The sequence below is a fragment of the Prionailurus viverrinus genome, chromosome A1 (genome assembly GCF_022837055.1).
Source record: "Prionailurus viverrinus isolate Anna chromosome A1, UM_Priviv_1.0, whole genome shotgun sequence".
NCBI lineage: Eukaryota > Metazoa > Chordata > Mammalia > Carnivora > Felidae > Prionailurus > Prionailurus viverrinus.
Genome location: NC_062561.1, coordinates 91,005,971 through 91,147,749, shown reverse-complemented (window position 1 = coordinate 91,147,749; position 141,779 = coordinate 91,005,971). Strand labels below are relative to the sequence as shown.

The 141,779-nt window shown below is 44.9% G+C and overlaps 4 protein-coding genes and 1 long non-coding RNA gene across 22 annotated transcripts in view; 3 read left to right on the top strand and 2 right to left on the bottom strand.

The window, feature by feature from the left end:
- The window catches only part of HNRNPH1 (heterogeneous nuclear ribonucleoprotein H1), a 9,238-nt gene extending 7,567 nt beyond the window's left edge, over positions 1 to 1,671 (bottom strand). For 4 of the 8 annotated variants that reach the window (XM_047876555.1, XM_047876537.1, XM_047876551.1 and 1 more), the window contains exons 1-2: positions 1,539 to 1,671; positions 928 to 1,056 (exon numbers count right to left, since the gene is read on the bottom strand). In XM_047876555.1, the coding sequence (XP_047732511.1) occupies positions 928 to 1,024 (97 nt within the window). In that variant the 5' untranslated portion in view covers positions 1,025 to 1,056; positions 1,539 to 1,671. Of the gene's footprint in view, positions 674 to 927; positions 1,057 to 1,534 lie in introns of those variants that run through there. The other 4 variants (XM_047876544.1, XM_047876512.1, XM_047876519.1 and 1 more) reach the window with 3 other exon arrangements.
- On the top strand, positions 882 to 19,375 carry LOC125175751 (uncharacterized). The gene is made up of 4 exons (XR_007155955.1): positions 882 to 1,033; positions 10,533 to 10,536; positions 13,516 to 13,518; positions 19,365 to 19,375. It is a non-coding gene; the product is annotated as an uncharacterized LOC125175751 (long non-coding RNA).
- A 5,107-nt stretch (positions 19,376 to 24,482) lies between these two features.
- On the bottom strand, positions 24,483 to 43,871 carry CBY3 (chibby family member 3). Of its 8 annotated transcripts, none has more exons than XM_047861245.1 (4): positions 43,636 to 43,871; positions 41,568 to 42,445; positions 40,729 to 40,821; positions 24,483 to 25,400 (listed from the first exon to the last, which is right to left on the bottom strand). In XM_047861245.1, the coding sequence occupies exons 1-2, from the start codon at positions 43,683 to 43,685 to the stop codon at positions 41,758 to 41,760; spliced, it is 738 nt and encodes a 245-aa protein (XP_047717201.1). In that variant the 5' UTR covers positions 43,686 to 43,871; the 3' UTR covers positions 24,483 to 25,400; positions 40,729 to 40,821; positions 41,568 to 41,757. The 8 variants fall into 8 exon arrangements, with proteins under 8 accessions (XP_047717201.1, XP_047717194.1, XP_047717247.1 ...); XM_047861238.1 differs by lacking the exon at positions 24,483 to 25,400 and adding an exon at positions 32,183 to 32,238; XM_047861291.1 differs by lacking the exon at positions 24,483 to 25,400 and adding an exon at positions 32,194 to 32,236 and having other exon boundaries at positions 40,729 to 40,802.
- Positions 43,872 to 61,689: 17,818 nt separating this feature from the next.
- Positions 61,690 to 95,822, top strand: CANX (calnexin). Of its 3 annotated transcripts, none has more exons than XM_047853788.1 (15): positions 61,690 to 61,865; positions 67,749 to 67,881; positions 78,425 to 78,601; positions 78,857 to 78,930; positions 79,768 to 79,826; positions 80,281 to 80,422; positions 80,972 to 81,053; positions 82,623 to 82,815; positions 84,195 to 84,384; positions 86,624 to 86,737; positions 87,491 to 87,647; positions 88,804 to 89,019; positions 89,906 to 90,025; positions 90,993 to 91,119; positions 91,288 to 93,551. In XM_047853788.1, exons 3-15 carry the CDS (start codon positions 78,428 to 78,430, stop codon positions 91,428 to 91,430), a joined length of 1,791 nt encoding a protein of 596 aa, XP_047709744.1. In that variant the 5' UTR covers positions 61,690 to 61,865; positions 67,749 to 67,881; positions 78,425 to 78,427; the 3' UTR covers positions 91,431 to 93,551. The 3 variants fall into 3 exon arrangements, with proteins under 3 accessions (XP_047709744.1, XP_047709734.1, XP_047709751.1); XM_047853795.1 differs by lacking the exon at positions 67,749 to 67,881 and having other exon boundaries at positions 61,692 to 61,865; positions 91,288 to 91,367; positions 93,459 to 95,822; XM_047853778.1 differs by lacking the exon at positions 67,749 to 67,881 and having other exon boundaries at positions 61,691 to 61,865.
- A 1,611-nt stretch (positions 95,823 to 97,433) lies between these two features.
- MAML1 (mastermind like transcriptional coactivator 1) lies at positions 97,434 to 141,162 on the top strand. Of its 2 annotated transcripts, none has more exons than XM_047859574.1 (5): positions 97,434 to 98,080; positions 127,877 to 129,289; positions 132,178 to 132,417; positions 134,329 to 134,425; positions 137,681 to 141,162. In XM_047859574.1, the coding sequence occupies exons 1-5, from the start codon at positions 97,727 to 97,729 to the stop codon at positions 138,658 to 138,660; spliced, it is 3,084 nt and encodes a 1,027-aa protein (XP_047715530.1). In that variant the 5' UTR covers positions 97,434 to 97,726; the 3' UTR covers positions 138,661 to 141,162. The 2 variants fall into 2 exon arrangements, with proteins under 2 accessions (XP_047715530.1, XP_047715539.1); XM_047859583.1 differs by lacking the exon at positions 97,434 to 98,080 and adding an exon at positions 98,117 to 98,555.
- Positions 141,163 to 141,779: the final 617 nt, after the last annotated feature.

The window sequence follows — 141,779 nt, the reverse complement described above, 5'->3', positions numbered from 1 at the left end:
CTGTGAATCCAAATTTGCAGGGCCAATACTCACCTAAGTGGGGATCAATGTTAGCAAGCTAAAATGCTCCAAGTTGCACAGCTGAAGCCAAACTCAGTCTTGCTCACCGCAAGGTGGCTTCCAGTGTACTTGGTTCTCGTTTTACAGGTCGTTTTCCGTTACCCAGGCTAAATTCAGACAGTAAGTCAATACTACAAGTGTCCTTCCAAAACCTGTAAATTTCTTCCAAATATATCTTTATCAGCCTAAACTCACACTAGCAATGAGAACAAGGATATTCTAGTAGAAATTATTCAGAAAACCTACATACTGGAAAAGAGCTACACAGACAAGTAAATTTCCCTGGGCTTCAGTGTCCTCAACTGTAAAGTGAGCCAGATTAAGAACTAGAATGAGCAAGAACTCGTCACAATTACCAAATCTTGATTTGGAAAATTGTCTGAAATTAACAAGTGACATTTTAACTTTCTGAAGTCAAATACCCTGCTTCAAGAATATGCCAAAACTGGGAGTAAGTTGTTACACTTCAAGGTTTTGCAAAATGTTAGTATTGTTTGCCCAGCAACTGGGCAATTTTCTCAAGATGAAGAGAGAAATCCCATTTATCCTTTCGAAAAGATAGCCGTAGAAGACTAGTGCTTAAACGTAGGTAAAGCAAACAAACAAAACAAAACAAAAAAATCAGCCAGAGAGGCCGCACTCCCCCCCCAAGAGGACTCGGAGGGCGGGCGGGGCTTTCGCAATTTCCATTGCGTAACAGCGGCCGGCGGGGCGCGAGCAGCCCAGAGGGAACGGCTGCCGCCCGCGCCCCGCCAGGGGGCGCCCCAGGCCCGGCCCGCCCCGCCCCGCCCTGGCCCGACCGCCTCACGGCCCGCCTGCCCGTCCGCCGGCTCCGGCCCCGAACTCCCGCCTCCGCTTCAAACTCACCAGAAAAAAAACGCTGCACTTCGTCTGCTGAGCAAGACCAAGGCAAGCCCCGGACCTTCACCACGAATCCCTCTCCGCCTTCGGTGCCCAACATCATTGTCTCTTAGTGGGTCCTGGCGTCCAAACAGACTGCAAGGCGAAGGATGAACGTCAGAACAGGGAAATGTTAAAATTCAACAGCCCTCCGCCCTCGAGGCGCCCGACGGTCCGCGGCGCCCGAGTATGAGGCGAGCCCGTGCAGACGCCCGAAACCCAGCAATTCCAACACCAACACCTCTTTGGCCAACGGCCGGGAGCCCGAAGCCGCTATGGGCACCAAGTACCGGTGCCCCAAGCCGAGGGGGCCCTGGCCTAGCGCCAGCGTGGAGGCAAGGAAATGGCGGCGGCCGCTTCCGCTCCGCCTCCTCCGACATCTCACACAATAGAGTCGACGCGGCCTGCAGGCCTCGGCGGCCCCGCCGCTACTCGGCGAATTACTTCTGGCTTTTAGTTGCAGCCCGCACCTTGCCAGGGCCCCACAGACACTACCGAGAGCTAGGGATAAGCAGTCCTCGAAAAAATGACATCCTCGGGGGCCGCTGGGTAGCAAACACAGAGCGACACTCACCTACCTGAACACACGACTTCGGCGTGGCTGAGAAGAAATGGCCAGCGGGCGCCTGCGCAACCTAAATAAGGCCCTTTGAACAAGCTCTGCGCACGCGCAGCTAGGTGCCCGCACCGCCCCCTTGCGTCACACAGAGCTCAGACGCATGCGTAATTTCATGAGCGGGCCTCCCTCTAGGCAGCATATGATTGTGCGCACGCGTTTTGGGCTCATTCCCCCTCCCACCTCCATAAACCCGCCGGGCTTTCTTGCGCCTGCGCCATTCCGCGGTTATTGAACTTCGAGCTTCTGCCGTTTATGATTTAGTTTCATGCGCATGCGTCTTCCTTCAAACTGGTCTGTCCCCTTACCCGCCAGAGTGGGGGAGGGGAATGGCGGCAATCCATTCCCTGTAGTAATCATATGAAAGGCCGTCCCGAGATCTGGGGTGTGGTGCAGTGGCTACGTTCCTACCCCTACTCTAGCCTATTATCCGCGCTCCGGGCTGACCTGAAGGGACAGCCGCTCCCCGCCCTGGCGCCGCCTATACCCGTTTTCTCCCTAGAACCAGCCTATGACCACCTGGGCCTCTCCTGGGGGCTGCGACACCGGAAGCATGTCCAAGGCTTATATGCCTCCACTCCCCTTACCTGCCACCGTCGGGCCTGAGGCCCGGACCCGCGCGGGGTCTCCTGCGCGTGCCTCAGTCCCGTACCTGGCTTTTGCCCTAACGAACTCGCACCCCCGCGACCCTCCCCCCCCCCCCTGCGGCGCCCAGTAGGCAGGCCCTGAACGCCGCGGGGCGCTGCCACGAGAAAGGGTGGCCGGAAGCCGTGTCCCACTGCACTTCATCAGCGCCGGACTCGGCTCTCCTGAGCAGGTTCCTGCTTAATTCTATCAAGGATAAGTGGGTACTATTAAGTCCCTTTCCCCGGTGGAGCCGCCGGGTCACCCCATGTGAGCATATGGCACAAGATGAGTGGTGTTCCTGGTCCCCACCAGCACTGCAGGGAACTTACCTGCCTGTCCTCTCCACCTCAGACCTAAGGACACAGGCCATAAACAAGTTAGCAATAAGGTAGTGTTGGACAGTTAGTGAAGGCCTCTCTGAATGCCACCATGAAAGGATTTGGGCGAAATCCTTGGGCGAAAGTTTGTTCCTGCCCAAGTGTAATAATCTGGAAGCCTCATCCAGTTTTGACAGGTTTGAGAAAACTAGAGAAAGATTCATCAATGGAGTAAAGGGGGACAATGATCCAAGATAGGATCCCAGAGGTAGGGTGATCCTGACGGGCCATTTAGGTCTTGGCAAGGGTGTTAACTCCAAGTGCAAGGGGAAGGCTCTAGCAGATCTTCAACAGGGAGGAATACAAGCTGTTGGTAAAGGAAAATTCCATGGCTAGGAGTGAAAGGGACACAGAAAGAACAGGCAGGGTGAATAATGCTGCCTGCCCTCAAATGAAAACAGAGCTAGAGGAAATGGCATTTTGGCTGAAGTCACCAAGACGTGGGACTCCCAAATCTTCCAGACAGAAGTTCTATTTCTGGGTGGTTCACAAGTAAGGAAAACATTTTTTTTGCTTTTGAGATTTTTTTTAATGTTTTACTTATTTTTGAGATAGAGACAGAGCATGAGCAGGGGAGGGGCAGAGAGAAAGGGACACACAGAATCTGAAGCAGGCTCCAGGCTCTGAGCTGTCAGCACAGAGCCTGACGCGGGGCTCGAACTCACGGAGTGTGAGATCATGACCTGAGCTGAAGTCCGACGCTTAACCGACTGAGCCACCCAGGCGCCCCCATTTTTTTTGCTTTTGGATGCTCTCTCCAGGATATCACAAAGACACTTCCCAGAGGTTTCTTATAATTTTTTGTTTTAATTAAGGTATAATTAACATCCGGAGGTGTCGTCTTAATAGGTTACAGCGTTTGAGAGTTCAGGTCTTACTAAATGACCAAAGAACGCTGGTTTATGATCAGATGAGGGAAAACCCCTGATCTCCTTGGTAGTGCATTTTAAAAAATCATGTTTCTACCTTTTAACAATATTGCCACACTTTTTTTTTTTAATTTTTTTTTTTCCAACGTTTATTTATTTTTGGGACAGAGAGAGACATAGCATGAACGGGGGAGGGGCAGAGAGAGAGGGAGACACAGAATCGGAAACAGGCTCCAGGCTCTGAGCCATCAGCTCAGAGCCCGACGCGGGGCTCGAACTCACGGACCGCGAGATCGTGACCTGGCTGAAGTCCGACGCTTAACCGACTGCGCCACCCAGGCGCCCCAATATGGCCACACTTCTAAGATGTTTATTTTTCCTAGTTTTTTTCCTACAGTTTCCTGTGGTTTTCTCCCATAATAAGAATGTGGGTGCCTGGATGGCTTAGTCAGTGGAGCATGCAACTTTTGATCTTGGCATTGTGGGTTTGAGCCCCACATAAGGTGTAGAGGTACTTAAAAATCCTTTAAAAAAATCAATGTAATGTATCATTATCACAGAAAGACTTGATCATTTCTGTAGGGTAAATTTCTAGAAGTAAAATTATTTAATGAAAGGATCTGAGTCTTTTGAAGGCCCCTAATAAAGGCTATAGCACTTGACAAATCCTCTCTGTGGTATGTGAGGGTTTCATATCCCTTGTTTTGCTGGCACTGAAAATTTCCTTTCCACTAATCTTTGGTGATGTAACACTGAGAAAAACCATATCTCTAATTTGCACCTGTTTGATTACTAGTGAGGTAGAATAAATTTTATACATTTATAGCCAACTCCCTCTTATGTAAATTGGCAGTTTGATTGCTTTCTCCAGTGATCTTGTGGTCTTTTTAAGGCTATTAACCCTTGGTCACAGCTGCCCCAAATATCTTTCTGTTCACTTACCTTTTGCTTGTTATAGTTTTAATAAGAAATAAGGAAGTTTTGGGGCACCTGGGTGGCTCAGTCAGTTAAGCATCTGACTCTTGATTTCAGTTCAGGTCTTGATCTTATACTTCATCAGATCAGATGGAGCCCTAGGTGGGCTGTGCATTTACAGTGCAGAGACTGCTTGGGATTCTCTCAAAAATAAATAAACTTAAAAAAAAAAGAAATTAAGGAAGTTTTTAATTTTGATGAAGTCAAAGCCATGGATACTTTCTTTTATCTTTAAGCTTAGAAAGCCCTTTCCCACACAGATAAAGCATGCATTTATTCATCATCTATATCTTTCATCAATTCTAAAATAATATCTTTTCACAGTTTAACCTCTCTAATATAGGGATGTGTTTTAAAAACCAGTGGCATGTTATAGTTTACTTGGCAGCATTTTTTTAGTAGTACATAAATAGTGTGTCTTAAAATTAATGACATCATAGTTTTAATAGAAACTGGTATATTCCACTTAATTTTTGTGATGACACATTGCAGCCATTAAAATTATGTTTTTATGGATTTGTTGATATTGTGAAGAAATGTGTGTGATATAATTGTATGTGGGAAAAGAGCAGATTACAAAATTAATAAGTGGTATATGGACCATGTAAAACTATATTAACGTTACATTAAAACACTGTGGCCAAAGAAATACAAATTAAAGTAAAAAACAATGCAGCACCTTTCACCACTAATTTTCAAAGTAATGACTGTTAAAAAGAGTAATAATATGGGGCACCTGGGTGGCTCAATCAGTTAAGCATCCAACACCTGATCTCCGCTCAGGTGGTGATCTCAGAGTTTGTGAGTTCCAGCCCCTCATCCGGCTCCTCGCGGACAGTGTGGAGCCTGCTTGAGATTCCTCTCTCTCTGCCCCTCCTACATGCTCTCTCTCTCTTTTTCTAAACAAACAAACAAATACTATTTTAAAAAAGAGTAATAATAGAGCTGGAAAGGGAAAGAATGCAGGGAGACGCCATGCACATGCATTGCACTGCTGTTGGAATGTAAATTGGTACAGTCTGCCTGAAGGACTATTGGCAATATATATTCAAAGTCTTGAAAATATATGTCCCTTAGTGTGTCTGAGTGGCTCAGTAGGTTGAGCATCCAGCTCTTGGTTTCAGCTCAGGTCATGATCTCATTGTTCTGGGATCGAGCCCATATTAGGCTCTGTGCTGACAGTGTGGAGCCTGCTTGGGATTCTGTCTCCCTCTCTCTGCCCTCCCCGCCATCTCTCTCTCTCAAAATAAGTAAATAAACTTAAAATATATTTTTTTTTGGCTGTCTCAGTCGGTAGAGCATGGGACTCTTGATGTTGGGGTGGTGAGTTTGAGCCCACTGTTGGGCGTAGAGCTTACTTTTATAAAAAATTATAAGAATGTTTATTGCAGCCTGAAATGGGGAAATCATAGAAAATAACTTTAAATGTCTATTGTTGTGTTGAATAAATTGTGGTATAGCTTTACCATACATTCTTACTTGGAGTGATATCACCTCCTAAGGGTGGCAAAAATTAGTTCTTGAGTGTGGGGGAAAGGCAAATACAATCTTTGCTACTACCATGCTTTATGGCCACCTAAAAAGATATACCATATGTCTATGCTATTAACATTTCATGTGGGGAGGCATTAGGGGGAAAACTGTCCAAAAAGTTTCCTTTGGGTGACAATCATGAAAAAAGAAATTGAGAAAAACTGATCTCTATAATAGAATACTCCACAATGATTAAAAATGGTGATTTAGGAGTATATTTTTGAAAAGACGTTTACAATATTTGTTACGTGAAAAGCAATTCATGAAGCAATAATAGTACAGCTCAGTTTTCTGAAATATGTATAACTACACACATGTATAGAATGTGTGTGTGTGTATATGTATGTATATACACACATACAAGGTATAATCTAAAATGTTTATAGGGACTTTGGATGGTGCCAGCGTGGGTGAATTGTCTTGTTTTGCTTTGTTTCTCGGTATTTTTCATCGTTTTAATGCTCAACACTTAACTATTTGCAGATGCAAAACTTTACAATTCTCTTAGTGGTTAGATTGAGAACGTCAGGACACTCGTTTCTCCCCATCGTCTTGGAATCTCAGCACCAGCAGCCTCCCGAACGTGCTTGCGGGCAGGGACCACACTTTGGAGCTGGACACTCAGACAGCCACGCGGGCGCAGTGGGTAGAGCCGGGGACTAGGGTCCCAAGCGCATCCCCACCTCCACGCTGCCTGGCTTTGCCCCTCCAGCTGCGCGATCCCGATTGTATTACAGGAGATCGCCTCTCCCACACCTCGTGAAGACTCCGAAACTATTCCAACCACCTTGAATTCGTTTATTTGGAGCAGTATAAACAAAGGCGGAGGCGGAGCGTCCCAGGGGAGGAGCCTGGCTCTCCCAAAGGAGGGGGGTCCGCCGCAGAGCGAGGCTGGGAAAAGGGGATCCTAACACGCCCCCTTCGGTTGGCTCAGCGCACCTCCTTCAAGGCGAAATGCGACAACCGTTGGTTTTGAACTTTTTAGGTATTGACCCTGGTCTCCCAAGGCTTTAGCCTGGTCACTCACTGTGGTTGAATCCTGCAGCCAGGTGTTCAAAGTGTACTGATGGCTAACGTTATTCCTTATGTTTAAAATTTTTTTGTTGTGGTAAAATATACCTAACAAAAAAGTTACCCTTTTAGCCATTTTTAAGTGTACAATTGAATGGGATTAAATACATTCACAATGTTGTGCAAATATCACGACTGTCTTTCTCCAGAACATTTTCATCTTCTCCAACTGAAATACTACCATTTAAGCACTGACTCCCCCAGTCCCCAGTGACCTCTAATCTGTCTCTAGAAATTTGCCTATTCTAGGTACCTGACATAAGTGGAATCGTAGAATATTTTTTGTGTATGGTTATTTAACTCAACACAATAGTTTCAAGGTCTATCCATTAGGATAGACCTTATCAGAATTTCCTTTCTTTCTAAAACAAATGTTGTTATATGTATATACTACATCTTGTTTATCTGTTAATCCATTAATGGACATTTGAGTTGGTCCCACCTTTTAACTCTTGTGAATAGTGCTGCTTTGAACGTTGGGGGTAAAAGTATCTGTTTCATACAGATCTGGGTATCTGTATATACCCAGGAGTGGAATTGCTGGATCCTGTGTCATTCTATGTTTATCTTTTTTAAGGACCACCAAACTGTTTTCCACAGAGACTGAGATATTTTACATCACCGCCGGCAATGCACAAGGCTTCCAATTTCTCCACATCTTCAGCAACACTAGTTATTTCCTAGTTGTTTTTGGTTTTAGTTTTTTACAGTAGCTGTCAAGGAGTGTGAAGTGGTGTCTCCCCGTGGTGTTCATTTGCATTTCTCTAATGAACATCTCTGAAGATGTTGAGCATCTTTCTATATGCTTCGGGGCCATTTGTAGATCTCCTTTGGAGAAATGTGTGTTTAAGTTCCTTTTCTATTTTTCATTTGGTGGTAGTTGTTATTGTTGTTGTTTTGTCTGAGTTTTAAGGATTTTTTATACATTCTGGGTATTAATCCCTTATCGAGTATATGATTTGCAAATACTCTCTCTCATTCTGTGGGTTGTCCCTTACATTTTTGAGTCTTTGTAATGTGATTTTCCTTTCTGAAGGTTCCTTGACCTGTTGCTTACTAGCTTCTCACATATACATCCATTTCATGCATTCAATCCACCCAGATAACACTCCAGTACATTTCATATACCGTGCTCTTGCCTGAGCACTGGAGGCATAATCACAGGAGAAAAGATCCCTGTCCTGGAAGAGCTTGCAGTTTAGTGGGGGAGGTGAACAAAAAATGAATGATTATGCAACTCAGCCAATGACTACAGATCCTGACAAGTGCTGTGCAGGACAGCAAGAGCCCCTGACATAATGTGAGGTTGGAGGAAGTTGCTGAGAAAGTGGCACTCACACTGGGATTTGACAGATGTGAGGGCCTGGTTAGGGCAGGGTGATTTGGCCAAAGCAACCCAGCTTTGAGGCTGGGGGCCTGAAGCCAGACATGGTTCTACTGGCAGTGGGAAACCACTGAAGGCTCAAGCTGCACAGTGGAATGACCCATTTTATTTTCTCAAGGATTATTCTTGCTGCTGTGTTGCCAATAGTTTGAGAAAAGAACCCTCCTTACTCCCCGTCCCCCACCTGACATTCGCCACATCCTGCCTGGCACCCACAGGCAGGCACCACTCTGGCCCAGGCTCTGTCATCCCTCCATCATCTGATGAACACGGTTGATCTCCTGGGCTATCCTCTTGTCCTCTGCCTGGTCACCCTCAACCCCAGAGTGATTTCCTTTTGTCCTGCTAACAGCTTTACTGAGATATAATTCACATACCAGACAGGTTTTTTGTTGTTGTTGTTTTGTTTTTTATTTCAGTGTAATCACTGAGTTCTGCCACCATCACCACATTCTTTTATTTTTTTTATTTTTTAAGTTTATTTATTTATTTATTTTTGAGAGAGAGGAGGGCAGGGCAGGGGGAGAGAGAGAGAGAGAGAGGGAGAGAGAGAATCCCAAGCAAGCTCCACACTGTTAGTACAGAACCCAAGGTGGGGCTCAAACTCACAAAACTGTGAGATCGTGACCTGAGCCGAAACCGGGAGTCAGATGCTTAACCGACTGAGCCACCCAGGCGCCCCACTATCACCACGTTATAAGTTTAGAACATTTTCATCACCCACAAAAAGAAACCCCTTACCAATTATCAGTCTGGAGCAGTCTTTGAAAACTACAAGTGAGATCATATAACTCACCCGCTTTGAATCTTTCATGGCTCTCAACGAGGTCCTGCATGATGTGACTCCTGTGTGCCTCCCATCTTCTTCTCATGGCCTCTTCACCCCCTTCCTTATGCTCCAGCCATGCTGACCTCCTTTCTGCTCTTTTCTATCGCAGGCCTTTGCAAATGGGGATTCCTCCACCCAGAGCACTGTCCCTCAAATGCTCTCATCACCAGCTCCTTCTCTGGGTCTCTGTCCATCAAATTCCTCTATTCAAATCTTTCATACCTTTTCTACACCCTGTGATCATCTTGTTTATTTACATGATTACTGTTTCTTGGCTGTTCCCCCACACTACAATGTTGCTTATATTGCTAGCACTGGGACAGAGTGCCTGGCATGTAATAGGCATCAACAAGTAAGTGTTGGATGAGAAAAGGATTAAAGAGAAGAGGGGAAAGGACACAGGAAGGTCAGTGTCCTGGAGGGACAAAGGCACCATTCACTGAAATGGGGAGAGGGGAGAGCTGGAGGCAGGCAGAAAGGAGGGGACGTGTCAGTAGATCCATTTTGAATATATTAAATTTGAGATGCTTCCAAGATATCCAAGTGGAGGTGTCATACAAGCAGCTGGAGTCCTATGAGTCTAAAGCCAACAAGAGTAGTCTAAGCTGGATATAAAAATATGAATGTCACTGGATATGGATGATATTTAAAGCCTCAGGGATGAATAAGGGGCTTACCCTTGAGAAGAGACACTTAGGGATTCCAACATCAGGCATCACACAAATTATAGACTGGGAGGTTGTGTCAAAGAAAGAAAAAACAAGAAAGAGGGGCACCTGGGTGGCTCTATTGGTTGAGCATTGACTTTGGCTCAGGTCATGATCTCACAGTTTGTGAGTTCGAGCCCTGCATTGGGCTCTCTGCTGTCAGGGCAGAGCCAGCTTCAAATCCTCTGTCCCCCCCTCTCTCTCTCTCTCTCTGCACCTCCCCCACTTGTGCTCTCTCTTTCAAAATAAATATTTAAATTTTTAAGTTTCTTTTTTAAAGTTTATTTATTTTTGAAAGAGAGAGACAGACAAGACAGAGAGACAGAGAGAGACACAACACAAGCAGGGGAGGGGCAGAGGGAGAGAGAGACACAGAATCCGAAGCAGAGGCTCCAGACTCTGAGCTGTCAGCACAGAGCCCAACACGGGGCTCAAACTCATAAACCATGAGATCATGACCTGAGCTGAAGTTGGACGCTTAACCAACTGAGCCACCAAGGCGCCCCTGAAATAAACATTAAAAGAAAGAAAGAAAGAAAGAAAGAAAAGAAAGAAAAGGGGAGGGAGGAAGGAGGGACAGGGAGTACAGTCCACAGCATCAAATTCTAGTGAGAGGACTCAGAAGATAGGGGAACTGAGGCCCTGGAATTTGGCAACATGGAAGTCACTAGTGCCTTTAGCAAGAGCAGGTTAGGTCAAATTAAAGGGGTGGAAACCAGAGCAGAGTGCAGAGAAAAGTCAGGGAGGGCACATACAATACCAGCACACTCTTCCTAGAACACAATATAATGAATTTGTGTTGGTTTGAGCTACTAAGTTTGTGGTTGTTTGCTATAGCAGTAACAGGAAAGTCATTCAGGGCGTATTCTAGGAAACAAAAAGGATAATTCCTTGTCTTGTAAATCAAGGAGAAAAATCTTGTGATTATATCCATGGATACTCAGAAAGGCACTTGATGAGAAGAAAGAGAGAAAAAGAGAGAAAGGAAGAAAGAAAGAAAGACATTTGAAAGAATTCTCTATCTTTTCCTCATAAGGGCATAAATTTAAAAAGAATAGAAGAAATATACTTAAATGTAATAAAGACTATTTACCAGAATCCAAAATTGTAAAGGAAACTTAAATCAATCAATCAATCAAACTAAATGGATATATCAAAGTTGTTTCTACTAAAATCTGGATCAAGACAGGGGTTATCACTCCTCTTTAAGATTGTTTTGGAAGTTCTAGGTAGACAATGCCGTTCTAACTGGTTTAAATGATTTTTTTTTTTTTTAAGTAATCTCTGCATCCAACGTGGGGCTCAAACTCACAACCCTGAGATCAAGAGTTGCATGCTCCACCAACTGTGCCAGCCAAGTGCTCCTAGAACTGGTTTAAATTAAAGTTCAACTGGGGGGCCCTGGGTGGCTCAGTCAGTTGAATGTCTGACTCCTGATATTGGCTCAGGTCATGATCTCACAGTTCATGGGATTGAGCCCTGAGTCAGGCTCTGTGCTAACAGTGTGGAGCCTGCTTGACATTCTCTCTCTCTCTCTCTCTCTCTCTCTCTCTCTCTCTCTCCTCTCTCAAAAAAAGAAAAAATTCCAGGGGTGCCTGGGTGGTGCAGTTGGTTAAGCAGCTGACTTTAGCTAAGGTCATGATCTCGCAGTCCGTGAGTTCAAGCCCCACGTTGGGCTCTGTGCTGACTGCTCAGAGCCTGGATCCTGCTTCATATTCTGTGTCTCCCTCTCTCCCTCTGCTCCTCCCCTGCTTGTGTTCTATCTCTCTCTGTCTCTCAAAAATAAATAAATGTTAAAAAAAATTCCATAATAAATATTTAAATATAAAACAATGTATTAGAAAACAGAATAAAAAAAATTAAAAAGAGAAAACAATAACATTTACATTACTGGAGTAGAAATTGCTGAGTATTAAGCCTGGAAACCGGAAAGCCAAAAGGAAAAGATATATTTGACTGCGCACAAATTTTAAATTTTCCTAGAAAAAGAAAATATAGAAAGCAAATGATAAGCTGAGAAAATATTTATAAAATATGTGAAAGACAAAGAGTCAAAAGCCCTAATATGCAATTGAGACCGGAAACCATAAAATTCTTAGAAGAAAACAGGCCATAATTTCTTTGACACGGGCCATAGAAATATTTTTCTGGATATGTCTCCTCAGGTAAGAGAAACAAAATCAAAATGTAACTATTGCAACTACACCAAAATAAAAAGGGTTTGCAGGGGCACCTGGCTGGGTCATCAGTGGATCATGCAACTCTCCATCTCACGGTTGTGAGTTTGAGCCCCATGTTGGGTGTAGAGACTTCTTAAAAAATAAAATAAAGGGGCGCTTGGGTGACTCAGTCGCTTAAGCGTCCAACTTCGGCTCAGGTCGAGATCTCACGGTTTGTGAGTATGAGCCCCACATCAGGCTCTGTGCTGACAGCTCAGAGCCTGGAGCCTGCTTCGGATTTTGTGTCTCCCTCTCTCTCTCTGCCCCTCTCCCACTCACGCTCTCTCTCTGTCTCTCAAAAATAAATAAATGTTAAAATTTTTTTAATTAAAAAATAAATAAAAATAAAATAAAATCTTAAATAAAATAAAGTAAAATTAAACAAAACAAAACTTTTGCACAGTGAGGGACACCATCAACAAAGTGACAAGGCAACCTACCAAATGGGAGAATATACTTGCAAACGATATATTCAATGAGGAGTTAACATCCAAAATTTATAAAGAACTTATAAACCCATCACCAAAATCATCATCATCATCATCATCATCATCCAATTAAAAAATGGCCAGAGGCCCTCAATAGACATTTTTTAAAGAAGACATACAAACAGGCAACAAACACATGCAAAGACACTCAACCATACTCATCATCAGGGAAATGCAAATTCAGAACCGCAATGAGCTATCACCTCACACCTGTCAGAATAAAAAAGACAAGAAATACGTGCTGGCAAGGATGTGGAGAAAAAGGAACCCATGCACTGTTGGTAGAAATGGATATTGGCACAGCCACCATGGAAAACAGTTTGGAGTTTCTTCAAAATTAAAAATAGAATTGCCACATGTTGCAGTAATCCCACTACTTGGTATTATCCCAAAGAAAACAAAACACTAGTTCAATATGACATATGCATCTCTATGTTTATTGTAGCTTTATTTAAAATAGCCAAGATATAAAAGCAACCCAAGTGTCCATTGATAGATAAATGGTTAAAGAAGAGTGAGATAAATACATAAATAGATAGGTAATGGAGTACTATATTACGCAGCCATACAAAATAATGAAATCTTGCCACTTGTGACAACATGGTTGGACCTGAAGGGCATAATGCTAAGTGAAATAAACCAGAGGTAGACAAATACCATATGATTTCACTCATATGTAGGATTTAAGGAATAAAGGAACAAGCAAAGGAAAAAAAAAGACACAAAAAAGAAAGACTCTTAAATACAGAGAACAAAATAGTGGTTATCAGAGGGCAGAAATGTGGAGGATGGGAGAAATAGATAAAATGGACTATACTTTTTAAAATTTTTTATTTATTTTGAGAGAGTGAGAGAGCAAGCATGTGCATGAGCAGGTGAGGGGCTGAGAGAAAGAGGGTAAGAGAGAATCCCAAGCAGGCTCCACTCTCAAAACATTGATATCATGACTTGAGCTGAAGTCAAGAGTGGGACGCTTAACTGAGTGAGCCACCCAGGCACCCCAAATTAGAATATACTTATCATTTGGCTCAGGTCATGATCCCGGGGTCATGGGATCAAGCCCCATGTCAGGCTCCACACTAAGCATGGAGCCTGCTTGGGATTCTCTTTCTCTTTCTCTCTCTCTCTTCCTCTGCCCCCTCCCCTGCTCGATTTCTTGCTCTCTAAAAATAAAAAAAAATTTTTTAGAAAGAATATACTTATCACTATTAGCTCTGAGTAATGTATAAAATTGTTGAATCATAAAAAAATAAATATGAAAGGCAAAGAGTTAAAATCCTTAGTATGCAATTGTACCTACAATTTTTAACAGACCAGTAAGAAAACAAGACACATAAATGACTCAAATCTTATGAATAAGGCTCAACCTCACAAGTAGTCAGAGAAATGCAAATTAAAGCAGCAGTAAGATTGGCTACAATTAAAGAGGGGTTCATATCCAAACTATAACACAGTCTTTTTTTTTTTTTTAAGTTCATCCATTTTGAGAGATAGAGTGCATGTATGCGCAAGCAGAGGAGGGGCAGAGAGAGAGGGAGGGAAAGAGAGAATCCCAAGCAGGCTCCAGGCTGTCAGCGTGGAGCCTGACACAGGGCTGGAACCCACATGAGATCATGACCCGAGCCGAAATCAAGAGTTGGATGCTCAACCAACTGAGCCATCCAGGTGCCCCTTCAAAAAGTCTTGAAAACCAGAAAGATGTTTTCACTTTGTTAAATTTGAGGCCATTCGGCAGCAAGACTTTAACCTGATCTAATATGAGGCTATTTGCAGTCTTAAGTCACTTTGCTTGGTGAGAATATTTTTTATATTCTGCAGAACCATTAACTAATGCATTTGATTAGGAAGTGCTGCCTCAGAGCCTGCTGGGGGTGTCATATAATTTCCTAAAATCCAAAAAGTACCACATTCTGAAACACATGTAAGGAGTTTAAGTGCTCATAGCTCTATAATCTGCAGGCCTGGCAGGGAGGCTGAGTGAGAGAAGCATGCATTGACTGATTTTCAAACGTTAAAACAACCTTGCATTCCTGGAATAAATCCTACTATGTCATGATGTGTTATCTTTTTACATTAACGTTGGGTTTGATTTGCTAATATTTGATAAGGATGTTTAAGTCTACGTTAACCTGGCCTATTGGTCTGTAACTTTCTTTTGTAATCTCTTTGCCAGCTTTCTGTCCTGGGTGGTGCTGGCCTCAGAAAAGGAACTGAGTGGCCAGTGTTCACCCCTCCTCTATTCTCTGTGTTTGTATGAGACACCATCTGGGCTTGGATCTTTCTTTTGGGGAAGATTTGGGTAACAAATTCAATTTCTTGGGGCGCCTGGGTGGCTCAGTCGGTTAAGTGTCCAACTTCGGCTCAGGTCATGATCTCAAGGCTCACGAGTTCAAGCCCCGTGTCAGGCTCTGTGCTGACAGCTCAGAGCCTGGAGCCTGCTTTGGGTTCTGTGTCTCCCTCTCTCTCTACCCCTCCCCCACTCACATTCTGTCTCTGTCTCTCAAAAATAAATAAACGTACAAAAATAAATAAAAAAAACAAGTTCCATTACTTTTCCTTTGTTTCTTTTTTACAGCAAGCCACAAGGCAAGACAGATATCTACCCCTGTGATGCAGGTCAGAACTTGTGTCAGGTGCTCAGCCCCAGACACCAAGCACAGGGTGATGGCTCTGCTGAGGTTGGCTTAGCCAGTTCAGGACTGATCCCCACACCTGGGTGAGAGGCTCCCTCTGCAAGGGTGAAACCCAAACAGTCAGTGTTCTCTGTGGCCCTGGGCTAGTATGAAAGATAAAGCGAAGCCTGTGGCCATGAAGCCGGAAACAGCGATTACGCAGGCTTGCGCAGGGGGAAAGGAAGAAAATTTGAAAGTTGGAAGACCTGGAAGACTAAAATAAATCCGGAGAGATCATCACCATTACAGAGCAAATTTGCTGTTTCCCATTAGCAGGGATAGGGCTCAGAGCAGGGGGCGCTGGCCAGTTGAAAACAAAGTTAGTTTTTTCCCATTAGAGTCCTATGAAGAAGTTTGTGCACATTACCCCACTGTGCCCGCCGTCTCCCCTTACACACGTGTTGGTACAGATGGCGATGTTGAGTGAAGCCTGCAACCACTCCTGACCAGCCATTCGTGAATATGAAACAGAAAAACAAACAAGATAGGGAGGAGGCTTGACTAACAGGGCAGGGAGAACTCCAACAGGGAGGGACAGGTTCTCACCAGAGTGGTGTGGGATGGCCGGAAGCCTCCAGAGAGTCCATTTCCAGCCTACAGCTCCAGGGCTGCAGTGCAGACGAGCACGATGAACAGGCCAGCTCTACCAGAAGAGCCGTGACCTTGGCGTCCAGGTCAGAGCAGACAAGCTCACACCATGGTCAGCTCAGTGTGAATGTCCTCGACTTGAGGACACCTTGACCTGCCATTCATTGTTCAAGAATAAATCCTAGGGGCGCCTGGGTGGCTCAGTCAGTTGAGTGTCCGACTGCATCTCAGGTCATGATCTTGAGATTCATGAGTACAAGCCCTGCATCAGGCTCTGTGCTGACAGCTCCAAGCCTGGAGCCTGCTTTGGAATCTCCCTCCCTCTCTGCCCCTACCCTGCTCACACTTTGTCTCTCTCTCAAAAGTAAAGAAACATTAAAAAAATTAAAAATAAAGAATAAATTCTAGATTCACAGGGCTTACAGTCTCAAAGGGAATAATCCACCTTCCTGCCTGTTTGCTAGGTGGCATGTACTATTTCAGAAAGGAGTTAGGATGCATTAGTCAGGATGGGCTGGGTTATGCTGCAGTAGCAACTCCAAGTCTCAGGGGCTTAATGAGACAAAGTTGGTTTCTCACTGCTCAGACGGACACGTGTATCTTAGGTCAGGGAGGCTCTACTCCACCTTGCTTCCCTCAAGGACTCAGGCTGGTGGTGTCTCTACCATCTGGAACCAACACTGTGGCACCCAGAGGCTTCCACCCAGAAGAGACACAAATAGTTCTGTCAACAGCTCCTTAACCAAATAAGTCACATGGCCAAACCGTTCTTCAAGAGGCTGGAGAAATGAAACTTTCCTATCGTCCTGGAAAAGGAACTAGAAATCTCAATGAACAAGAGGAGAGACTGCCCACTCTAGGTGGGGTGTCCCTGTTTATATACAGACATCAAAGAGGAAATGCCTCTTGCAGTAAACATGGAGCACCTGCTTGGTGGCACCGATAAGTTTCAGTTCACCTTTGAAGGATTCACCTCAGTCAGGTGACAGTCCTCAGTCAGGACTGGCCACATCCCCAGAGAGATTGGCCTCCTCCATAATGCCCACACTGCACCAAAGCCCTTCCTTCCCTTCTCACCTTCCATGTCCTTTCTCTGGGTTTTGCCCAGTCATGGCTGACTCTGTCAAGTGATAAGACCTAGTCATTGGGTCCTAGAATTTGACAAATAATTATTTTATTATTTTTTAAAGTGTATTTATCTTTTTTTAAATATTTTATTTATTTTTAAGACAGAGAGAGACAGAACATGAGTGGGCAGAGAGAGAAGGAGACACAGAATCTGAAACAGGCTCCAGGCTCTGAGCTGTCAGCACAGAGCCTGATGCGGGGCTTGAACTCACAAACTGTGAGATCATGACCTGAGCCGAAGTCGGACGCTCAACCGACTGAGCCACCCAGGCGCCCCAAAGTGTATGTATCTTGAGAGAGAGTGTGTGTGCACACAAGTGGGGGAAGGGCAGACCGAAGGGAGAGAGAGAATCCCAAGCAGGCTCCCCACTGTCAGCACAGAGCCCGATATGGGGCTCGAACCCACGAACTGTGAGATTATAACCTGAGCCGAAAAATTAAGAGTCAGACGTTTAACTGAATGAGTCACCCAGGCACCCCCGACAAATAATTATTTTAGAGTTGTGTTATTAGTGAGTCAAGGGGGAGTCTGGGTAACGTTAAGACTTCTCTGTGGCCCTGGGCTAGTATGAAAGATAAAGTGAAGCCTGTGGTCAAGCCCAAGGGCTGGACAGAGTCACTTTCAGTGGGAGGGAGGGAGCTGGAGGAACTTCCCAACAGAGCAGAAAGAACCACTGTTGGGAGGGGCAGTCAGGAGCTGGGGGGCTGGGTTTGGGTAGGTGAAGAGGGAGGGAAAGCATGCAGGTTCAGGCAGCTGGGTTCAAGGACTATTTCAGAGTCAGACCCCCACCTGGTTGCTCCACCATCTCTGTTGTTGGGGCCTCTCAGCAGTCCCAATTCTCCAAGGAACAAGCTCAGAGATGTGCACAGAGACCCAGCAATTGGGCAGAGCAGAAGTGGGACTCCAGGTCACGTCCAAAGCCAGTGCCCTTTCCACCACTCCAGCCTATCAGAGAGCCAAGGACACCTGGCCAAAAGGAATACTGGAGTGACAAACTCCCAGGAAGACAGTGGGACGGGTACGTCAGGGGCAGGAGGCAGTTGGGGAAGAGGATTTGAGCTCCTAGCTGGTGAGGCACCCCGGGGGGGGGGGGTCACCCAGAGTCTCAAGGCAGCGGGGGAGTGGGAACATGCAACCCAAGCCTGAGCGCCAACAGCGCCATGGAAGGTGCCGCTCTTTCAGGAGGCACCACCAGCTCCGTCTCCGCATGACCAGCAGGGGCCGCCAGATCCCCTCTCGAACGCGTGAGACCGCGGGGCGCGTGGGCTGGACCTGGGGAGGTGATTCCTCCTGAGGTCCTCTTCCTGCTTGTGCATTGAGAAACTGGGTAAAATCATCACTGGTTCCTGCAGTGGAATTGCATGGGGGAGGGGTAAGGAGTTTTGCTTTTCGTTTTAAACCCTGCTCTTTAAATACTAAACGTACTGTTTGACACACTTACAAGCTTGTATTATTCTGAGTGTATGTTCTGTATCGGATTTTGGCCTGGCTTCCCCCCAAAGCAGAGCCTGCCAGGAGTGGCTTTAGGAGGTGACAGGGGAAGGAGTGTGACCAGGAGAGGTGACAGAGCCAAGACAACTCTTGGCTACCAAGGTGGTCTCTTCTGCTCAGTCTCCCAGGACATTCTAGGCCTCTTTATGAAATTCATCTCAGAACCATCCTCCTGAGGAGGAAAGAAGGATTTATCCATTGCCTCCTGAGCCCCTCCAGAATCTCCAGAGGGAGCTTTCTGTCCAATTGCACTTGTGCAAAGCCTGCCCAGGATGCTCTCCCAGCCAGGGGTTGGATTCAAGATGAGAGGGCTCAAGAGGTGGCCATGACCTCAGAACCCCACCTGAGAATGAGACCTGGAAGAAACAAGGGGATCCTAAGGATGTTACCCACAGAAATTACCAAGCTCTTCATCTCAGGGCCATTTATATACTACGGTGTGTGTCTGACATAGATTCTGGGAAGTGGGGTTGCTAGGCTAAAGGGTAAAGGCACAGGCAATTTTGCTACGTTGTCACATCCTGATTTGAAGCAGTTGTACCATTTTTCATTTCCCCACAGCAACTGAGTGAGTGCCTGCTTCCCCACAGCCTTGCCAACAGAGTATGTTGCAAAGCTTTGGGTTTTTGGCTGACCTGACAGGTGAGAAATGACATCTTAGTGCATTTTTATTTTGTATTTCTGTTATTATAAGCAAGATTGAGCATCCCACCTTAGACACAAGATTTTTGCTTTTTTTTTTAAGTTTATTTATTTATTTTGAGAGAGAGCACAAGCAGCTGAGGGGCAGAGAGAAGAACAGAATCCCAAGCAGGCTCCGCACCATCAGCTCAGAGCCCAACATGGGGCTCAAACTCACCAACTGTGAGATCATGATCTGAGCTGAGATCAAGAGTTGGATGCTTAACCAACTGAGCCTCCCAGGTGTCCCACAAGACTTTCCATTGCAGTACTAATTGTATTATTGGAAGACAGGAAACACAAAACCACAATGAGATACTACCACCTCACACCCATCAGAATGGCTATTAAAAAACAACAAAGCAAAACAAACCTAGAAAATAACAAGCATTGATGAGGATGCCGAGAAATTGGGACCCTTGTGCATTGTTGGTGAGAATGTAAAATGATGCTGCCACTGTGGAAAACAGTTTGGTGATTCCTAAACTAATCTGACATGGAGGGGCACCTGGGTGGCTCAGTCAGTTAATCGTCTGACTTCGACCCAGCAATAGCACTGCTAGGAATTTACCCAAGGGATACAGGAGTACTGATGCATAGGGGCACTTGTACCCCAATGTTTATAGCAGCACTCTCAACAATAGCCAAATTATGGAAAGAGCCTAAATGTCCATCAACTGATGAATGGATAAAGAAATTGTGGTTTATATACACAATGGAGTACTACATGGCAATGAGAAAGAATGAAATATGGCCCTTTGTAGCAACGTGGATGGAACTGGAGAGTGTGATGCTAAGTGAAATAAGCCATACAGAGAAAGACAGATACCATATGTTTTCACTTTTATGTGGATCCTGAGAAACTTAACAGAAACCCATGGGAGAGGGGAAGGAAAAAAAAAAAAGAGGTTAGAGTGGGAGAGAGCCAAAGCATAAGAGACTCTTAAAAACTGAGAACAAACTGAGGGTTGATGGGGGGTGGGAGGGAGGGGAGGGTGGGTGATGGGTATTGAGGAGGGCACCTTTTGGGATGAGCACTGGGTGTTGTATGGAAACCAATTTGACAATAAATTTCATATATTGAAAAAAAAATAATCGTTTGACTTCAGCTCAGGTAATGATCTCACTGTCTGTGAGTTTGAGCCCCGCGTTGGGCTCTATGCTGACAGCTCGGAGCTGGAGCCTGCTTTGGATTCTGTGTGTGTGTCTCTCTCTCCCCCCGCCCCAATGCTCTGTCTCTCAAAAATAAATAAACATTTAAAAAAATTTTTTTTAATTTTTAAATAATAATCCGACATGGAATTCCTATCTGATTCGGCAATCCCATTGGGTATATATGCTAAAGAATTAGAAGCAGGCCTCAAAGAGATAATTGTACCCCCACGTTCATACCAACACTATTCACAACAGCCAAAAGGTGGAAGCAACTCACATGTCCATTGACAGTGGATAAACAAAATGTGTCTGACATTCTGACACGTGCTACAATGTGCATGAACCTTGAGGATATTATGCTAAGTGAAATCAGCCAGTCACAAAAATACAAGTGCTGTATGACTCCTTTTATATGAGGTAGCTAAAGTAGGCAAAATCATAGACAGAAAGTAGAATGGTGGTTGCCGGGAGGCTGGAGAGGGAGTGAAATGGGAAGTGGATGTTTAATGGGTACAGAATTTTAGTTCTGCGAGATGAAAAGTGTTATGGGGATGGATGGTGGTGATGGTTGCACAAGAATGTGAATGTGCTTCATGCCACTGGACTGTACACTTAAAGCTGGTTAAGATGGCAAATTGCATGTTATGTGAATTTCACAGTCTTAGAAAGAAATAACAGCAGAAGTGCCTGGGTGGCTCAGTCGGTTAAGTGTCTGATTCTGGATTTTGGCTCAGGTCCTGATCTCACAGTGTGTGAGATTGAGCCCCCGCGTCTGGCTTGTGCTATCAGTGCAGAGTCCGCTTGGGATTATCTCTGTCTCTCTGCTTCTCCCCCACTCACGAGCATGTGGGTGTGTGCTGTCTTTCTTTCTCTCTTTCTCAAAATAAATAAACATTTAAAAAAAAGAACAAAAAACAGTTAAGAAACTTTGAATTCATAGTGGAATAGATTATGCTATGTTCACCCAGTAGAATATAATACAGCTATAAAAAAAGAATGAGTACCTTATGTCCTGCTGAAGTGTGACCTCAAGGAAATGTCACTAAGTGAAGACAGCAGGGGGTTTTACAGATTTTACAGTATGCTACAACATCCAAGAAAGGGAGGACGTACAAATATATATGCTTATATTTTCAAATGGAAGGAGAAATAAATCAATATAAACATTTACCTAGTGGGGAGGAAACATGAGGGTTGAAGGGACAGGGGTGCAGATAGACCTCTTGGTACCTATCTTGCTTCATACTTTTGTATTTAGAAATGTGTAAATGTGTACACAATTTCTAAAAAACTTAATCAGGGGGTGCCTGGGTGGTTCAGTCAGTTAAGCTGCTGAGTCAATTTCAGTTCTGATCATGATCTTGTGATTCATGGGTTCAAGCCCCAAGTCAGGCTCGGTGATGACAGTGCAGAGCCTACTTGGGATTCTCTTTCTCTTCCTCTCTGCCTCTTCCCTGCTCACACTGTCTCTCCCTCTCAAAATAAATAAATAAACTTTAAAATTTAAAAAAACGTAATCAGCATAGAGTTAGATTGATTTCTCGTCAATCTCATTATAACAGCCTGATTTTTTTAAAAGATTTTTAAGTAATCTCTACACCTGATGTGGGGGTCAAACTCACAACCCCAAGATCAATAGTTGCATGCTCTAGTGACTGAATCAGGCAGGTGCCTCATGGGGGTAGTGATTTTTGAGATCTTTCCCACTAGGATGGGTATATTAAAAAACAAACAAACAGGGGTGCCTGGGTGGCTCAGTCGGTTAAGTGTCCAACTCTTAAGCTCAGCTCAGGTCTTGATCTCAGGATCGTGAGTTCAAACCCCATGGGCCCCACGTTGGGCATGAAGCCCATTTAAAACAAACAAACAGAAAGTTACAAGTACTGGTGAGGATACAAAGGAACTGGAACCCTCACACATCACTAGTGGGAATGTAAAATGGGGTCCCTGCTTTAGAAAATAGTCTGGCTTCCTCAAAAATTGAAACAGAGTTAGCGTACCCAAGAGAAATGAAAACACATGTCCACACAAAGGCTTTTATGCAAATGTTCACAGCAGCTTTATTTACAATAGCCCCAAACTGGGAACAACCCAAATTTCCACCAACGGAGGAATGGATAAATTGTGGTATTTCCACATGAGAGACTACTACTAATAAAAAGGAATGTCGATGTGCCTAACATCATTGATGAATCTTGAAACAATTTTGTAGAGTAAAAGAAATTAGGCTTTCAAACAGTACATACAGTATTGTTCCATTTGCAGAAAATTCTGATAAATGAAAAGTAATCCATAATGATAAAAAGCAGATCAGTGGTGCCCTGGGGAAGGGGAAGGACAGAAGGATTAATGGGCATGAGGAAACTTTGAGGGTGATGAGTGTGTTCATTAACTCGATTGTGGTGATGGTTTTGTGGGTATACAGATACGTAAAAACTCATCAAAGCATATACTTTGAATATCTGCAGTCAACTGTTCACAATATAGGATGAGATAATAAACAATCCTTAAAATTTTTATTTTGTATTTATTTAAAATTTTTTGGGGGGCACCTGGGTGGCTCAGTCGGTTAAGCGTCCGACTTCAGCTCAGGTCACGATCTCGCGGTCCGCGAGTTCGAGCCCCTCGTGGGGCTCTGGGCTGATGGCTCAGAGCGTGGAGCCTGCTTCCAATTCTGTGTCTCCCTCTCTCTCTGCCCCTCCCCCGTTCATGCTGTGTCTCTCTCTGTCTCAAAAATAAATAAATATTAAAAAAAATTTTTTTTGAAAAAAAAATAAAAATTTTTTTAATGTTTATTTTTGAGAGAGACACAGAGTGTGAGTGGAGGAGGGGCAGAGAGCGAGAAAGACACAGAATCTGAAGCAGGCTCCAGGCTCTGAGCTGTCAGCACAGAGCCCACCAATGAACCGTGAGGTCATAATCTGAGCCAAAGTCAAAGGCTGAGCCAGCTGAGCCACCCAGGCACCCCAATGTATTATTGATTTTATTTTTAACTAATCTCTGCACCCAATATAGGGCTTGAACTCACAACCCCGAGATCAAGAATCACGGTCCGTGATTTTAAAAGACGTCCGATTTTAGCTCAGGTCATGATCTCACGGTCCGTGGGTTTGAGCCCCGTGTCGGGCTCTGTTCTGACAGCTCAGAGCCTGGAGCCTGCTTCAGATCCTGTGTCTCCCTCTCTCTGCCCCTCCCCTGCTCACACTCTGTCTCTCAAGATGAATAAATGTTAAAAAAAAATTTTTTTTAAAGAGTTACATGCTCTTCTGACTGAGCCAGCCAGGTGCCCCTGCACTTATCTTTTTATTTAGGAGCGAATTTAACTGCTTCTATTTTCCTGGTGAGAATGGCCTGTGTCTCTCTTTTGCATACAGTCCTTGTCTCGCTTTGCTCTCAGTTATAATGGCCTTGAGCTAAGGGACGTTCTCTCTTTCTGTTCTCTGGAAGAGTTTGTTCTTTTATGATCGAAATGATCTGTTCCTTGACAGTTTGGTGGAGCCTGTCTATGAAGCCAGCTGAGCTTGGTATTTTCTTTGAAGGGAGATTTGTAATTACTAATGAAATCTCTTTAAAATGGTTACAGGGGGCGGGGGAATTCAGGCTTCTCTTTTTTTTCTTTTTGAAAACAATTTATTGCAGAAAATATCCACCACACAAAATTAGAAAGAATAGTATGACAAACCCTCAGGTACCCATCACCCAGCTTCTACAATCAATAGTTTATAACCAAATCTTTTCATTTGTACTCTCACCCACTTACCCAACCCACATCCTAGACTACTGGGAAATGAATTCCAGACATCTTATCATTTCATCTGTAAGTATTTCAGTAAGTCTCTCTGAAAGATAAGGATTTCAAAAACACAAAACATAACCCCTATATATCATGCCTACACAAATTTAACAATTCTGTAATATCATCAAATATGCAGCCTATTTTCAACTTTCCCCAACTGTCTTCTGTGTTAGGGTTTTAAATTTATTTATTTTGAGAGAGAGAGAATGGGAGGGGCAGAGAGAGAAAGAGAGAGAATCCCGAGCAGGCTCCGCACTGTCAGTGCAGAGCCCAACTCGGGGCTCGAACCCACAAATTGTGAGATTATGACCTGAGCCGAAATCAAGAGTCAGACGCTTAACTGACTGAGCCACCTAGGCGCCCCTCTATCGGTTTTGGTGTGTGTGGGGGGGGGGGGTGTTTTTTGTTTGTTTTAGTTTGCTTGAAAATCAGGACCCAAAAATGTCCATACATTGTGACCGGTGGATGTGTCTCTTCAGAGGCCTGCGCACGGTGTGAAGGGCCATGCTCCACAGTCCCATCGCTATTGGTTTTCAGGCCACACACAGGCCTCAGTCCATGGTCATCCACACACCAAGCCACTGACTGGTCTTGCACTTTCCCTGGAGAGTTGTAACTCTGCTGGCATAACCCCAGGACATGGGTTTCTAAGGTCTACACCCAGTCCACCCACTGGTGAGTGCACAGAGTCCCCATGACCCTCTGTCCCCTTACTTCTATTCAGCTCTGCCTGATCAGAGATAGGGCACGGACCAGTTGAAAACAAATTGAGTATATGATATTACAGTATTGCTAAAATTTTTGTAGGTGCGATATACTAGGAGGGGACAGAAAGCAGCAGACAGGCTGATGGGTGGTGGCTCCCGAGGGTACAGGGGCCAAGGCTCCTGCTCTGTGGCTCCAGGGATAGTGGTGCTGGTCACAGCCCTAGAGCCACTCCTGCTTCCCAGGGTCCCACGTGAGGCCTCCTCACTCCCTGTTGGCACTGTTCCCGGTGACCGAGCAAGTTCTTCGGGCCTCTGCTCTGTGCCCAGTCCCCTCTGGCTGCCACAGGCTTCTGTGGTATTCCTGTCCCACGTGTGTGCAGACGCACATCTTGGGCACAGGCTTCTGAGTGATCTCGCTCTTATTCTGAACGCGTCCAAGATTCAACAGCAGGCAAGGCAGAGCACGGATGGCCTCCCAGACTGAACTGGAGAGGGGGTCAATCCTGGTAGGAGTGGCCCCAAGAATCTGAAAGAAGAGACACACCCGTGTCGGAACTGAGGGGTGAGGCAGGAGCAAGGGTAAAGTGCTCATGGGGAAACTGTGTGGCACTGAGCCAGATGGAAACAGGAAAAGTAGAAAACTGGGGTGAGGTTGTGACCCCTTAGCTCCCAGACAGACACAGGGCAAGCAGGTGGTTTTGTGGGAAACACCCAGGCCACCTGGGTCCCCTACAGAAGGCAGGAGGCACCATCCTAGCCAATGCCAAGGCCAATGCCCTGGCCATCCTGGACACATGACCCCCCATCTATGCTCACTCAGCTGTCACATCTGTCCCTCTCCCCTTTCATCTTAAACACGTTCTCGAAAGCGCTTGGCTCTGGGAATTGCAGGTTGTTTTCTGGAAAGATGCAACTTTTCAGACACGGTTTGTTTTTTCTCTTCAAAGCTGTGCTGCTTCTTACGTTCCTCTGGCCAATATTCTGTTCTGGACCCCATTCTCAGCACAGTCACCCCTAACCATTTTTCCCTCCTTTTTACTAAGTGACAAATACACAGGACAGAAACATTGACCATCCTAACCATTTTTTGGTGTACAGTGAAGTGGTATTAACCACATTTGCATTGTTATACAACCACCACCCCTAACCGTCCCCTTCTCTTGTTTCTTCTCGTCCAGCTGAAACCACTGACCATTCTTATTGACCGATGTTACCACCCCAGTTTCTATCCATCACCTGGGCTGGTGGGGTGGGTTCAGGTGCAGAGGGCCATGGCTACAGGTAGGGGTCCTGGGTTCAGCATTGCTCCCTGCTGAGCCTGCTTAGGATTCCAGCATTTGCATCCTGTTATGGACTGTGTGTCCCCCACTCCCAAAATGATTCATGTGGCAAAACCCCACCCCCAATGTGATGGCATCGGGAGGTGGGGCCTTAAGGAGGTGAGCAGGTTCGGTAAGATTATGACATGGAGCCCTCATGACGGAATTAGTGCCCTCATGAGAGTCACGAGAGAGCTTGCTTCCCTGCTCTGCTCTCTGCCATGTACGGATACAAGGAGAAGCTGGCCTCTGCAAGACAGCCCTCGCCTGGGCCATGCTGGCATCCTGACCTTGAACTCCAGCAAATTTCTGTTGCGGAAATTAAAGCCACCCAAAATACCGTATTTTGACAGCAGCCTGAACTAAGACACACCCACGGGGTCTGAATTTGGTCTGTCACTGTCACATTTCTCAGCGTCTCATATTGCCTGGTTTCCTTATTGGTATTTGTAGCCAGTCCATGTCTCACTCCACATTTCCAGCGGTGCAGGAAATGTGGTTTGTAAATGTTTTCCCATAACTTAATTTGTATGTCGAACCCGCCATTCGACAGCAGTGGTGGAAACTTAACTTCAGTTTGGAGCTGTCCCATCTCCCTTTCCTTCCTCTCGGATATGTCTACATAACGCCTGAAGACGAAGGCATTTTAAACTGCAAGACTGTCAGATCTCTGCGTGCATGTCTCTCCTTGCTCCCTCATGTTTTCTACACTGCTCACTCTCTGCCTCCTTTTTCTTTTTTAATGTTTATTTATTTATTTTGAGAGAGAGCACAAGCAGGAGAGGGGCAGAGAGGGAGGGAGAGAGAGAATCCCAAGCAGGCTCCGCACTGTCAGCACAGGGCCCAACAGGGAGCTCGAACCCAGGAACTGTGAGATCATGACCTGAGTGTCAAGAGTCTGACGCTTAACCGACTGAGCCACCCAGGCACCCCACTCTCTGCCTCCTTTGGCTGCCCATTTATTTTGCCCCCGTGGACACCCATGGCATTGCCAGAGAGCTCTGAGAAGCAAGACGTCCCCTAGCGGCCACTCCAGTCTTGCTGCAAAGTGCGGTGAGAAGGCCCTTCTGTCCTCTGGCTGTTAAGTATCATATCACCATCGGAATAGCTAAATGCCACTCGAGAATCCCATCATCTCCAATGGCACTAGGAAGCCATCATCTCCAATGGCACTAGGAAGCCCCGTTCCGTGGCAGCCTCTCCTGCTGTCAATTCTGGCCCAGAGGGGACAGCCACCAACAGCTTCTAGATGACTCAATGCTGCCTTTACTGTCTCATCCCCTACTGCCTTAGTGGAGGGAGCATCCTCTGGGCAGCTGCTAAAGAACAGTCAAATGGTGGATCTTCTGGTTTTATGTAATAAAGCCATTTTAACATTCCCACTCCCCTGAGCCTTTGGTTCCCTTCTTTAAAACTCAGCCAAGGGGCGCCTGGGTGGCGCAGTCGGTTAGGCGTCCGACTTCAGCCAGGTCACGATCTCGCGGTCCGTGAGTTCGAGCCCCGCGTCAGGCTCTGGGCTGATGGCTCGGAGCCTGGAGCCTGTTTCCGATTCTGTGTCTCCCTCTCTCTCTGCCCCTCCCCCGTTCATGCTCTGTCTCTTTCTGTCCCCAAAATAAATAAAACGTTGAAAAAAAAAAAATTTTAAAACTCAGCCAAGGCAATGCTGGCATCTCCAACTCATCTGACTGAGGCCACCACGGTGTCCAAACTTCCGGAGTCATCCAGAAGCACCTTAGGACAAGCTCTGGGTGTTCTTGGCAGCACTTTAAGTCTTCAGTTATGGGAAATGCTCCCATATCAACCAACTTGCTCGACAATATTCTGTATCCCACCCCCATCTGGTACCTTGAAGATCCACTCCCTGGGTGTGCTTCTCCAGTCCCTGCAGTCAGACCTGTCCTGCAAGTTTTTGGGTGACTGAGCTATTTCCTCCTAGAGTAGGGACTGTGCTTCACTGCAGAGGCCATGCTGAGACCCAATTCTAGTTGTTGGTCTGGAGGCAATGAGCGGAGAGGATAGTAAGACATTCACCTCAAGTGAGATCTTTGCATAGCCTCCAGGCAAACTAGACTGTTCTTCTATATCAAGGCAAGGAAGCAGCTACTGCTCAGGGCTCTCAGGCTCAAGATTCTTATATATATCCACCCAAACAACCCCATGCCAGGCCCAGGCCTCAGGATCCCACCTTCCTCCGCCCCCTCCTCCCCCTCCCCGTTCCCCCCCCCCACCCCATCCCCTTCAAGCCCTGACTCTAGCACAGGAAATTTGTTGAGGATCCACTGGTCTGCTCCACAGCTCTGCTGCCCTTATGGTTAAATTGTGGGCCCAGTTTTCAGCACGCTTTGCTGAAAAAGTAAGTATGTCTTAATTTTCTTTATTTATTTTTGAGAGAGAGAGAGAGAGAGAGCAAAGGCAGGGAGGGGCAGAGAGAGAGAGGGAGACAGAATCCGAAGCAGGCTCCAGAGTCCGAGCTGTCAGCACAGAGCCCGACATGGGGTTCGAACTCACGAACCACAAGATCATGACCTGAGCCGAAATCGGATGCTTAACTGAGTCACACAGGCGCCCCAAGTTAGCATTTACGTTGCCTCGGGAGACTTTCTGGCTTTCATATTGTGCCCTCAGTCGAGTGGGCTAACTTGAGTCTTACATGCCTTCTGCAAAGTTTCTAAGCAGGTTTAGAAAAACTAGCCACCCCTATAATCCTTGTAATTACAGTTGCCTTCCCATCTTTCAAGGGCCAAAGCTACTTCATAAGCCAAGCTTTCCCTTCAACTTCTATCTTATTCCAATCTACCAAAAGGAAAAGTCTTATGCTTCAGATTAGGGGTTATCACCACCCCAGTGGTGGGAGGTCGCTGTTGCCTTCTGAATGGTAGATGAGCCAGTTCTAGATTCCTATCCCTATAGTCTCCCTTCCATTGCTACTTCCTACTGTTTTAGCTTGAATCCCCATGAAAGCAGAGACTGAGCCTAGAACTTGGGGGCAGTTGATATGGTAGGTGAATCCAGGAAATGAGAGGGAGGGAGGAGAATGACACAGGGTAGAAGGAAAATTCAACAAAGTGTATTTTGGCTTCTGTCCCTTATGAGTTGAAGGTTGCCTCAGAAGGCGTTAACTCACCTGCACTCCCAGGCTATGCCTATGGTTGAGAGAGGTCCTGAGGCTTAGGAGAAAGCCCTAAAGCAGAAAAGCAGAGAAACCTACAGTAGACACTTGAAACGAGGCACTGACAGTGTACATGGAGCCATCTACCATAGCTGTGGCTAAAGTCAGAGGTGGGCTGATAAGATGTAACCAAAAGTTCCAACACATCTAGTACATCTTTCCTGCCTCCTAGGGGATCAGACATCTGGGCCAATGACAAAGGCCAGACACCATCTGCTCCCTGGGATTCAGGTGCCTGGTCCTGTAGACCTTTGTTATGCCCAGAATTCGTGATCCCCAAAGATCACCAGGGAGCCGAGTCTGATGCAAAAGCAAAGAGCCTTTATTCGAGCTAGCTCGAGCTCAATCCCCTACCTGCACCGATGCAGCAGTGAGATGCCAGAGAGAGCGAGGTTCAAAAGCACAAAGGTGTTATAGGGATCTAGGGGCAGTTGGTGGGGTAATGGTTGTGGCCTTAGCCAATTGGCTGGGGAAGGGTCAGAGTCCCCTTGCGCAGGTTGCCAGGTGTGGTTTGAATGGGAAGTTTGAACGGGTGAGCGGGAAGTTACTCAAAGGGAGGAGATGTGGTCTGAGGTTTGAATGGGAATTTCTTTCTGTGGTTTTCTGGGAAAGGGGGCCATGTCAGGGACGTAGTCACTCAAGATGGAGGACACAGAACAAAATGGAGTTGGCCGGCCTAGGTCCGCTCTTTCATTCCCCCTTGTCATGTAGCTTATGGACCCAATCATGGGACCAGCTGCATTTCTATTTTGTCCTCTTCTGTTATTAGGGGCTTGCACTGAGCACGGAGGACCATTAGTTGGACGGCCCCTATGCAGTCCCTGACAAACTGGTCTGTTGATGATATAGGGTCCGAGGGTTAATAGTAGGAGCAGGATGGTGAGGGGTCCGGCAAGGGCCGAGATGAGGGTAGCTAACCAGGGAGACCAGTTGAACAAAGACTCGTACCAGGACTGAGATTGTTCTCTCTCTAAACTTTTGTTTTTGCAGCCCTTCCCTTATGAGGGCCATAGATTCTTTTACGACCCCCAAGTGACCAACATAGAAGCAACATTCTTCCCCTAGGGCTGCATATAGTCCTCCTTGCTGCATGAATAATAAGTCTAATCCCCTTCTGTTTTGGAGTACTACTTCTGATAAGGAAGTAAGGGATTCCTGTAAATGAGAAATTGATTTCTCAATTCTTTCTATGTCTAAGTCAATGGCTGCCCTTAGGGTTCCGTAGTTTTTGTCCTGGATGACGAGTGAGGATATTCCGGTCCCTGCTCCCGCTAATCCCAGTTCCAAGAGCGCAGCCAGAGTTAGGGTTGTAATAGGCTCTCTCTTACTTCGGGGGTTAGTAGAGCCTAACCTGTTAAGTATTTCTTCCCCCGAATGGTACACTAGCTTGGGAATCAACTACACGAGTATGCAGAAGCCTTCTTTCGAGGAGTTAAGGACTTGGGAGTGGATGCAGGGAGTGAGGCCGCTGGAACAGGCCCACCATGCATTTTCGGGGGGAAGTAGATACACTGTCTCCCTGGGGACTGTTAGGGTTTCATTAGAGATGTGACTGCCCGGGGGGCACGTGGCTTATGCAAGTGCCCTGCCCTGTTACCGCCTGGAGGATTAGTCTTGCAGTAGCCTGCTGCCATCTGCAGGAGCTAGAGTTGGAGGCTGTTGTATAATTGCCTTTAATGGCAATATCTTCGTAATATGGGGGCCGGACATCTAGACAGAGCAAACAGGACGTGGTCAGGTCGGGTCTAGAAGCGTTTAGTACCTGGTATGCTCCGACAACTGTGCTCCACAGGGGTCTGTATCAGATAGTAAGTTGTGACCTGGGGCAGAAATGCGGGTGACGCTCCGGTAGGGACAGGGGATGTGGAGGGCTGTGTGGCCAAGGCCTAGGTGTTTCTGGGAGTGGCTGTCCAGGTGGGGGCAGGTCGGGGAACTAGTACTTGGTTGGGTCCTACCCCTGTGGGGGACTGCTGGGCAAGGGGAGTCGCTTGCATTCGGAGGGTAAATAACGTTCCCTTGTCCTTGGCTCCCAGCCTAACCCGGTCATATATCCTGAGTCCCCAGGTTTTTCCACTCTCCCATCCTGTTGTTTTTTTACCTTGGCTTGTAAAGGATATAACTATGGGATTACCGCGCCCCCAGGCATATGGCGGTCGGGGGCCACTGGGCCGCTTTACCACAATGAGATCTCCGGTGCGTGGTGGGGTCCACCAGATGTGCCCCGTCGAGACACATGACCAGGAGGCGCAAAAGTAGTCAGCCGCGTCCCCACATGTGCTCGAGCGAGAGTGGCCGGGGCAGACATAGAAATAAAGGTTCTGCGCATGGAATCCGGGAGCATATGGTGACAAGGGGAGCAGAGTTTGGAGGTCTACGCAAAGTTCTGGGAACCAAGTATTCGTGGGGTGGCTCTGGGAAGTCTGATTAAGTATTGTCCCCGAGCTGGTGTCTATGATCTGCCAGGTGATGTTTTGGGGGGCGTGGGGACTCTCGGCAGCATGAGCAGTGACGAGCAGAGCTAACAGAATTACCAATATCAGGTGGGTCGAATGTGCTGTAACCTGAGCTTGAGCGGGTTGTGTTGGTCCCGATTGACAGCCCATCACGTGACGAAGTCCTTCCGGATTGTGGAGGGGTCCGCTGGCCGAACGTGGGTGTGATGGACCCAGGTCGCGATGCCGTCTACTTTGAGAGCGGTGGGGGTTGTCAGCACCACGATGTAGGGTCCCTTCCAGTGCGGCTCGAGGGTCTCTCGGTGGTGCCTCTTGACGTAGACCCAGTCTCCCGGCCTGTACTGATGAGGTGTCGGGGTCGGGCCAGTCTCGTAGATGGCACGGAGGTGCGGCCAAATGTCCTCGTGCACCCTCTGGAGCCCTCTCAAGGAAAGAAAAAGTTCTTGATCTTTAAACTCAGCAAGAAGTTCAGCTCGAAGGTTGGGAATAATAGGGGGTGGCCTGCCAAACATGATTTCATAGGGAGTAAAACCCAGGGTGTAAGGAGTATTCCTAACCCAGTAAAGGGCATACGGTAGGAGAGTCACCCAGTCCCCGCCAGTCTCCATGGTTAATTTGGTAAGGGTCTCTTTTAGGGTTCTATTCATTCTTTCTACCTGTCCTGAGCTCTGGGGCCTATAAGCACAATGTAATTTCCAGTTTGCCCCCACAGCCTTGGCTACTGCCTGCATTACCTGAGAGATAAAAGCTGGTCCGTTGTCTGATCCTACCATGGCAGGAAAACCATACGTGGGTAAGATGTCTTCTAGTAGCTTCTTAACTACCGTCTGAGCCATTTCATGCTTGGTTGAGTATGCCTCCACCCAGCCAGAGAAGGTGTCTATAAATAATAAGATATTTATAACCATACTTTCCTGGTTTAACTTCAGTGAAGTTGACCTCCCATTGGGCTCCTGGTCTGGTGCCTCTGAGCCTGGTTCCTTTTTTATTTGATGTGGCTCTTGCATTGGTGAGTTGGCAGGTCTTGCAAGCAGATATAACTTGCTCTATTTTGGTGTCCTATTGGTGACTCTGTGTCCGTCCCACACAAAGCTGCTGCCATCAGTGAACCAAGTAGCCTCGGCATCGGGGAGGGGCCAGTCGGTCAGATCCGTCCGGAATCCATGTACTTGCTCCAGGATCCCCACACAGTCATGTAGTGGAGCATCTAGGTCAGGGTCGGGCAGCAGGGTTGCAGGATTGAGGGCCGCACTGGGGTGGAACTGCACTCATGGAGGGTTGAGTAGGAGGCTCTAGTAATAAGTGTGTTACTCATCCATCTATCAGGAGGCTGTTTCAGGACCCCTTCAATGGCGTGTGGGGTCGTGATCCAGATCTCCTGTTCTAGGGTCAGTTTGTCTGCGTCCTTGACTAGGAGTGCTGTCGCCGCAATAATTCTTAGGCATGGCGGCCAGCCGGCAGCCACTGGGTCTAGCTTCTTGGACAGGTAAGCCACCGGGTGGTTCCAAGGGCCTAAGGCTTGAGTTAGAACCCCTTTTGCTATTCCCTTGTGTTCGTCTACAAAGAGATGGAAGGGCTTCGTAATGTCTGGCAGGCCCAGGGCTGGGGCACTTAGGAGGGCCTTTTTCAACTGATTAAAGGCAGTTTCTTCTTTTTCAGTCCATTTAAATGTTTTCCCCTCTTTGGGAGCTTCATATAGGGGCCTGGCGATCTCAGCAAAACCCAGAACCCGGAAGCAGCAGTAGCTGGCAGATCCTAGGAATTCCCTTACTTCCTTTCGGGAGTTGGGAGTAGGGATCTTTAGGACAGTTTCTTTTCTGGCATCTGATAACCACTGCTGTCCGCCCTCCAGGATGTATCCCAGGTAACTTACCCTCTCCCTGCATATCTGAGCCTTCTTCGTGGATGCGCAGTATCCTAAGGCCCCCAGGGTAGCCAGCAGTTCCTGGGTCCCTCGCTCACGGTCCTTGGCTATGTCAGCAGCAATCAGGATGTCATCTACATACTGTAGAAGGGTGAGGCCACGGTGCTCCTTTCTGTACTCACCCAGGCCCTCGTGTAGTGCCTCATCAAAGATGGTGGGCGAATTTTTAAACCCCTGAGGCAGCCGTGTCCAGGTGAGTTGCCCACTGTAGCCCTCCTCTGGATCATGCCACTCGAAGGCGAACAAGGGTTGGCTCTGGGGTGCCAGCGGCAGACTGAAGAAGGCGTCCTTTAAATCTAGTACAGTATACAGACCCTGGAGAGTGCCAAGGAGCTCAAGAGAGTATATGGGTTGGGAACAGTTGGATATATGTCCGTGACCCTCTTATTTACTTCCCGGAGGTCTTGTACCGGTCGATAGTCATTTGTGTGAGGCTTTTTGACCGGCAGTAGGGGGGTGTTCCAGGCAGACTGGCAAGGAACTAGTACCCCTAGGCTTCGTAGTCTCCAGATGTGTGGCTGGATCCCCTTCCGGGCCTCCTGAGTTATGGGGTATTGTTTGATTCTTACCGGACCTTCTCCTGGCTTGAGCTCTACCAGGACCGGGGTCCTGTGAGCGGCTAGTCCTATCCCCCCCGTCTCTGCCCAAACCGAGGGGAATTCTTGTAGCCATCTGTCTATATTATCCTCTCTCGAGAGTGCCTCCTTGTGGAGGTGGTATTCATCCTCTAGTTTCATGGTCAGGACCTGGATGGGGTGGCCCTTGCCATCGGTGACCTGAGGCCCCCCTTGTCTGAAAGTTATCTGAGCTCCAATCTTGGTCAGTAAATCCCGTCCTAACAGCGGGTAGGGGCATTCCGGTATTACCATAAAGGAGTGGGATACCCATCCCGTCCCCACATCTACCGTTCTTCGGATAGTCCATGAATACTGGCTCATACCAGTTGCCCCTTGTACCCAGGACTTCTTGCTGGCTACCATTCCTTGTGGGGTGTGGAGGACCGACTGTTGTGCTCTAGTGTCGATAAGGAAGTCAACCAGGGTCCCCTCCACTTTAAGAGTTACCCTGGGCTCAGGGAGAGGGTCTGAACCCCAACTCCCCTAATCACTCAGTTCATCTAGCTCTAAGACTTTTACCCAATCAGTCTTGCTTCCCTTCCCGCTGGCCTTTTTCGGACAATCTCGGACCCAATGCCTTATCTCCTTGCAGTATGCGCACTGATCTTTCTGCAGCCTCTGCCTCCCCCCCTTGGTGGTTCCTTTACCTCCTCTTGAGTTGTCCGCCAGCTGCCGGAGACGGCGGTCTCGTTCCTCGGGGAAGTCAGCAGTGGTAGCTAGTAGTATTCTGGCCAGGTCTCGAGTCTGCTTACTTCTGGCAGCCACCATGGCGTGAGCCTGCTTATCCTCAGGAGGCTCCCGGTTATTATATACCTTTTTGGCTACCACCAGTAAGTTCTGCAGACATTTTTTCTCCTAGTCTATCTGTTTTTTGTAATTTTTTCCTAACGTCTATGGCCGATTGGTTTACAAAGGCCATGATAACAGCTGCCTTGCTTTCCAGAGCCTCTGGATCCATGGGGGTATAGGTACGGAATGCCTCCATGATCCGTTCTAAAAAGGCAGCCAGAGATTCATCTTTTTCCTGTTGCACATTTTCTACCTTGGCCAAATTGGTTGGCTTCCTAGCAGCCATTTGGAGACCCCCCATTAGAGTCTGGCGGTAGACCCCGAGCCTCTCCTTACCTTCTGCCGTGTTGAAATTCCACTGGGGCCGAGTTAAGGGGAAGGAGGCATCTATCTGAGCCTGGTTGGTGGTGGGATTCCCATCTGCGCCCGGAACTAGTTTTCGGGCCTCATTGAGGATTCTTTCTCTTTCCTCAGTCATGAACAGGACCTGCAAAAGCTGCTGGCAATCGCCCCATGTGGGCTGATGGGTAAAAAGAACAGAGTCTAACAGATCAATAAGCCCTGTTGGTTTCTTGGAAAACTTAGGATTCTGAGCTTTCCAATTGTAGAGGTCACTAGTGGCGAAAGGCCAATAGTGATGGGGCTGATTCCCCTCCACATCTGGGGGCCCGGTGGCTCGCAGGAGCAGAATAGTGGAGTCGGCGGCGGAGACGGATTGCTCCCTCTGAGCCCTTTGTCTGGTAAAGGGCGGGCTTCCCACTGGAGCGTTTCCGCCTCCTGCTCTCGGAACAGCATCTGTCTCCCCCAGAGGAGGAGGATGGTGTTCTTCTGGCATCCTAGGGGGGTTATACGGGGGAGGAAAAATTAATTCTTCTTCAGTCCCCCCTTGTAGGACAGGGTAGAGGGGTGCTGAAAGCTGGGTAAGACTTTTCTGGTTCTCCTTCTTTTCTGTCCCCTGCAAAGCGAGAATGCGTTTTGGCTCCAGAGGGCGTGGGGCTAGGAAGGGCTTAAGCCAAGAGGGTGGGTCTTCTACAAGGTCCTGCCAAGTGATAGTGTAAGGGAGCTGATCAGGATGGCCCATCTTAGGCCGAGAGATGATACCCGACTTCGTGGATGGTAGGGAGCTTGAAGGTTCCCTCTGGCAGCCATCTGACATTGAAAGCTGACCACTCGCTAGAACAAAAAACCTGCCACCAACCCTTTCGGACTTCCACACTGAGGTTGTTAGCTCTTCCCCTGACATCCTTAAAGTGATCAATCATAATACTTAGAGGAGTAGTCTGAGTCTGTCCCATAACGTCCGTCCAGTAAGTCCACAGAACAAAACAGAGAAACACAGAAACAGACAAACAGAGGGCCCCTAGAAACTCTTCCAACTCCGTGGAAGCAAAACTGAAAGCTAGACGACGGCCTCACACCGACCGGCGGGAGCGACCCACCTCGTCTTAGACCTTTGAGGGGAATCCACGTCCCTCCAGAAGGGAGGATCGGAACGTCTTCCGAAACTCCTGGCCCGAGGTCCTCCAATGCGTCCACTTAGACTGCACCGGGCACTACCAGAATTTCATAAATGAGCTCACAGAGAAGAGACAGGGAACGAACACACACTAACCATGGCCAGTCAGGCTCTCTGGGTCGGGGGTCCCTCGGGGGTCTTGGGGATCCCGGACGAGCCCCCAAATGTTATGCCCAGAATTCGTGATCTCCAAAGACCACCAGGGAGCCGAGTCCGATGCAAAAGCAAAGAGCCTTTACTCGAGCTAGCTCGAGCTCAATCCCCTACCTGCACCGATGCAGCGGTGAGATGCCAGGGAGAGAGAGAGAGCGAGTTTCAAAAGCACAAAGGTTTTATAGGGATCTAGGGGCAGTTGGCGGGGTAATGGTCGTGGCCTTAGCCGATTGGCTGGGGAAGGGTCAGAGTCCTGTTGCGCAGGTTGCCAGGCGTGGTTTGAATGGGAGGTTTGAACGGGTGAGCCGGAAGTTACTCAAGGGGAAGAGGCTTGGTCTGAGGTTTGAAGGGGAATTTCTTTCTGTGGTTTTCCGGGAAAGGGGGCCATGTCAGGGACATAGTCACTCAAGATGGAGGACACAGAACAAAATGGAGTTGGCCGGCCTAGGACCGCTCTTTCATGTTCATTCTAGGAATATTTTCAGAGGTCCTAATAAGTGTCATTAAATACTGAAATACAGGAGAGAATATAACAGCTCTATGGAGCTTGTGTCCTAGTAGTGGTGGTGGGGTAAGAGGTGGGGGGGGGGGGGGAGAAGGACAATAAAATATACAGCCTATCAAATGGTAACAGGTGTTAGAAAACAAAACAGGAAAGAAGGGTAAGTTGTGCTGGTCTGGTTTCAGCTGGGGAGAACATATGCTCATTTAAATAGAGATATGGTGGGGGGTGGGGAGGGGTGGTCCCTGGGTGGTTCAGTAGGTTAAGCGTCTGTCTCTTGACTTCGCTCAAGTCATGATCTGACGGTTCCTAAGATTGAGCCCCACGTTGGGCTCTACGCTGATGGTGCAGAGCCTGATTGGGATTCTCTCTCTTTCCCCCTTTCTCTGGCCCTCCCCTGGTCGCTTTCCCTCTCTCTCAAAATAAATATATAAAACTTCTAAAAAAAAACAATTAAAAAATAGAGTCATCAGGGAAAACTTCACTGAAAAGATGACATTTAAGCAGATACCTAGGGGCTGAGTGGCTCAGCTGGTTAGGCATCTGACTTCAGCTCAGGTCATGATGTCACTGTGATTTCAAGCAACATGTTGGGATCTATGCTGACAGCTCGGAGCCTGGAGCCTGCTTCAGAGTCTGTCTCCATTTCTCTGCCCCTCCCCTGCTTGCTCTCTCTCTCTTTCAAATATAAAATAAAAACATAAAAAAAAATTTTAAGCAGATACCTGAAGGAAGTGAGAGTAAAATCAGCCAGACACTGAGAAGGAGGGAATGGTGTGAGGGAAGAAGCAAATCGGGAGAGTGCAGTGCCTCCCTCCCCCATGCCAGATGAAGACAGTGTTTCAAGGAGGAGGAGGCCTCAACTGCCTGAAATGCTGATCGGCCAAGGTGAGGATGGACAATGGGCAAAGGACAAAGCAACATAGCAGGGTGATGGCATCTTTGACAGAGAGCAGAGCAAAGAGGGAGGGGAGGAACTGAGGACAGTGAATACAGGAAACTTCTTGGAGTTTCATTATAAAGGGAAGCAGAGAAATGGGGCAGTAGCTGGAAAGTAATGTAGGGTCAAGATAAGGAATTTTTTCTTTCCAAGATGGGAGACCTACCAGCTTCTCTGCTCCCATTTCCCTTCATCTTTCCTCTTGCTGTAGACAAATCTGCGGCCTCTTTGACCTCCCTCTTCAAGCCCCAAAATATTTTTCTGCAAAGCTCTGATCCCCAGAGTTGTGAGCTGTAGGAGGTGAAAGCCACAAAGAGTCCTTTGTGCAAGCTTTCTGCTCTTGTCACATCCTTCCCTGGGGCAATACACTTGGCTGCCTCAGTCAGGGGCTGAAATTCCATAGCAGGAAGAACAAAGTCAGATATCTCAAAATATCATCCTGCTGCATTTATTTCCGGCCCTTTCTCCACTTGGATGGCCTCTCCCTAAACATGGGGCTCCCTGCCTGCCTGCTGCTCTGGTCTGTCAGCGCAACTACTTTATTGTTAAGTATTTTGATCAAAGCAATATTCCCTAAACTTTAGGCATTCCTGGATCATTGTTATGATTTTAGCTGTTTCCCTACAACTCATGTCGTTTTACTGCATGTTTCTTTTTTTTAATTTTTAAAAAATGTTTATTTTTGAAGGAGAGAGAGACAGAGTGTGAGTGGGTGAGGGGCAGAGAGAGAGAGGGAGACACAGAATCCAAAGTAGGCTCCAGGCTCCGAGCTGTCAGCACACAGCCGGACAGGGGGCTCAAACCCACAAACCGTGAGGTCATGACCTGAGCCTAAGTTGGACGCTTAATGGACTGAGCCACCCAGGCACCCCTACTTCATGTTTTTATGTAAAGCACTTTCTTAAAAAAAAATTTTTTTTTTACTGTGATAAAATTCGCGTAACACAAAATTCACTGAAGTGTACAATTCAGTGGCTTTTAGAGCATTCAGTGCTGTACAACCATTACCAAACAGTTCCAAAATATTTTTCGTCACTTTAAAAGGGATCCCTTTGCCTGCTAAGCAGTCACTGCCTCCTCCCAAATCCCACCCCCCCCCCCCACCAGCCCTTGGTAACCACCAATCTGCTTCCTGTCTCTCTGGATTTGCCTATTATGGGTATACTATATAAAGAGAATCATATATCTAACCCTTTGAGTCTGGCATCTTTCACTTAGTATGGTTTCTCCATTAGCACCTTATTTTGGGCTTGATTTTTTTCTGGTGTTATCATTTTGACTCCCTTTCCATTTCCTTGTCTGTATATATTTTTTCTTCATTTTGTTTATTTAAATAGTTTATTTCAGTAATCTCTATACCCAACATGGGGCTCAAACTCAAAATCTCTGGATCAAGAGCACACACTCTTCCGACTAGGTCAGCCAGGTGCCCCTTTCTTAGTTATTTAAAAATTTTTTTTTAACATTTATTCATTTTTGAGAGACAGAGACAGGGCATGAGCAGGGGAGGGGCAGAGAGAGAGGGAGACACAGAATCAGAAGCAGGCTCCAGGCTCTGAGCTGTCAGCATAGAGCTTGATGCAGGGCTCAAACCCACAAACCATGAGATCCTGACCTGAGCTGAATGAAGTTGGACACCTCACTGACTGAGCAACCAGGCACCCCTTTCTTAATTATTTTAAAAGGAAAATTGATTTCATCATAACTATTTTAAATATTTTTTATTTAATTTACATTAATGTATACACAGAATTACTAAATACAAAAAAAAGCACTGCTCAAAATGTTTTAAACTTAGTGTCTAATGACATGTTTTGTGTTGTTTTCCTGATTGAATAAATAAGTCCATATCTTTGTACAAAGTAGCTGTTAAGTCAGGCGCCTGGGTAGCTCAGTCTGGCATCTGACTTCAGCTCAGGCCATGACCTGGCAGGGTTCATGAGATAGAGCCCCACTTCCAGCTCTGTGCTCACAGTGGGGAGCCTGCATCGAATTCTGTCTCCTTCTCTCTCTCTGCTCCTCCCCTGCTCATGCACATGTGTTCTCTCTCAAAAATAAACATTTAAAATAAACAAAACAAAAACAAACCCACAGAAAAACATCTATCAAAGTAGCTGTTTAGTAATCCCTAGTCTACTCCTGAAGGCAAGTTAGGTGGAGGCAGGACACTCACTTCTCTCACAGGTATTACCTGACCCTAGGGAAAAGGGCCCACGCTCTCGGGTTTCAGCGGTTGCTGAAATGCCCTGTCTACATTCCAGGGAAAAGGTTACAGATTGCAAGGACTGGTGTCACTACCTTTTGTTGTGCAGTTACATCAACCACAAGTACAACACACTCCCTGAAGCACCTTCTACTATACTTTGTGTGTATAGGGGTTGGGGGAAGCAGACCCCCCGTGTCCCTGAACCAAAATGGATCTAGGAGGAGAGCAAAATCAGACACCTACCAGAAGAAAGGAGTGAAACTCACCAGGAGGTAACAGCCACGATTCAGCTCAAGGCCACTGCTGTAGGACAAAATGAAGTTCCAGGATGGCCAAATCTCTTTGAGAGCACAGGAAATCTGGATTTTTAATATGAAATTTCCAAATTCTTAAATGTTGGCAACTAGGGGCACCTGGGGGGCTCAGGCAGTTAAGCGACTGACTGGCTCACGTCATGATCTCATTGGTGGGTTGGAGCCCTGCCTCGGCCTCTGTGCTGAAAGCAAGCCAGGAGCCTGCTTCGGATTCTGTGTCTCCCTCTCTCTCTGTCCCTCCCCCCTCTCAAAAATAAATAAATATTTAAAAAAATTTTAATGTTGACAACTAATGCAAAACTTTTAAACAACGCGGGTGGAGCAAATCCTATCTGTGTTACAGGCTTAGCTCTGGAGAGTGCTTGTTTGCACCCCGGGTGAGACAAACCCTTTATTCTACAGAGGAGGAAAGGAGACCTGTAACGGAGAAGCTACCCGCCAAAAGCCACACAGCAGCTGGGAGAGGCTGAGGCCCAGTTTCGAGAAAGCTTCGTAAAATACACATACTCCGGACTCAGGCTGAAACCCTCTGGCCCGCGCCGCTCCTCTAAACCAGGGGAGCCAAGAGCGAGGTCCCCGACCCTCTCCGCCTCACCGCCTCACCGCACCCTGCATCGCTGAGCTCCCAAGGTTTCACTGTCTCCCCGACTTCGTCCTCCGTTCCTTGGGCCAAGAACGCCACTGCTCACCCCTGCTTGCCATCCTCGCGCCCACTCCACTCCTCCCTCCCCTAGCACTGCCCTTTGCAAGCCTGGCTCCCACTCCGCGTTCCCAGCGGGCCGCACACACACCTTCCTCCACGGCCCTATCGCGCCCTCCCGAGACGGGCTGACGGCTGAGTCACCCGTCCACTAACGCGCACTAAGTGACGGTCCCTACCCGCAGGTCGCGAGCCCGAGCCGACCCCACTTGGCTGCCCACGAAGGCGCCGGGCCGGCAGCGAGGAGCGAAATGCGCGTGCGCCGCACGGGCTTTATTGCGTCACCGCGACTCCAGAGCGCGCGGCTGGAGCAAGAGCACCGCGTTCGCGCCTTCGCGTTTGCGCATCTTCCTCTGCCAGGAGCGCGCCCCAGACGCCGGGCTGGCCTGGGAATCGAGCTGCTTCTCCAGCAGGTGCATGCGCGCTGTGGTCTCAGTCAGCATGTCCATGAGCAGCTCCTGCTGTAGCTTCAGGTAGTTGTTCTCCTCCAGCAACAATTGGCTGTTGACCCCCTGCACCTGCGTCTTCCAGCCCGAGTTGCTGGGTGAGGGCAGCAGCGGTCGCGACCGCCGCGGCTGCCCCTCGGTGGTCCACTGGCCGCCGCGGAACACAAAGGCCTCATCGCTCAGGCGAGTGCGCGGCGCGCCGTAGCTGAGGCCCAGCTCGGCCTGGCGCGTCCGGTGGTCTAGCAAGTAGAAGGTGGACATGGAGGAGATGCGGCGCAGCGGCGGGCGCCGCGGGGAGAAGCGCTGCGAGAAGTGGTCGGCCCAGAACTGCTGCAGCTGCTCCCAAAGGCGGCTGATGTGGCCTGAGCTAAGACACCTGAAGGCCTCCAGGGCGAGGACCGAGTGGACCTTGTGGGGCGCGTGGGTGCCCAGTGCCGAGCCTCGAGGACGTGGGCGACCAGGGCTGCGCCCTTGCCTCTGGAGGCCCTGTGTCCAGAATGATGAAGGCGAGCCAGGGGCACTGCTGGGGAGCAAGAGTCCGGGTGAGCAGCCTGCTTGGACAGGCTGTCCGGTCAAACCGCGAGGATCGGTGGGCAGGGCTTAGCTCTGAGGCTGGCACTAGGGTGCTGGTCGCTGAGGAGCCCATCCCTGCACACTGGCACTGACAGCAATCTCCTGAAACTACCTTCTCCAAAGACCACTGTGTGTCAGGCCCAGGAGACAAAATGCGGATGAAGGACCATATCCCTTGCTTTCTGAGCATAGGACAGGCTGCTGGAAGGGATTGCTGTCCCAGGAGAAGGGAACAATAGAGACAGGTACTTAAAAGTTGAGCAGGACTTTGCCATGTAGGTTGAGGGTGGACAATGGAGAACCTCTAGGCAGAGTGAAGACCAGGCACAGCTTGCATGTTCCCCATGTAAGGAAGAGTTTGGAGTAGGGTTTGTGTAGGGGACTCGGCTGGGAATAGAAGAGGACGCTAGAAAGGGGACCAGGGCATAAACTTCATTCTGTGGATAAGAGGGCACTGCTGGATGACAAAGCCAGGGCTAGGTCTGGATTCAGGAAAGTATTTGGTAGGATGTCTAAAATAAACAAAGGCATTATTGCCACGTTCAGTTATTTTATAAACTGCTCTGGGCCAGGCTTGGTCTGGGCAGGGGTTCTTAGCCTGTGCCTGCCCTCAAGATGCTACTGGTCCAACTAGGAACCCAGATGTGTATGTAGGTGACAGTGGTGCATTATGCTCAGTGACATCTTGGGGGCCTGTGCCATGGGCTAGGACCTATGCTTAGAATTCAAAGTCATAGAGGTTATGCAGACTACACATGACTTTTCTCCCAAGTGGACTACATCCTCAAGGAAGCTAAAGTCCAGATAACAGACAAGTTTCATTCTCTGTCTCCGCCAGCGCCTGTAAGTGCTGACTCTATTAAATGGGAAGAGGGCTATGTGTTCTCTTTTAAATTCCTCTTCTCTCCAGGAGGGTGAAAAGGGATAGAACTCTATCATGCCTTCATCAATCCAACACACACTTATTCCTCTCGCACACAGCTGGGCTGAAGGGGTGGTACTACCCCCTAGATCTGACTCAGGGCATCATCTCTCTGAAAGCCCAAAGAGAGCCTGAGATGTGCAGCCAGGCCCATGTTTAAGGCTGCGTCTTCCTAGAGGGCCCTTTCCCAGTAATGCTCACTGCATGTTGTGCCTCACCTGGAGGATGTGTCGGAGGTGCCAAGCTGCTCTCCCAGGCCTGGCCCCATCCCTGAACCACTAAGCTGCTGTCCACCAGCTATGACTCACAATGCCTCCAGGTTGGGCCAGCCTGGGACAGAAGGGGTGCACACGGTCTAGCTATAAAACAGACCCTGGGCTCTTCCCATATTCAGCAGTTATTGTCTGCTGTGTTCCAGGCGTGGTTGTACAGAAGTGAAGGAGATGTTCTCTTATCAAACTATAGTGGGGGTGTGTGTGGTGGGGGTGTGTGGGGGGAGGTTTAGAAGCAGAGCCAGAGATAGGAATTTGATGTAAGGGACTGATTGAACAAGATAAGTCCCTAAAACAAACAATAAAACAAAAACAAGATAGTTTCTAGTGTCTGGGTGTCATGGGTCAGGTTCCCGGAAGCAGAGACTGAGATGAGAATTCTTGCTTAGTGATTTATTGGGGAAGTGCTTCCAGGAGAAGGGATGGGGGAAACAGGGCAGGGCGGGGCAACAAACTAAAGTAAGCAGGAGAGTGGCCTCAGTTGGAAACTAGTGTCAGCCCCATCCCATAGGTAACTGCATAAATTGCACAGTTAGGCCTCCTTACCACAAGAAAGCAAGTTTTTAACACCCTCTCCCTTCTCTCCTACCCTTCATTTCCCATGATGTATTGGCCAGGGCAGCTGTGAGTTGTCAGCCAGCACTTAACGCATGTATGAGGTGGGTGCATCACCGGTAAAAGGGATCTTTGGGGCCCCAGCAGCATAGAGGAGAGAGGAAGAGGATAAATAGTGAAAATGAAAAGAGAGGCGCCTGGCTGGCTCAGCTGATAGAGCATGCAACTCTTGGTCTTGGGCTCATGAGTTTGAGCCCCATGTTGAGGGTAGAGATAACTTAAATGTTAAAAAAAAATAACTAAATGAGGGGTGCCTGGGTGGCTCAATCGGTTGAGTGTCCGACTTCGGCTCAGGTCATGATCTCACTGTGAGTTCGAGCCCCGCGTTGGGCTCTGTGCTGACAGCTCAGAGCCTGGAGCCTACTTCAGATTCTGTGTCTCCCCTCTCTCTGCCCCTCCGCTACTCATGCTCTGTCTCTCTCTGTCTCAGAAATAAATGAACATTAAAAAAATTTTTTTTAAAATAACTAAATGAATTTGATTGTGAGAGGCACCTGGGTAGCCCAGTGGGTTAAATGTCTGACTTCAGCTCAGGTCATGATCTCACAGTTTGTGAGTTCGAGCCCCACTTCAGGCTTACTGCTGTCAGCCTGTCAGTGCAGAGCCCACTTCGGATCCTCTGTCCCCCTCTCTCTGCCCCTCCCCTACTTGTGCTCCCCCCAGAAGGAAAGAAAGAAAGAAAGAAAGAAAGAAAGAAAGAAAGAAAGAAAGAATTTAATTGTGGTGCATACAATGGGGGAAAAAAAGGAAAAGAAAATAGAGAAATACAGAAAATGACCTGAGGACATGGTGTTCAGTAAAGGTACTTGACATCCATGCTAAGACCTAAATGATGAGGACATCTCAGCTACATGAAGATTGGGGGCTGGAGGCAGGGATGAGCTGGGCCTGTTTGAAGGACAAGCACCATGTGTTGGGAAAATGGAAGGTATTACCTGCCAAACACGCCCAAGTTGACTGCCATCACCTAGCTTGGCGTTCCTGACCTCAAGGGCCTCTTCCACAGGCCTCCCCATTAATTCAGCCTCCTGCATGGCCCTCCAGGGAGTTGGACCCAGCTCCAGAGAAGCTCACATCCTGGAGGAGAGCAAGCAGGTAGTGTCACCTCCTGGGAAAGTTTCTTCTTGAACAGTTTTATTAAGGTATAATTGACAATAAATGACATTTATTTATTTTAATTAAAAAAATTTTTTTAATGTTTATTTATTCTCGAGACAAAGACAGCATGAACAGGGGAGGGGCAGAGAGAGAGGGAGACAGAATCAGAAACAGGCTCCAGGCTCTGAGCATCAGCACAGAGCCCGACGCGGGGCTCGAACCCATGAACCGTGAGATCATGACCTGAGCCGAAGTTGGATGCTCAACCGACTGAGCCACCCAGGCGCCCCTTATTTTAAATTTTTTAATGTTTATTTTTGAAAGAGAGAGAGACAGAGCACAAGCAGTGGGGGAGGCACAGAGAGAGAGGGAGACAGAATCTGAAGCAGGCTCCAGGCTCTGAGCTGTCAGCACAGAACCCAACATGGGGCTTGAACTTACAAACCATGAGATCATGACCTGAGCTGAAGTCGGATGCTTAACGGACTAAGCCACCTAGGCGCCCCTCAAAGTAAAAGTTTTTAATTTTATAAAGTCCAGCTTATCAAGTTTCTTCTCTTGTTTCATTCTTTTTGTGTCCTATTTAAGAATTCTTTGCCAAAAAAAAAAAAGAATTCTTTGCCAAACCTAAGGTCACTACGATTTTCTCCTCTGTTTTCTTCTGGAGGTTTTGTGGTTTTGGCTTTACATTTAGGTCTGTGCTACATTTTGAGTTAATTTTTGTGTACAGTGTGAGGTGAGAATTGATTTTTTTTCCATATAGATGTCAATTTGACCTAGCACCAGTGATAGAAAGACTAGCCTTTCCTCCCTAGTTGCAGTCCCATCTCTTGGTGATCATGTGACTATGTCCAAATGTCTGTTTCTGGGCTCTCTGTTCTCTTCCATTGATCTTTATTCTTGTACCAATACCATATTTTCTTAATTATTATAGATTAATTATTGTAAGTCTTCATATCTGGTAGTATATATCTTCCAACAATGTTCTTTAAAGATCACTTTGGTTTTCTAGGTCCTTTGGAATTCTATATAATTGAATATCCATCCTAATTTTAGAATTAGAATGTCAGTTTCCACAAATAAACCCTCATGCTCACTGTTCAAAGCTCTCTCTTCCTATCACGAGGACACTTGAGAGCTCAAATCAGCCCTCAGAAGGTTGTCTGATGGACATGGAATCAGAGCCCAGGAATATTTTAATCAAGCCAGTGATTCATTCTCTCTGTATCTCTCTCCAAATTGTATCGATATTATTAAGGCTAATTTTCATTAACAATCTCAGCATTTCATTCAGGTCATGGGTGGCCATGGTATACAGAAACTTTCAATTTCCCTTATTTCCTTACAAAAAAGGGAAAGCTATAAAACCCAAGGAAGTCTTCTCTTTAAGTTTATTTATTTATTTTGAGAGAGAGACTGATAGAGAGCAGGGGAGAGGCAGAGAGAGAGGGAGAGAGAATCCCCAGAGAGGATCCCAAGAATCCCTATCAGACTGTTATCTCAGACCCCGACTCAGGGCTTGATCTCACAGTTCAAGAGTCTGATGCTTAACCAACTGAGTCACCCAGGGGCCCCAAATATGAACATGTTTGATGGCTGTTGATACACATTAAGATCAGGAGGTTTTTTCCCCCTGTGGCTCAATAACATATTCATTGTCTCACTTCTGAAACAAATATTACACTAAGGTAGAACTTAAAATTGAGCCCATATTCAGAAACATGTAGATTTTTCTGAAAGTTGAAAAGGTTTAAGTAATGTTTTTCCTAAAACAAATGGGCTTTAATACTTTTTTTTTAACATTTATTCATTTTTCAGAGAGAGAGACAGAGCATGAGTAGGGGAGGAGCAGAGAGAGAGGGAGACACAGAATCTGAAGCAGGCTACAGGCTCCCAGCTGTCAGCACAGAGCCCGACGCAGGGCTCAAAACCACGGGCTGCGAGATCATGACCTGAGCCAAAGTGGGCCGCTTAACTGACTGAGTCACCCAGGCGCCCCATGATACCTTTTATTTTTATTATTGTTTTTAATGTTTATTTTGAGAGTGTGCCCACACGCGTGCACAGGGGAAGGGCAGAGAGAGGAGGGGGAGGGGTAGAGAGAGAGGGAGAGAGAATCTAGGTAGGCTCCATGCTGTCAACGCATAGCCCAGCTCAGAGGTTCATCTCAGGAACCATGAGATCATGACCTGAGCCAAAATCAAGAGTCAGATGTTCAACCAATTGAGCCACCAAGGCACCCTAAAGCCCAAGGAAATTTTTACTTGATTATTTAAATGGGAGAAGTTTAGGTAAATGAGGAACAATTAACATGTTAACTCCTTTCACAAGCAGACCTTGATTTTGAGGAAATGTCATGAAAACTGCAGAATTTAAGGTCCACAATAAAAAAAAAAAAACAAACACAAAACATTGCTTCCTGGCTTTTTTAGGGAACTCAGTGCCCATGTCATCCCTGAAAAGACCAGACCTGGAGCCCCCAAGGAAAGGAGTGCTAGGTACCAACACGTCTGAGTTTAAGGACATAAAGTTCATTCTAAGGGCACAAAGGAATGGAGAAGAGGACCTAAAAAATGAATTTTTGTTTCCTCACACTACAGGCAAATGCCACAGTGGCTGTGAATGTCAGTGAATCCCTTCTCTTGGCAACTGAGAAGAATACTCCCAAAACCAAGGACACAAACTCTTGTTTTCAGCCCTGTGGCTATTTCACTTGGTTCCTGAGATAACTCTGTTAGTGTGACATTTGCCCTTCCCCAAAACAATGAGGCGTTCTCTGTGCCAACATACCGTACAAAAAAAGAATTCTGCATCTGTATAAAACTTGATAAAAGTCATTCAGATGGTACAGAACACAAGAACACCGTTATAAAGAATGCACAAGCTTCATTTGGCACCTCCATTTTTGTATATTTGGTTATTTGCTCCCTTTTCTGCAAGGTGCCTTTTTATGGAAGAGCAAATTAAGCAGGAAAGAATGCCCATCTGCTCTGTGATTTATCCTTCCCTTGGGCTTTTTCATCTTTTTTTTTTTTAATGTTTATTTATTTTTGAGAGGGAGTGAGTGAGCAGGGGAGGGGCAGATGGAGGGGAGGACAGAGGATCCGAAACACGCTCTGTGCTGACAGCAGAGAGCCCAACGCAGGGCTCAACCCCACAAACCGTGAGATCATGACCTGAAGTTGGACGCTTAACTGACTGAGCCACCCAGGCACCCCGGGCTTTTTCTTCTTTAGTTTCTTCACTCGTCCTCTTGGGCTTGGTGGTGACAGCTGTGGGGTGGGGTGTAGCACGCAGGGCAGGCCAGGGTAGTGGTTTAAAGGTGGCTATACTCCTGCCCTCTTTCCCATGCTGCTCTGAAGCCATTGTGCCTTAAAATTAGTCTCATCCATGGTCTTTGTTTTTGTTTTCAAGATTTATTTTCGAGAGAGAGAGAGAGAGAGAGAGAGAGAGAGAGAGAGCAGGGGAGGGGCAGAGAGAGAAGGAGACACAGAATCTGAAGCAGACTCCAGGCTCTGAGCTGTCAGCACGGAGCCCCATGCGGGGCTTGAAACCACAAACTGTGAGATCAAGACCTGAGCCAAAACCAAGAGTTGGACACAACCGACTGAGCCACCCAGGCACCCCATCACACATGTTCTTTGGAATCTGCAAGTCCTCTATATGAAAAAATGTTTGAATTTTCTGTTTTAATAAAAAAAAAACTGGAAAAATGCTAATGCATGTTCTATCTGCTCTAGATAACCGCATTGTAACCAGGAAGCACCACCAAACCTGAGTCTGCATCTAGGCCTGAGTGGAGGAGGCTAAGGAGTGCGCAAGGCAAGCAGGCAGACATGGGAACACTGAGCTCCGCTGGGGAGTGGAAGATATCAAAGTCTTTCTGAAGAGTCAAAAGTAGGCTGAGAATGTGCATCATATCATTGCACAGAACATGTGCCAGCTGAGCTTTATTTAAAACATCTGTCTTGAGGGCACTTGGGACCAGATCACAGGCCACATAGTGCTTATTTTAGCAGGAAACAAAAAAATTTTTTGTTGTCCTATTTAAATGTTAATTTGAGGGGGCGCCTGGGTAGCTCAGTTGGTTGAGTGTCCAACTCTTGATCTCAGCTCAGGTCATGATCTCATGTTCCTAAGTTTGCGCCCTGCTTCGGGCTCTGTGCTGACAGCATGGAGCCTAGGGCTCACTTCATATTTGTCAGGAGGCCCTAAGCATTCTATTATAAGCAAGAGGTGTTCCTTCTCTTCTGTTGGTATCATGAAATAATAGAAAATGTATATACTGTCTGTACCCCACCCCCAAATTCCTGACACAGGACTTCTAAAAACCTTCTAGGGGCACTTGGGTGGCTCAGTGGGTTAAGCGTCTGACTCGACATTGACTCAGGTCACGATCTCACAGTTCATGAGTTCAAGCCCCACATCGGGCTCCTTGCTGACAGCTGCAGAGCCTATTTGGGATTCTCTCTCTCTCCTCTCTCTCTGCCCCTCCCCTACTCATGTTCTCTCTCTCTCTCTCTTTCTCTCTCTCTCAAATAAATAAACATTAAAAAAATAATAAAACCCTTTTAATTTCCTAAGTGATAAGAGTACCACTAAGTATGCTTTGCTCTAATATTTGGTCTTTGACCCTTATTTTTTTAATTTATTTAATTAAGAACATTTTTTTATTTGAGAGAGAGTGTGTGTGCATGCATGCATGCATGTGAGTGGGGCAGAGGGGGGCAGAGGGAGAGAGAGAGAATCTTAAGCAGTCTGCCTGCTCAGTGTGGAGCCTGACCTGGGGCTCGATCCCAGGATTATGGGATCATGACCTAAGCTGAAATCAAGAGTTGGACACTTAAACCTCTGAGCCACGAGGTACCCTGACCCTTATTCTTGATACAGAGTTTCCAAATCCCTTGAAATTTCCTGGTAATAGCAATGTCTTTTGTTCTACTGAGATGACTCTTGGTGGGCCCCTGTATGGAGGCTGGTCACCAGAAAGACCAAGCCATGATTAGAAGCTTGGAATTTTCAGCTGCATCGCCATTCTCCAGAAAGGGAAGAAGGGCTGGAAATGGAGTTAATGATGGATCATGCCTACGTGATGAAACCTCTATAAAAATCCCCAAAATGTGGGATTCAAGTTGGTGAACTCATTCGTGTACCAGAAAGATGACTCCCCCACAATGGCATAGGATGGAAATGCCTTTGCTCTGAGCCCTCCTAGACCTCAGCCAATGTATCCTTTCATCTGGTTGTTCATCTATATCCTTCATCATATCCTTTAATAAGCTGGTAAACATAAATAAGGGTTTCCCTGAGTTCTGGGAGCTGTTCTAGCAAATAACCAAATCCAAGGGGAGGGGATCATGGGAACCCCTGATCTGGAGCCAAGTTGGACAGGCATTGTGGGTAACCTGGGGACCTACTCCTTGTGATTGGCATCTGAAGTGTGGTCAGTCTCATGGACTGAGCCCTTGACCGGTGGGATCTGACAGTAGCGATCTCCAGGTAGATGATGTCAGAATTGAATTAAATTGTAGGACAGCCAGCTAATGTCGCAGAATTGTGTGGTATGGGGAAAACTCCCACACATCTAGTGTCAGAAGTATGAGCATGGTAGTGGTGTGAGTAAAGAGGAAACATAGGAGAGAGTAGGGGTTGTTTTTATTTTAAAAGTTTATTTATTGGGACACCTGGGTGGCTGAGTTGGTTGAGTGTCAGGTCATGATCTCGCAGTTCATGGGTTTGAGCCCCATATCAGACTCACTGCTGTCAGCCTGTCAGTGTGGAGGAGGCTTCAGATCTTTTGTCCTCCCTCTCTGTCCCCATCCCCCGCTTGTGCTCTCCAAAAAAAAAAAAGTTTATTTATTAATTTTATTATTTTATTTTAAAAAGCTTAATTTTTTTTAAGTTTAATTATTTACTCTGAGAGAAAGAGAGCATGAGCAGGGGTGGGGCAGAGAGAGGGAGAGAGGGAGAATCCCAACCAGTCTCAGCACTGCCAACATAGAGCCTAACACAGGGCTCAAACTCACCAACCATGCAATCATGACCTGAGCCGAAATCAAGAGTCAGATGCTTAACCTACTGAGCCACCCAGGCGCATTATTTTTTAATGTTTATTTTTGAAAGAGAGACAGCACACGTGCAGGAGTGGGGGGAGGGGCAGGGAGAGAAGGAGACAGAGGATCTGAAGTGGGCTCCATGCTGACAGCAGAGAGCCTGATGTAGGGCTCAAACTCAGGAACTTTGAGATCATGACCTGAGCCGAAGTCAAGAGCTTAATCGACTGAGCCATCCATGTGCCCCAAAGGTCTATCTATTTTTAAGTAACCTCTACACCCATGGCTTGCACTCATGACCCTGAGATCAAGAGTCACATACTCTTTCAACTGAGCCGGCTGGGCACCTCTAGGTTTTTTTCTTTACACTTTATTAATTTCTATTTTTTCTTTTTAAAACTTTGTTGATGTTTTTATTTTTCAATGGCTTATAACTATTTTGAATCTCAGATGTCTAGCCATCTGATTCTGATGTAATTTTCTGGGGCTGCAGTTGGGCACTGGGATTTGAAAAGATGCCCAAGTGATTCCAATGTGCAGACAAGGCAAATGTCCCTTGCAATGCAGAACATAGAGACCAACACAAGCAAACAGAAATAAACAAATGTCTGGAGAAGACATACAGAGGAAAAAATAATTCAACTAAAAGTCTATGAGGGTGGCATTCCGGTGAAGTGAGGAGATCAGCAAATTCTCTCCCCCACCAAACAGTGATAAAACTGGAGGGGAAAAAAAAACAGAATAAGAACCCAGAAATGGACCCACAAACGTATGGCCAACTAATCTTTGACAAAGCAGGAAAGAATATTCAATGGAATAAAGACAGTCTCTTCAGCAAGTGGTGGTAAAACTGGACAGTGACAGGCAGAAGAATGAACCTGGACCACTTTCTTACACCATACACAAAAACATTCAAAATGAATGAAAGACCTAAATGTAAGACAGGAAGCTATCAAAATCCTCAAGGAGACAGCAGGCAAAAACCTCTTTGACCTAAGCCGCAGCAACAACTTACTCAACACATCTCCAGAGGCAAGGGAAACAAAAGCAAAGATGAACTATTGGGACCTCTTAAAAATAAAAGCTTCTGCATAGCGAAGGAAACAATCAGCAAAACTAAAAGGCAAGTGACGGAATGGGAGAAGAAACTTGCAAACGACATATCAGATAAAGGGTTAGTATCCAAGATCTATAAAGAACTTATCAAACTCAACACCCAAAAAACAAATAATCCAGTGAAGAAATGGGCAAAAGACATGAATAGACACTTCTCTAAAGAAGACATCCAGATGGCCAATCGACACATGAAAAAATATGCAGCATCGCTCATCATCCAGGAAATACAAATCAAAACCACAATGAGATACCACCTTACGCCTGTCAGAATGACTCACATTAACAACTCAGGCAACAATAGATGTTGGCTAGGATACAGAGAGAGAGGACCTCTTTTGTATTGCTGATGGGAATGCAAACTGGTGCAGCCACTCTGGAAAACAGTATGGAGGTTTCTCAAAAAGTTAAAAATGGAACTACCGTATAACCCAGCAATTGTACTACTAGGTATTTATCCAAGGGATACAGGTATGCTGTTTCAAAGGGGCACATGCACCCCAATGTTTATAACAGCACTATCAACAATAGCCAAAGTATGGAAAGAGCTCAAATGTCCATTGATGGATGAATGGATAAAGAAGATGTGGTATATATATGCAATGGAGTATTACTCAGCAATCAAAAAGAATGAAATCTTGCCATTTTCAACTATGTGGAGGGTATTATGCTAAGTGAAATTAGTCAGAGAAAGACAAATATCATATGACTACACTCATATGAGGACTTTAAGGCACAGAACAGATGAACACAAGGGAAGGAAAAATAATATAAAAACAGGGAAGGGGACAAAATATAGGAGACTTATATGGAGAACAAACAGAGGGTCACTGGAGGGTTGTGGGAGGGGGGATGGGCTAAATGGGGAAGGAGCATTAAGGAATCTACTCCGGAAATCATTGTTGCACTATATGCTAACTTGGATGTAAATTTAAAAAATAAATTAAATAAAAAATTTAAATAAATTTCAAAAATAACTGGAGAAAAAAAAAGAAATCTAAAAAACCAGTTAGGGTTCTGGAAATTGACCAAAAGCAAATGAGAAATTGAAAAGAATTTATCCATGAAAAGCCACTGAACTCTGGGTGAGAACAGTAAGAGTCTGTGGCACTCTGGCCTGGGGCTGCTCACATTCCCCCACACTTGTCAGCTCGGCAGCAGCCCATGACTGGTCAGGCTATGCCATCCAACAGCTTCACTGCCAGAGGGGGCTCACTGGATTTGGAACAAACCACAGCGAGACACTACCACACACCCACGAGAACGGCTATAATAAAAAAGACAGACAATAGCACATGTTGGCAATGATGTGAAGAACTGAAGCCCTCCTACATGGGACTGTGAAAAAGAACAGCTACTTTGGAAAGCAATTTGGCAATTTCTTCAAAAGTTCAGTATACATTTACCACTTAAGCTAGCAGTTCTATGTAGTACCCAAGAGAAAAAGAAATGTGTGTATAAAAACTTATATACAAACATTCATGGCAGCATTACTCATTATAGCTCAAACCTGGAAGAAATCTAAATGCACATGAACTGTTCGACGGAGAGACAAAATGCGGTATATCCATGCAATGGAATATTATTCAGCAATGAAAAGGAATGAATTCCTGATACACGCTACTAGGCAAATGAACTGCAAAAACATTATGCTATGAGAAAGAAGTCAGATACAAAAAAACTACATGTTGTGTGATTCCACTTGTATGAAATATCTTGAAAAGGGAAATCAATAGAGGGAGAAACCAGTTCAGTGGCTACCTGGGGTTGGCTGGGCAAACAGGCACAAGGGCAGTTTTTGGTGGCTGAGATATCCTAAAATTGGATTATGATAATGGTTTTATAATTCTACAAATTTACTAAAAATCATTTATTTACATTGGATAATCTTTATGGTGTGTGAATTATACTTCAATCAAGTTTAAAAAATAATGTAAAGGTAGAATAAAGACATTTTTACTTTTTTCATTTATTATTTTTTATATGACTTAAAATTTTTTAACGTTTATTTATTTTTGAGAGACAGAGACAGAGCACGAGTGGGGGAGAGGCAGAGAAAGAGGGAGACACAGAATCCCAAGCAGGCTCCTGGCTCTGAGCTGTCAGGACAGAGCTTGACATGGGGCTCAAACTCATGAGCCGTGAGATCATGACCTGAGCCAAAGTCAGACACTCAACTGACTAAGCCACCCAGGTGCCCCTATAAGACATTTTTGATGTGCAAGATTTCAACAAAACTTTACCTCACAGTCTTTCTCAGGAGGCAACAGGAAGATGAAAGTACGAATTGTGGTAGTAACCCAAGAAAAAATGAAGATGTTAGGTTAGTAAGAGAACATTAAAACATACATCTGTACAAAGAGCCCATAGCCATTTAGACACTCTAGCCCCAAATTGGAAACAGCCCACGTGTCTGTTACTTGGTGAGTGGATAAATGAACTGTGGCATGCTCATACAATGGAATACTACTCAGCAATTAAAAGGAACAAAGTAGTGATAAATGTTAACTGTATACATGAAGATCTCAAGACAATCTGTTGAGTGAAAGAAGCCGGACACAAAACACTATATACCATATGATTCTATTTATATGAAGCTCTAGAAAAGACAAGTCTATAGTAACTGAAATCAAATCAGCTTTTGCCTGAAGCTGGTGTAGGGATGGACTGGGAATAGGTACGCGGGAAAGGTAGTATAGTAAAAATTAGTGCTTGTTCTGGATTCCTGGTGCAGAGCTCCTAAAACCCTTGGAGCTTCCTGAGTGATAGGAGTGTCTTTTGTTATTCATAATAACCCCTTAATAATCCTCATAACCACACCTGAGGTTATGCTAATATGGTGATTATTGGTGGACCCCTAGACAGCTTCAGGTTAGAGGCTGGTTGCTAGAAGAACCAAACCAAGAGATTAGAGGGTAGGAATTTTCTTTTTAATTTTTTTTTAAGTTTATTTGAGTGCATGCGCATGCGAGAAAGTGCGTGCACGTGTGCATAAGTAGACGAGGGGCAGAGAGAGAGGGAGACAGATTATCCCAAGCAGGCTCTGCACCGTCAGCACAGAGCCTGATGTGGGGCTTGGTCCCATTAAACGTGAGATCATGATCTGAGCCGAAATCAAGAGTCAGACGCTTAACCAACTGAGCCACCCAGGGGCCCCAAGGGTTGGAATTTTCAACTCCACTCTGGACCTCTAGGAAGGGAAGAAGGACTGGAGATCGAGTGCAGTCACCGATGGTCAATGATTTCAATAATCATGCCTGTGTTATGGGACCTCCATAAAAAACCTTAAGTAATGGTGTTCAGAGTGCTTGTGGCTAGGTTAACACATCCAAGGGCAGGGGGTTTGGCATGCCTAGAGGGAGCTTCCCCTAGAGAGAGCATGGAAACTCCACACACACCCTATCTCCCCATACTTTGTCCCCTGTATCTCCTCCATTTGGCTGTGCCTGAGTTGAATCCTTTTTACTAAACCAGTAGTAGTACTGGGGACACCTGGCTGGCTCAGCCGGATGAACAGGTAACTCTCGATCTCAGAATCGCGAGTTTGAGCCCCTATATTGGGTGTAGAGATTCCAAAAACAAAACAAAACAAAACAACTTAAAAAAATGCTGTCCTGAGTTCTGTGAATTGTTCTAGTGAATTATTGAACCTGAGCAAGGAGTGATCATGGGAACCCCTAAATTTGTTTTTTTTTTTAATATATGAAATTTATTGTCAAATTGGTTTCCATACAACACCCAGTGCTCATCCCAAAAGGTGCCCTCCTCAATACCCATCACCCACCCTCCCCTCCCTCCCACCCCCCATCAACCCTCAGTTTGTTCTCAGTTTTTAACAGTCTCTTATGTTTTGGCTCTCTCCCACTCTAACCTCTTTTTTTTTTTTTCCTTCCCTTCCCCCATGGGTTTCTGTTAAGTTTCTTAGGATCCACATAAGAGTGAAACCATATGGTATCTGTCTTTCTCTGTATGGCTTATTTCACTTAGCATCACACTCTCCAGTTCCATCCACGTTGCTACAAAAGGCCATATTTCATTCTTTCTCATTGCCACGTAGTATTCCATTGTGTATATAAACCACAATTTCTTTATCCATTCATCAGTTGATGGACATTTAGGCTCTTTCCATAATTTGGCTATTGTTGAGAGTGCTGCTATAAACATTGGGGTACAAGTGCCCCTATGCATCAGTACTCCTGTATCCCTTGGATAAATTCCTAGCAGTGCTATTGCTGGGTCATAGGGTAGGTCTATTTTTAATTTTCTGAGGAACCTCCACACTGCTTTCCAGAGCGGCTGCACCAATTTGCATTCCCACCAACAGTGCAAGAGGGTTCCTGTTTCTCCACATCCTCTCCAGCATCTATAGTCTCCTGATTGGTTCATTTTGGCCACTCTGACTGGCGTGAGGTGATATCTGAGTGTGGTTTTGATTTGTATTTCCCTGATGAGGAGCGACGTTGAACATCTTTTCATGTGCCTATTGGCCATCTGGATGTCTTCTTTAGAGAAGTGTCTTTTCATGTTTTCTGCCCATTTCTTCACTGGGTTATTTGTTTTTCGGGTGTGAAGTTTGGTGAGCTCTTTATAGATTTTGGATACTAGCCCTTTGTCCGATATGTCATTTGCAAATATCTTTTCCCATTCCGTTGGTTGCCTTTTAGTTTTGTTGGTTGTTTCCTTTGCTGTGCAGAAGCTTTTTATCTTCATAAGGTCCCAGTAATTCACTTTTGCTTTTAATTCCCTTGCCTTTGGGGATGTGTCGAGTAAGAGATTGCTATGGCTGAGGTCAGAGAGGTCTTTTCCTGCTTTCTCCTCTAAGGTTTTGATGGGAACCCCTAAATTTGTAGCCAACCAGGCAGACATGTGGCAGTCTTGGCACCCTATTTGCAGCTGGCATCTGAAATGGGGGCAGTCTTGTGGGACTGAACCCTTAAACCTGTGAAGTCTGACACTAACTCTGGGTAGTTGATGTCAGAATTGAATTGAATTGACTGAAGTGTTGTCAGAAAAAGACGTCACAATTAGTGTCAGAAGAGGGCACCCCACATTTGGTTTAAGGGGAAAAGAAAAAGCTTCAGAGGAACCTTTTGGGGTAATGGAAATGTTCTAGATCTCCACTATGATAGTAGTTACATGGTTCTGTACATTTCTCAAAATCACGAAACTGTACAATAAAGTTGAATTTTAATTATTTATTTTCAATTTATTTCTTTTGAGAGAGAGTGCATAAGCAGGGGAGAGGCGGCGGGGTTGGGGTGGGCAGAGACAGAATCCTAAGCGGGCTCCACACTGTCAGTGCAGAGCCTGATGCAGGGCTCGAACTCATTAAACTGTGAGATCATGACCTGAGCAGAAATTGAGAGTCAGAGGCTTAACCAACTGAGCCACTCAGGCACCCCAGTACTTTTTTTTCTTTTCATTTTTGTTTAATGTTTATTTATTTGTGAAGGAGAGAGAGGGAGACACAGAATCCGAAGCAGGCTCTAGCCTCTGAGCTGTCAGCACAGAGCCAATGTGGGGCTCGAACTCTCAAACTGCAAGATCATGACTAGAGCTGAAGTCGGACTGAGCCACCCAGACACCCCACTTTTTTTTTTAACGTAAACTCTACGCCCAACCTGGGACTTGAACTCATGACTGGCAGATCAAGAGTGGCATGCACTATGGGCTTAGTCAGCCAGGCACTCTATTTATGTACTTTTTTTCCCTTCTCAATTTGACACTGCTAGATTAGTGTAGGTGCACAGAAATGATCATTACTAGCCTAACCAGCAAGACAGAAGAGGATGGGAATGGAGAGTGCTCCTTCTGGCTATGTGCCCCCTTTCTCTTTCCGGCAAAGGAAGGTGGGGGTAAGCAAGGGTGAAGGCGGCTTCGCAGGTAAGGTGGAGAGGCAAGTTAAGTCATAAGAAGCACAGAAGGACAGAAGTTTTCAACAATTTTGTTTATGGTGCGTTTGAAACATATTTTTTATTTTTATTTTTAGCTGTTTTAAGTTTTAGAGAGAGACTGTGAGCTGGGTGGGGAGCAGAGGGAGAAGGAGAGAGAGAATCCTAAGCAGGTTCCACACTGTCAGTGCAGAGCCCCACTGGCGGCGCTCGATTTCAGGAACCATGAGATCATGACGTGAGCTGAAATAAAGAGTCGGACGCTTAACTGACTGAGCCACCCAAGCACCTCATAAACATATATTTTATTTATTTTTATTTTTATTATTTTTAAAACTTTTTTTTAATGCTTATTTTTGGGAGAGAGAGAGAGGACAGAGCATGCATGAGCAGGGGAGGGGCAGAGAGAGAGAGGGAAACACAGAATTCGAAGCAGGCTCTAGGCTCTGAGCTGTCAGCACAGAGCCCCACGCGGGGCTCGAACTCGCGAACTGCGAGATCATGACCTGGGCCGAAGTCTGATGCTCAACCAACTGAGTCACCCAGGCTCCCCAAACATATATTTTATTTTTAAAAATGAAACACAAAAGCAGACTTTTATGTGATTTTTTAAGAAGTTCTATACCCATTGTGGGGCTTGAACTCACAACCCCGAGATCAAGTGTCACATGCTGTACCGACTGAGCCAGCCAGGCACCCACATTTATATGATTCTTTTTTGAAAACTAATATACATATGTTATTTAAAAGCTTCCTTTTTGGGGCGCCTGGATGGCTCAGTCGGTTAAGCATCTGACTTTGGCTCAGGTCCTGATCTCGCAGTTGGTGAGTTCAAGCCCCACGAGTTCAAGCCCCACGAGTTCAAGCCCCGCGTTGGGGTCTGCTGATAGCTCGGATCCTGGAACCTGGTTCAGATTCTGTGGCTCCCTCTCTGCTCCTCCCTGGCTTGGGCTCTGTCTCTGTCTCTCTCTGTGTCAAAAATAAATTAACATTAAAACAATTAAAATAAAAATAAAAGCTTCCTTTTCACCTTTCATTTGTGGGACCATATATTGGCATATGAAGTACATGAGCCTTAAGTCAGAAAATGAATGGATCCACAAGTGTTATGGAAAGATCAACAAGGAGCAAATTACCCCGACAGATAACACTTGGATTGCTCCATCTCTTGGTAAATATGGCATCATCTGCTTGGCAGACTCTGATTCGGGTGATCTATATACTGTTGGAAAACACTTCAAAGAAGCAAACAATTCCTTGTGGCCCTTCAAATTATCTTCTTCATGAGTGGGATGAAGAGAAAGACCACCCACTTTGTAGAAGATGGAGATGTTGGCAACAGGGATGACCAGATTGGCAAACTTAGTAGAAGGATGAACTGAGGTGTCTACAGTGATGATTTGTGTAATCTGGTCAGTTAATCAATAGTGACCGCTTTCAAATTGGAAAAAAAATCTCATTCCTCAGTGTTTTGCCCTTTGCCTCGTCCTTTGAAGAACATTAGGCTTTGGCAAAAAAAAAAAAAAAAAAAAAAAAAAAAAAAAAAAATCCACATCAGGACTCTTAGCAGGATCTCCTGTCCCGCTCTGTCTTGGGCCCAGACAGGATCCTCAGGCTCAGCCAAGCTTGAATTCCCTCTTCTGAGGGCCTTTACAGTTCACCTCCAGTCACCCAAGCTCAGACTTTCAGCGTTAGCTTTGATTCTTCTCTTTCCCTAGCCTCCTGAGTCCACTGGGCCATTTTTCAGCATTAACATTAAATGCTTGGGGTGCCTGGGTGGCTCAGTGGGTTAAGCGTCTGAATCTTGATTTTCAGGTCCTGATCTCACAGCTCCTGAGGTCAAGCCCTGTGTCAGTCTCCTTGATGACAGCGTGGAGCCTGCTTGGGATTCTCTCTCTCTCTCTCTCTCTCTCTCTCAAGATAAATAAATAAACATTAAAACAAACAAATATTCAATGCTCATGTTTCTACACACCCTGCCATTCCCTAATCCTGCTCTTAAATCAACTGCAAAAATTGGTTTCCCAACTGGCCTCATAGTCTTTCAGATCTCCCTGGAATCATACTAAATCTAAAATCCAGATCTAAAACCTAAACCATTTCCCTGCACACTCCTTTTTTGAAAAAAATTTTTAGTGTTTATTTATTTTTGAGAGAGAGACAGAGCACAAATTATAATTTATATTATAAAATTCTCTTACATAGATTTGGGGGGTGAAGAATTGGAGAATATTAAGTTTATGCAAACACCAAACTCTGACCCTTCTCTTCTCCATAAAAGTGGCAAGAGGAAATAATGCTGGTTCTTGGGATAGGTGATACATCTACTGATACCAATTTTTTTCCATCCTAAGATTCAGCCTTTGGGTATCCAAACAAATGGAAGTCAGAGACCAGGACCCAAAAAGGTCTAGGAAAGCCATTGGCCATTTCCATTTCTTCAACATATTAAAGTAGGTTATAAAAATTGTGGTGTGTCTGAAATCTTTCCATTGCACTATCCTTTTCTCTCAATCCTGCCGTCAGTCTCTGTGCCTTTATGTTTAATCTTATTTAAGGAAACATCACAAACTGAAAGTGGAAATAACCTTGGATTATAGTATTCTGGACTGTGTGTTGGGTAAGGAGGCGGCCGCAGGCTGCTGCGCCCAGAGAGATGACTCTGCAGGAACGGTGGTGCCTGGTTACCCAGAGCTGTGCAGTCAACTTCAGGCCGGGCCAAAGAAGCCGGTGAGGGGTTCCATCTGATCCCCGCACATGCTGCCTCTGGGAACTGGCCCTTCCCAAAGGCTCAGCCGATCTCCCACTCCTTCTGCCGGCTGTCATTTGCCCCCTAAGCAAAGTGAATGGGATGCCCATCCTGGGTTCTAGGTCCAGGCACCGGCAGGGAAGAAGCCAAAGATACGGGAATGAAACATCGGGCAACTGGCCCACTAAGGCACCAGGACAACCGGGCGCGGGAACGCGTGCCAGACCGGCCCCGCCCCAGGGTGCGCGCGCCCGAGGTTCCTATTCCGCTGCTGTTCCTCCCCCTTCTCTCCTACCCAACCAACAGCCACTTCCTGCCTCACTCCTAGCCAATCCCCACACTCCACGAAGAATAGCCCTAGGGGGCGTATGGGAAGGTGCCTAGAGCGATGGCCTTACCGACCAACCGAACCCTGGAGCTTGCGCGGGGGGGCGGGACTTGGTGCCGTCCGTAGCTACTCAGGAGCGAGGGGCGGACGCAGGGCCGGGCTTTGCGCGGTGGGGCTCGCTCGCGCGGCAGCAGCGGTAGCCGAGGCCTCTTGGTTCTGCGGCACGTGACGGTGGGGCCGTTTCTGCCGCTGTCTCCACTGCAGCGCGGGGCCAGGTGTGCGGGCGGGTGGAGGCGCGGGCGCCGCCGGCGGTCCCCGTAAAACTCGAGGTGAGACAGGAGGCCTGCGCGTGTCCTCCGGCCTATGAGGACCCCGGGGGGCCCGGGTGCGCGGTGCGGCGCCGAAGGGCCGGGCGTGGCCGGGGCCGAGGGGGTCGGGCTGGGTTTCTAGGGCCCAGGCCTCGGCAGACGCGCTAGTCGTGAGGGACGAGGCCCTAACCGGGGCCGCTTGGTTTGGGGAGCCAGGCTGAGGCCGCGCTGCCGGGGTCGGGAGGCGTGGCAGGTGCCCTGAAGCCTCCCTTGACCTCTGGGTAGCCAACTTCTTCCTATGGCTTTGCTTCTAGGGCTTTCTAAGGCCTTTCCTGGCTACCTGGGAAACCGCGGGGTGGGTTGGAATAGCCGGTAAAGGTCTGGGGTGGGATCAGGCCTAGTCGGTACTCCTAGCAGTGGGAAAATGTAGTACCAGAACGAGAGAGAATGTTTAGGATTAGCATTACAGGTTCAATACTGGAAAATAAAGCCGCAAAGCGAAGACTGAACCCTAGCACCCCGAAGACTATGGAGAATGTGCTAGAACACGCCGTGGTTGAAGAACTTCACTCTTAACATACACACCTATTTGGGGGTGGGGAGTAATCCAGTCGGAAATTCACCGGACATTAAAAGCAGGAAAGCCCCTGCTTTTAATTAGGGTAGGTTGTATTATAGTGGAGGAAACTGAGACCCAGAGGTATGAAATGACTGGCCCAAGGTCATGCCATTAATTTTATGATCACGTTTGGGATTATAGTTGAGGGCAGGGCAGTTTTGGTGTAGTGCTTAAGGTTAAGGCCCTGGTTCAAGTCTTTTATGGACCATTTGCTGCTGTGTGAACTTGGGCAATTTACTTACCCTTTGTGCCCCAGTTCTCCCCAAATAATGGGCATAATAGTACCTGATGGAGTCGTTAGAGTTAAATTGAGATGTGTGTAAAATAAGAGAAGACACATTGATAACCCTGTAGTAACTGCCAGATAAGTAATGATTGCAATAAATTATTATAGTCGGAATGCTGTTGGTCCACTACACTGACATCCTGCTGTTTGAATTGGTTAAGTCCTGTTTCCCAGTACCTGAAGTTACATTTTTAGCAATGGGGGGGGGGGGGGGGGAGAACTGGATCTAGAGAGTTAACTGCAGGGTATGGCACAAGTGAATGGTGGTTGAGGGAAGTTAAACTGAGGACTAAGGTGAGCCAAGGTTAAGTCTCTTTACCTCTAATTTAGGAAATGGAACATTTTAATTTTTTAACGAGTACAGTTTTTTGGGTTTTGTTGCTGGTTGTTTTTAAGGGAAGAATTGTATTGATTTTTGAAATCATTCTGTATCTTAGCTCTTCAGCATTAAAAAAATTTTTTTTGAGGGTCTTGAATAGAATCACTGCCATGTTGTACACTTGCTGTAATTGTACTTAGAGTGGACTTGGAACAGAGGTAAAGCACTGTGTGGGAGTTCTCCTTTGCACCAGCCAGGGTACATAAGCCAACAAGCCTAGTGACTGGATCATGAGAAGCCCAGAGTGAACTGTGTGTTGGAGTGAATGTGCCCCACAACAACAGATTTTCTGACCTATCTGAAAATGGGTGTTCTCATCCGTCTCCACCTAACTTATCTTAACAGGACAGACAGTTCAACTAACAGGTTATCTTCCAAGAACCATGAGAGGTAAACGTCTGGGCAGAGGCTGTTGCTGCCGTTTTGGCAATCGTGCTGTTGCATCCTTTAATTAGAGTTCACTTTGCCCTGCTAGATAGCCTAAGGGACAAAGTGACAGTTGGAAGCAGAATGCAGAGTCTTGAATTTGAGGCCCATCATGTTAACTAGCTTAGGTAACTAGCTTGGTTTCCACATCTTTAAAATGGAAATGGGAACTCTCCTGGATGCCACACCCCCAATTAGGGGGCTACCGGGAGGGACAAATGAGATGGGGAACCAGGAACTACTTTGAATAGTGTGCAAATTCAGCTTATAATGACTCCGAAGCAAAGTAAAAGTGCACTGAACATAGTTGTAACCTGTATAGCTTACTGTAGGACTTTGTCAGGAAAGTGCTGGTTGGATGCTTTTTTAACTGCAACAGATGTACTTTTAAATTAAGCGTAACTGTGTGCTGTGAAAACTATTTGGAGAATTTTTTTTTTAAAGAATTTAGAGAATCTTCAATGTGTTTTGAGTATTCACATGTTAAACATACTTGGTTTATAGCAAAAAGAAAGTGCTATGGAAAAATGGATTATAATGTTCCTGTCAATGAAAAACAAAATTTAAAACTGTAAACAAGGTACTCTCTATATATTTTTAAATGAATGAGATATATATATTTTTAAAATTTTTTTAACGTTTATTTATTTTTGAGAGAGAGGGCGTGAGCGCACAAGCGGGGGAGGGGCAGAGAGAGAGGGAGACACAGAATCCCAAGCAGGCTCCAGGCTCTGAGCTGTCAGCACAGAGCCTGACGCGGGGCTTGAACTCATGAACTGTGAGATGACCTGAGCTGAAGTCAGACGCTTAACCAACTGAGCCACCTAGACGCCCCTGAATGAGATATATTTTTAATTTTTTTTTTCAACGTTTATTTATTTTGGGGACAAAGAGACAGAGCATGAACGGGGGAGGGGCAGAGAGAGAGGGAGACACAGAATCGGAAACAGGCTCCAGGCTCTGAGCCATCAGCCCAGAGCCTGACACGGGGCTCGAACTCACAGACCGCGAGATCATGACCTGGCTGAAGTCGGACGCTTAACCGACTGCGCCACCCAGGCGCCCCTTTTTTTTTTTAATTTTTTTTTTCAACGTTTATTTATTTTGGGGACAGAGAGACAGAGCATGAACGGGGGAGGGGCAGAGAGAGAGGGACGATATATTTTTAAATACCACATTTTATGTGTTCCCCTGCCCCACCTTAGTGCTTTTGCTTTTTGACTGGATGCATGTGTAATACAATCAGAAGGTATAAAAAGTACTAGTAAAATTGTTCATCTGTGCCTGCCTGGAATCGAGTTCCTTTTAACTGGTTCCTTTCCAATCTAAGATTTAAAATTTCTCATTTGCCTTAAAACTCGGAGTTTTAGAACCATTGAAACTTAAATGATCTCACTGGGCAATACCTAGTACTAGTAGAAATCACTGCTGATGTCATGCGTACGTACTGTAAACCAGGCACTGTCATAAGCACTTTCTACGTGCATTTTGTTATACAATGATCCTGAGAAGTATATGGTGGTGGTGCTCTCATTTAAGAGGTGAAGAAACTGGGGCCCCGAGGTTAGTAGTTGACTTAGTGTGCCAAGTTATTGGGTAGTCGAGGAGGGATTGTGACTTCTGAGTTCCCGCTCATAAACATTACTGTATATCTAACTGTGACTTAGGACAGTTTATGTAACTTCTCTTAGCTTTATTTTTCTCACGTGTCAACTGAGGGTGATTGAACCTCCTGGGGTTCTTGTGAGGATTAAATTAGATAACCAAAGATACCTAAGACCTATAAGACTTAAATTTTGAAAAGGGTGTATTAATAGATGAGTGGATAACCTACATGAAAGAAAGACTGCCTCCTTTCTTATTATACACTGCCTTTTTAAATTAAAGAAAAATATTTTTGAGAGAGAGAGAGAGTGAGAGCACGAGCAGGGGAGGGGCAGAGAGAGAGGGAGACACAGAATTTGAAGCAGGCTCCAGGCTCTGAGCTGTCAGGACAGAGCCCAACGTGGGGCTCAGACTCCTGAACCATGAGATCACGATCTGAGCTGAAGTCAGACGTTTAACTGACTGAGCCACCCAGGCGCCCCTATATGCTGCCTTTTTAAAAATCACTTTTTTTCCCCCCCTAAACAACCAAGAATATTAGCCAGGTCATTTCTTCTGTTCATCTTTCTAATTTCTCATGGATTAAAGGAATTAGTTGAAATATCTTCTTTTAAAAGATGAGTCCACAGGGGTGCCTGGGTGGCTCAGTAGGTTAAAAGATGAGTCCCACAAAGAAAAGCCTAGGACCAAGTGGCTTTACTGGTTAGTTCTACCAAATACTTAAGGAAGAATTGACACCAGTCATCCATAAACTCTTCCAAAAATAGAAGAGAGAACACTTCCCACTCATTCTGTGAGGCCAAACTACCCTAATACCAGCACCAACTGTCAGCACCAGCCTGACGTGGGGCTCTATATCTGTAGATTTATAGACACTATAGATCTTGACCTGATCCGAAATCCAAGAGTCAGATGTGTAACCTACTGAGCCACCCAAGAGCCCCAGTAGACCTCATCTTTTGTGAAAATAGATGCAAAAATCCTCAAAATGGTAGCAGATGGAATCCAGCAACGTTAAAAGGACACTACCCAATAACCAACTGGGATTTATTCCAGGAATGCAAGGTTGGTTCAACATACAGTAATGAATGTAACACACTACATTAATGAAGGACAAAAACTGCATCTCAGTAAACACAGAAAAAGCATTAGACAAAATGCAGCTCCCTTTCATGATAAAAATACTCAACAAACTGAGAACACAAAGAACTTCCTCAACTTGAATGAAGAGACAATCCCTTCCCGGGGATTTCTTCTGTTCTTATTTTAATTTCTCATGGATTACAGGAATTAAGGTTGACATTCCCTAACTTTTGAGAAACAGATTCCCACAAATAAAAGCCTGGAACCAAGTGTCTTCATTGGTGAATTCTGTCAGAAACTTAGGAAAGAATTAACTTCACAAACTCTTCTGGAAAATAGGAGAGAATACTTCCTAACCCATTTAGTAAGGCCAGTATTCCTTAATACTAAAACCAGACAAAAACTTCGCAAGAAAAGAAAACCATGTATGTGTGGGTATATGCATATATATATTTTGTATGTATATATATATTTTAACATAAGTTCTATGCCCAACATAGGGCTTACATTTATGAACCTGAGGTCAAGAGTCACATGCTCTACCAACTCAGCTAGGCGCCCCAGACCAATACTCTCTTTCCTAGGACAAAAATAGACTTAAAAAGATAAAATATAAAAATGTAAATTTAATTAACTAAAAAATAATGTAAGTCTCCATTTGTTTTAAAGATTTTTTTCTAAATAGGTCTTTATTGAGGATAAAAGTTCGTGTATTACAGGGTAGAAATTAAAAAAAAAAAATCTTTTTATGTAAGTTTGTTTTTGAGAGAGACAGAACACAAGGTGGGGAGGGACAGAGAGCGAGGGAGACACAGAATCTGAAGCAGGCTCCAGGCTCTGAGTTGGCAGCACAGAGCCCGACTTGGGGCTCAAACCCACGAACCACAAGATCATGACCTGAGCTGAAGTCAGATGCTCAACTGACTGAGCCACCCATGAGTCCCGAAATTTAATATTCCATTAGTGTTTACCTATTCCTAAAGTTGATCCAAGTGGTTGTCCAGATTTGCTAAAATTCAGTGCAGCATGTGTCTGTTTCTGTTAAATAGGATATTTTGTGCTCAATTGAAGTTTCATGTACATTGTTGTGTATAGTTTGTTTTTTTTCACAATGTGTGCTGGGAACAGAATTATAATTAACCAAAAATCAATTAACTTTTAGAGAATTCATGAAGAGAAGTGATTGATGACAGGGCAGGAAAAAAAATCACAGATAAACATGGACATTTGTATATACCAATGCGAAAATTGTATAGACACCATTGCAAGGAAGAGTTAAAGAAGAAATCCTACAGTGTACTTGGTGGAAAGCAGGTTTTTCTTGCTATGCAAAATTATTCAGCTTTGCTGAAAAACATTGGAGGAGTAAGCAAACATATTAGATGAGAATTGAAGGTGTATTCACTCTGGTCGTACTAACTGTGTATCAAAGAACAAACTATTTGCATATACCTATAAAGTATTGGATTCTGATAGACTTTGTATTATCTTTTTCTGTTTTCACAGCAAGCCTTTCAGCCAGTAGTACTATTACCCACATCTATAAAATAGGGAAAGAAGACTCCTGGAAGTTCAGTCAGCTGCAAGGCCACAGAGAGGAGCAGGAGAGTCTGGAGCCCAGGTTTCTCCGACTTGATAGGTTATACCACCACATACACTATATTGCCTTGGATGTCAGGAATTAATTTTCTGATTCGTCAGCTTAAAAATAGGGAATTTCCATCTCTAGAATTCAAGATGTGTTCACTCTTAAAAAGAATGGATTGAAGTATTAAAAGTGAGTAGATTAAGTGCTTTTAAAAGACTCCTGTCCCTGAGATTTTGAGAGCCGAGCTGTCAGCCCAGAGCCCGACACGGGGCTCAAACTCACGAACAGTGAGATCATGACCTCTGAGCCAAAGTTAGACGCTTAACTGAGCCTTCCAGGCTCCCCTGGCATTGTTTTTTTTTTTATTATTTTTTTTTTTCAACATTTATTTATTTTTGGGACAGAGAGAGACAGAGCATGAACGGGGGAGGGGCAGAGAGAGAGGGAGACACAGAATCAGAAACAGGCTCCAGGCTCCGAGCCATCAGCCCAGAGCCCGACGTGGGGCTCGAACTCACGGACCGCGAGATCGTGACCTGGCTGAAGTCGGATGCTTAACCGACTGCGCCACCCAGGCGCCCCCCCTGGCATTGTTTTTTATGGAAAGAAAATACTAGCATGAGTCTTAAGCAGTGCTAACAAGCTGTGTGCCTGCTTTGCAAGTTAGATAAATAAAAGTCTGTAATATTATGAGTTTATTTTGATATTGACCCCAAAACCCCCCAAAATTGATTAGTAGAACTAATACTACAGTATACTCACACACTCTGAAAACACAGGCAAGTATATATAATGACATTAAGGTCACTTTAAATCTATAAAAAATTTTTATGTTTCTGGATTAAAAAATTTTTTTTAATCTTTATTTTTGAGAGAGAGAGAGAGTATGAGCAGGGGAGAGGCAGAGATAGAGAGGGAGACACAGAATTAGAAGCAGGCTCCAGGCTCCAAGCTGTCAGCACAGAGCCTGATGCAGGGCTCAAACCCACAAACCGTGAGATCATGACCCGAAGTCGGCCGCTTAACCGACTGAGCCACCCAGGCGCCCCTTTTCTGGATTTGTTTTTAATTCCCTGGCTCCTTATGTTTCCAGGCTTTATGGACAACCATATTATGTAGATTGAGTTCCTGAGGGTTAGAGACTACTGACTTCTTTTCATACTTGATATATAGTTAGCACTCACAGAGTTTAATGTCAGCAATAAATATTGCTTTAGGGTCTGACACAAGCCAGGTTTTCTAATGTGTATCAGATGTATTTTTTCCTTTAACCCCTTTGTAATACAGAATTCCCAGTCTAAGCCTCTGGCTGCCAGAAAACAGCCTTTTTTTTTACGTTTATTTATTTTTGAGAGCTAGAGACAGTGTGAGTGGGGGAGAGGCAGACAGAGTTGGAGACACAGAATCCAAAGCAGACTCCTGGCCCTTAGCTGTCAGTACAGAGCCCGATGTGGGGCTTGAACTCATGACCTACAAGATCATAACCTGAGCTGAAGTCAGATGCTTAACTGACTGAGCCACCCAAGTGCCCCCAGAAAACAATCTTTGAACTTTGCCACCCAGCTTTTGTTATAAGCCCAATTGACTAATTATTTGAAGGATCTGCAGTTTGTTGATTTCTCTAGAACCTAGATGTTGTAGGTTTTACTTTTAGATCAAGCTTTGGTCTTGGTGTTGGCCCCATAGTATTGGTTTTATTGACTTGGTCTTTGCTTTCATTATCCTATGGCAGAGCCACACAAAATTCATATTTGTATGTAACCTAAAGGTATTTTTGAGACAGTTGTCCACTTCAGTAGACTCATAGATGTTAAAAGATTTTCATATTTGTGCTTTGGTTTTTTAATTGCTGGCTGTCCTGGAGGTCCATGCCTGTAGTGATTGTAGTTTGACCAAGATAGGAATTTAAGTGGACCCACTGTGAGGCTTCATGTAGCACTGAGTAACCTAGTTATTGGTTATACATTCATCCAGCATTTGCATCCTGGCTCAGAGGGGCTTTGCTGTAGAGTTTAAGGTAAGGCCTTGGAATGATAAAAATTATGAGAGAGAGGGAGAGAAGATGGTCCCTGAAAGAAAACCGGAAAATGAAGTGCTCTAAGAATATAATGGCTTAAAGTATAGGTCGGGAGGAATTTGCTGTTACGGCATGTGGGAATGTGAGAAGCCTTGCCCTCGAGCTAATGTATGTTAACATGAATTGTGAAGCAGAAGAGAATTTTAGGAAACATGGTCAATGTTTCTTTACTAGAGAAAAATGTTTCTCAGTTTAAAGGTAAATTCTTAATTCACTTTTACTGCTGAGCCTTCCAAATACAGGGTTCACTTGCTCTGTGACTTTGGGGAAGTTGAGGAGAGGTGTGCTGTCTATTCTCTAAAAGTGTTATTGCTTTGCTCCTGAGCTGCTTGTTAGGTATTTCATATGGATAATCTTAGAAACAGAAAAACAAAGTGATAATAGAAGTGTGCACTCTGCTTAGGATTCTGTCAGCGTAAAGACAAATGAAGACCTAAAAAGAGAGAAAACACCCCTGAAATCCTCTTCTGAAATCCTCTTGGATGTTAAACTATGTGAAAAATCACTTCATGTCTTTAAGACGAAAGCATTTGTAGAATTACCAGGAAGGGCGCACTGCACTGGGAGGTAGGAACCTTGACTTCTGATCTGATTCTGCCAATAACTGATTTGTGGCAAGTCAATGTCTGGCCCTCAGTTTCTTCTCAAAAAGGGGAGTTAGACTAGATTCCTGTAGTACATTTCAACCCTAGGAGGGAGATCAACCATTTGAGGCATAATAGTAGAACATCCTTTTATATATATGTATGTGTATATATACGTGGTTGTGTATGTGTATGTATGTGTGTATACATACGTGTTTATATATATACACGTATGTATACACATATATACAAACTAATTTTTAGAACAACTATAGATTTACAGAAAAATAATGAAAATAGTACAGAGAATTCCCAGATGACGCAGACCCAGTTTTTTCTACTGTTAATAGAGTATATTTACTATAATTTACAATTAATAAACCGATATTAATACATAAATATTAACTAAAGTTCATCATTAATTCAGCTTTCCTTTGTTTTTACCCACTGTCCTTTTTCTGTTCCAGGATACATTACATTTACTCATGTTTCCTTAGGCTTTCCTTGGCTGTGATACTTCTTCAGACTTTCCTTATTTTTGATGACCTTGAGGTTTTTGAAGACTACCGTTAGGTTTTTTTGTAGAATGTCCTTCTATTGGGATTTTGTTTGTTGTTTTCCTCATGACTAGACTGGGGGTATTTGGGAGGAAAACCATTGAGGTTAAAGTCCTTTCTTTCATCATATTGTATCCAGTGTACATGCTACCAACCTGACCTATCACTGTTGATGTTGACTTTGATCACCTGGGTGAGGCAGTGTTTGCCACGTTTCTCTAGTGGAAAGTTCCTCTCTCTTTCCCCCTTCCCATACTGTTCTCTTTAGGAGGACATCACTATGTGCAGCCCACATGTTAGGAGTGGGGAATTAGGCTCTCCTCCCCCATTTATTTATTTACCCATATATTTGTATCAGTATAGATCCATGGGCATCTATTTTATACTTTGGGGTATTATCCAGTACCACTTATTTTTTGCTCATACTGTTCCAGCTTTGGCCATTGGGCACTCTTTCCTGTGTTCTTTTGACATACCCTCCCATCATTATGGGTATTTTAGTTTTGTTTTCTTTTTTGAACATTTTTTTTTCTGGCACTGCAAGATGTCCCAGGTTTATCTTGTGTACTTCCTGCCCCAATCCTAGAGTTGGCCATTTCTCCAAGGGGTCCCCCTTTTTTTGGAAGTGGTTTTAAAAATCAAGATCTTGGTTGGCCCCTGGGTGGCTCAGTTGGTTAAATGTCTGACTTCTGATCTCAGTTCAGGTCTTGAGCTCAGGGTCATGAGTTCAAGCCCTGCGTTGGGCTCCACACTGGACATGAAGCCTGCTTTAAGGGGCGCCTGGGTGGCTCAATCGGTTAAGCGTCCGACTTCAGCCTGGGTCACGATCTCGCGGTCCGTGGGTTCGATCCCTGCGCTGGGCTCTGGGCTGATGGCTCAGAGCCTGGAGCCTGCTTCCGATTCTGTGTCTCCCTCTTTCTCTGCCCTTCCCCCGTTCATGCTCTATCTCTCTCTGTCTCAAAAATAAATAAACGTTAAAAAAAAAAATTAAAAAAAAAACAAAAAAACAAGATCTAGGGGCGCCTGGGTGGCTCAGTCGGTTAAGCGTCCGACTTTGGCTCAGGTCATGATCTCACGGTTTGTTGAGTTTGAGCCCTGCGTCGGGCTCTGTGCTGACAGCTTGGAGCCTGGAGCCTGCTTCGGATTCTGTGTCTCCTCTCTCTGCCCCTCCCCCACTTGTGCTGTCTCTCTCTTTCAAAAATAAATAAATGTAAAAACAAACAAACAAAAAAAACCCCAAGATCTTGGTATTAGGTGTATTTATTGTACCGGGGTATATTTCTTCTAGGTCCTCGCAAGTGTCACATCAAGGAAATGTGTGCATACTAATGGGTATATATGCACATATCTATAAATACTACTATGTGTAATCTTCTGTAAATTAAGCACAACATGAGTTTGTGCTGATGTCTCCGACTCTCTTCCATTACCATATAGAGTATTCTGGCTTTTTCTTATCTGTAAATTCCCACACCCAGCAATGAAAAGTGGCTCCCACCATCCACCACCCAAATACTCACTTGTTCAGTTCCAGTGTACACATATAGCAGTGTCAGAATTGTTAGCCAGTACACGCATAGGAAATAACTCACCAGCTAGAAAAATGTTTTCGTACAGTCAAGTTTACACACCCCACTTGTTTCTGAAGTTACATAGGTCGGCATTGTCTCCCTCCACCCCTTTCGATGAGGCTGTTTAATATATGCGTAACACAGATTGTCACATCTGCATGCTATCCTTGGATCACTCGACCTCCTAAATGATTTTTTAAAAATTTTCATACTTTTGATTCACTCTGTGCTGTGAAGGTTCATGGGTTTTGACAAATGCATAGTGTTATGTATGCATAATTACAGCATCCTACAGAGTAGTCTCACTGTGTAAATTATCCCTGATGCTGACATGTTCAACCTGACTGCCTTCCCCAAACCTCTGGTAACCACTGATCTTTTTTTTTACCGTATCTGTAGTTTTGCTTTTTTCAGAATGTCATCTAATTGGAATTATACAGCCTGTCACCTTTTCAGACTGGCTTCTTTCACTTAGCAGTGTGCGTTTAAAATGCATCCATGTCTTTTTATGGCTTGATAACTCATTTCTTTGAATTCCTGAATAATGTTGCATTGCAGTTTGCTTATTATTCATAGAGTTATTGAAGGATATTTTAGATTCTTCAAGTTTGGGGTGGTTATGGATAAAGCTGCTAGAAATATTGGTGTGCAGGTTTTTGGGCACTTGTAAGCTTTCAGATCATTTGGGTAAATACTTAGAAACATGATTGCCGAATATATGGTAAGACTATGTTTAGTTTTGTAAGAAATTGCCACACTGTCTTCCAGAGTGGGTATACGATTTTGCATTTTCACCAGCAATGAGTGAGAGCTCCTGTTGCTTCACATCCTTGCCATTTTTTTTTTTTTATCTCAGCCATTCTCATAGGTGCATGCTGGTATCTTGTTTTAATTTGCAGTTACTGGCAAATTATACTGAGCATCTTTTCGTATGTTTGTTTTCCATCTGAATATTTCACTTGGTGAAGTATCTATTCAGATTTCTTGCCCATTTTTTGACTGGCTGGTTTATTTTCTTATTGGTGAGTTTGAGTTCTTTAAGTCTCAGAGTTGAAGTTCTCAGAGAGAGCAAGAGCTTGAGTGCGAGTCGAGGAGATGCAGAGAGAGGGAGACAGAATCCCAAGCAGGCTCTGTGCTGTCAGCAAGAGCCCCATGTGAGGCTGGAACCCATGAACCATGAGATCACCACCTGAGCTGAAATCAGGAGTCAGACGCTTAACCAACTGAGCTACCCAGGTGCCCCTTGACATTTTTAATTTTAGTAAAACCCAGCTTACCAATTTGTCTTTCATGTATTTTGCTTTTGATATTGTATGTAAAACCTCATTGTCCAACCCCAGATCACCTAAATTTTCTCCTGTTTTCTTCTAGAAAGCATAGTAGTGCCAACATCCTATGTAAATACCCAGGCAGTCAGTGCTACCTTTGGATTCCATTTGATATAAAGAGTGTGGGCAGAGGGACTGAAATAAGATGGGGGAATTTTTTGTCTTGGTAATGTTGGATTTTCATTAACAAAACAGAGAATTAAGATCACCTTCATATACATTGCTGAATTGTTTGTGAGTATGGACAAGTCTCTGACAGAACTTGGAACATTTAAGGAGGCTTAATAGTGATTGTGGGAACTAGAATGGACTTATTGGCCGTAGCATTTTCTCGGGAGTACTGGCAGATTACTGGTGTTAAGGCAGTATATGTAAAGCTGGCAGTGGGTGAGGCTCATGAGGGCACATAAGAGCTGTGAGCATTGTGGTTTGGCCATACTGATTCCTCATAGGCTTCGTGACCTTCTGGATAATGTGAAAGTGACCGATGAGTTCCCGCACACTTCTCTTACCTAAAAAACCAGGTTCTGCAACTCAGAGTGTAGAGGAGATGGCAGTGGGGGAGAAGTCCATTTTCTGAAGTTTGCTAGAGATTTTCTTTGTTGTTCCTGATGGGACAGGTAGCCTTCTGCTACCTGAAAACTGTTTTCCTTTCAGTGGGACCATTCTGTCTGCGTGACGCAGATGCCTTCTCTCCCCATGCTCCTTGGTCCACATCTGGGACTAGCTGTTCTGCGGTCGCTCCTTCCTCACTAACCCTACCTGAACCCCCCTGTTCCAGATCACTCCCTACTAGCTCTTCCTGCCTTAGTCTTCCTGTCTTCTGTTCATTATACTCTGTCAGTTTCAACTGCATAGTAACACTTTGTCCAGTGTAATAGAAATACAGGATTTGAATTCTTTGAGTCTCACTTATTAGTTGTGGTAATAAGTAGGCTATTTTAATTTCATTAAGTTTTCATTCATAATGTGTGAAATAAAAGAGTAATACCTCACGGGAGGTTTTACATGAACAATATATATGAAAATGTTTTATATCCTGGAAAACAAAGCACAGATGGATTATTCATAAACCCTAAGCAGTGGTTCTCAAAGTGTGATTCCTGAACCAGCAGCCTCAGCATCGTCTGGAACTAGTTAGGTAAAATTCAGGTGTGGACTGAATCAGAAACTCGGGATGAACCCCAGCAATCTGTTTCACCCCTGGGTGATGCTGATGTCTGTTTAAGTTTGAGAAACACTGCATTACATTATACTTAAAAACCTGAGGACAGCTGTTGTAGTCTGCTTGGGCTGCCATACAGAATACTAAGGGCAGGGGTTAAACAGGAGGGAATTATTTTCTCTCTGTTCTGGAGGCTGGAAGTCTCGAGATGAAGGTGGTTGTCGGGATTGGTTTCTGGTGAGGACTTTTCTTATTGGCTTGCAGAGAGCTGCCATCACTGTGTCCTCATGTGGACTTTCCTCTGTGCATGAACGCTTCTAGTGTCTCTTCCTCTTAGGTGAATACCAATTCCACTGGACCAGAGCCCCTACCCTATGACCTCTTAAGTAACGTTAATTTTTGAAGGTCTTGTTTCTAAATACAGTCACATTGGACGTTGTTAGGGCTTCAACAGGTTTGGGGTGGGGGGGGGGGGGGGTGGGGGGGTGGCCAGGGAACGCAGTTCAGTCCAGAGCAACAATATATCAACAAATTAAAAATTATTGAGGAATAAAAATCAGTCCTACCTTTTTGCACTTGATTTTAGCCAAAAGGCCGAGAAGCGATTCAGTCCTACCTTTTTTAAAGGTGAGTAGTTAGCCTACCAGACTGTCTCCCTAATTAGCTTTTTTCCTTGGAAAAGAGTGTTCCAGCACCAGTACTTACTTAGTCCTAAGTAATCCATTGGTTTTGTACTTTTTTAAGAGAGCATGCTAGAGTGTGAGGGGAGGGGAAGGGGCAGAGAGAGAGGAAGAGAGAATCTCAAGCAGGCTCCGAGCTGTCAGTGTGGGGGCTTGATCTAATGAAACCGTGAGATCATGACCTGAGCCAAAATCAAGAGTTGGAAGCTTAGGCAACTGAGCCACCAAGCACCCCTGTTTTGTACTTTTAATTACTACTAGTCTTAACCACATTTTGTTTACTTTTAAAAAGCTGTAGCCAGGGGCGCCTGGGTGGCTCAGTCGATTGAGCGACGGACTTTGGCTCAGGTCATGATCTTGCGGTCTGTGAGTTCGAGCCCTGCATCGGGCTCTGTGCTGACAGCTTGGAGCCTGGAGCCTGCTTCAGATTCTGTGTCTCCCTCTCTCTCTGCCCCTCCCCCACTCATGCTCTGTCTCTGTCAAAAATAAATAAACATTGAAAAATTAAAAAAAAAAGCTGTAGCCATAAAGCTGTTGCTTTAGCTGTGTTTAGGGCTAATTTGGTTTTATAGCTTTTTGCTGGGGATCTAATCCCCATTTATAGCATTGTTTGTATGAGAGAGAACTTAGGAGTTGTATAAAATTGATTTAGATAAAAGGGTTGAATCAGCCTGTTTACTTTCACAGAATCCCCTTATAGTTGTAAATCAAAGCAGTACTGCTATACCATTGTATATTGTTTTGATTGCATAAAATAGAGGTCTTTCCAGTGAATAAATGAGCGATTACTGGCATTTTTTAAGTATATAAGAGACTGTAGCAGAATGTTGATACTGAGTTTTTTCTAAAAACTAATCCAGTCCTAGGAAAGGTTATGGATGGTTTTATTAATACTTGTATTTTCTGCATTGTCTAGATGCTAAACATTTAAGAATCCAGTCTACTTTACCTTCTTTCATTTTGGGAACACAGTCCTAAGATGCGTAAATAAAAGAATACCAGGAAATGACGCATGAAAATTTAGTTCTATGTGTTGAGTTACATTAAAGGATTACAGAGTTTGTAAGGAATTGGCATTAAATTCAACATGAGAGTACATTGATTTATGTTTTTTCTAGGAACTTAACTGGTCAAAATGGCAGCCAGGGTTGTGTATTGGGGCCATTTGAAGTTTGTGAAGGAGCTCCTTCAGTTGTTTTTTTTTTTCTTCTTTCTTCTTTTCTTTTCTTTTTTTTTTTTTTTTTTTTTTTTTGGACTTTGCCTGAGAAATAAAAGTCTTTATTGTAAACAAGAGACCAAAAATATTAAGCTCAGGTTTTTTCCTTGAGTTTTTTATTGTGGTTTAAAAACACATAAGATTTATTCTCTTTTTTAAAAAATTAATTTCTGTTGAAGATTTATAATCTTAACCATTATTAAGTGTACAGTTCTGTGGCATAAAGTATATTCATATTCTTGTGCAATTATCACCTCCTTCCATCTCTAGAACTCTTTTCATCTGGCACAATTAAAACCCTGTACTATATATTCTTAAATCATGCTGTGCATCCACGTGGCTCGGCTTTTATATCTTTAGATCTGTGGTCCTTAGAAAGAGGACCCACTACCAGCCATGACAGCCTGATATAATACATTTAAGTGTTTAAAAAATAAGAGATAAAAGTAGCTGGTCCTTGGCTTAGTATTTTTGTTGGTGAGCCTTAAAACACCAGTTAAAAGCTCTATCTAAACTTGATGATCTTGGAACAATATCTCTATTAACTTTTTAATGTGAGGCTGATTAGCTCTTCTGTTACCATGTCATTGTAAATTGTAAATTAATATGTGAAAGAGATTTTTGCCCGTTGTCAAACTCTTTATAAATGCAAAAAGCTAGTTTGAAATTGCATTTGGACACCCTAGGTCGGTGGCCAACATGATATTATATATGGGAACAATCGTTTTGAGTTTCATTTTGAAATTTTCTTGAAATTGAATCTTTTAACTGACTGATTTTTAGGAAAATCCCTTGATCTCTCTGGCTCACTTTCTTTACCTGTAAAATGAAATAGTCATGGTTAAGTTGTTCTGGCTCTGATTTGAAAGTTTTAATTAAAAAAAATTTTTTTTTTTAGTGTTTATTCATTTTTGAGAGAACAAAGCGTGAGCGGGGGAGGGGCAGAGAGAGAGGGAGACAGAATCCAGAGCAGGCTCCAGGCCTGGAGCTGTCAGCACTGAGCCCAATGTGGGCTAGAACTCAAGGTGAGATCATGACTTGAGCGGAAGTCGGAGATTCAACCGACTGAGCCACCCAGGTGCCCCTTGAATGCCTTAATTTTAAATAAGAGAGGGGTTAGTGGTCTTCACGAAATTTTTAGTTTTTTATTTTTTAATGTTTATTCATTTTTTGAGAGAGACAGAGCACGAGCACGGGAGGGGCAGAGAGGGAGGGAGACACAGAATCCGAAGCAGGCTCCAGGCTCTGAGCTGTCAGCCCAGAGCCCAATGCAGGACTCCATCCTATGAACTGCGCGAGATCGTGACCTGAGCTGAAGTTGGACACATAACAGACTGAGCCATCCAGGTGCCCCTCTTTACAAAGATTTTAAAAGGAAGTGATACATTTAACTTACTTTACTTTTTTTATATGTAGATCATGGAAGGGAAGTGGTTGCTTTGTATGTTACTGGTCCTTGGAACGACAATTGTTCATGCTCACGAAGGCCATGATGATGATATGATTGATATTGAGGACGACCTCGATGATGTTATTGAAGAGGTAGAAGACTCAAAATCAAAACCAGATACCAGTGCTCCTCCGTCTCCAAAGGTTTGAAGTGGTCTTTGAATCTATTTGTTTTACTTCTTGAGATAATCAAAGGATGAAGGTAAATTTGGACCTTTTTCCAAGGGGAAGTTGAGTTAAAAATAGTAGCCTTTTGTATATCTTGCCAATGATAAATTTTTTATACATTGAATTGAGGGCCTGCTATAAAAATTTGGGATAATTAAAAGCAAATCCTACTAAGAAGGGAATAGTGCTGCAAATTTCAATTCTTGAGTCTCATTTTTATATTAAACATAGGTCACCTACAAAGCTCCGGTTCCAACAGGGGAAGTGTATTTTGCTGATTCCTTTGACAGAGGAACTCTGTCAGGGTAAGTGTCTCTTAGGGGAAAACATCTTGGAGGCAAACCTCACATAAGTAAGATGTGATAATGGATTCCTTTTTGCATAGCATTTCATGTAGTGAAATGTCTATTTTATGTCCCCAGTGTTTGTGCTGTTTTAGGAAAATTTAGAACATGCCCAGTTAGAAAATTTTTTTAGAGCATGTGGGTCTAATTTCCATTTCTCTTTTTCCCTCGACCCTATGTATTGTTCTTTGAATTGAAAAATTTTTTTCTCTTAAGTCTCAAAAAAAGTGGAATTGTTTCCTGGGTTTGGTAGTTTTTTTTTTTTTTTTTTTTCAGGTTTGTGAGTTGAATTCAATGTATTACTATTTGTGTGGCAGATTTAAAAGTTGAAGAGGGGCACCTGGGTGGCTCAGTCAGTTAAGTGTCTGACTCTTGATTTTGGCTTAGGCCATGATTTCATGGTTCTTAAGATTGAGCCCCAAGTTGAGCAGCTCAGAGCCTGCTTGGGATTCTTTTTTTTTTTTTTTTTTTTAATTTATTTATTTGTAAGTAAGTAATCTCTATACCCAACGTGGGGCTCAGACAGTTGCATGCTTTCTCCACCTGAGCCAGCTAGGATCCCCCCCTGCTTGGGATTCTGTCTCCCTCTCTCTCTGTCCTTCTAAGTTTGCACATGGAGCATGTGTTCTCTCTCTCTCTAAACAAATAAATAAAAAATAAAAGTCAAAGAAAGTAGAGTGGTTAAATAGGCTACGAAGACCTGGGTAGATCTTGCTTTTGTTAGTATTTCCATTGATTCTTTTCACAGGCCAGCTGTCCTTTAAATCTTAATTTGGGGGTTTGTCTTCTTAATTATAGGTGGATTTTATCCAAAGCCAAGAAAGAGGACACTGATGATGAAATTGCCAAATATGATGGTGAGTTCCATTTGATGTAGATGTAAGAGCAAATTGAGGCTTCACATGTTGTTTCCATAGTATCTCTTAAGGCTAGTTTGAAAGGAATATGTGTACATTTTAAGATTTTTTCCTTGGGAGTTTTGCTGTCTGTGTGTTCATAGGATTAGACCTGTTGACTGTTTCATACCATAAAATGGAGAGGTAGTTTATCACCTGTGGTACTGTCAGTTGGAAGTGGAAGGTCTTTCTAGGCGTTGATGAAGTGAATATGCTACAGGTTTTTAAAAACCATATCCTAATACCTGTTAAATGTGTGTATGTTTAATAGACCAGCTCTCATAGGTAAATGGAATATGGTAAAAATTTGCCAGCATGATAGACTTAAACAACTTGGAGTTTTGTCTGTTACCATTTAAGAGATCTTCAAAGGTATAATTAAGGAATACCTGGAGTTTTTTCTGATGTCTTGCAGGAAAGTGGGAGGTAGATGAAATGAAGGAAACAAAGCTTCCAGGTGATAAAGGACTTGTATTGATGTCTCGGGCCAAGCATCATGCCATCTCCGCAAAACTGAACAAGCCCTTCCTGTTTGATACCAAGCCTCTCATTGTTCAGTGAGTGAAACATTTGCTTGATAGAAACTTCCTAGATGTCAGAACATTATTACTGTATTTTAAAGAATTATGAGAATAATTATATGTTCTAGTAGCTGGTTTGGGGTGTATTAAACATCCTATAATCCAGTATATTTTTCCTGCTGAATAAATTCTTTGAAACAGATTATTTTTCCCCTAATATCAAATGAACTTCTGGGTTTTGTAAAAGTGTTCAGTGGGAATCTGCATTAAGGTTTTGTTTTATTTTACTTATTTTTGGTGGGGGGTATTGAGTAGTCATTCAAAAACAAAAGAAGATGAGGCGCTCAGTTGGTAGAGGGTGTGACTCTTAATCTCGGGGTGGTGAGTTCAAGCCCCATGCTGGGCATAGAGCTTACTTAAAAAAAAAAAAATCTTCAAAAGCAATAGAAGATGGAATTTTTCTTAAGGATAAACGTATGACCTGTGATAAAATATGTGACCAAGATTGGGGGAAAGGGGAAGTAAATTAAGAAATTTGATCTTTCAAAATGGCTTATGGTTTTCTGCTTTTCTCTTTGAAATTAGGTATGAGGTTAATTTCCAAAATGGAATAGAATGTGGTGGTGCCTATGTGAAACTGCTTTCCAAAACCCCAGAACTCAACCTGGTAGGTACTTCCTGTTTCCTTATGGGACCACACACCGTTATCTTTTTTTTTTTTTTTAATGTTTATCTTTGAGGGAGAGACAAAGCATGAGTGGGGAAAGGGCAGAGAGAGAGGGAGACACAGACTCTGAAGCAGGCTTCAGACTCTGAGCTGTCAACACAGAGCCTGACATGGGGCTCGAACTCACAAACTGGTAGATCATGACCTGAGCTGAAGTCGGACACTCAACCAACTGAGCCACCCAGACACCCACACAGTTATCTTTTAAGGATCTTAGAGAAAAGGAAAGTTTTGTTTACACTTGTGTAAATAAAGACCTCTCCTGCTTTTGAAATATTTAGAGGATTGGGAATAATGACTTTGAGACTTCTTTGCTTTTTATTTGAAATGTGAATTTCAAAGCCATTCTATCTTGTCCTGATTTCTGTTCTAGGTAATTTTTAGTTTTGGCAAACTTATTTCTTTGTTTTATGAAAGAAGCAGTAACTAGCTATAGGTATATGCATTACTTTTTAAAAATAATTTATTTATTTTTTAAATTTACATCCAAGTTAGTTAGCATATAGTGCAACAGTGATTTCAGGAGTAGATTCCTTAATGCCCTTTACCCATTTAGCCCCCCCACCCCAAACCCTCCAGCAACCCTCTGTTTGTTCTCTATATTCAAGAGTCTCTTACGTTTTGTCACCCTGCCTGTTTTTATATTATTTTTGTTTCCCTTCCCTTATGTTCATCTGTTTTGTCTCTTAAAGTCCTCATATGAGTGAAGTCATATGATTTTTGTCTTCCTCTGACTAATTTCACTTAGCATAATACTGTCCAGTTCCATCCATGTAGTTGCAAATGGCAAGATTTCATTCTTTTTGATTGCCGAGTAATACTCCATTGTATATATATACCACATCTTCTTTATCCATTCATCCGTCAGTGGACATTTGGGCTCTTTCCAAACTTTAGCTGTTGTCGATAGTACTGCTATAAACATTGGGGTGCATGTGCCCCTTCAAAACAGCACACCTATATCCTTTGGATAAATACCTAGTTGTGCAATTGCTGGGTCGTAGAGTAGTTGTATTTTTAATTTTTTGTGGAACCTCCATACTGTTTGCCAGAGTGACTGCACCAGTTTGACTTTTTTTTTAACTTTTTAAAAAATGCTTATTTTTAAGATAGAGACACACAGAGTGCAAGCAGGGAAAGGGCAGAGAGAGAGAGGGAGACACAGAATCTGAAGCGCAGGCTCCAGGCTCCAAGCGGTCAGCACAGAGCCTGATGTGGGGCTCGAACTCACGAACTGTGAGATAATGACCTGAGCCAAAGTTGGACGCTTAACCAACTGAGCCACCCAGGTGCCCCTACTGTTTTGTTTTGTTTTTTAAAGCAGTTTCATATATTCTCATGTAAAGTTTCTTTTTCTTTGGTAGCTATATAAGCCTCATAAATGAATGTTTTTTCTTTAAGGTGCCAAAAACTTACTGGGATTTTATTAGAGGAAATATCACACTTTGAAAGTTTGCTTTTGAACACTTTGACTGAGTCACTTAAAATAATTCATTTTTGTTTCTGAAGGATCAGTTCCACGACAAGACCCCTTATACGATTATGTTTGGTCCAGATAAATGTGGAGAAGACTATAAATTGCACTTCATCTTCCGCCACAAAAACCCCAAAACGGGTGTATATGAAGAAAAGCACGCTAAGAGGCCAGATGCAGATCTAAAGACCTATTTTACTGATAAGAAAACACATCTTTATACATTAAGTAAGAATATGCATTAATTTGGGGGTGTGATAGCATTTATCATCTTTTTAATTTAAAGGTTGTACACCTGGAGGAGACCCAAGCCTGCAAGTAAGAGTTTCTGTTGACTTAATATCGTAGTGGTGTAAAGAACTTAATCTCTCATCACTAAAAAAAAGGTTTCTCCTCCTGTAGGTTGAATTGAGAAGTGGGGTTTGAGACATTTTCAGAGTGATCTTTCGTGTTCCATAAAGAGCTTTGCTGATTCCCCTCGTTTTCTTGTCATTATTTTCTTGTTGATAACATGTTAAATGATAGGACACAGTAGAAATATATGTACTTTTTTTTTCAAATTATCTGTCAGTTGAACTTTGGATGCTCCAACACCTAGACAGTTGAATTTAATCGTTTGGACTGCATCTTTTGTTTTAATGAAGTTTTTCCTGATGGTTTGAGCGTATATAGACATGCCTCTTTTCTTAAAGAATATAGTAACTTTTTTTATTTGTAACAAAAGTAATACATACTCAGTGTGGAATTCAAAAGCTGGAAATAAGCAAAACAAAAGATGTTTAAAATTATTTGAAATATCAACATTGTAACATATGTTTGGCTGTATGTGTATAAACACGTGTCATTTTTTTATTAAAAATTGAAGGTGCTATATTTCACTTGCTCTCTTAACTTCACAAAAGCAGCAGCAGCTCTCCGTGAGTACATACTACTGCTGACATTGCTGGTCTTGGTCATTACTGAGGACAGCGGAGTGGTTGCTGCTTGATTTCCATAGTATTCTGGATATGCTGCCTGGGAGAGATTTAGGTGTAGGATCTGGGCTTTAGAGGAAGTCTCATTTGAGATACCTTTATGGATTTAAAATTCTACTGGGCTCCAAAAGTACAACCATAGGACATGTGGTTCAATGCATAAAATAAAAAACTTGTGTACTTTGAAATTTTAGTAACATAGATGGCGGTAGTACCAATTCAAAAAATGAGGAAGAGGGCTTTTTCCACTTGGGGGGATGGTTATAATAAATAAACTTATTTGCCTGTTGACTGGTGTGTAACCATTTGTATCGGATCATCATTGCATCAGTTTATATACCTTTGGTGTTTTGCTGTTTTTAACGTCCATAATTGAAGTCTTTTGGTGTTTTAAATTTTATGTATCATTATGTTTTAATTTTAAAATCCTGAGGAACTAGTGTTTATGAATTATAGTTAAGGAAGAGTGGGTTAATTTGCTTAAAGTTTCAAGACCATGTTCTGACTCTAATGCCCTGAGGTCATTACTCTGTGCTTCTGTTTTCTGTTAGAAATATGATCTTCTGTTGTGTAAAGAGAGCTTGGGGAATGAGTGGTTAATTAACTTTTTAAAATTGCATTTAATTTTTTCAGTCCTGAATCCAGATAATAGTTTTGAAATACTAGTGGACCAATCTGTTGTGAATAGTGGAAATTTGCTAAACGACATGACTCCTTCTGTAAATCCTTCACGTGAAATTGAGGACCCAGATGATCAGAAGCCTGAGGACTGGGATGAAAGACCAAAAATACCAGATCCTGATGCTGTCAAACCGGATGACTGGTGAGTCTTGGAGTGCAGCATTTCATACATTCCATGTGGCCTAAACAACCGAATGTTGGCTAAGATCTCATAATTTCAATAATCTGTGATCCTGTCTAAATGGTAGGAGAAACGTAGACCACTGTAGCTGCAATGGGGCCATAGTGATCGTCTGGATTGCCTGACACCATTTCATAAGCCACAAAATGCTGAAATTGATGAAAGAGTTTGTCTGTGGTAACATGGTTTATAGCAGAACCTCTTCTGGCCTGGCCTTTCCAGCACTTCTATTAATTCACATCTAAAAGTCTTGAAATGTTAAATTTTAACTTGAAAAATAACCTTTTCCCATTTAAATCTCACTCAAGACATGTCTGCTCTGCTTTGGACAGTGGAACAAAACTGTGGGGATACCAGCTGCCCACAAAGCTCCAGTTTCAGCCATGAGACAGGCAGGTGAAGTCGGCATGCAGGTGGCAAGTGATCTAGCAGTAGGTGTCAGCAGGTGACCAGAGCACCGGGTCTACCTGATCCAGGGGTGGCTTCTTGAAGCAGGGCAGGTCAAACTGAGACTTGAAAGTGGGTTAGGAGTCAACCCAGTGGTGATGATCAGAAATGATATTCCCCGTTGAGGAAGAACAGCGTGTGTAGTAGTGGGGAAGCAGGAGTGAGCTTGACACGTGTGAGCAAACTGGAGTATATAGTGTGGAGCTTTTCATGCAGTGTAAAACGGGAGAGTAATGGAGAGTGAAAACAGGCAGGGTTAGACTCTTGTGTGTGGCCATGTTTGAACTCGGATACAGTGACTTTCAGAAACGTCAGGAAGTGAACAAAGAGGAGTTAAATTCTAGCTCATGTTTTTCCTCCCTTAAAGTACATGTACCTAAACTTTTATGCTGTGCTAGTGTAAATGCTAAGTTTGTATATTCGTGAACATTAGGTCTGGACTCCGCCTACCTAGCTGTTTTATTTTAGGGGTGGGAGTGTGAATGTTTGGCTTAATTAAAAGGGCCAGCTGAATATTATACAAGTTCTCATGCCATTAATTTAAAGTAAGCATTATTCAAAAAAGAAGCCGTAATTGTGACCAAGGATAGAAGATGTCTTTGTTTTATCAGCTGAAGTGGCACTGTTATACAGTAACCGCATAAAACTTTGAAATTAGGTTCTTCTTGATGAACTTTTATTTTCAGAGTAATTGAATTATATTTCACATACTAAAATCCATCCTCTTAATTTGTACAATTCAGCAATTTAGTATATTCACAGTATTGTGCAACCACTGCCACCATGGTCTAATTCCAGAACATTTGTATCATCCAAAAAGAAACCCATACCCATTAAGCAGTTACTTCCTGTTTCTTCCTTCCACCAGCCCCTTGGCAATGACTAATCTACTTTCTGTCTCTGGATTAACCTATTCTGGACATAGCATACTATATATAATATGCGACCCTTTGTGTCTGGCTTTTTTCATAATGTTTTCATCATAATGTTTTCAAGGTTCATCCATGTTGAAGCACGTGTCAGTACTTTGTTCCTTGTTCTGTCTGATGAATACTCCATTGTGTGGATAACGACACACTTTATTCATTCGTTCTTTAGTTGACTGATGTTTAGCTTATTTCCATTTTTTGGAAATGGTTATGAATAATGTTGCTATGAACAGTCATATACAGGTTTTTGGGTGGTTCCACGTTTTCATTTCTCTTGGAGTGGAATCGCTGGGTCATATGATGACTATGCGTTTAACTTTTTGAGAAACGGCCGAACTTTTCCAAAGTGGGTGTACCAATTTACTTTCCTACCAGTGACGTATGGGAGTTCTGGTGTCTCCACGTCCTTGCCAACACTTGTTTTTATCCATCATTTTTCTCACAGCCAACCTAGTGGATGTGAAGTGATATTTTATTATGGTTTTGATTTGAATTTCTCTGATGGCTAACGATGTTAAATTATCTTTTCATGTGCTTATTGGCCAATTGTGTATCTTTGAAGAAATGTCTATTTACATCCTTTGCCGTTGTTTAAATTGGGTTGTCTTTTTATTACTGAGTTGTAAGAGCTCTCTCTGTATTTTGAATACTAGACCATTATCAGATGAATGAGTTACAGATATTGTCTAGAAGGAATTATTTAAAATTTTGAGGTTAAGCAAGACTTCAGTATTTTAGATTGCCCTGTTTCAGATTCACAAGTGGGATCAATTATGATTCCCTGGTCAGTGCTGTCATAACTAGCCTTTTCCTTTGTGCTTAAGGGATGAAGATGCCCCTGCTAAGATTGCAGATGAAGAAGCTACAAAACCTGAAGGCTGGTTAGATGATGAGCCCGAATATGTACCTGATCCAGATGCAGAGAAGCCGGAGGATTGGTAAGAGCTTCAGTTAATTTTTTTAATTACTTGCTTTTTTTACTGAAGTAAAAGTTAATAATTAAATATAGCCAAGTGTCTAACTTAAGTGTACAGCTCAACAAATTTAATTTCGTGTTTGTCTTTTTTTTGTTTGTTTGTTTTTGAGAGAGAGAGAGAGAGAGAGAGAGAGACAGTGTGAGTAGGGGAGGGACAGAGAGAGGGAGACACAGAACCTGAAGCAAGCTCCAGTCTGAGCTGTTAGCACAGAACCCGACACAGGGCTCAAACTCATGAACTGAGAGATCATGACCTGAGCCAAAGTTGGACACTTAACTGACTGAGCCACCCAGGCATCCTCATATTTGTCTTTTTTTTTTTTTTAATTTTTTTTTTTTTTAATGTTTATTTATTTTTGAGACAATGCGACAGAGTGCAAGCAGTGGAGGGGCAGACAGAGGGAGACACAGAATCTGAAGCAGGCTCCAGGCTCTGAGCTGTCAGCCCAGAGCCTGATGCGGGACTCGAACTCACGAACTGTGAGATCATGACCTGAGCCAAAGTCGGACGCTTAACCGACTGAGCCACTCAGGCACCCCCATGTTTGTCTTTTTTAACGTGACTGTCATGTTACTGGAAATGCAGAAACAAGATGGTACTCCAGTGTCATCATAGTATGACACCGTGAAAGAATTTCTGCAGGATTTCAGGGGAACCCTGGCATGGCCATCAGTCCTGCGTCACAGGATCCATTTGTAATTTGTCTCTCCACAGGGATGAAGATATGGATGGAGAATGGGAGGCTCCTCAGATTGCCAACCCTAAGTGTGAGTCGGCCCCTGGGTGTGGTCTCTGGCAGCGACCTATGATTGACAACCCTAATTATAAAGGCAAATGGAAGCCTCCCATGATTGACAATCCTAACTACCAGGTTTGTGCCTCTTGATGGTTGAGTTGCCTCACTGATCTGTTTGGATAGAAGTTTTGTTTGTAGTGAGGCCTTAAGGTGGATCACTGTATTCAGACTATTGAATTAAGAACAAACTGCCGAGTTGAGAGAGAGTTTATATGTTAAGTGTTGAAAAAATAAACCTAGAAACTGGAAGGAAGAGCTTTCCTAATTGCTTTGTAACTTGTGTTTAAAAAAGGAAAAGAAAAATGGAAAACTTGTGATTTGGGCACCCTTATGTTTTGTGGTGGGGGTGTTGCAGCCACTGGATCCAAACCAGCAATCCATGGAATGGGGTGGATAGAGCCCTGACGTGGGAAGGGGCTCCCCGACCCTGAGTCCGGTCATTGCTTCACCTAGTATTTCAGCTGTGAAAAGACTGTGAGATGCAAATATAAAATGCTCAGAATAGAGCTAGTGATGTTATAAAGCTGCAACTTCACTACAAACATGTAACCACTTAGACCCTGGTCTGTCTTGCTGTTTCTGTCCTAGTCAGATGATTTGTCATTGTTAATTTCCACTTGGTTCCCTTTAAAATGTAAGGCATAGGTCTCTGTCTTTGTGCATACACTATGTGTGTACTTTTCCGTTTGTAAGTGTATTTTTAATTGTGCAGTCAAGCAATAAGATAAATTAAAATTGTCCTTTAATTAAAAGTGCCTTTAGCTGTTCTGTGGATGGCCATTTAGGTGGATTGCCATTTTTGCTTTCGGCGTCCTTTCTGCAGTAATCATCCTTGAACATGTCTGGTGTATGTGATAACCATTTCTCTAGCTAGTTATCAAGAAGCAAAATTGCTGGTTGAAGGTCATGTACATTTTAAATCACTACTGGACAAGTCTGTACTTGTTCAAGGCTGTTTATTGATAAGAGTCTGTTGGAATGTGCCAGGCAGAGCGAGGTGTTGGTTTGGATCAAGGTCATGGATGATGTTAGAAATTGAAAGTAGTTGGAATCCAGACATCTTAGAGGCGTCAGTAGCATTTATTGTTTTCTTCCTGTTGCTCAGTTGAGTTTTACAAAGTCAGCACTTGGCCTTCATTGATCATGCAGAATTCATCTTAATTCTTATTTAGGTTCACCATAAGTTTGTGTTGTTCATTATCTGAAGTGATTTTTTAAAATTTTTCTCTAGGGAATCTGGAAGCCCCGGAAAATACCAAATCCAGACTTCTTTGAAGATCTGGAACCTTTCAAAATGACTCCTTTTAGCGCTATTGGTTTGGAGCTGTGGTCCATGACCTCAGACATTTTTTTTGACAACTTTATTATTTGCGGTGATCGAAGAGTAGTTGATGATTGGGCCAATGATGGATGGGGCCTGAAGAAAGCTGCCGACGGAGCTGCTGAGGTTTGTGCTTGTTTCTTACGCATTTATGTCTGTTATTGCAAGTAACAAATTGTTTCTTTTGTGACAGGCTATCTTCTAGGATTTGTCTTTTACCTTATTTGGGAATAGTGGCATAAAATGTGTGACTGTATGCCTGCTAAAAACAAAATACCAGGTGTTTGGACATGATTTCACCAGTCTGACATGATGGCTTCAGATTCCCTATTTGTGTTATGTGTAGGGTAGTTTTTTTTTTACTTTGTTAAAGCATATTTAACAAAATTTGCCATTTAGGGTATGTGTATATTTAATTAAAAAATTTTTTCTTTAATGTTTAAGAGAGAGAAAGAGCATGTGACCACATGTTGGGAGGGGTGGAGAGAGAGAGTCCCAAGCAGGCTCTGCTGTCCACGCAGAGCCTGACGCGGGGCTCGATCCCATGAACTGTGAGATCACGACCTCAGCCGAAATCAAGAGTCAGACAATTAACCCACTTGAGCCACCCAGGTGCCCCCTAGGATATATTTTAATGCACTCTTAAATGTTGAATCATGGTTTACCAATATATGGAATTTTCACACAAGTGGCCATATGGCCAAGCTGTGAGTGCGAGAGCCAGAGATAATTGAGATCAAGAAATCATTCATTCACTGGCGGTGAGGTTAAGGGAGCCTCTGGCACGTGATTAAGAAACCTGCTTTCACACCTGTGCAAGGGAAACCACCTTGATGGTAAACGGGGAAAATGGAGACTTTCTCTTATTTCCTTTTTATGTTGTATGACTGTCTTGGCTCAAACCCTTTGACAAGGGAGTAGTGCCATACAGACGTTAAACAGCGAAACGGTGCCACCTATGTATTTGGTGTCAAAAACAAGGACCTGAGCTCCATCTCATCCTGTTTCTCAGCCAGGTGTGGTGGGGCAGATGATTGAGGCGGCTGAGGAGCGCCCGTGGCTCTGGGTGGTCTACATCCTGACAGTAGCTCTGCCTGTGTTTCTTGTTATCCTCTTCTGCTGCTCTGGAAAGGTATGAGTTTTTCTTTTTTTAGTCACTTTTAGAAAGAACTCATATTAAATATAACTAAGATCTGTTGCCTGAGATCAGTAATGAGTGGGCCACACCTGGAACCTTACTCACTACTCTCAGTGGCCATTTATTGTGCCCAGATGGGAGGAGGATTTATAGCCCTTCAGTTTCTAGTAAGTACTTAAGCCTGCAATATTGCCCTTCCATGATATTTGGCAGCAGCTTTCTGGAAAACAAAAACAGAAAACACAACAACTTAGGTATAGAACCAGCCATCTGGGCCCAAACCAGCTTTTCTTCCTAGAATAGCTGTTTTCATATACTTTACAATTCAGTCTTTTATTTTTTTCATTATGCATTCTTCCTTCAGCATCCCTACCTCCCCCCCAAAATACATTTGGGAGTAATCCAGCCTTATTTTTAGTTTTTCTTGTTTAGTCTTTGTTGTGTGCACTCCAGAAAAAAAAAAGGGGCAAGAAAATTCTGTTTAAGTGCTCTACTTCTATTAAATGAGGATTATGTTTCACCTTGCACTGGGTGTGTTTCGTTCTTTGTTCTCACCCTTTGTTCTTACTGTTTCTTCTGCCCTTGACCTGCACACATGCTCACTGAAGAGAAAACTCTCAGGGCAGGAATTACATCTTACCTCATTTTTAAACCTTTTTTTTTTTTTTTTTTTTAAGTGTATATACTTATTTTGGAGGACGGGGGCAGAGAGAGGAGAAAGAGAATCCCAAGCAGGCTCTGCCCTGTCAGCACACTGCCCAATGCAGGGCTCAGTCTCACGAACTGGGAGATCATGACCTGAGCCGAAGTCAGGAGTTGGATGCTTAACTGACTGAGCCACCCAGGCACCCCTATATATCTTAACTCATTTTACCAGTATATAGCCTCATATAGAACTTAGTTTGTAGATGTTAACATAAAAGCGTAAGCAAAATTGTTGCATTTTGGGGGAATATTTCAGAAACAGTCAAGTCCTGTGGAATATAAGAAAACTGATGCCCCTCAACCAGATGTGAAGGAGGAAGAAGAAGAGAAGGAAGAGGAAAAGGACAAGGGAGATGAGGAGGAGGAAGGTGAAGAAAAACTTGGTAAGAAGTAGGCCCCAGAATATCTGCTTTAAGCTAAGACCCTAAGGTGTTTTCAAACAATAAAGATTGCTTTTGAATGTTGAAGCATGTTCTAATGCTAATGGTCTAATTACCAAAAACAAATATAAGGTTTCGCTCAGTTTGTTGTACTTTTGATTTCTGTCTTAGAAGAGAAGCAGAAAAGTGATGCTGAAGAAGATGGTGGCACTGTCAGTCAAGAGGAGGAGGATAGAAAACCTAAAGCAGAGGTAATACGAAGGAAAAGTACACTTTATATCTCAAGCAACTCAAGTGAAAGTACATTTCCCTAGAGGGGGCATTTTTAAAAAGGTTTTTTAAATGTTCATTTTTTGAGAGAGAAAGAGACAGAGTGTGAGGTGGTGGGCAGAGAGAGGGAGACACAGAATCTGAAGCAGGCTCCAGGCTGAGCTGTCAGCACAGAGCCCGACGTGGGGCTCGAACTCCCGGACCGTGAGATCATGACCTGAGCCGAAGTTGGATGCTCAACTGACTGAGCCCCAGGTGCCCCTAGAGAGGGGGTACTTCCATAGGGTAATTTTCATTTGCTGTGGCAATTTAAAAAATGTGTTAGAATTAGTTTTATAAAAGTGGAATTCTTAGGACAGGTACACATTTTATTGGTTAATTTTAAACTATATCTGAATCTCGGAAGTATTTTTCTGTGCTACAAATGGTTTTCTGGAATAAGCAGAAGGTTTTAGGGGAAAACCAATACAGTGTTTTTAAGATGGTAACTTCAGGTTATTAATGTAACACATCTGTCTCCTCTCTCCTTGCTGTGCCCTTAAAAAGTATTTCCTTCACTAGGGGTCTAGTGGTTAGGAGGGAATAAAAAGTATTTTTTGAGCAAATAATTGTATTCTAAAATTTTTATCCCTGTTACTCATGGATTCATCCATTCAACAAACATTTCTGGAGTGCCCATCATGTGCTGCACATTGCCAACGAACAAGACAGAAACAAAAATACCCTGCCTTTGGGGAGCATAAATTCCAGTAGGAAGAAATAGCCAGTAAGCAAGAGGCATTATAAGGAAATGAATGAATAGTATGTTAGGAAACTATAGGGCCTGAAAAATAAAAGTAGGAAAGGAAGGGGTATTAGAAGTACCGGAGGTGAGATGGGTTGCAATGTTAGGGATGGTAGGCCTCATGGAAGAGTGACACTGGAGCAGACTTAAAAGAGATACAGGACTTTGCCGTGGAGATGTCCTTAGGAAGAGCATTCCTGGCAGAGAGAACAGCCAGTACAGTGGCCTGAAGTAGTAGTCTAGAGGACCAGTGCGGCCATTGGGGGGGTTGGGGTGGGGAAGGCTCTAGATTAAGTGGGACCTCCCAAGCCATAATGTGAGCTTGGCTTTTCCTTCTTGTGAAATGGGCAGCCATTGCAGGCTTTAGGGCACAGGAGTGACAGGATCTGAATACTCTGGCTGCTGTGTTTTCTACAGACGGGAGAATCAGTGAGAACAGTTAGGAGGCTGCTGTGATAATGCAGGCAAGATATGGTGGCTCTAGCCAGGTGATAGGAGAGGAAGGTCTGAGAACTCACTGGGTTTCCGGGTCCAGATTTTGGGTGAATTGGTAAGAGGTACGAGGGAAAGAGAATTGTCTACACCTTTCTTAGGGCCCTTTTCCAAGCATATCTCTGTTTCAGTTTGCTCTTTGCTGGAAAAGCTTACCCAGTTTCCATTCTAGCTTCTGCACCTCTGCCCCTCCATCGATAAAGGTCAATGCTGTTTATATTTTCTATGGCTGTAGCCTGTCTCAAGTAGAATGCAGAGTTTCAACTAAATGCTCTTCTTTCAGGTAGGGACGAGTCTCACATACGTATTTTATATCCACCAGTCTTCCTCACAATATAAGAAGTCGCTCCATAGAGTAGAATGAGGCCCTGGGCTTGTCATCTAGAGTGTCGTGTGGGACTGCTGGGATAGTCTTCCATCCTCTTATATCCCGTCTTTCTCAGAGAAGCCTCAAAGTGGGGCTAATGTGCCCACAGGCCAGTAGATTATTCAGGATCGAACAGGATAATGTGGGGAAAGCATGGCATCTGGTCCTTTTTAAAGAAAACGTTTAGGAGTTAGATTGAGGAAAGTGCCTGTCTGTAGAAAACAGTACAGATTAAATTAGAACGCACATAACCCCACCACCTCTGAGACACTTGTTCTTGGTGCACTTTCTTCTAAAGATTTTTATTCTCTTCTTTCCTCAGATGGGTTACCCTCACTCAGCCTGACAAATCTTGAAAACTTGGTGAAGTTTTACTTGTTTATAAAGTATGCTACTTACAGTGAATTTGTTATTTTTTCATCCCAACAGGAGGATGAAATTTTGAACAGATCACCAAGAAACAGAAAGCCGCGAAGAGAGTGAAACAATCTTAAAGAACTTGATCTGTGATTTCCTCTCCCTCCCCTTCCCCTGCAAGTGTGGTCCTAGGAGAGGACCCTGGCACACCTTAGGTTGAAACTCAGAAAACCTCCAGATGTCACCATCAACAGGTTCCAGTCGAACACTAGCCCGTGTAATTTTAAACATCTAAGCAGTAAATAATTGCAGTTGTGACCTAAAGGACCCTGTTTCTGTAGAAAGAAAGCATTTAACATTAATGGTTGTGAAACGTAACATGAAGCAACTAACTTGTATTTTGTTTTGTTTTGTTTTGAAACATCTTTGTTTTTTAAAATAGAGTGGTAGAACTTTGCCAGTCTTTAAAAATCTTGGCTTAATTTAATATATTAATCTGTCCATGCAGAAGTAACACCAACTTTTAGAAGTGCTAGGGGGATGAATTGCAGTTTTTATCACCAAATTTGTTTTCTAAGTTTGGTATTAAGAAACCTTCAAGTGTGTCTGTCCCTTAAAATTGATAATCATGTTTAAAGTGCAGTAGTTTGTGGTTATAATCTTGTTTTGCTTGCTTCCATCACTCAATTCCTCCTAAGGAAATTGAGGAGATGGATTGGATGGCAGCCCAAATTCATAGAAGGGTTCTGTTTCAGTTGTATTAAAAATAGACATACAGAAAGAAGAAACTTTTCCTCTTGTTGGTTTAGACCATAAAGTGTGTGTGTTCTGTTGCCCTTGGAACAGCCCAGTTCCCAGACAGCTTTGCAGTCGGTGGAGGAGGTGGCATAGTGTGGCACTTGGGCGGTCATGCTTCCCAAACGGGGAGAGTCTGGGCTCCAGCCTTCTGGAGCAGGTGGCTTTTTAAGGAATGCTCCCAGGGTATGGGAGCTCCCAAGTAGATGCAGATGTTTCGTCACTTCTTCCACTGTGTTGACACTGTTTCCTTCCCTGTTTTCCCCAGTTCCCAGCTTTCTCCTCTGCTATGCATTTTCTTCACAGCGCAGCTTGCAGTCCGTTGCTGAAAATGATTATAAAGCTCCGCATAGTGTTAAGCTTTATGTGATTAAGTGTATGTTTCTTCTTCCTTTTCTAAGCAGACCCGCACCTTTCCAGGGTCAAAGTACAGAATAGAATACTGTCTTTCATTTTTATCCATTTCTTTTACTCTGTGTAAAGGCTTGAGAAGTCTAAGCCAGAGGCGAGCCAATTCAGAATTGACTGTAATTGAACACAGGCTAAAAGTATTTATGGGAGGAGTGACATATAGCATGATTTACCTGATTTTTTGTAGCTGCTAACCTTTTTAAGTCTTCATTTGCAGTTCATGTAACATTTGTGTCTTAAATTACATGATAAAGCAGTCCTGTTTAAGCAATTTTTTTTTTTTAATGTCGCTTGTAGAATTTTTTAAAAAGTGATCTTAGATTTGTTTTTTTCATGTGGAATGCAGATGGGTGCTATCGGAGCCTCTCCCCCATCACTATAGTGTGATATCATTATTACACCACACTGAAATGTATTCAGAATTGTTTTAGCTTTATTCTTTCTTCAGAGGTGTTTCAAATGTACCGATGATACTGTTTCTTGCACTGAATATATATAAACACTCCAAAGTGTTTATATTGGGGAGATTCGGGGAGGAAGTATATTCGTAAGAGATGAAGGCTGTATCTGTTTATTTTGTTTATCTTAAATTTTTTACTGGTTCACTGAAATTCTTAGGAGGGTGGGATGAATTTTTCTTGCTGTTCAGTGCTTTATCCTTTTCATCTATTGTTCTGTGGTCACAGTGACCGTAGCTATGTAGCAGACTTTCCCAAATGTATTGAGTGCAAATAAACAGTTACTTAGCAAGACCTGAAAATATGTCTGTAGGTTTCTCCTTGAAGCAAATGTGTGGGATCATTGCATTTCCAGAAATCTGCCTTCCTCACTTTCTGACGCTCCGTCTCGTGTCTCACTTAACAGTTTCTTCCAGCTAATGGCAAGTATAAATTAGTGTTCATTTGCCTTTCCAGGATTATTTAGCAAAGTTTGTCCAAAAAGAAAGAAAGAAAAGAAAAAAGCCTTTTCTTTGTTCTCTTTTTCACTCTTTGTTGAAGGTGCAGCCTTCTAATTAAATGTCTGACACATTAATGAACGACCAGCAGTGTTTAGCTCTTCAAAAGCACTTACATTATAATTTAACAAGCTGGCTATTTGTCAAATTGTTGTAAAATACCCACTCCGTCAGATGTATTCCTCAATTTCTCTTACCCACAAAATATTCTCTGCATTTTCCTCAAATTGTCACGTCACTAAGTGGTGTTACATTAAAGGCCTGTGTCAAGTGTCTGCTTTTGACTGAACTTCTTCATGGTAACTGTCAATTCAAGTGTTTTACTGCAGAAAATATGGACAATTGAGTATTTCATCTCACCAGTGTAGACTTTGCCTTCTTTTTCTGCTGGATTAGGGGTCAGTAGTTTCTGTTGTATATATAACAGGGATAGCAGGAAAGGGGGGGCAGTAATTTGTAGATAATATTCTTTAAGATTTATTGGACTCATTGAACTTTTTAGAGAATTTGTTCAGAATCAGATTCTTTTACATATTCTTACGTATTTGAAGGATGTTTCTGAAAGTTGGGCCAAAACTGCTTTAAAATGTGCCTTTAGGCTTTTGGGTTACTTAACTGGAAGAGAAGTACACAGAATGTAGTACTCTTAGTTACTATTATCTCTCCTATTAGAAAATGTATGTTTGAAGACTGGTTAAAAAAAAAAAAAGGCAGGACCATGATATGGCTTTCATGAGCTCTAGACGCTTTTGTCTTGGGCCACTTTGTATTTTTTTTTTAACTGCATTTGTATAAAATACTACTTGAATAAGAATTTTTTTCTCCTGATTTTAAAATAAAACATTTTTGTGGGCCCTAGTAAAACGTTACTGTAACAAATGTTTGACCAGTTGGTGCCTCTCCACTAACAGCCTCCTGGCGCCTCCTGTTTAACTTTTTAGCAGTTAGGGTGCCCTTAATAACTTCTTAGTATCTCTTGAGCCAACGCAGGCTTAGTAGCTAGTTTTCCGGTTTTGTTTTTGTTTTTTTTTTTAAGGTTTATTTTTGAGTAATCTCACACCCAACGTGGGGCTGGAACTCACAGCCCCAGGATCAGGAGTCGCTGGCCCCACTGAGTTAGTTGGGTGCCCCTTAATACCTAGTTTCAGTACTGAGTCATTGCTCCTGTTTTTACCCCCAGTCTCTCACCCCGTATGCCTACTAGTTATAATACTAGAACGTAATTGTCCCTGGTTGGATTATTTGAGTGACTCAATTTTACCTAAGCCATAATCCTTTAACTGTCAGGCTAGGCTCCCTGGGTTTTTTTTTGTTTTTAAGTAGGACTTTTGAAACTTGTTCAAACTTTTGTATCAAGTGGAAATTGACAGTCCCCGTGATTCGTAATGGTGCTAGAAGAAAGCTCTTCCAGCACAGCACACTCGTGGACAATTCTGACCAATTATGAGGCCGGATGTAAGCAATGCGTCGAGAAACAGCTGACGTTGAAAAAGCGTGGCTACTTTAGAGTTCATCAAAACAATTCAACAAGGCTGTAGGAGGAGAAAATGGTGAAGCGCTGCAGTGCCAGGCAGGCGTCTGGGTCAGGCAGTTAACGCTTCGCGGACTGCCCCTTTTTTCCGCGGGCCCGGAAGGGCCTGAGGGCTAGGGGTGGTGTTTAGGACCGGCTCCTGTCGGTCATACTTGGCTCGGTGCCCAGCACTGAGGCCCGCCCAGAGGCTTCCCACCGCCCCTCACTTGAGAGTTCCTTTTAAACTCGTTCGGGAGCCCCAGCGCGCCTCTTGCGTGCTAGCCCCCGCCCCTCGGGCGGCCCGCTCTTCCTGCTCTGATTGGCCGCAGTGCCTGTTCATCAGCCGTGACGCCGGGGTCGCCTGCCGGGGCCCCGCCCTCTTCCGAGGGCCCTGAAAACAATTTTAAGATGGCGGCGGCGGCGGCGCGGAAAACAATGGGGCCGGGGCGGCGGGGACAGGCCGAAGCCTGAGGTGGGCAGCGAGCGCCGGCCCGGGTCGGGCCGAGCGGGGCCGGAGAAAGACCCGCCGCCGCGCGCGAGCCCGCTCCGCAGCCCGTGGGGCCATGGCGCGGCCGTAAGGCGGCCGGGCCGCCGGCGGGGAACGAAGCCCGCAGTGCCAGCCGGCTCCGAGAGGCCCGCCCCGGGCCCGGCCCGTGCAGCCCGCGGCCCATGGTGCTGCCCACCTGCCCCATGGCGGAGTTCGCGCTGCCGCGGCACAGCGCGGTCATGGAGCGCCTCCGCCGGCGCATCGAGCTGTGCCGGCGCCACCACAGCACCTGCGAGGCCCGCTACGAGGCCGTGTCGCCCGAGCGCCTGGAGCTCGAGCGCCAGCACACCTTCGCCCTGCACCAGCGCTGCATCCAGGCCAAAGCCAAGCGCGCCGGCAAGCACCGGCAGCCGCCCGCCCCGGCCCCGGCCGCCGCCCCCGTCCCGGCGTCCGCCGCCGCCCCGGTGCCCGCCGCGCCGGCCTCGGCCCCGCGCCTCGACGCCACCGACGGGCCCGAGCACGGCCGCCCTGTCGCGGTGAGTAGGGCGTGGGGAGCGGCCACTGACTGCCCCTGACGCCGCCCGGCCGCCTTGAGACTTCCCCAGTGCCCACAAATCCTCGGGTCTGGCTCAGGGGAGGCTGACATGGCAGGGACTGAGAAGTTGTCATCTGCGGGAAATGGCACTGTGGCATTACTTTGGGAAAACATGACCGTAAGGACCTTACTCACATTAAGGCCCCGGCTGGGAAGGCTGGTGAACGGTAGCTGAAAGGTGGTTCTTCCAAACTCGATTCTGAGATTTTGATAACTTTTGGGGGGAACAGACTGGCAAAGTGTTGCCTCTGATAGTGACCTCATTTATTCTGCGAATGTTTATAGGGTCCTTGCTCTTTGAAGAGTCAGGGCTTACGTATGGAAATAAGTCGGCCTTCAGTTGTCTAAATCAAAGTGTTCTGAACGGAAAAATCCAAAAATCTTGGGAAATCGAAATAAAAGGCATCATACTGCTCGTGAGTTGCAAGACAATATTGCGTATTTAGGCAATCCAGAAATTTGTGAACTTGTGATTCCAGCAATATTGTTCACAATTCCCGTTTTATTTTATAAGCCTATTTAAAATCTTTGATAATATTAAGGAATTTGTTGGTTAGAGGTTTACCTCCCTGAAACTGATTTATGAAAGGAAGACAATTAAGAGGTGATTTTTGTTGTTGTTTTCTTGGTAACTTGAAGTTTAAAACAAGTGTTTAAAATCGAGTTTGTTCTGTGTGTTTTTAAAAGTTGTGCCTTTGTTACCTCTCAGCTAGGCTATTGCTGTACTCTTCTCTAACTAGTCTTTAGGTCATTAGTCTTTCTTCCTCTCTAAATGCTGTGGCTCCTATGCTCCGGTTGAATTCTTTTCCTTATTCTCTCCTACACTGGGCTGCTGGACATTTCATTGCTTATTGTATCAAGATTAGTCCAGTCTTCTGACCTCCCTTTTCCTGTCTGTAAATTGTGGATGTGTTTAGTTTCTTAACCTCCAGGATTCTTATAAGACTCAAGTGAGTGCAGATGTGAAAATATTTCTTAAACAGAAAAGCTGCTGCCTACAGGACCCTTCTCCCCTCTAAGAATCCTCCCATTCTTCAGCTCATCTTCCTCTTTAGAGCTAGTTTCAGACCATCCTAACTTACGATCAGATTCTTCTTTGTCCAAACATTTACAAAAGGTATCTCCGCTATTTATTTTTAGCACATAGTGGTGCTACTTTAGGTCATGTCTTGCTAACTAGACTGTAAGCCCTGGGAGGCAGGCAGGGAGGGGTTTGGCTCAGAGTCCTGTACATGTCTTAGGCCCTCAGCCTGTGTTTGTTGAGTGACTGATACTAAATTTCATAGTACTTTACTCAGCAATCTATGGTCTTATGCACTAACCTCAAAAAGCAAAATGGCTTAATTTCGTGAGCCACCTTTACTAACAACTCTTGTTTTAAGGAAAAGCCTTTAAGAGTAGTGGGTAGTCATTCCAATTTAAGTAAACAATGAAAGCTCATAAAAATCCTAGTTTTATACTCAAAATAGTTGCCTCAAACACCCTGTAGAAAGTACATTAGTAGTGAGAGAAAGAGCTTGGATCCTGTATGTTATTTTTAGTCCTGATTTACTGAAAAGAAATGAGGCCTGCTGTTTGAAGAGAAATAATTCTGAGTGTGTTAGAACTTGAATCTGGCTTGTCAGTCATTCCTTTGGGATCAGATGTGCCATGTTATGTTGATGTCTTATCACATTAAACCTTGACCCCTGGATTTCATGAGTTTAAACTTCAGAGTGGAAGTGCTCTTCCACCTCCCTACTAGGAAGGGGGGACCCTTTTCACTTTAGTCCACAACTGATTCTAGCTGAGCTCTTCAGCCTTGATGGGGTCCTAGTAATGGAAGATCAGTATCACTAAGGAAAAAAAGCAGTGTTTTCCCTTCTAATGGCTCCTTCGGTTCAGAGAGGAGAGTGCCTTGCTTGGATAGGACTTTGGTTTGGAGAGAGAGCACAGCTTTTCACAGAGAGATGGAGAGGAGAAGGTGCCTCTTGGTCATTGTTATCTTTGACAGTTCTATTATGTGTATTTGATCTAATTAATGTCCCTTACATTGGGAATATGATCAGTTCTTTTTTTCCAGATATACTGTAGTATTGTTAGGCAGCTGTTTCACAGCCAGAGTTACCATCATCAGCAAACCCTTTGTAAAACAGAAAAGGGATCAGATAGATTTTGCCTTCAGGTTTTTTCCCTTTCTTAGGAAGTCCTGCAACAGCAGGCTTAACCACTATCTGCTTATTCTGTTAAGGATGGTTCAGAAACAGTGCTTCAGACTTTTTTCTATTCTACTTGTCAAGGAACAGCTATTATGTTTTCTTTATACTGTCTGTGTATTAAAAACCAGATTGTTTTCTAATGACAGGATTGACTTCTTTTTATTGGGTATGCTAGATTATAGGGAATTACCCAACCACTTGATACAAGCATTCATTCTGTGATGAGAATAGTCTTATACATTAGCTTGAACATTTTCTTTTAGTAAAAGGCTGTAAAAGTTTCTGCCTCATCCCTTTATCCATCATTGTTACACTTTTGCTGCTTATTCCTTCAGTAGTTGTGAAAGTCTGTAGAGAAGTTTGACAGTTGCATGCCAGCCATTTGGGGCAGTTGCCTTCCCTGCTTAGTTTAGGTGTGAAAACTTTCCCTCTTTTTAACTTTTTATTTGTACATAATTTGAATACTTTTTTGACGTTTACTATTAATTTATTTTGAGAGAGAGAGCACGCGCTCAAGTGAGCACAAACGGGGGAGGGGCAGAGAGGGAGAGAGAATCCCAAGCCGGCTCCACACGGTTGGCACAGAGCCCAGTGCAGGGCTCGATCTCATGAACCGTGAGACTGTGATCTGATCCGAAATCAAGAGTTGACGCTTAACCAACTGAGCCACGACCCAAATGGTGCAAAAAACCTCTCTACACCCTTTACTTATGTTCTGCCCATTATCACTGTTGTGCTCCATTTGCTTTATCATTTCCACACACACTCTTTCTCTCCTGTTTCCACCCATCCATCCATCCATCTCTGTCTTTCTGTCTCTCTTAAAACCTTTGTTCTCTGAACTGGATGAGAGCACTATGTGCATACCATATGGCTCTCTACTTGCAGACACCCCAGTGTGTACCTTCTAAGAGTTAAGAAAGACTTACAGAATTTTAATAATGATTTGGTAGAGCAAACTAATGCTAGAATTATGCAGATAACAAATTACTTACAGGGAGTAGATATTTCTGAACGTAAAACATTGTGCTGTAATCATGTGGGATAGTTTTAGAGAAAAGGTGACTAATGTGGCTTTAGGATCCTATTTCTTCCTATAACATCCAGGACCTTGTCCTGGCACTCTTTCCTTTTTTATCTTCAGTATCCCCTTTCCCACCCTGTCCTTCCCTTCAGCGTGAAAACATGGGCAGTTATTCTCCTTGCTTTTGTCTTTTCTCGCCCTCAAAATAGTATTCCATCTTTTTCTTTCCCTTTGCCCTTTGCCCTTGAACTTCCCATTTACTCATGAGCCCATTGTAATCTGCCTTTTACCTCTTCTACTTTTCCGAAGTTACCCCCCTTAAATGGCACCAAAGATGGAATTGCCAAATTCAGTGGCTTCTTAGTCATCATTCTTTTTGACTTCCTCCTTCCCAAGACTCTTCTCTTAGCTTCTACTTTCTTCTGGTTCTCTTTCCAGCTTTCTGGTTTTTTTCTGAGTCTCCTGCTTTCCTTATTAATTCATGCAACAAGTACTTGAGTGCCTACTGTGGGCCAGAGGAATATAGCAGTGAACAGGCAAGTTAAAACTCCTGCCTTCATGGAGAAAGAGATTGATAATTTAAAATTTTAATTTTTGTAGTGTTAGTTATGCTAACAAAAAATTAAGAGTAATGTGATACTGGTGACTTACCTAGGAGCAACTTTAGATAAGATGCTTCATCTTTATTTGGACCTGATTGACAGGAGGTCATCAGTCAGCTGAAAGTCTCAGAAAAGAACATTCCAGTTAGAGAAAACCACCAGCACAGTCTCTGAGACAGCAACCTTCTGAGCTTGCCTGAAGAACAGAAAGGAGATCAGTGTGGCTGGAGCCACATGGCACTAGGCAGCTAGTATGAGAGGTAGGTGAGGACGACTAGATCAAGTGCAGTGGGGAGCAGTTAGGATTTTAAGAAGTGTGACTTGTTTTTTATTATGTTTATTTTTGACAGAGAGGATGAGCAGGGGAGGGGCACAGGGAGAGGGGGACAGAGGATCAGAAGAGGACCCCACATTGACAGCAGAGAGCCCAACACAGGACTTGAACTCATGAACTGTGAGATCATGACTGGAGCTGAAGTCAGATTCTTAACCGACTGAGCCACCTACTGAGTCACCCCAGCGTGATTTATTTTTTAAGGGCCTTTCTGGTGCTATGTGGAGAATGCTTGGTGTGGCGTGCACAAGAGTGGATGCAGTTAAGGCTTTCGCAGGGGTCTAGACTAGGGTTGGTGGTAGTAGTGGAGACAGAGAGAAGGAGATGGGTTTGGTACAGCTCCCAGAGGGAGAGGTGACAGGGCTCAGTGATGGGCCAGATGGATTGGAGGCGGGGTGGGGGGGGGTGCAGGAGAATGGGGGAATCAAGGGGAATCCTAGTGTTTTGGCTTGAGAAGCTTTCTTTGCACACTTTTTAGATAATGGGTGTTCCTCAGGTTACTCCATTCTCTACTCTTTCTGCTCAGTCATGTTTTCCTGGGTCATGTCATTGTTTATTTCATGGCTTCATCTACCACCTATAAAATAAGATTCTCTAAATCTCCAGGTCTCTCTTCCAAGATTCAGATCCATATTTCCACCTGCCTACTGGACGTTTCCACTTTTATATCCCACACGTCCAAAATGGACTCTCACTTGTTTCTGCCAATCTTCTATTCCTTGTGAATATTTCCTGTAGCCCAGTCATCTGAAGTAGAAATCTGTCCATTGTCCACTCCTTTCCTGCACTTCCAGCTTTCCTTTGGTTGTTGGTTCAACCACTTTGAGCTCCTGCTGGGAGCCAGGAACCATCATGGTACTGGACCTTTGTCATGCAGCCTAATGGGGAGTAGGTGGAAAACTAGTAATTGCACAGCCATGTTGAGGGCTGCAAAACCTGTGGGAATACTGGAGAAAGGATGCCTCTCAGGTGAAGTTTGGAAGGCTTTAAAGATTTGACTTTTTTTTAATCGGGTTTTATTTACTTACTTTGTTAAAGTTTATTTTGAGAGAGAGGGGAGTGGGGAAGGGCAGAAGGGAGAGGGAGAATCCCAAGCAGACTCCATGCCCAGTGCAGAGCTCGACATGGGTCTTGATCCCACAACCTAGATCCATGACCTGAGCCAAAATCAAGAGTCAAGACTGACCGAGCCACCCAGGTACCCCAAGATTTGACTTTTAAACTAGATCTTAAGATTTTTCTGGGCACTTTGCTGGAAAGGTGTTCGATGGAACATTAATTTCACAGACTACTAACAGTTCTAGATTTGGAGAAACAAATTTAAACAAGTTACTTTTTTTTTAATTAAAAAAATTTTTTTAAGTTTATTTATTTTTGAGAGAGAAGGGGAGAATGAGAGAGAGAGTGGGGGAGGGGCAGAGGGAGAGAGAATCCCAAGCAGGCTCTGCACTGTCAGCACAGAGCCCATTGCAGGGCTCCATCTCACGAACTGTGAGATCATGACCTGAGCTGAAATCAGGAGTCAGGCATTTAACCAACTGAGCCATCCAGGAGCCCCATAAACAGTTTCCTTTATTTAGGGCTTTTCCAAACCTTTCATACACTAATATGCATAGGGACTTGACTTCATATCACAGGGCATCTAATAGGAGTGTGATCCCTTTAGAAAACTAAGCAGAAGCACGAAATTATGACAGTGAGTAGTTCTTTGGATTTGGGGCTTTAAGTGCCAGAAGCTAGAAGGTGAAGCTGAAATGTTAGGAGTCATATGGTGAAAAGCCATATATTTGATACTGGGCATTTGGACTAAATAAATTTGCAACACTGTGAACCCCCTCAACACATTTTATGTTGACATCTAAAACTTTTCATCCCAAGTTTTTAAGCTTATCAAAAATCATAATGCATTCATTGTGTTGATTAACTGTATACTAAATTACTATAACTCGATTTATTAAGTGAAATATATGAAATAAGAAATGTACACTATGCTGACCAACTTGGATGTAAATTTAAAAAAAAACAAAAAGAAAAATAAAATAAATTTTAAAAATTAAAAAAAAAAAGAAATGTATTTAGCACAGAGCCTTCTAAGTGCTACATATGTTCAATATGAGTCAACTATTTTAAAAAGAAAAGACAGAAAATGCTATTTATAGTTTCAGGGATGTAACTTCCAGAGAATTATAAATATTAACATTTAAAAATAAAATGGTTACATCACTTTTTAAAATGTAGCCTGTGGAATCTAAATACCTTAGCAATATGCTTTCATCAGCCATTTAAAGAATGCTTTTGGGGCACCTGGGTGGCTCAGTCAGTTGAGCGTCTGACTTTGGCTCAGGTCATGATCTCACAGTTCGTGGGTTCGAGCCCCGCATCATGCTCTGTGCTGACAGCTCAGAGCCTGGAGCCTGTTTCGGATTCTGTGTCTCCCTTTCTCTCTGCCCCTCCCCCACTCGTGCTCTGTCTCCCTCTGTGTCAAAAATAAATAAACATTTAAAAAAATTACATTTTAAAGAATGCTTTTGTTGAAGTTTTATTTTTTTTAAAGTTTATTTATTTTGAGAGAGAGAGCACGTGCACTCGGGGAGGGGCAAAGAGAGAGGAGAGAGAGAATCTCAAGTGGGCTCCTTGCTATCACCACCGAGGTTGATGTGGGGCTTGAACTCACGAACCATGAGATCATGACCTGAGCCACAACCAGGAGTCACATGCTTAACCAGCTGAGCCACCCAGACGCCCATTTCATAGAAATTGTAAATCCTTCCTTTTCCTCCAACTTGGATTTCTTTTACACTTGCCTCACATTGTTTTATTCTAACTTAATGTATGCTTTTTTAAAAAGTCTTTTTATTTTATCACACTGGCAAATTTCTTGGTAACAAAAAAAAAGGTATAAAAATAGAAATTTAAGACTTTTCAATTTACTTTGACCATAAAGCTCTAGGGATATTTTTGCTCTTTTTAAGAAAGGTTAATTTATACAAAAGAAGAATATATGTAGCATTTATAAGATTGTGGGTGTTACATATTTCATATTTCACTAAGTTTTGTTTTTTTAATGTTTGTTTATTTTTGAGAGAGAGCTTGAGTGGGGGAGGGGCAAAGAGAGGGGGAGGGAGACACAGAATTCCAAGCAGGATCCAGGCTCTGAGCTGTCAGCACAGAGCCCAACGTGGGGCTTGAACCCACAGAACACGAGATCATGACCTGAGCTGAAGTTGAACACTTAACCGACTGAACCACCCAGGTGCTCCTTTCAGTAAGTTTTAGGTTATAGTAATTTAGTACACAACAAATAACAAATGCATTATACATTTTTATAAATAATTAAGCAAAAAGAGTACAAGTTTATTAGAAATGTTTATCTTGGTGAGATGAATGAGTCTCCCCTGCCTCGATTTGTTCATGTAACCACAGGTGAATATTGTTGACAAAAATGAGAGTCCTCAATTCTGTTCCTATTTTCTGTTTTTATAAATTTAAGCCCCAGAAATCCTTACATAAATGCAAAAGAAAGGAGGAAATTATACTCTTGGATCTAATTATACTTTTGGATCTAATGCTAAGTGAAATAAGTCAGTCAGAGAAAGATAAATACCATGCGATTTCACTCATGTGGAATTTAAGAAAGAAAACAAGCAAAGGGGAAAAAGAAGGACAAACCCGGAAACAGACTCTTAACTATAGGGAACAAACTGATGGTTACCAGAGGGGCTGAGGCAGATGGAGGCAATAGGTGATGAGGATTAAGGAGTGCACTTGTGATGAGCACTGGGTGATGTATGGAATTGTTGAATCACTATATTGTACACCTGCAACTAATATTACACTGTATGTTAACTAGAGTTTAAATGAAAACTTTTTAAAAAAGGAATTAGAAACATTTTGGCTTATGAAAGGTTTAATCTCATCATTAGTCATTCACTTACTCATTTACTGAGAGATACAACAAAAAGGCTTTATCAAGTCTGATCAATTGATTATTGAGTAGACCTGTTTTTGGTTTTTTTTTTTTTTTTAGAGGTATCTTGTTTAACCTAATATTCTCAAAATTGGTTGGGTGAATCAAAATACTGTTCATTTTGTACACCTTTGTCAGTACAGTATTTTTGATAAAATACTTCTGCTTTAAATATATTTTCATCAAAACCTTCAAACTGTATCTTGTTTAATATATGAAAAGTGTGGAAAGTGTCTATCGTGTAACATAACTGGCAAAACCAATATTTACTGTCAAATTAATCAGCCAAATCAGACTCTGTGTTCTATCAGAAAAACTTAGACTGTATTTTTCCAAATACACACATAATAACGTACATCCCCATGACTACCATCTCACTTCTGAATTCTAAGGAAGAAAGTTAAAGAGCATGGGGTGTTGTCATGAGTTTTGTCACCTGCATCAAATAACATGTATTATCTTCAAATTTCTTACCTATGTTCTTTCTGCTTTCTCAGGAAGGATTCCTTCAAAGAGCTGTATGTATTTTGATTACTTGTGGTTGGAAGAATGATGTCTTTATTTTATTTTATTTATTTATTTTACATTTTTTTTTAATGTTTATTTGTTACTGAGAGAGACAGAGAGACAGAGGGAGACACAGAATCCGAAGCAGGCCCCAGGCTCTGAGCTGTTAACACAGAGCCCAGCGTGGGACTCAGGCTCATGAACTGTGAGATCATGACCTGAGCCAAAGTCAGATGCTCAACAGACTAAGCCACGCAGGTGCCCCAAGAGTGATGTCTTTAAATGGAAAATATCACAATTCCTGCTCCCCACTCTATGGTATGTCTGAATTTAAAGCACCCAGTGAGGTGCCTGGGTGGCTTAGTTGGTTGGGCATCCGACTGCGGCTCAGGTCATGATCTCACAGTTTGTGAGTTCGAACCTGCATCAGGCTCTGGGCTGATAGCTCGGAGCCTAGAACCTGCTTTAGATTCTGGGTCTTCCTTTCTCCCTCTGAGCCTCCCCCACTAGCACTCTGTCTCTCTGTCTGTCTCCCTCTCTCTTAAAAAGAAATAAAAATTTAAAAAATTTCTTTTTTTTTTTTTTTAAATAAAGCACCCTAGGGGCGCCTGGGTGGCTTGGTCGGTTAAGCGTCTGACTTCGGCTCAGGTCATGATCTCACGGTCCATGAGTTCGAGCCCCACATCGGGCTCTGTGCTGGCCTCTCAGAGCCTGGAGCCTGTTTCAGATTCTGTGTCTCCCTCTCTCTCTCTCTGCCCCTCTGCTGTTCATGCTCTGTCTCTCTCTGTCTCAAAAAAAAAATAAACGTTAAAAAAAAAAAAAATTAAAAATAAATAAATAAAGCACCCTAGCTCACAGGCCAGACATTGGCCATATGAGTGCTCAAGGCCCTAAGGTCAGTGGAGAACTATTGTATGTGGCTGAGCAGAGCAGCAGGAGAGAATGGTGAACATTGGGAGCAGCATCAGTGGAACATGTCATTGATGTGACATCTGGTACCATAGGAATGAAGCCCATGTGCCACAGTCTCAAGATCCCCCCAAATACTTTAAATACAGTTCTTTTTTTCTTTTCTTTTTTTTTTTTAATGTTTGTTTATTTATTTTGAGACTGAGAGGGAGAGTGTGTGTGCGCGAGCACAGAAAGGGCAGAGAGGGTGAGGGAGAGAGAAAATCCCAAGCAGGCTCCATACTGCCAGCGCAGAGCCCGATGTGGGGCTCGAACTCACAAACTGTGAGATCATGACCTGAGCTGAAATCAGGAGTCAGATGCTTAACCAACTGAGCCACCCAGATGCCTCTGAACGCAGTTCTTTGAAAATGGTCTAAATTCTGTTGGTGTCGTTGCAAGTATCTTTCCCCAGTCTTGTAATGTCTGACAGCTCCTCATCGTTCAGAATTCTGCCAATGTGTCATCTTTTCCAGGACTCCTTAGAAGTCCCTTCTCAAGCTGAGCTGGGCGCTCAACCACTGTCACCATCACACATTGAACTTCAATTAGTGTGTTTGCTGCTCTCCATTAGACTATGAGCAAACTGAGAGCCACACCAAGAGTCTAGCACCTGCCCCATATTTGATAGTCAGCAGGCGTTTATTCAATGAATGTTAATGATACTGTGGATGGAGCTCTGAACTGAGAATCATAAGCTGTATGTTTTTAGGCTGGGATCATTTCAGAATGGAGTTGGTAGAGGTTAAGACTGTAGGCCCTGATTTGCACTCCCATGTTCATTGCAACATTGTTCACAGTAACCAAGAGGTAGAAGGAACCTAAGTATCCATCAGCAGAGGAATGGATGAAGAAAATGTGTATATGTGCAATGAAACAGTATTCAGCCTTAAAAAGGAAGGAAATCCTGTCATCTGCTAGAACAGGAATGAACCTTGAGAGCATTATGCTAAGTGAAATATGCCAGTTGCAAAAAAGGCAAATGCTGCATGATTCCACTTGTATGAGATATTTTAAATAGTCAAACTCTTAAAAATAGAAAATAGAATGGTAGTTGCCAGGGGCTGAAGGGAAGAGAATGGGGGAGCTGTGTTGGATACAGAATTGGATACAGAGTTTCAGTTTTGCAAGATTAAAAAGTTGTAGAGATCAATTGCACAACGTGTACTGTACACTTAAAAAAGGTTAGGATTTCATGGCATATTTTCTGATATGGGTTTTCACCACAGTTTTTTAAAAATTAGCTACAAGATTAAAGCTATGGTTTTACAAACCATATGCCCTGAAAATTTCTAGCAATTTAAGGGATTCCTTTTTTTTTTTTTTTAATGTTTATTTATTTTAAGAGAGCAAGCACAAGCAGGGGAGGGGATGAGAGAGAATCCCAAGCAGGCTGTGAGCTGTCAGCACAGAATTCAACACAAGGCTCAGTCCCACAAACTGTGAGATCATGAACTGAGCCTAAATCAAGAGTCGGATGCTTAACTGACTGAGCCACCCAGGTACCCTGCAATTTAAGGATTCTTATTTAAGGGCATATAAGCAAAATTAGAGCAGAGTCATTTAAAAACCAATCAAGGTAAGATGTGAGATTCTGTGATCCTCTGCTTAAATCTAAAACAAGGAAAAACTTCATATGTGTGTCTCTTTATTGCTATAGTGCATCTTTATTACTGTATAGTTAGTTATGAGTAAAAATTTGTAATCTAAACAAAACTAAAACAAGTATGTCTTCCCTGTGTCTCAGGGAAAGAAGGTAGTTCGAGATTTGCATACAAAATGGATGAAGCTAGTTATGGGCCTGGAATCAAAAAACCTGAATGCAGTGACTGTTTTGGCCTAAAGTAATTGTATAACTTAAGGCATGGCACTTACTCTGTCTTGCTCCAACTTCCTCATCTTTATAAGATGTTAAGGAAAAAAAAATTCTAGGAGACCAGAGATTGTAAACTAAGTGGCAAAGTGTACCTCCAAGCAGAAAATCCATACTAGCACAGTCTAGGCTCTGAGGGATGTGGTTCAGGGGAAGAAAACTAGGGTGGTTTTTTTTAAAGCCACAAGACCACAAACCATCTCTTCCCTGACTGGAAAGCAAAGACTTTGTGTTGCTGATTGGCTAATGATAATCAGGACCTTTCCATTAAGGAAGCCCTGGACTGGCTGGAGGTGGTCTACTATGTAAAGGGGCAGCCACGTTGGGATTCCACCTTGAGCCACCTCTGGTACTTCTGTGTGATGTGCCTAGCATGGGGTCATGGCATCCAGTTGGATCTGCTTTGGTACAAGTGGTCAAGCTTGTCATGTCAAAAGAAAAGTTTAAAAGGACTGGACTCTTTAAATATATTGTCATTTAGTCTCCACAACAATCTCACAGGGTAGGTATTATGCATCCACTTTCACTTGTAAGGAAAGGGAGACTCCTAGGTTAACATGCCAAGGTTGCCAGCTCAGTGGTAGGACAAGAATTCAAACCAAAATCCAGTACCAAAGCTGTTTATCTTTCCATTTAGGTTGTGCAGATAAGATCATACATGGGAAAGAAGTTTACAAAAATTAGGTTTTTTTGGGAAACAAATTGCCGGTTAATACATTATCTAGTATAGTAAAGACACACTCTGTCGGGCAGAGGGGCATATATATCAGAATTACTTGGGGGCACTCTTTCATTTTTAAGTTCATTTATTTTGAGAGCCAGCGTGAGCAGGGGAGGGGCAGAGAGAGAGAAACGCACGCAGGCTCTGCTCTGTCATTGCAGAGCCTGATGCAGGGCTTGATCTCACAGACCACAAGATCATGACCTAAGCTGAAATCGAGAGCCGGATACTCAACCAACTGAATCACCCAGGAGCCCCTGCAGCACTTTTAAAATATACAGCTACTTGCTTATTGATGCCCTCCCTCCTCCACCTGTCCCCTGACTTTTATCCTTTATCACTGCTAAAACAAGTTGCTGTTACCTTTGGGAGTATGTCATAGCCCTTAGTGGTAGGGGGGTCAGTTAAGTGTTTGATCTCAGTTCTTCACTCTGTAGATCATATTATAAACCCACACCCTTGGCATAGCTTCATAGCAGACAGAGTATACCTATCCATCCCTTGATTTGGGGCTTGGACATGGGACTTATTTTGGCCAATGAAATATCATTGAGAGAGATTAAGAGGATGTATTACATTTATGGAACAAGAATTTTGGAAGATTCAGAAAGCAATTTGACAGAAAGCGATTTTCCCAAAAAGTAAAGTAAAAAAGACAAAACAGAAAATAGAAAAGAAAACAAAAGGACAGTGTAGGAAGTCCAACAACTGAATAATAGAAATTATAGAAAGAGGGGCACTGGGTGGCTCTGTCAGTTAAGTGTCTGACTCTTGGTCTCGGCTCAGGTCACGATCTCAGGGTTTGTGAGTTTCGAGCCCTGCGTTTGGTCCTATGCTGATGGCACAGAGCCTGCTTCGGATTCTGTCTCTCCTTCTCTCTGCCCCTCCCCTGCTTCTGTGTGCACGTTTTCTCTCTCTCTCTCTCTCTCCCAAAATAAACTTTAAAAAGAAATTACAGGAAAAGAGAAAACAAGGTAAGAAATGATTAATAAAGTAATTTGAGATCTGAAGGACATGAGTTGCTAAATTCAAAGGACACACTGTGTGCTCAGCAGTGGGGAAGAAAATAGACTCATACCAGTCATAAAATTTCTGAACGCTGAGTTTAAAGAAAAGATTAAGTTTCTAGGGTAGAGAATGTACTTGGTCACATATCAGGTATCAGAATCCCTTTGGACTTCATGACAGCAATGTATGAAGCAAAAAGACAGTGTTTTCCAAATTCTGAAGGCAAATGATTACCAACCTAGAATTCTAGACCTAGCCAAAGTATACAAGAATGAGTATAGAATAGTCATTTTCAGAGATAAAGATTTTTAAAAATTTAACTGCTACACATCCTTTCTCAAGAAGCTACTGCAAGATGTACTCCACCAAATTGAAAGGATAAGTCAAAAAAGAGTAAGACATGAGGTACAGAAAAGAGGAGATCCAACATAGAAAAAAATGAAGAGGGAATCCCTTGGAGGATGGTAAAAAGTGATCCCGGGACAGCAGTTCTGCACCAGATGTGGAGGGTAGCTGAGCAGTCTTGCCTCCGTGTGACGCAAGAGACAGGCGGTCATCGCTAAGACACAGGCCCCCCACACATTTCCACTGGACCATCCTCTTAATCCAAAGACAGAACACCTAGGAGAGCTTGGCCCACATTCTCATCCATGTGCTGCTGAGGGTCTCTCTCCTCGTGCTCTGCTGAGGACACACGTATCACTCCTGGAAGTTCTCAGCTTTTCCCTGAGAGCCAGAGGGCCATGGCGGGCTCAAAAGTGGAAAGTACAGGGCAGGCCATTCCCTCTGACCATACTTCTGTCTGGTGCCTGGTGCACACCTCAGCCTTGCCTGGTGCCTGGCTGTGGAGAGCCCTGTGTTTCCCCAGACTCCCTTGTGACCTTACTTGCCACTTCCCCAGAAGGGGCCTTGTCAGCTCCCAGCAAAGGGGAAGTCAGCCCACGACCCGGAGAGTGCTCTCCTCACCCTCTCCTGGAGCCTCTGTCCAGCGGGGGCAGTGCTGCCCTCTCCTTGCACAGCTCGTGTGTGCTTGCCTTCTGTTTTTGAGACTAAGGTGGTATATTGTTTGGGGAGAGATTATGTGAAGGTGGTAGAACTATAAATAAAATCCAGTAACACAGAACCAGGGTATTATCTCTTGTGGGATGAAGAGGGAGGGTACAGAAATTTATAAGGAGAGCTTCTCAGGCTTAATGTGCATATGAATCACTTGGAGATCCTTTTAAAATGCAAATTTCTGGGGCCACCTGGGTGGCTCAGTTGGTTAACTTCCTACTCTTGAACTCAAGGTTTGTGAGTTGGAGTCCTGCATCTGCCTCTGCGCTGGCTGTGCAGAGCCTACTTGGGATTTGTATTCTCTCTCTGTCTCTCTGCCTCCCCCTCCCCCTCCCCCTCCCTCTCTCTGTCTCTCTCTGTCCCCCCTTCCTTCTCCTCTCTCTCTCTGCCCTTCCCCCACTCTTGTGCGCGCGCGCGCGCGCGCTCTCTCTCTCTCTCTCTCACAAAAATAAATAAATAAAAACAAAATGCAGATTTCTAAGGCAGAGGTGGCAGAGACTGAGATTTGGGTTTTTAACCTTTCAGGTGATGCCAGTTCTGTTGGTCCTGGGACCACACTTTGAGTGCCATGGTTCTAAAGTGTTTCTTGACCAGTTGGAAAATGGTGTTGGTTTTGTCATTATTCTTTGCACTGTTACGTATGCATATATGTATAATACCTGTCACAACAACCACAAATGTTAATTGCAAAATAAAAATATGAGAAGAATATGTTGAGCAATAAACCTGCAGACATAAACATGTCAACTCTTAAAAGCCTTACAAACTGTATTCGGGTTTTCCGGAGAAACAGAACCCTCATATATATATGGGGGAGGAGGATATTGATTGATTGGTTGGTTGATTATAATAAATTGGCTCATGCATTTATGGAAACTAACAAGTCCCAAGATCTGCAGTTGGCAAGCTGGAGACCCAGGAGAACCAGTGGTGTGGTTCCAGTCCAAATGTTGGCAGGCCTGAGACCCCACAAAGAGACAGCGTTTCCCTTTTAGTCCAGAGGCAGGAAAATCTTTGTCTTAGCTCAGGCAAGCAGGCAGGAAGAGTTCCCTCTTAACTCCATCTTTTTGTTCTAATAGGCCTCAACTGACTGAGGGCAATCTGCTTTACTCAGGCTGCTGATTCAAATGTTATTTTCATCCAGAAGCACCCTTACAGACACACCCAGAATAATGTTTGGCCAAATAAACATTTGGGCACTCTATGGTCCAGTCAAGTTGATGCAAAAAATCAACCATTGCACATATCATGGCAAGGAGCTTACACTTGATTGTATGTACTGTGGAGAGTATATGATATATGTACTGTGCACTTGATTGTATGTACTGTGAAGAGCCAGTTAAAGGATTTAAATAACTGTGAATGATTGAGTAAATTTGTGCCTTAGATAATGTTTGCAGGGGCACCTGGGTGGCTCAGTTGGGCATGTGCATCTTGATTTTGGCTCAGGTCAGGATCTCACAGTTCATGGTTACGAGCCCAGTCCCTTGCCACCTTCTGCGCTGACAGCCCCAAGCCTACCTGGGATTCTCTCCCCTTCTCTCTCCGCCCCTCCCCCACAGGTTCTTTCTCTGTCTCTCAAAATAAAAACAAACATTAAAAAAAAACAAAAATGGGGCGCCTGGGTGGCGCAGTCGGTTAAGCGTCCGACTTCAGCCAGGTCACGATCTCACGGTCCGTGAGTTCGAGCCCCGCGTCGGGCTCTGGGCTGATGGCTCAGAGCCTGGAGCCTGTTTCCGATTCTGTGTCTCCCTCTCTCTCTGCCCCTCCCCCGTTCATGCTCTGTCTCTCTCTGTCCCAAAAATAAATTAAAAAAAAAAAAAATGGAAAAAACAAACAAACAAACCAAAACTTTGCAGTGGGTGAGTAAGGATTGGGGGTGAACATAAGTAGTAGAGAAGGGCTATTTTATTGGTCTAGGCAAGACATGACTAGGAGGAACTAGAAAGTGGTGGTGTGGAAATAGGAGAAGGCCGGAGTCCAGAGATATTGAGATGGTAAAATGAACAGGCTATGGTGATTGGTTGATTGAAGATTTAGGGATGAATTCTGATTCGTCAAGAGTTTCTGATTTTTGAGATTCTGTTTCCTGATCCCAGATCAGGAGAGTCCCTGCTGGGCTAGGAGTAGCTGAGAAATTGCATTTAGCCACGTGGGCCTCATTGGTGACCTTGCCAGAGCAGTTGTAGAGGAGTGGCAGGGGACATCAGACGTGGAGCTAACCCACAGCTCCAAATATGCCGAGGTCTTGAGCTGCAGCCCCTTTGGAGCCTTGCCTAATAGGTGTACTGTTAATGTTGCATTGATTCCATTTATGGTTTCTGCCTCAAGTTGCCTCAGGTTGTCTATTTCACCTCAGTGAAATGGTTTTCTTCTAAACCAAGAAAGTTGAGAATCTGTGTGATAAGTTGGGTGTGCTACAACTTGATCACATGCATGTGCTACACTTGATCATATGATGAAGTCTGTATAAGTCGTTATGTGGACAGTTCAGAATTTATGTGAGTTCTGGGTACTATGCCAGTCTTCAGTATGGCAGGCAGCCAGCCTCCCCGGGAGCTGTGACACTGCAGGTGGATGTGTGTAGCTCACACCCCACACTGCTCTCTACTATGTCTTCAGAAGTTGTCTCACACACACACACACACACACACACACACACACACACACACACACACTGGCACTGCTTCTGAGCTATAGTTACCTCTGATCCTCTTCCTCTTTGCTCTGCTTACCCTCTCCAAGCCTTAGTTCCCTTCCCTGTGAAATGGTGAAAACAACACCTGCTTTGCAGAGTTGGTAGGCCTTGCACAGAATAGGTGCTTAATAAATGGTTGCTCTTGTTGGTTTAGGAGCTATTATGTACGTATGTATTTTAAAGTAACGCACCCAACTCAAACTCATGACCCTGAGATCAAGAATCTCTTATGACTGAGCCAGCCAGGGCCACCCCTAGGAGATTTCTTCATAAACGTTTGTTTATGTGTTGTTGTTAATCAGGTGTGAACTTTTGCCAGAAGATCTTGCCAACCATGGGATGTTGTTTTGGTTTGGCAAACTAGCCAGTCCTAACCAACAGGCAGAATTTAGGAGAGCTGTTTACTGAACACTAGTGATAAGTCAGGTCTCATTCTGGTGCTGGAAAGACTGGTGCTGGAAAGACAGGTGAATGAGGGAGTGACCCTACCCTAGGAGCTGACAGAGACAGATGCAGAGACAGCCATCACTGTGCTGTCATATGTACCACACCAGAGGACTGTACAAAAAGCTAGTAGCAAACTCTCCAGTCACCTTTGGGAGTTGGGGAGGACGGTAGGGTGTGGGTACTACATGCTCTCTGCTGTTAAGTGCAGGGGGATGCCCACAGCTCCCTGTACTCGTGGCAAAACCGACTCTCCACCAGCCTCCATCCTTAACCTCACAGACCCATGGCCTCTCCCCATCACTGGCCTGAGAGTTCATCAGGACCTCTCTGCTGCCACCTGCCATCACTCACTGCACTCTAGCCACACATGGGCCTGCCAGGGACACTGTTCTCCCGGAGACCCTTGGGCCAAGTGTTGTCAGCAAACCTCAGCAGCTCCACTTTCAGCATACATCCAGAATTGGCCCCTTCACTACCACCCTAGTCTAAGCAATCTTTTTTTTTTTTTTAACCTAGAATATTGCCTCCTACTCAGTCTCCCTGTTTGCCCTAGCCCTCCTACAGTCTGCTCTCTGTGCAGCAGTCAGAATGATCTTGTTCTCCTGCTCAGTTTTCCATCTCACCCAAGGGAAAAGCCAACCCTTAGGCAGGGTCCACCTGGCTAGACTGCCCTGTGCAGTCTGGCACCCCTGTCCCTCCTGCCCTCTCTCTCGCTTTCACTCTCTTCCCTCTTCCAGGTCCCCTCTCCCACACCACCACGAGACACACTCCCTCTCAGCCTCTGTGCCACTCTTCCCCCAGCCTGGACCCTCTTCCAGAGGTGTAGCCATGGCACACTCTCTCCTCTCCTGCTGACTTTGGCTCAAACTGCTCATGCTCTGTGAAGCCTTTCTTGAGTACCTTCTTTAAAATTGTAAGCCCTGCAAATGCCCTTTCTGTGCTTTATTTACTTGGGAGCACAAGCCAACTAGAATGTAGGTTCCAGGAGAGCAAGGGCTTTGTCTGTTTTGTTCTCTGCTGTATCCCTGGGGCCCAGATGGTGGCTGACTCAGTGAGCTCTCAGTAGCTTTTTGCAGAATACATTGAATAAGATCATGAGAAGGAGTTTGGGAGAAACAGAAAGGAGGGGCAAGGTTGAGTACTTCAGCGAAGAAGCCGCCTGTGCAGAAGCACAAGGGGGCTTGGTGTGTTGAAGTTCAGCTTTCTGATGCAGGAGGGCAGGCTTTGAGGAGAGCCTTGTGTGTGGTGAGGAGCCTGCTGCCTGAAGCAGGCAGCCAGGTCAGGGGTGCTTCCTTTGGTCTCAGGACTGTCCTAAAGACTTACATTCAAGGTCAGTTCCTAGAGCAGTGTTGTCCAGTACAGTAGCCACCGGCCACAGAGGGCTGTTACGTGCTTGAAGTGTGCCTAGTCCAAATTGTATTGTGCCAAACATAAAAAACACTGAGTTTTGAAAACTTCTAATCAAAAAGGAATGCAAAATCTCTCCTTCTAAAATATTAATTACGTTTGAAATGGTAATATATTGGGTTTAAACATGTTATTAAAATTAGCTTCACCTGTTTATTTTTAATATGGTTACACCTGGAAGACTTGTTTAAAACTGTTTCCTGAGCCCGACCCTGAGTTTCTGACTCAGGGCATCTGGAGTAGGCCTGAGAATTGCATTCCTAGTAGGTGGTTCCCAGGTGATGCTCATGCTACTGGTCTGGGGCCACACTTTGAGAACCAGTGCTCTGAACAAAATATTGAAGTTATTTTTGAGGTGAGGAGGGGAATACTTTTTTAAAAAATGTTTATTTTTTGAGTGAGAGAGAGTGAAAGAGCGAGTGAGCAGGGGAGGGGCAGGGAGAGAGGGAAACAGAGGATCCAAAGCGGCCTCTGCACTGACACCAGAGAGCTCGATGCAGAGCTTGAACTCATTAACCATGAGATCATGACCTGAGCCAAAGTTGGGTGCTTAACTGACTGAGCCACCCAGGCACCCCGGGGAGTTGTTTTGTTTTTTGTTTTTTGTTTTTTTGAAGTAAGCTCTACACCCAACGTGGGGCTCAAACTCCTGACCTCAAGATCAAGAGTCACATGTTCCACCAACTGAGCCAGCCAGGCACCCCTGGAGGGGAATAACTTGAAGGGAGAAAGTCTCAGATGAAGCAGATCCAAAAGAAGTAGGAAGGTGCAGGTGAGAGCAGTTAACATTTGCAAGGAGAGATGTTTTCCTCTCAGAGAAGAGGGAGAGAAGTAAAAACTCTAGGAAGTTTTGAGATGAAAAAGAGGCACATTTGACTGAGTCGCCTAAGTTGGACTTTGGGAAATGACTTTGAATCAACTAAATCTGTGTTCAAATCCTGGTTTAGTGCTCACTTTCCAAGGGGTTTAACTTCTTTAAGCCTCAGTGCTTTGATCTTGAAATTGGGGTAACAGCACCGACCCGGTAGGTTGTCATGAAGATTAAGTGAACTAATACTGCCTCCGTTATTGGGCACAGAGAGCCCGTGAAACTGAAAGACAGATGTACTCGAGGCTAAAGAACAGTTGAGTGACCGTGAAGGGAAGTCATGGGGAAGGAGGAGGGAGGGTTAATCTGGAAACAGTCATTGGGTACCTGTAACTCGCTGGCCCTGGGCAGGAAAAGGGCAAGGTTCTTGTCCTCCACAGACTGGGGGGGAGGGGGGCACGGGGAGATTAAAAGAAACAGATGAGTGCATATTTACAGTATGACTCCAGTGCTTCACTGTGAGTATGGAATGTAAGTAGTGCATACAACGCTTTGTTAGAGTGCTGGGGATGGAATAAGGAACTTGACCAGGTGTGGGGCAGGTGGTCAGGGAAAAAATACTACAGAGGAGTTGATGTTTGAACTCAATCTTAAAGGATTCGTAGGTGATCACCAGGCTAGGTATATTCTCAGTCCTGAAAGAAATTCACTTGAAGTTGGGTCCCCAACGAAATGGCAGAGGACTAAATGGAAAGGCTCATCGGGGTCAGATCAAACACGCCCTCAGTGCCAGAGTAAGGAATTTGAAATTCATCTGTAAGTGAATAAGGGGGGGAATAAGGGATTTAAAAATGGTTCAGATGTGTGTTTTTATAGTGATGATCACTTTGATAACAACATAAAGGATGGATTAGAACAGAGAGAATAGAAATAGATCAGCATGAAGTTATTTCAGTAATCTAGGTAAAAAAAATGAGCGGTTGAACTAAAAGGGAGGTGTGGTGGTGTGGAGGGATTGGACACTGGAGATCAATTTAGGAGGTAGAGTTAGCAGAGGACAAGGATTGAGCCATGTACCTAGTGGGTGAGCATGAGAGGAGGAGCCAAGTTTGGAGGACATCCTGCCCAGTATCCATGTGGCGATGTGAAGTTTCCCAGTTTACAGTCTAATATGTGAATCTAGAGCACAGGACGGAGGACTGGGCACAAAGATGAAGATCCGGGAAATGTTCATTCAGTAAATATTTGAGTGCCCGCTCTGTGCCAAGTTACCAGGCTGTGGCCGAGGCCCCGAGTGTGGATGGGATACCTAGGGAGAGGACAGCAGTGAAAAGGGACCAAGGCCTTGTGGGTGACAGACATCACAGGAGCAGGAGCAGGAGAAGCAGCAGCTTGCAGAGGGAAGCCATGGAGAGCTGTCCAGAGAGCCATCTCATGGGCCTTAAGGGAGAAGATGTTTAGAGAAGGGAGGAGTGGTCATCGTAGTTCAGTGCCTCAGAGAAGTTAAGTCAATACAGTTTTAAAGTGTCTCTTGGATTTAAGATCCAGGAGGTCACCTTGGTTCATACGGCAAAGTAGAGATCCATCTTTGAAGAAGCTCCGAAGTGAAGGGAGGGGATGGGCTGACCCGTGAGAACGTTGTCAGCTGCTCGGTAAGCAGTAGTGATGTGCCTCACAGCCCCCCAGGAAGTGGTGCCCATGCCCCACCAGCAGCAGCCCTTCTTCCTATGAGGAAACAGGGCTTCTTGAGATGCTTAGTAATTTGCCTGTGAGCACACAGCAATTAAGCAACTAAACCAGGGTTTGAACCCAGCCTAGCTATACCCTTAACACTGAGCCAGATGGTACGTAGAGTAGGATGGGGGCCAAAAGATGGGAGGCACGGAGTGTTGCCAGTGCTTAGGGGAGGAAAGAATTGGTAAACAGGGAGATGGATGGAAAACAGAGGAAAAGGTGGTGATGGAATGAGCAAGACCCTTAAAGAGGCCACATAGGAATGGGATAGAGGACCCGGTGAGGGCGTGGCTTTGGAAGGGAAGGGTATCACTCTTACACACGCGGTCCCTCCATTAAGTCAAGATTTCCTCATACATGACAACGTCATGGTGTTTATGCTTTCAGTAGTTCACAGTGCATTTTTGTCATATTTATCTACAAATGCCTGATTGCACAGAATCATAGAGTTCCAGAGCATTTTAGAGAGATCTGGTCTAATCAATAATTAATTATCTGCTGTTTTTTAAGTGAGCTCAAGTATTATTCCAAAATAACCCTCCCTGGGGTGCCTGGGTGGCTCAGTCAGTTAAGTGGCTGACTTCGGCTCAGGTCATGATCTCATGGTTTGTGAGTTTGAGCTCCGCATCAGGTTCTCTGCTGTCAACATGGAGCTGAATAATATTCCATTGTGTGGATGGCCCACATTTTGTTTCATTCATCCACTGATGGACTCAGGTTGCTTTGACCTTTTGGCTACAGTGAATATGCGGCTATGAACATGGTCTACAAATACCTGGTCAAGTTCTTGCTTTCAGTGCTTTTGGAAATGAATTCTTTTAGAAACAATATTGCTGAATTAAATGGAAATCTGTGTTTTTATTTTTTGAGGAACCACCATATTGTTTTCCACAGCAGATGCACCATTTCATGCCCACCAACAGTGCATAAGGGTTCCAGTTTCTCCACAGCCCCCTCCAACATTTGGTGGGCTTTTTTGTTTTTTGTTTTGTTTTGTTTTGTTTTGTTTGTTTTGTTTTGCATAGTAGCCATCCTAATGTCTTTGAGGTGGTGGTAATAATTATTAATGTTTTAGGTGTGGTAACAGTATTGTGATGTTATACACACATGTATATTTTTAAGAGATTTTACCTTTTAAAGATGCCTACTGAAGTATTTGTGGATTGAATGATACTGTGCCCAAGATTTGTTTCTTAAATAACCCAGTTTCAGGGATGGGGAGGGGGGGAATAGGGAGGTAGAAATGCAACAAAATGGCCAAATACTAATAGTTGTTTAAGTTGGGTGAGGAGCATAATGAGGGTTCAGTATACTGTTCTCTCTAGTTTTGTGTCTTTTTTTGAAATTTCACATTAGTAAATAACATTTTGGGGCCATCACAGTCCATTCACAGCCTCTCTCTTTCAGCACTTCCTGTTGTGCCATTTACACTTAAGCAACATTAAACTACTACTCATTTTTTCTGCTTGCCTCCTTCTGTCCACTCCTACTCAGTGCTCATTTGTGTATCCTTGCCTTTGCCTCTCAGCCTGGTATGCCTTCCTCCTATTTCTTTGTTCTTTCAGTACCTAACTCAAGTGCCCTTCTCCTTCCTCCCATAATAGTTCATCCTGCTGCCTCCATAGCTTCATCATCACATCCCAGCTGGTAGGAGTGGGAAGTTTTTTTTTTTTTTTTTATCCCCAGTGCCTAATGCCTTGTCAGAGTGTAGTGTAGTAAAAACCTTGTGCATATCTGAATTGGCCATTATTTTATGCTCAACTTGTATAGGGCAGCGTCTGGCACATAGTAGGATCTTGGTGAGTACTGTGTAGGGGAACCATTGGGGGAAACTGGGTGAAGGATACACAGGACCTCTCTGTACTCTCTTTCCAATTTCTTGTGAACTCTAATTCTTTTTTTTTCTTTCTTTTTTTTTTTAGTAGATACATGAACCTGTAATTTGTTAAGATAAAAAATTTTAAAAATGATGGTAAAAATGTCTGGATCCCAAAGTATAAAGTTTTCTGGAAAATGCATTTCTTAGAACTTGCTATTTTCAGTATGTCTTTGTAGGTGGATTCAGTGGCAAGGAGGAGTGCTTACAGATCTCTTTAGTACTCACCATACTTCTGAATTACTGACAATTCAGGGTTGCCTGGGTGGCTCAGTCGGCTAAGTGTCTGACTTCAGCTCAGGTCATGATCTCATGGTTTGTGAGTTTGAGCCCCATGTCGGGCTCTGTGCTGACAGCTCAGAGCCTGGAGCCTGCAGCCTGCTTTGGATTCTGTGTGTCTCCCTCTTTCTCTGACTCTCTCCCTCTCTCTCTCTCTCTCTCTCTCTCTCTCTCTCTCTCTCTGAAAATAAAAATAAACATTAAAAAAATAAAAAAATAAATTACAATTCTGACCTATTAAGACCAATAGTATCTTAAAAGTGGAATCTTTAGTAGCAGATTCTGTGGTTCTGTGATATTTTTCTTTTTTTAATATTTTATGAAGCAGTGGGGCACCTGTGTGGCTCAGTTGGTTGAGCGTCTGACTTTGGCTCGGGTCATGATTTCGAGGTCTGTGGGTTTGAGCCCCACATCACGCTCTCCGATGTTGGCAAGCCCACTTTGGATCTTCTGTCTCCCTCTCTCTCTGCCCCTTCCCCGCCTGTGCAGTCTCACCCTGTCTCTCTCAAACATAAACATTTAAAATAAATAAAGTATTTTACAAAGAATCATTTATGCCCGTGTGTGTGTGCATGCATGCACACGCACGTGAGAGACAGAGAGAGGGAGAGAGAGAGAAAGAGGAAGGGAGGGAGAGACCATCATGGCACAGCCCGTTTTTCTGGTAACAGCAGCTTGATGGGATTCTTTGTGCTTGGCATAGGGGTGGTGTTCTTACAGTTTGAAGCTCTGACTCACTCCCTGCTGCTTGTGTTTCACACCAGACTCCTCACTCAGCTTCATAGGTGGAAGCAGAGTTACTTTGGGCCTGCCCCAGTCTGATCAGGAGGGAGGCAGGGCCAGGAGGATTGAGGATGGCAGCAGATCCTCCCCATGATCTACGAATGCTCATGTCGTGGGAAGCCTTGTGTAACCTGACTTCCATCTGCTGTATAGCAGGAACAGTGATTCTCCTCCTCAGGGTGCATTTGCAGGTTGAGTGAGATTCTGACACCATGAGGAGTTAAGCACAGGTGCTGAGTGGTCAGCAAGGCCACCACGGAGGTAATGACTTGTCCCTCTGGCACTTGGCTCAGATTAGTGCATTACCAAAGTTGCTACCTGACATGGATTGAGGTGTTCCAGCAAGGTGCACCACTGGCTGGCATACAGCATGGGTGTGGTTAGGAAGTTGATGGGGAGTGACACTAGTGCCAGAGCCGGAAGGTCAGTGGAGCCACGCTCTGGGTTACAAAGACCTGAGGGCCAATGAACCCTTAACAGGGTGCCATTGAAGAACTTGCAGGAGGATGGTGATGGGGTCAGATTTGCCCTTTGGTGCACTCCCTCTAACCATAGGGCGCAACATGGATGAGGGTGGAGATTGCAACAGGACTAGCTTAAAATGATTCAAGCATCAGAAGTTGGTTTTAGTGAATGGAGAGAAGTGTGTAGATCCAAAGAACCAAAACTAAGGTGGTGGGCTCAGTAGGACGCAGGGACCGACTGGATGCGAGGAGTAAAGAAGGAAGGGCTAGACCAGCTCTCTGGCTCTGGTTTATGTGACTAGGTGGATGGTAGTGACATTATCAGACAGGAGCAGAGAAAGGAAAACAGGACTGAGGAGAAGCTGCTTCAGGTTTGGACAGATTAAGCCTGAGTTAGCTGTGGTACACCCTACATACCAAGTAGGTGATTGGACAAACAGGAGTGTGGAGCTCTGTAGACATGGGGGATGAGAGAGCACATTCATTCACAAATATTTATTGAGTGCCAGGCACTGTTCTAGGTACTGGGTCTCTGCTTTTCATTCTAATAGGGGAAGCTAGGTGCATTCATGTGAGTGCCTCCAGTGGAGGAATTAACAAGGAGTTAGGATGGAGAATGATTGGGAGAATGACTTTGAGGAGATAAGGGACCCAAATTATGAGCTAAGCCACCCCTAGGGAGATCAGGGAGAAGAAGTGTTTTAGGAAGAGAGAAGAACAAGTGCAAAGGCCCTGAGGCAGGAAGGAGGGGGCACCTTTGAGGAACTAGAAGAAGGCTGGTGTGACTCAGGCGTGCTGTACAATGGGGATAAGGGTGGAACACGTGAAAGGAGGTTGGATGGGGGCAAACGCTGATAGATCAGCACTTGATCCCTGGCAGTTGGGTTTATTCTGAGTGTGATGTTCAGCCATAGGGATTTGAAGATATGGGGGTGAATAAGATCACTCAGTGTGTGCAGAGTGAAAAGAAGAGAGAGAACCCATACTCGTTTAAAGGGGAGACCTACCTCAAAAAAGACTAGAAGAAACAACCAGAAAAGTAGAAGAGAAAGCAAGATAATGTGGTAAAGAACTACAAGGAAAGAGAACTTTTTTTTTTTAATGTTTATTTATTTTGAGAGAGAGAGAGAGTGTGTGAGCAGGGGAGGGGCAGAGAGAGGGGGAGAGAGAGAATCCCAAGCAGGCTTTGTGCTGTCAGCATAGAGCCCGACGATGGGGTCGAGCCCATAAACCATGAGATCATAACTGAGCCGAAATGGAGTCACACGCTTAACCAACTGAGCCACCCAGGCGGACCAAGAAAGGAGAACTTTAAAGATGCAGGGAATTATTAACAGGCAGATGATGGAGGAAAACACTGAAAATGTAGACTGTGTTTGACAGCATCAACATGATTGCTCGCCTCCGGGAAAGCAGCCCTAAATTCTCCCTTCTAACCCACACCCCCCATTCAATATCCAGTCAGCTCCCCAGATGGTGGAAGCCATGTTGCAGCGGGTCAGGGTCCTGACTCTCTGGTGGGGGTGGGTGGTGGTTGGCTGATAGAAGGATGACCCAGGAGAGAGGTGGAGGAAGAGCAAATGCCCAGTGAGAAGGGTCAGAAAGCACTGGTGGCTGCCTGTGTGTAAGGAATGTGGATGAAAGAACCACCCCACATCTGTTTGTTAGCTCCATGGAAGATTATAGGTGTTTGGTTAGTTTGACCAAAAAGGGCATCCGGAATTTCAGTGGCAGATGGTGGAAGTCTCTTGAGACCAGGTGAGGGACTGTGCTGTAAGTCTGGCGCCTCCAGATAGGGTGAACGGAGATGATAGGATACTGATTTGGTGTCCACAGGGTACGGGTACTCCAGCTTGACTCAGAGCAGCGTTGCTATCCGGGGCCACTCTCCTGGAGCAGAAGATGGTGGGTGGTAGAGGCTGAGGTGGGAGCCAGGCCTGCAAGGCGCTTTGTGGGAGAAGGACTGGGTGAGCATGCACAGCCTCCAGCTTACCATCAGGTGTGTGGTGTCCTTTAACAAAACCCCCTTGCAGAAGAAAGAACACCAGATGGAGTTATCCCAGGACTAGATCCTCCTGGAACCCTATGTACCTAAGACCATTTGGTAGTTATGACAGGTACCTCTGAGCTTAGCACTCAGAAGTACCAGACATGCTGAGAGCAAGCATGTGTGTTCATACATGGCAGCCGGTTGTGTGCTTTATAGCTTTGTGTTTGTTCTTATGTAATTTATAATCTGTTCAGGCTGTTTTCCCATCTTTGTTGTAAATTCCTGGAGATTAGTCTCCATGTTTTTTTCATCTTCATCTTCCTCTACAGTGTCCTGCACATATCAGGCACTCCTGCAAACGTTCAAGGCTTAAAAATCTGCCAGGGCCACCACATTCCACACTCTCCACCCCGCCTACATCATTCCAGTTACATTTTGTGAGCAATTGAGAAAATGGCCCGGTGTTTCCTTTGGCTAAAAGTAATGGCATTGCAAAATTGAGTTGTTACTTTGGAACTTGACTGCAGCTGTTTGCATGTGGATATTGAAAGAGGGAGTGGTAGTTTTTATAATTGTTAGGGCAAAGAAGGATTCTGTTTCTAATCTGGGACAACCAGCTGACTCATCAAGTGCCCTGACCTCTTAGGTTTCCATCTTCCCCCTTTGGAAAATGGAAAACTGAGCTCCCAGGTTTACAGACAGCACAAAGCTGATGCTGAGAAACAAATGATTTTCCAAAAAGAAAATAATAGAATAAAAATGCAAAAAAAGTCAACAACTCATTTTGATTTCCTTGTGACCGATTAAATGGTTATGAATTTACCTTCCCCAAAGGAAACTTTTCAGATCTTATAAACTTTTCAGATCTTATAGAGAGAGAAAGGGTCCATTGTAAGAGCCTGGTCCCCTTCCCCCCTTCCACCCCTAGGTGGCAGTAGGAAGCAGAAGAACTGGCATGAAAGTAAAGCAGACGTCCTGTTGTCGGGTCCTAAGATCACGTTTTACTTACACCTCTGCCCTACAGTTCCTTTTATTTATTATTTGTTAGTTTTTCTGAGCTAACTTGTGTACCCAGATATGGATTTATTAATCTTTTTTTAAATTTATTTACTTTTGAGAGAGAGACAGAGAAAGTGCAAGCAGGGGAGGAACAGAGAGAGGGAGACACAGAATCTGAAGCAGGCTCCAGATTCTGAGCTGTCAGCACAGAGCCCGATGTGGAGCTCGAACCCAAAGAACCATGAGATCATGACCTGAGCCAGAGTTGGATGCTTAACTGACTGAACCACCCGGGCGCCCCTAGATACGGATTTAGAGAAATATGGACTCAGCCAGGATATATAGCGCACTGTGCAGTCAGCTTTAACAGTAAAGAAACAGGAAAGTCTTGGAAGTGGGGATTCAAAAGGAATGGGAGCATTGGAATTGGGGCTCTGGATTGAGAAAGTAACTCTCCCTGTTTTCTTGCTCACTGTGCATTTGTATCTAGGATGTAGTTTGCTGCTGTGAGCTGGTGGTGCCCAGGGAGTTGCCTTGGGCAGGACCCTCTGGTCAGAGCGCTCACGCACTCAGGCTCCAAGGGCTGCTGTGGTGGGTCAGTGCAGCCCTTCTCTGTAGCCAGAGGACAACAGCACAGAGCGCTGCATGCCATGGATCCTCTGAAACCTATTTAAAGATAATAATGAAAGCTATTATTTGGAACTTTGCAAATAGCACAGTGTAGGTGCTTAGGGTCAGTGGGAGGGAAGGAGGGATGGAATAGGGGCTGGCAGATGGTGAAGGACAAAAACATAACAGAAGTAAACATAGGAAAGGAGCAGCACTGTGTTTAGAGGCTTGGTGTAGTAGGCACCTCTGGTAACAGAAGAGTCAGAGTCATGTCCTAACAGTTGAAAACAAGGCTGGGGAAATAGCAGAAAGATACCATGTTCTTTCTCCCCACTCACATTATTATGTTCTCTTCATGAAACTCCTGCTCCTGAACTCTCATCTCAGGGTGCTTTTTGCCCTGTTGCTTGTATGGGACATTTGTCTTATTCCGTAGCCATGTCTTTATACATATGTCCCATGTTCTAGAAGACTGGAAGCCCACGAAGACCATGGTAACCACCTCGTTTGTCTTGATATCCACACAACATTTGTCCCTGGCACAAGGTAGACCATTAATAGGATTTACTGAACAAATTTAGTTGAGGGGAATGGTATCAGGGGTGGGGGAGGCAAGAATAACAGTGCAAGACAGACTGGCTGTGTTCAAAGGAATAGTCTTGGTAAGAAGTGGTGGGCTTTGTGGGAGCTGGTGACGGGGCATGGGGGATTGGAAGATGCTTAGGGTTGGCAGGGAGGTGAGTGGGGATGTAAGGGAGCAGCCCTGCATGGGGAGAAGGGGTAGAGGCAGGCAATGGCTCCTTGAAAGGCAGGGTGGGGCGTGAAAAGTGGCCCGTGCAACACCCCCCACCAAGGCCTGAGAAAGAGCCTGTAAAGCAGCCATGGCTCCTTCAGCTTAAAGCAGTAGGAGTTTTATCGGTTCCTCTAAGTGAAAAGTCCATGGGCATGGGTGGTCTCACATGCAACTAGATCTAGAACTTAGGTGTGATGCCCTCAAGCACATACAGGTATCTTCTGTTCTTTCTCATTGACTCCAGTCTTGGGTACACCCTCAGACTAGGTGGCTGTGGGCAGTATCAGGCTTGTATCCTTCAAAAAGAGAGGGCTGCAGAAGTCCAGGGACTGATGTACTGACTGAAGCTAGGCTGTTTTCCTGGAGCTGAGCCAGTCCTCCTGACTCAGGCAAAGCCATGGGACCTAGGAGGAGGAGAGGCAGACCCAGAGGGGAAGCGGGGCTGTGTTCCCAGGAGCGGGGGGTGTAAATTGGATGAGAGAATCAACAGGAGCACACTACAGGGACCTGGGCCCCAGATTTAAGTCACCATTCAAAGTGGCGGCAGAGGTGGGGGGGGGGGGGCTCACCCATGGCATTGTGTATTGAGTCACTCTTGTCCATGTTTTGCAGCATCTTCATGACACAGTGAAGAGAAATCTTGATAGCACCACCCCCCCTCAGAATGGTGAGCAACAGAATGGCTACGGAGACCTCTTTCCTGGACACAAGAAGACCCGCCGAGAGGCCCCTCTGGGAGTAGCTGTCGCTTCCAATGGCTTGCCTCCAGCCTCTCCCCTGGGGCAGCCTGACAAGCCTGGCGCAGAGGCCCTGCAGGCCAGTGGGAAGCACTCACTGGGGCTTGACTCCATCAGTAAGAAGTGTCTGGCAGACTCCAGCCTCCACTTGAATGGAGGCAGCAACCCTGGTGAGCCATTTCCTCTGAGCCTGAATAAAGAACTGAAGCAGGAGCCCGTCGATGACCTGCCTTGCATGATCGCGGGGGCTGGAGGCTCCATATCTCAAAGCAACCTCATGCCTGACCTCAACCTTAACGAGCAAGAGTGGAAGGAGCTCATCGAGGAGCTGAACAGGTCAGTGCCCGATGAAGACATGAAGGATCTGTTTAATGAGGACTTTGAAGAAAAGAAGGACCCAGAGTGTTCTGGTTCCGCCACGCAGACCCCCTTGGCACAGGACATTAATATTAAGACAGAATTCTCCCCAGCAGCCTTTGAACAAGAACAGTTAGGCTCTCCACAAGTGAGGGCAGGGTCTGCAGGACAGACCTTTATGGGGCCTTCAGCCGGCCCTGTGAGCACAGATTCACCCAGCCTCGGGGGCGCTCAGCCTCTATTCCACACCTCTGGTCAGCCCGGGGCAGACAATCCCAGTCCCAACCTGATGCCGGCATCAGCCCAGGCCCAGAATGCACAAAGAGCCCTCTCCAGTGTGGTGTTGCCCAGCCAGGGCCCAGGAGGGGCCTCAGAGCTATCCTCTGCTCACCAGCTCCAGCAGATCGCTGCGAAGCAGAAACGGGAGCAGATGCTCCAGAACCCGCAGCAGGCCACCCCTGCACCGGCCCCAGGGCAGATGTCCACGTGGCAGCAGACAGGTCCCTCCCACAGCCCCTTAAACGTCCCTTATCCCATGGAGAAGCCCGCCAGCCCTCCTGGCTACAAGCAAGACTTCACCAACTCCAAACTGCTCATGATGCCCAGTGTGAACAAGAGCTCCCCTCGGCCCGGAGGCCCCTACCTCCAGCCCAGCCATGTGAACCTGCTGAGTCACCAGCCGCCAAGTAACTTGAATCAGAATGCCGTGACTAACCAAGGGTCGGTGCTGGACTATGGCAACACCAAACCCCTTTCTCATTACAAAGCAGACTGTGGGCAAGGTGGCCCTGCGTCCAGCCAGAGCAAGACAGCCCTCATGGCTTATCTTCCCCAGCAGCTGCCTCATCTGAGCAACGAGCAGAATTCCTTGTTTCTGATGAAACCAAAGCCAGGAAATATGCCCTTCCGATCACTGGTTCCCCCTAGCCAGGTGAGCACGTGGCTTCCCTCGCTGTCACTCTGCATCCCTATGGTCACTAGGTCTCCGGTGGTTGGGACAAAGAGGGTGGGAGGGAGCAGCCACGGTCATCCTTCGGGTCTCTGGAGAGTGGAAGTCAGGCAAACCAGGGTTGATTCTGAATAAATGAAAATCGGGTAAAATCCCTAGTATAACTTGGTTTCAAATTTCCATACATTTGACACTGTACTTTGTCTAGTGTCTCTTGCATGCCACACAACTTAAAGTAAGTCATTTATGGCTGTATTTTGCAGATAAAGATCACGATCACATTTAATGTGCTCCTTAGAGGCTTTGCCTTTTTTTTTTTTTTTTTTTTTTTTTAGTTTGTTTATTTGAGAGAGAGTGAGCAGGGGAGGGGCAGAGAGAGAGACAGGGAGAGAGAGAATCCCAGGCAGGCTCTGTGCCATCAGCACAGAGCCCTATGTGGGGCTCAATCCCACAACTGTGAGTCATGACCTGAACCGATCTCAAGAGTCTGACACTCAGCTGACTGAGCCACCCAGGCTCCCCTGTTGTTTTTTTTTTAAACCACTTTTCAGATTTCTGTGTTCAAAGTACCTTAAGATTTAGTAAGGTGAGAGAGAGCTGTTCCCCAGCACATCTAAACTGCATCTATTTAGTCGTGACGCTCAAGCCTAGCAGAGTCACATAGCTCTGTAGGGTGGAGAATGATCAAGTACCAGTTTTATCATGGTCGTCATTTGCATTTCTACTCCTGTTCAAGTATGTTCTAAAATGTCTCTTCCCTGGCAACTTTCCCCTGGCTATGGGTCATTCCTTGACTTCCTCCAAGATAGAGTAGAGCACAGTTGCTTTCCTCACTCCACAGTATGTCCCAGACTGTCTTCCTCGTCTACATGTGTAGATTCCTTGATACTTGTTAACACTTGTGTGACAACAGTTGTGGCCCATGGCACGTGCCCTTTGTTTTGGTGTACTTCATCGTCTCCTGGTTATAGGCAAGGCTGCAGTGAATACCCTTGTGGGTACCTTTGTGTATTTGTAAAATTTTAAAAATTAAAAAATCCAGTGCTGGTAATAATAATGAGGAAATTGATGCTCCTGTACTGGTGAGGGTGTGTAAATGGGCACAATGCTTGTGGGAAGTAATTTGGTGTCATATTCATATATATATATATATATATATATATATATATATATATGAATTCATTATATAATTTTTTTTTTCCCTTATAAGTAGGCTTCATGCCCAGCATTGCGCTCAATGCAGGGCTTGAGCTCTTGACCCTGAGATCACAACCTGAGCTGAGATCAAGAGTCCGATGCATCGGGTACCTGGGTGGCTCAGTTGGTTGAGCGTCCCGACTTTGGCTCAGGTCATGATCTCACGGTTCAGGAGTTCAAGCCCCACATCGGACTCTGTGCTGACAGCATAGAGCCTGCTTCAGATCCTCTGTTCCCCCTCTCTTCTCTCTGTGCCTTCCCCGCTTGCTCTTGCTGTCTCTCTCTCAAAAACAAACAAAAAAAATGTTGGATGCTTAACTGAGACACCCACATGTCCCAGTATTTTTCATTAGCCATAAAAGTATTAATAAGCATTAACACATGATACCTCTGCAAGAAATCATCCCTTAAAAAAAAAATAGGAAAGTTATATAGAAGATACTCATTGCATCATTATTTCTTATAGCCAAAAACTGGGAAGCTGTTTAAGCATTTCTCAACAGTCAGCAGGAGAGTACATGTGTAAATGTTGATACTTACACTTATTTCAGCCAGTAAACTGCTACATAGCCACTAAAAGCATCCTTAAAAAAAATCAGGGGCGCCTGTGTGACTCAGTCGGTTTAAGTGTCCAACTCTTGATCTCGGCTCAGGTCATGGTCTCACGGTTTGTGACATTGAGTCCCACATTGGGCTCCATGCAGACAATGTAGAGCCTGCTTGGGATTCTTTCTTTCTGTCTCTGCCTCTCTCTCTCTTTCTCTCTCAAAATAAATAAACTTAAAAAAAAAAAAAATGGTGGTAACTGCCACTTCAGTAGCACTTAGGGCCTCACAAACCTTCTGGCCCATAACCTTCTGGTGCGTGGGGTGAGGATATTACCTCAGGAGCTGTCTGCTCTAAGGTTAGATTCTTGTAAAGATTAAATGTATAGACATACAAGGACTAGAAAGGAGCTCAAAAAGTTGAACTTGCTTAAATGATCTTTGCCTTTTACCTTTTTCCCATTTTTAGTTAAATTTTCCCCTTTTAAATTAAAAGTCATGACAGGATAATATTGTATATATAGCCTTTGACATGACTCTCACTTTTGGTCCATATAATTGAGAATATTTATTAAAGTTTTCATTGACACTTAGTATTTTTTGAGTGTGAACATCTGACAAAAGCCAAGCAGTCTCTTCTCAGGAAAATGCCATACACAAATGGACACATGATACAATTTCAGGCAGTTCAGGGACCATCCCACCACTGGGGACCCAAGGTTTGTACACTTGGAACATGGCATCTCCATCAATCATAGTCCCTCAGGGCATTCCTCCAGCAACCCATCTGTACTCACACTTTCCAGAAAGTGAGCATTTAGAGGCTCCATTTGCCTTCTGGAACTAAAGCATGCAAATATGAGCTTAAATGTAAAATCACACCTTTGCCGCTGGTGAACCGTAGGAGCCGCAGAGCTGACAGGCAGCTAGTGGCTGACTGTTCACCGCTGTGGCTGGATGCCCAGGTGTTAGCTCTTTTGGTCTCTGGCCTGGCCTGGAATGAAGCAGAGGCTTCAAGAGAGAACCTGGAGCCAGGCCCTCACCGGGCACAGCTCGTCTGCCCTGATTGGGGGCTCACAGACTTCACCATGTCTCCCTGACTTGAGGCCCTCTTACCTGTGTTGACAGGAGCAGAACCCGCCCGGTGTCCCTGTGCCAGCCCAGGCTGCCAGCGTGGGGAGCCAGCCACCAGCTGCGTCTGGGGCCAGCACTCACAGCAGCACCCCCTATCTCAGTAGCCAGCAGCAGGCAGCAGTAATGAAGCAGCACCAGTTGCTCTTGGACCAACAGAAACAGAGGGAGCAGCAACAGAAGCACCTGCAGCAACAGCAGTTCTTACAAAGGCAGCAGCAACTTCTGGCGGAACAGGTAAAGTGGGAGGTGGAAGGTGACCCCCCAGCACCCCCACTCTCCCCTGCCTCCCCAGTCACTGCCGCGGCTGCTAGCTCCATTGTGTGTGTGTGTGTGTGTGTGTGTGTGTGTGTGTGTGTGTGCGCGCGCGCGCTCAGCTTCAGCATGTTTCTGTGTGCACACAGGCGTGCTCCACTCCGATGTGTGCATGCGCGCTCATTTGCATGTCGTTTGCCATCTTAAAGCCCTTTCCAGGAGTGTGGCATTTCTCAGACAATGGTGGCCTGTTTCAGAAGTAGCTTTAATGTCACTTGGTGATCAGTGAAGGCAAATCTCTAGCTAAAACTTCGTTAGGGACATTTTTCCACGTCCCTTGTCTACAACTGCCACAGCACCGAGCTCACTGGTCTGCCAGTTCACTGTGGGTCCCAGCTTTGTTGTAAATACAGAGTTTGTCAGAAGCCAGAATACAACAGAGGGAAATGAAAATGTCCCTGAGGTCCTAGAGTTCTAGAATCAGGCCCAACAATCTCTTTCCAAGTCCTACAGTTCACCCGCTTGGTCACCAAGGTTACAAGAGTTCTCAGGATTTTAAATTACATCTTCAAAGTCCTAACAGAAAAACCATCTACCCAGAAGATGAAGGTGATTGAGGATGACTTTGAAGCCCACATCACTGCCTCAGTTCTGCCACATGTATATAATATTTGTATTTATTACATATATTTATTTATTTTTAAAGTTTGTTTATTTTTGAGCAAGCAGAGGGGTAGCAGAGAGAGAATCCCAAGCTGACTCTGTACTGTCAGTGCAGAGCCCAATGCGAAGATCATGACCTGAGCCAAAGTCTGACGCTCAACCGACTGAGCCACCTAGGTGTTCCATTCTGCCATTTTTTTTTTTTTAACGTTTATTTATTTTTGGGACAGAGAGAGACAGAGTATGAACGGGGGAGGGGCAGAGAGAGAGGGAGACACAGAATCGGAAACAGGCTCCAGGCTCTGAGCCATCAGCCCAGAGCCTGACACGGGGCTCGAACTCACGGACCGCGAGATCGTGACCTGGCTGAAGTCGGACGCTTAACCGACTGTGCCACCCAGGCGCCCCCCCATTCTGCCGTTTTTTAAGATAACAGCTTTATTGGGATATGGTTCGCGTGACATATAATCCACCCACTTAAAGTGTACAGTTCGGTGGTTTTTAGTATATCCACACAGGTATGCAACCATCACCACAGTCGACTTCGTCAGTTTTCACCCCCTAAAAAGAAACTGCCTGCCCAATAAAAGTCATCACCCATGTTGTGGCCTGTGGCAGCGTTCGCCTCTGCTTTATGGCTGGATCATATTCTGTCGTTTGGAAAAGCTCCATTTGATTTATCCATTCATCGGTTGATAGACATTTGGTTTGTTTTCCGTGTTTATGGGCATAAGTTTTCAGTTCTCTTTAGTGTGTACGTACGGGTGGAATTGCCAGGGCATATGGTGGCTGTTATGTGTAACCTTGTGAGGACTTGCCAGACGGTTCTCCAGAGCAGCCATACCATTTCACGTTCCCACAGTGGCGTGTGAGGGTGCCAGTTTCTCTGCATCTTTGCCGTACTTGTCTTTTTGATCCTGGCCATCCTTGTGGGTGTGAAGAGGTAGATCATCGTGGCTTTGATTTGCATTTCCCCGATCTGCCCTCCCCACATTTTTTTAAACTGATACGCCACTTTTTTTTTTTTTAATCATTGCTCCTTAGATCTGCCCCGTCCTTCTGTTTCCTACAATTTATTAAAAATCCCCCAAATGAAACCATGAGCGTTACCTTCACAGGAACCCATCTGTGAGAAACAAACCATAGCAGTTTACTTTTCTCTGATGTAACTGTTGTTTCTGTTCCATGTGGGTCTTATTGTACTGTTCTGTTGTTCTTGGCATTTTCTAGGAGAAACAGCAGTTTCAGCGCCACCTCACGCGCCCACCTCCCCAGTACCAAGACCCAACCCAGAGCACCTTCCCACAGCAGGTTGGACAGTTCACAGGTGAGGGGATGTCTGAAGCGGCAGAGTCGGGCAGGGGAGGCAGGCACAGGACAGAGCAGGTGGTCCGTTCCACTCATGCTGGCTTCTTGCTGTCTGCCATGCTATATGCTGGGGGCTAAATAGACTTGCTTATGTAAACCTTGGTCTGCCTATGGAGCCTGGCTTTCTAGTTCCCTTGCAGGCTAGGAGGAGAGGGTCACAGAGGCAGACCACCTTGGTCAGTACTCTGGCTGCACGGTCTTTTGAAGCATAATCATTTCTAGCTGGAGGCTAGCTTATCAACAGGAAATGGGTTCTGTAATTCTTAAGAAGGTTCTTTGCTCCTGCCGTTATGTGCCTTCAAAAAAATGATGCTCTTATTTTCCAGATAAGGAGAGACTAAGTGTAGTTTGTGTGGCCTTTTGCTTCTGCTCTCTCTTCCTGTCCGCTCACTTCGGTGTCCCAGACGGCAGCATCAGCTGCCGACAGTTGACCACAGAGGGGCAGGAAACACTCTGAGGTCTTGGCTGATGCAGCTCAGATGTGCAAGGGAACCTGACTGCCCTTGTTCAGGCCTCACTGCAGAAACTCATAGATACGCCAGTTGACAGAAGCAGTAAAACCTGGTTGCACCTGCCTTTCTAGCTCTTCTTGGCCTATCTTTAAAACCTGTCCCTTTTTTGGTCAACGACTCTCACTCTAAAGTGTCCCAGGGAAAGCTGAGCACAGCTGTGTGCTCCTTAATTTTTTTTTTTAATGTTTGTTTACTTTTGAGTGAGAGAGAGAAATAGAGCATGAGTGGGGGAGGGGCAGAGAGAGAGAGAAACACAGAATCAAGCAGGCTCCCGGCTCTGAACTGTCAGCACAGAGCCTGACGCGGGGTTCAACCTCATGAACTGCGAGATCATGACCTGAGCCAAAGTCAGTCGGTTAACCGACTGAGCCACCTAGGCGCCCCATGGCTGTGTCCTGACTAGGAGCCTAGGTGGAGTTTTATGTGTGTGCTGACCAGACCGTGGAGCTGAAGTCTGCGGGCTTCTCAGGAGCCTGGGCCTCAGCCAGCCTTCCTGCCTTCATCGCATCTCACATGGTTCTGGGCTGTCAGCGGGAGCAAAGCAGACTGTTTCCACCCTCCTCTGTCCCTCAGCCTAGTTCTTAAGTGCTGGTGGAGAGAGGGAGAGGAGGAACAAAGAGCTCAGTCATGGCCAGCCCCTGAATAGTACACCCCCGACCCACAGAAACCCATTTGGTGAGTGTTGTCACTGTGCATCCATTGCTTAAGACAGAGCCCCAGGGGCGCCTGGGTGGCGCAGTCGGTTAAGCGTCCGACTTCGGCCAGGTCACGATCTCGCGGTCCGTGAGTTCGAGCCCCGCGTCGGGCTCTGGGCTGATGGCTCAGAGCCTGGAGCCTGTTTCCAATTCTGTGTCTCCCTCTCTCTCTGCCCCTCCCCCGTTCATACTCTGTCTCTCTCTGTCTCAAAAATAAATAAATGGGGCGCCTGGGTGGCGCAGTCGGTTAAGCGTCCGACTTCAGCCAGGTCACGATCTCGCGCTCCGTGAGTTCGAGCCCCGCGTCAGGCTCTGGGCTGATGGCTCAGAGCCTGGAGCCTGTTTCCAATTCTGTGTCTCCCTCTCTCTCTGCCCCTCCCCCGTTCATGCTCTGTCTCTCTCTGTCCCAAAAATAAATAAACGTTGAAAAAAAAAAAAATAATAAAATAAAAAAAAAAAACAAAAATAAATAAATGTTAAAAAAAAAAAAAAAAAAAAGACAGAGCCCCAAACAGCAGGTTCCCTGAGGACAGGACCTCTCTGTCCTGTTCCCGGCCGTCTCCCCCATGCAGTGCCCGCCACTGATCAGTCAGCATCTGCTGCTTTCAGTCCCTCCCTCAGCCCCCTTGTTGTTCAGTGGTGTCAAGAACAGGATCTCACACTCTCCCTCTTTCACTCCCATGGTGCCATAGCTGGTACACCCCTCCCCTGATTGATTTGAGCAGCCCCCACCCAGCCCCCAAACCACTGTTGCGGTCCACTTACCCTGGGACTTTGCAACTGTGTCCTCCACATGGCAGCCACAGCTCTTCTGAGTCTGGCCACGGCTATCTCTCCAGCCTTATCTCTAGCCAGTGGGATACCCTCCCTGCACTCTGGCCATGGAGCTCCCCACACAGACCGCCTCTCGTAAATTTATGCCGTTGCACACACTCTCTTCTCTGTCTAGGATACTCTTTCTCCAAACGGTGAAATTGCTAAACTTCAACCCTTTTATTTATTTATTTATTTTTAATTTTTTTTTAATGTTTCTTTATTTCTGAGAGAGAGCATGCACGAGCGGAGGAGAAAGAGAGAGAGAGAGAGAGACAGAATCTGAAGCAGGTTCCAGGCTCTGAGCTGTCAGCACAGAGCCCAACACGGGGCACAGACTCACGAAACATGAGATCATGACCTGAGCCAGAGTCGGACCCTTAACCGACTGAGCGCCCCAGGTGCCCCAAGAGGAAGTTTCTTCAGCCCTTTTAAAAAAGCCAGTGTGGGGGCGCCTGGGTGGTGCAGTCGGTTAAGCATCCGACTTCAGCCAGGTCACGATCTCGCGGTCCGTGAGTTCGAGCCCCGCGTCGGGCTCTGGGCTGATGGCTCAGAGCCTGGAGCCTGTTTCCGATTCTGTGTCTCCCTCTCTCTCTGCCCCTCCCCTGTTCATGCTCTGTCTCTCTCTGTCCCAAAAATAAATAAACGTTGAAAAAAAAAAATAAAAAAGCCAGTGTGTTTGTCACCATCTCTCTGAAGCCCTCCCCAAATCTTCCCAGGCATTGACCCTTCAGACCCCTGCACTCACATGGCCTGTTGCCCAGCTGTTGTTGTAACCCTGTTACACCACATGGAGCCTTTGCCTCCTGAAGGCAGACCCTGGGCTGGATCTGTCTGGAAGTCCCCAGGGCCGGCATGGACCTCCCACAGAGCAGAAATAGGGTGGGCTTTGGAAGGTTAAATCATCGAGTCTCCTGGCTTCTGCCGCCCTGGGGTGTTTGCCCCTTCCTCTGAGCCTGTCTTGAATTCCTCATTGCTCCAGACTGGCCTCCATTCCATCCTGTGGGAAACCTGCTTCCCTTTTGACTCCCAGGCTGTCGTCTTTGAGATTCCATGGACGATAAGATGTCCAGTGTTCTGAATTTTGCCTTTCATGCCAGAGAATAACAGCTGCATCTTGGGTCCTAAAGATGTCTCCGCAGCGGCAGTCCAGGAAATGCCAGCTTGATTGACTGACTTTTTTCTGTCTTCCAGGGTCCTCTGCTGCTGTGCCTGGCATGAACAACTTGGGTGCATCAAACCCCGGCTGTTCTCGAGCGTTTCCTCAGGCCGGGAATTTGATGTCAATGGGTCCTGGACACACTTCAGTTTCCTCTCTCCCCTCAAACTCAGGCCAGCAGGACCGGGGTGTGGCTCAGTTCACTGGCTCCCAGAGCCTGCCACAGAGCAGTCTCTATGGCCTGGCCTCCGGCATAACCCAGATAGTTGGCCAGCCCCCACCACAGGCCACCAACGGACATGCCCACATTCCACGGCAGACTGGCGTGGGCCAGAGCACCTCGGTCTCCGCTGCCTATGGGCAGAACTCTCTGGGAAGCTCCGGCCTCCCCCAGCAGCACAATAAGGGTACCCTGAACTCTGGTTTAACAAAGCCACAGGTCCCAAGGGTGTCCGCTGCCATGGGAAGCCAGAACCCCTCGTGGCAGCATCAGGGAATGCCGAACTTGAGTGGCCAGACCCCAGGGAACAACACCGTGAGCCCTTTCACGGCAGCCTCCAGCTTCCACATGCAGCAGGCTCACCTGAAGATGTCCAGCCCGCAGTTCTCCCAGGCGATGCCCAGCAGGCCCATGGCCCCCATGAGCTCGGCAGCCGCGGCAGGGTCCATGCTGCCCCCTGTGAGTGCGCAGCAGAGGACCGGAGCCCCTGCCCCAGCACCTCCCCAGGGAGCCCCGCAGCAGGGCTTGCCGGGCCTGAGCCCGGCCGCACCCGAGCTGGGGGCCTTCAGCCAGAGCCCTGCGCCATCAATGAGCAGCCGGGCAGGACTACACTGCACTCAGGCCTATCCCGTGCGGACCGCGGGCCAGGAGCTGCCCTTCGCCTACAGCGGGCAGCCGGGTGGCAGTGGGCTGGCCAGCATGGCCGGAGATGCTGACCTGATCGATTCCCTGCTGAAGAACAGGACTTCGGAAGAGTGGATGAACGATCTGGATGACCTGTTAGGGCCTCAGTAACTGGAGGATTTGTGGTGGTCTCAAATGTTCACACAGCCTGTATTTTTATTCTCAGATTCAAGAAAGAGCAACTACATTGGACCAAAAGCCCGAGGCCTGGGGAGCTGGGTGGGTGGAGCCAGAGCCCCAGGGTGGAGGCCTGGCCTGGCCAGGCCAGGGTCTGCCGGGTGCACAGCTCCTAGCCAGCAGTTGTGGCCCGTCGGGCTGGCCCCAGCCCATCTGCTGGCTTTGTTGCCTGGTGTTGGGACAGCAGGATAGGGTTCTATGAGTGGTTTTCTATCCAAATGACCAAAAAACCAACAGTAAGAATGGTGAAACCCCACGATGGCAGGCTCATAAAAATCTCTGCCATTGTGTTGACTTAATCCAAGATTTCTCCTCTTTCCCCAGTGTTGGGGACAGGTTTTGTTGCAACTTTATATAGCAGAACTATTTGCAATTTGTAGCATAGAAAAGATTAATTTTTTTTTTTAAGATTTTAAGACAGATTAGGATAGGTGGTGGTTTAAATTGATTTTAAGTGGCATTGGAAACCTAGGGTTTCCTTTGGTTAAGAGCCCTTTTTATTCCTGCTCTTTGTCCGCTTTCAGGGGAAAGGGAGGGTCCCCGGGCAATCATTTCCGTCAGTACAGGCTGTGACTGCATGTGCCAAAAAGGAACAGGATGCCGCGAGATAGCAGAACTAGTGACACAGATGTGGTCACTCCAGCCGCGCTCCTCCTCCTCCCCCCAGAATGCTGTGCTTCCAGGACCCCAGGCCACCCCCAGGCTAAATGCCGAGATGGATTATTTGGGATTCCTGTGTCCCCTTTTGTTGTAAACCCTCCCCCTGTTCTTCAGTTTCTCTCAAAACTTGTATTTAATGCGTCAGGAAGGTGATCATTGCTGTGCACAGACGTCTTTCCTTCACCCCATCTGCAGTTCCCATGACCTCTCTGCCTCCCCTTCTCTCTCCAGCACAAATGGAAAACCTCTTTAAGGCCACAGGTTACTAGACTGGAGGGGAAAGTCATTACGATTCCTTAGGGAGCCCTAGCATTGTAGTAGTGGGGCTGGTGTCCCCTCCCCAGAAAGCAAAGGTTTGGGGGAAGAAGGGAAAGAGGTGTGCACTGTTGGGCAGGGAGGCTACAGGCCGAGCCGCAGGTGAGAACTCCACTGTTTCACCACTTCTGCCTCTCTCCCTCGTCAGATGACGTGCACTTTTTGAAGAGAATGACTTTATAACACTAATACATCCTTTCTAAAGACTGGAGTGGATTTCTCTTTGAAGGTCTGTGAATTAATGGACTTTGGCTAAGCTAAGAGTCAGCAGAACAGAGTATTCCCCGTGGGCTGTTTCTGGAAACAAAGATGGAGAGAGCACTTCGGTTAGAACGAAAGCAAAATGGTAAGTGCAGGGCGAAACCCTTCTAAACAGAGTGTTGGAGAGAAAATAGGACACTGAAGAGAGTGGCTTCCATGTAGAGTGGTCCCTGGAGAAACCGCAACCCCATTTTTATTTCCCTGGAGTCTCAAAGTGGGTGATTCAAGGAGTGTCATATGTAAAGAGTTAAGCCAAGGAAGAGATCCACGTGGGCAGCCCGAGTGGCTTTGAGGGGATGAATGGTTGCACACACATGGGTAATTATTTTGCACCAGCAGTGCCTTTCATGGGGGTAGTTGGACCCTCAGATCCTCTTCCCTAATAGCCATTTGCCACCTTGGGTGGTGTCTGGGCCATTTCCCGTTTAAACGCCCTCCCTGCCTTCCTCGTACTGAATCTAGCTCTCAAAGAAGGGAACGAATCCTAAAGCCAGTGAAGACTCCACCCTCTGAGTGAGTTCCCCAATCTAAAGGGGAAGAGGGGGACTTCAGTGGGTTTTCAACCAAAAAATAGCGGGCTGCAGGCTGGTGATGAGTCCTTGTTCCTCTCCTGCTCTCCCCCTGGCCGCTCACCTCTGTCCCCTCCCGGGGAGGGCTGCCCCTGCCTTAGCCCTCGGGCCGCCGGACAGACAGCAGGCTTCTCGCTGCAGTGTCGGAGCAATAAAATGTGATGCTTGGGGTTCCCCCCCCCCAGGGAGCTGCCCATGGCTTTATTTATGAATCTGGTTTTTGGGTAGTCAAGGGGGGAGACTCCGCTTCAAGGCAAATCCCCTCTTCCAGGAGCCATGACTCACAAGAAAAGGGTGCTCGGACTTTGTTATACACATTTGCTTTGTGTAAATAAATGTTTACAATTTTATATTAAAGAGGAAATAAGCGTTAGAGTTTCTGACTGTATATTTTTTACTTTTATAGATTTTAAAACTATGATCCTTTATATATGTGTTTTGGGGGAGCTATGATAAGTTTTATGGCAAACATTCGATATTGTTAACTTTCTATTGTCATCAAAGTACATAAAAATCCTGTTAATCCCCCTATCCTCCTACTGCCCTTAACTCTGGTATACACCAAAAAGAAATCTTTACTCTCCTTCTTTTATCATTATAAAGTAATAAAAGTATTTTGCTAGTATGGAAACCGCCTGTGCATTTGGCTTCACGTGGCTGCACCCACAGTGTGGGAGGTAGGAAGTGGACCCGGACATGACTTCTTTGGTGGCTGATTTCCTTTGGCAATTTTCCCCTTTCCTTCGGTGGAGGGAGAAGGGACGTCTGTTTTGGTTTATCTCAGTGATGATGGGTAGGAGGGTAGGACTCGGGACCACCAGCCTCTCCCCTCTCTGGGACCCAGCCCTGCCCTTGTGTCTAATGGAGGGAGGTGGACCAGATAACTCAGGGATACTCTAGGTCCTTAGCAGTTTAAAGGTTTCACTCGAAACCCTTAGACTCACCCTCAGAGCAATTCTCCAGGTCCTGTTTAGTTGCCTTTTTTTTTTTAATACTCATTTTTGAGAGAGAGTGTGACTGAGGGAGGGGCAGAGAGAACGGGGACAGAGGATCTGAAGCAGGCTTGGCACTGACAGCAGTGAGCCCAATGTGGGGCTCAAACTCAAACTCACCAACCATGAGATCATGACCTGAGCTGAAGTCGGATGCTCAACCGACTGAGCCAGCCAGTTACCCCTGGTTCCATACTGAGTTTCTCTATAATGGGGGGCAGAGCCCAACCACTGCTGTCATCTTTGAGGTCAAGAG

What these genes read in the sequence shown, in the direction of transcription:
- CBY3 (XM_047861245.1), bottom strand. Translation starts at nt 43,685, where the DNA reads ATGGGGCCAGGCCTGGGAGAGCAGCTTGGCACCTCCGACACATCCTCC. An exon ending in ACCTCCGACACATCCTCCAG is followed by an intron (nt 42,446 to 43,635) that starts GTGAGGCACAAC and finishes CTTGCTCCCCAG; the next exon opens with CAGTGCCCCTGGCTCGCCTT.
- CANX (XM_047853788.1), top strand. Translation starts at nt 78,428, where the DNA reads ATGGAAGGGAAGTGGTTGCTTTGTATGTTACTGGTCCTTGGAACGACA. An exon ending in TGAAATTGCCAAATATGATG is followed by an intron (nt 79,827 to 80,280) that starts GTGAGTTCCATT and finishes GATGTCTTGCAG; the next exon opens with GAAAGTGGGAGGTAGATGAA. An exon ending in AACACATCTTTATACATTAA is followed by an intron (nt 82,816 to 84,194) that starts GTAAGAATATGC and finishes TAATTTTTTCAG; the next exon opens with TCCTGAATCCAGATAATAGT.
- MAML1 (XM_047859574.1), top strand. Translation starts at nt 97,727, where the DNA reads ATGGTGCTGCCCACCTGCCCCATGGCGGAGTTCGCGCTGCCGCGGCAC. An exon ending in AGCACGGCCGCCCTGTCGCG is followed by an intron (nt 98,081 to 127,876) that starts GTGAGTAGGGCG and finishes CATGTTTTGCAG; the next exon opens with CATCTTCATGACACAGTGAA. An exon ending in AGCAACTTCTGGCGGAACAG is followed by an intron (nt 132,418 to 134,328) that starts GTAAAGTGGGAG and finishes GGCATTTTCTAG; the next exon opens with GAGAAACAGCAGTTTCAGCG.